Raw genomic sequence first — 134,485 nt, 5'->3', positions numbered from 1 at the left:
AGTTCCTCAAGGGTTGGGCTGAGGTTGTTGACTTTATTTCCTAACAGACTTAGCCAGAGGCTGCCCTTAGTTCCTTGCCACCTGGTCTCCCCAACATGGCAACTTTCTTCTCTCCCTTCTCCAGTCCATTCTGCGAAGATCAGCTTGATCTTACTTAAGGCCCCACAACTCATCAGCATTGAGCACCCATCTCCTTCACAAGAGAGCCTTCAGGAAGGAGGTGGAGCCTGGGAGGAAGCAGCCCCCAAAGTGTCTGGACCAGTTAGACTGTTGTAGTGTCAAGAGCAGTCGAGTCAGTTGTCTGTGCCCTGTTTGAAAGGGTTTTTTCATCATTTTTTATTTCAGTTACCATCTGCATTTCTCCTGCTTCACCAGTTGCACCTTTTCAGTCTCTGGACACATTTTGAACTGCTTGGGGCCAAACCCTCGGCCCTCTGCTTTCTCTCTGCTTGGTGATCTAACCCGTCCCCTCAGCTTTACATGCCACCATATGCTGCTGACTCACATGCATGTCCAGCCCAACCCCTCCTTCAAGTTTCACGCAGACTTATTCATGCAAAAGCCTTCCCTGATGTCATTACAAACAATGTGTCCAAAACAAACGTCTCAATTTTTACCCAAACACCTGTTTCATCCCCAGTTTTCTCTACTGTTTCCATCAGCACCTCTCACATTGTTGTCGAGGCCAAAGACCCCAGTCATCCCTGATTCCGTTTGTTCTTCCCACACCAATCAGCACGTCATCTTAGCTTTTCTGACTGCCTCAGAGCACCCCCTTAGTCCACGACACCAGTGTTTCTGGCCTGGACCAGTGCTGAGCCTCCTCACTCGGCTCCCCGCCTCTGTCCTCACCCTCCGTTTCTCTCCACAGAGGCCGTCAGCATCATCTTTTAAAATTACGAAGCAGGTCACAACACCTCTGTATAAAAACGACCCAATATTTTCTCATTATACTTAGAATAAAATCCAAACTTCTTGCCAAGGTAATATGTGATTTACCTCAGTATTTGCCACGTTCCCAGGGGCCTTCCTGTCCTGACACATCAGGCTTGTTCCCGGTGCAGAGCCTTTACATTGGCTGTTGCATCTGCCTGGCGTCTCCCCAAGGCCTGTGCGTGGTTTGCGCCTTATCCTGTAGGCCTTGCTCAAATGCTCCTTCACTGATGGACCTATCAGGAATCCGAACTCTCGCGTCAAAGTCACTTCTGACCCTGCTTTGTTTTCCATGGCCCTTACCGCAACTTGACATTCGCTGCCTTTCCCAATAGGACAGAAACGGTGTCAGTCTCTTACTGCTCTATCCCCAGCACCTAAAATAGTGCCTGGCACATAATGAACACTCTAATAATGAATGGGCGGACATCTGGAGCTCTTCACTTACACCTGCAAAGGCTCTCAGTCAAGGTACCCAGTAGAAATACAATGTGAGCCACGTGTGTGGTTTTAAATTTTCTTAGTAGCTACATTAAAAAAATTTAAAGGACAGGTGAAATTAACTTTAATCATTTTATCTAACCCAGTATATGTAAAAGGGTAACATTTCAACAAATAACACTAAAATATATTATTTAAAAATTTTTTGCACAGTATTCAAACTCATGTATTTTACACTGACTGCACCCTGCAGTTGGGACCAGCTGTGCTTTAAGTGCTTAAGAACCAGAGGCGCCTAGTGGCTACCGTGGTATCACAGGTGCATGTGATACTGTTACCCTTACTGTTCTTGTCCTTCACTTCCTGGGACGTCCAGAAGGGGGGAAGCTAGAACCCGGCAGATGGAGAAGAAGGGCATTCTCAGCTACCCCTGCTTTTCTCCTCTTCTGAAGGAAGCCTTGGGGATGTCCAGTCTGGCAAATGCACGATCATGTAATAATAATAATAGAGCTTTTACTCTGTGCTAAGCACTTCATATAATCTCATTTCACATATTAGAATACAGGTTCAGGGAGACAAAATATCTTGTTCAAATTTACACATCCGGTCTGTGTTAGAGCTGGAATGTAGCCTGGTTAGAAGTGAATGCCAGTATTATAGTCATTGTGTAACAGTTTTAAATGTACCACTTTGACGGTCCATATGGCATGGTCCAGTTAAGAGAGACACAAGTGACAGAAGCCAGTCTGACTCTCGGACTCGTAGCACACCTGTGTGCTCACTTTCAGTTCTCACACATCTTAGATGCCGCTTTAGTGTCAGACTGGGTTCAGGTCTAGATCCGCTAGTTACTAAGGGTGTAACCTGTGGTAAAATAGCCAGTCCCCTACTTCCTCTTCTGGAGGATGGGGGTGCTAACACTAACCCGAGGGGCCTCTGAGAAAATCCGGTAAAGGGTGGCAGTGTCTGTAAGGCCGGGAGCACAGTGCCTTGTGGCTAGTAGCCCCTCAGGACAGCTAGATCCTGCATTGTTCTTTGCCCTCCGGCATGCGAGGAGAGGCAAAGTGTCACTTGAGTTCCCAGCCCCGCCCTTCTGCGCATTTTGTGGGGCCCTGGAAGCTACCCTGGCTCTAACCAAGCGTTAGGGTGGGTGGGAGGATGTGGGGCAGGTGTTGGAATGGGTGCCTGGGATCCTACCCAATACCGATTTCTTTCTGTAGCACACGGTTCACCCAGTGGCCAAATCTAGACACCTGAGAAAATCGTACCCTCTCCCTCTCATTCCTCTCCTGCACCCTTGGGACTCCATCCCACCGGGGCTCCTAGTCTGGCTACTTCCCACCCGCTTCGATTGCTCACCAACGATACAGCGTTGCTCCAGCCCGCGGCCTCATCTCGTACAGTATTACCGGGACTTCCGCCACACTGGCTGCCAGAATATTCTTTCTGAAGCAAATTTGACCATGTCACTTTCCTACTTAAAATTTACTGTTTTCCGGACGGGGTGTAAATTAGTGAATCATCCAACAAATACTGGGGCGAGGCGGACTTACTGATTGGCTAAACGTTCTTACGGGCACACCGTGAGCCGCACAGCGAAAGCGCTGTCCACACGGAGCTTACTTTCTGGGGGCCCTGCACTGTCTGGACCCCCGCGTCCATTCTCTTACAGGCTTACTTTCCCAAGTTCCTTCCGATTCAGCATGCACTCTGGCCTCCTCACCAGCAAAGCCTTTTCACACTGCGTGGAGGGAAACTAGTCCGCTCCCGACCCATCCCTCCAACCCGGCAAATTGAGGTCCCTCTTTCGCCAGCTAAAGCCCGCCTGCCCCTCCCCTGCCTCTCGGGGATTGTGAGCTAAGAGCCAGGGGTAGGAGGCCTGGGGCCCGGGCCACAGCCCCTCGTTTGGGCTGGCCCCCTCCCCCGCACAGGAAGCAGGGAAGGAGTGCGGGCCCCCACCCCAGCTAGGAATGCCCTGTTCCCAGGTGAGATAACCCCGCGCGACCAGGCCCCCAGGGAAGGGGCACAGTGCCCGCTGTTCCCAACTGCGGGCGCCCAGCCCCGGCTGCATCTCTTGCGTCTTTCCGCAGGGTGGGTCGTGGTCAACTGGCGTCTGCATGGGACTCGGAGTAGCAGAGTGTCCAGTTCAGAGGGGCCAGCTCCAGAGGCCAGTTCTCTGTTGTGGGGGGCTGTTGGCCTCGAGAGCAGGGGGGTGGCCTGGGGGTGGGGGGAGGGTCTCTCTAACCAGAGTGACTACGCCCCGTGTCCCAGCCTGCTGGACCGCTCCACCTGGATCCGCTCACTCCAGAGCCGCCCCCATGGTTTTGTAGCGAGTAAGCAGTCCGCCATTCATCTCCTTCCCTGGGTAACATCGGAGTAATCGAATCTCCCCTTGCCTGCCGCAGACGGTGCCCGTGTCCTGCCAGGTCTGCGCGCCCCATCTCCTCACCGCTCCATCTCCTCACTAGTCTCAGGGCTGGTTTTCTCTTCCGCAGCTTCTCCCTTTCAGACCACCCTCCGCCCCTAACTCCTGTCTGTCCAAGACGCCCTCTTTACTATAGTAAACATCGCTGCCTACCCCCAGGCTGCAATTCAAGGGCATGCAGGGCAGGTCACAACTGCGGCCTCCCCGCTGACTTGCCTCCAGTCCTCCCTCTCTCTCCCTGGGATCCAGTCTTCCCTTTCTGTTTTCACACCTTAAATTCCCTTTGCAAAGAAGGCCTCTTCTTTGTTCATCCATAGAGATCCTCCTCAAATATAACATTAGTGAAACCTTCCCCCAAACTTAGTCTCTTTCTCTTTGCACCTGCAGCAAAGAGCAACTGATATCCCCTTGTCCAACCTGATTCTGGCCACGCTGCCTTCATTGTCCCTACACATGTCTGACTCCCCTACCAGACTCCAAGCTTCTAGAGTGTGCAGTCTGGGTCCTGTTCTCTCCACCCCCAGGACACACTGGCCCGGCCCAGAGCAGACATCTGCAAATCTTTTTTTCTTAATGAATAAGTGGAAGATCATAAGCATCGGGTAGATGTTGTATGTGGTGAAGGGGGTGGACAGCTGAGAGCTAATTTAAATATTCTTGGAGGACAGACCGCCCAGGCTTGGGTGCAGGGGATAGGGGTGATCTGGTGCAGCGAGGATCCCAGGGAAGCACCAGAGTGACGTACTGTCAATTTAACAATCATCGAACAGTTTCTGTGTCACGCCTCAGGGTGGGCACAGGGCATCTTGGTCCACACTCAAATGGCTTCCCCTGCAGTAGAAGAGGGAGACGAGACAGGCAGTGCCAATATGGAGTGCCAAGTGTCACACAGCACATGCAAGGAGGTGTGGCAGTAGAGGAACACCTAACAGGTGTGAGGGGCGTGTCGGGTGTCCCAGAGAGGACCACCACCCACCCCAAGACCGGAGGGAGGGCCAGAGAAGGGGTCAGGGGGCAGTACAGAGAGGAGGCTTTGAGCTGAGCAGGGCCTCCTTATGAAAGGCTTAACTACTAAATGAAGGAGTTGGATTTTATCCTGAGGTCACTGGAGAGCCACTGGTAGCCTCCAAGAAGCTAGGGAGTGACATGATCTGCTTCCACAGGCCACTGTGGTGCAGTGTCTCTCTTATGACCCCCTCCTCTGAGAAACCCCTAAGCCCCTTGACAGGCTGCCTTAGCATCCTGGTCACTTCTCCTGTGCAGGGTTGAATTCTCCTGCTAGGCTGAGTTCCTTACGAGATGAGCCCAAGTCTTCATCTGCTCTGTGTCCCAGGCACCAGGCACATATCTTGCTTCTGGCCTAATGTTTGCTGAATGAATGGATTGTTCCTTTTCTCTTGCATTCCTACAGCCCTTACTCTCAGGTCCACATCCTTTTATACCTGGGACCTGGGCATTATGCTAAAAATAGCATTTAATTGGGAAAGAGGAGACACGATTCAGATCCTAGCTCTACCATTCACTGGGCTAAGTTGTTTAACTCTCCTGAAACCTCAGTGTCCCCCTCTGTAAGGTGAGTGAGGCACCACCGGGAACAGAGTGAGTCCCCACATACAGGCAGGAGTCTTGCTTTCCTGGGTGGCCTGGAAGCTCCACAAGGACCAAGGGTTTCCCCCAGCACCCAGCTCAGTCTGAGTTTACAATGAATACGACGCTTGGTCCTGATGGTAGAAAGCAGAATACAGAGGAGACTTACAGAAGTTTTCAGCCTCAGCCCGACACTTCCAAGGGGTGTCAGTGACCGAGAGCAAGGTTCTCTCCATCTCTGAGTCTTCCTTGCCTTACCTGGCAAGTGGGGTTGGTGAATCTTACCTGGTAGTCCTCACAGGGCCAGTGGAAACCACAGAGGTGACAGTGCTTTGTGAATGAAAGAAATAGCATTAGGTAACTGATCATTAACTAAAAAAAAAAAACAGCAAACTAATATTGATGAGACATGTTTGGTAATTGGTAGGTGTAACCCATGCACCTGCTGACTTCCTCTGAAAGGCGGAAATGCTGGGATACCGCTCTTCCAGGCAACAGGGGCCAGCCTGGGAGAGAGGTGTTTGGTTATGCTGGGTTTGGCCTTGAGGCTCAGGAGAGACTGGGATGGAGGGGGTCATGGGGAGAGAGTCCTTTGGCCCCATCCCCCCCCATATTTCTCTGGCTCACATTTTTTCCCGTCTTAGGTTTTGAGGGGCCCTGGTATGAAATGTCTGAAGAGTCCCAATGGCTTTGGCGATGGGGCCATGGCACCCCTTGATGCGAGTCTGGCCTGTGGGAGCAGTGAGCCCACAGTGCTGTCCTGAAAAACTTCAAGTCCAGCCCCTCCCAGCCTCTGACATGTTGGTGTCAGGCTTTATGGGGAAGGGGCCATGACTGTCTTAGCTCTTGCCCAGATCAGAAGGACCAGGGACTATACAGAGGCATTGAGCCTCAGCTTCCTCACCTCTAAGATAGGTGAGGATTAGCCCGACGCTGTGGCTCGGAGGTTGTGCGTTCTTCTGCAAAGCCAAAGGCCGCAGCGGAACAATGGCTGGATTCCAGTCAGGGCACACGCCTCCACTGAGGACTTAGTCCCCGGTGTGTACGGCAGGCAACCAGTCAATGTCTCTCTCTCACATTGACTGGTGTTCTCCCTCTTCCTTCCTTCTTTCTCCTCTTTCTAAAAATAAATGAATAAACTCTTTAAAATGAGTGAGGATTAAGTGGGGAAAATTAGAGTACCATCTCCCAAAGTCTTCAGGATGAGAAGAAAGCACACAGCGAAAAGTGCCCTGCAAACTTTTCTCTTCTATACACATTCATTTTTTTTGTTTGTTTTCTCTCATCTCGTCCTGCCCCTGCGGGAGCTGGGCCTGCTCTTCTGGTCGGGGCCTGTCAGAACCAGGAGCTCGAGACACCTCGGCCGCAGCCCTGTCCTGAGGTTGTGAGCGTGGCCTGCTGGACAGAGGAGCCTGAGTCTGCAGTGGGCCCCTTTTGTTCTTCCTTCCCCTCAGGTAGCCTTTCTCCCCCCACCAGCCACTCCTGGGGTGGCCTCCCCTTTCCAGTGTTTTTTATTCCTGTGAGACTCACCCCAAAATATTGAAAGTGGCTTTGTAATTAAAAAAAAAAAGTCTCACCTACGACAAAGAACTCAAAGACAAAAGGCTCATCTTTCAGAAGTGGGGAAGGGCCCATACTTTTTGTACCCTGGGTCATGGGGGTGCCCAGAGGGTCGACCCCCATGGGCTACGGGGAAAGGGGTGTAGTCAGAGAGCCCTGGGAACTATGGTTGTGCGGGTTCACTCGCTTCACTATTGTTCTTTCCCAGGACACTCAACTTCTGAACCTGTCTCTGCATCTCCTGGGTCTCCTACATCCGCCTCATCTCAGCCAGTGAAACAATGTTGGGAGGGTGCAGGTGCGGGATGGACCCTAGGGGAACAGAAGCTATCTGGTTCTTAGGAGCCTCTTCTGGACACTTTGACCTTGGGAATCCCTTGCCCCTCTCCCCCCGGGCCCCAGGTCAGTGCACCAGTTTCTCTCTGACCAATGACCAGAGTCCTCCCCAGATGAGTGAATTTTCCTGGAAGGATGTTGCCAATGCCTTGTCCCTGGCCAACATGATCCTGGGGCTCTTCTCCATCTTCTGCAGCTTCTGCAAGTAGGTCTGGGGCCCAGCAAGGTCTCAGCCAAGAGCTGGAACCAAGGGCATGAGGAAGGAAGGGGGGAGTCTAGAGAGCCAGGCACTGAGGCATGGAGATCCAATGGGAGCAAGAGAAAGTGTAGTGGGGTAGGGAGTCAAAGGGCCAGGATTCTAGCCTCAGTTCTACCACTAACCTGATGTGACCTTGGCTAGGTTCTATTCCTGAGCCTCAGTTTCTCCATCTTTAAAACAAGGAGCTTACACTATGATCTCTATAGTTCCTTCTAGCTCTAGCCTGTCTAGTATGATTTTCATGAGAAAATCAAAGGTTCTGCCTTGGTAGACTTTATACAATCCTTGGATAGGCAGGCTGCCATTCAAGTTTTTTTATTGTAAGTAAGAATACATGATCTGGAGGGATATTGAAAATTAGCACTGCTCCGGAAAATCTGAGACATGTATATGGACCCCCAAAAGTTGTAAACAAATGAACTTTCTGTAAGTTGAATCATATTTCAATGACTTGGCAAAGTGACTCACAGATAAATTGTTTATAATGCAAATGACATACTCGGAATCTGTTTGAATCTCTGTAATCACAGCAGGTGACTCCTCTGGATCTGTGTCTCATCCATAAAATAAGATGGTTTTACCTGATGATATTAGCTTGAAATTTCTATGATTCTCTAAGTGCGGGCTTTTGGAGTCGTGACGTGAGGCATACTTGCAGCAGAAAAGCCCTATCATCTTAGTTCAGCCTGAGCTTCTCAGAGTGTGGTTTTTATGCTATGGGGGTGGACCCAGTTCCCTTTAAACACACAGGATTAGGTCTAAACAAAGAAAATGCCGAGGTGGTTTGGGGACAGCTGAGGTCTGGGGTCAGGCTCTCTGGTGGCTTCTGCTGGACAGCCCAAAAGTGGCAGTCAGAGTGGAGACTGGGGAGTGGCCTCCTGGGGCAGGTTTGCCAGAGGTTTGTGGTGGCTGCTTTCAGAAGGTCTGGGAGCATGTTCTGGACAGAAGCATAGAATCCTTAATTTTAGGGTCTGAAAGAGCTCTTGGTAGTCATTTATAGCATCAAAATACATTAGACAAAAACTGATAGAAAGGCAAGGAGAAACTGATGAATCTACTATCATGGTTGACTATATTATATTTCAACAGTCCTCTATTATAAATTCTATCAGTAATTGACAGAGCCAGAAGGCAGAAAATTAGTAAGGATATAGTTGAACTAAACAGCACCATCAATCAGCTGGGTCTATTTGATATTTGTAGACTCCCTCATCCAACAACAGAAGAATACATATTCTTCTCAAGCTCAACAAGGTGGACCACATTCCTCCTCACATTCCAGGCTATGGGACATACCTTAACAAATTTAAAATAACAGAAAGCATATAAAGTATGCTTTCAAACCACATGGAATTAAACTAGAAGTCAATAACAGATAAATAACTAGAAAATCCCAAAATATATGATGGTTAAACAACACAGTTCTAAATAATATATGAATAAAACATGAAGTCTCAAGAGAAGTTAAAAAATATTTTTAACTAAAAGAAGAGGAAAATACAATTTACGAAAGTTTGCGAGGTGCAGCAAAAGCAGTACTTAGAGGGAAATTTATAGTATTAAATGCATATACTAGAAATCTGCTCTGCGTTAGACTATAACCCACAGACTGGGAGAATATCTGCAAAAGACGTACTTGATAAGGGCCTCTAACCCAAAATATATAAAACTTAAAACTCAGTAATAAGAAAATAAACAATTTAAAAAGAGTCAAAGACTTTAACAGACTCCTCACCAAAGAAGATAGACAGATGGTGTATGAGCATAGGCGAAGATACTCAACCTCATATGTCATCAGGGAAATATAAATTAAAACAACAGTGAAATGCACATCTATTAGAATAGGCAGACTCCAGAACACGGATAACACCAAATGCTAGTGAAGATGTGGAGCAACAGGAACTCTCATTCACTGCTGGCGGAAACGCAAAAATGGTACAGCCAGTGTGGAAGGCAGTTTAGCTGTTTCTTACAAACTAACATACTCTTACCATGTGATCTGGTCATTACATTCCTTGGTATTTATTTAAATGAACTGAAAACTATGTCCATGCCCTGGCTGGTGTGGCTCAGTGGATTGAGCACGGGCTGTGAACTAAAAGGTAGCCGGTTCGGTTCCCAGTCAGGGCACACGCCGGGGTTGTAGTCCAGGTCCCCAGTGGCGGGACCTGGAAGTAACCAAGATGTCCTTCACTAAATGATTGGATAAAAAAAACAAAACAAAACTGTAGTACATTCAGACAATGGAGTGTTATTCAGTCCTAAAAGGAAATGAAGGACATGAGAGAACATAGAGGAGACTTAAATGCACATTATTAAGTGAAAGAAGCCAATCTGAAAGGCTATACATTCTGGAAAAGAAAACAGAGAGAGAATAAAAAGATCAGTGGTTGCCAGAAAAGGCAATCATTTTCTTTAATAGAAAATGATTTCTATTAAAGAAATCATTTGGCACAAACCCCTTATTTTGCAGATGGAGGAACAGAGGCCTGGAGAAAGGGGGAAATGGTTTACATGAGAACTCACAGTAATGTGGTTGCAGAGGCTGGGCTAGAACCTAGGACCCATAGGCCATTAAATATGCCTGAAATTTGGAGTTGGAAGGGGGCTTAGTGATTGCCTAGGGGTTTTGGGGCACTCCTTCAGGACTGGATTGAAAGTATGAAAGGGACATAGGTGTGCGTGTGTGTGCGTGCATGGTGTGTAAAGCAGTGTATATCAGGATGTGAGTGGGGGGAACTTGTAGGGGTGTGTTTGTGTGCACGAGTTGGTGTACTGGAGGTGGAGTGGTGGTCCAGTGGAGACTACCAACGAGCTGTCCTGTTTGGGCCTGCTGGCCTGTGCTTTAGGAAATTCCACTGTGCCTCCTGGATGCTTCTGATCAGCTTCCTATTAGACATGGTTATCAGGACAGTGACCAGACACCTCAACATCTGCTGTAAATCAGGTGAGTACTGGCCTCAGACCCCTAGTTGCTGACCCCAGGAGCACCTGTGTCAGGTCAGCTCCTTCTTCTCCTAACACTGACAGGCCTTCACAGACACCAGTCCTGTTTGTATCCCTTGAGTGCACAGCGGAAGCAGCCCTCGAGTTGGAGCCGCACCCCTCCGCCTAGATCTAGCTGCTCTGCTGGCTCACTGACTGATCTCTGGCCATCCTTGGCCTGTCCTTCTGTTTTCCTGTCTGCCCTGCATCCCTGTTCAGGGCTGATCCAGGAGCTGGGAGTGGGAGTAGTGGTTGTAATGGAGGGGGACAGGGAAAATGAAACATCACTCTAAGCAGAGTAGCTGACTGAAAATACAGTAAAATATTTCTGTGTCAGATTTTGCTTGAAAAAAGCATTCTAGAGCTTTTTAATTTGTATCCAGTTATAGTCCAGCCCTTGCACATTACAGGATGGACCTAAGACCCGGACAGGGGAAGCCTTGCCTAAGGCCACATGGTCAGTCTAAGGAAGAGGCAGAAGGAGACCAGTCTTTGGTCTATAGACCACCCTGGGGAGTAGATGTGGTCGGCATGGGGGACCTCAGACCCTGCCTGTCGCCATTCCAGCACCCCCAGCAGAGGGGACTAATGTATAAGGGTAATGTATACCTTTACGAGTATAAGGGTACGTTCTAACCTTGGCCTTCTGGAGCAGGAGCGGAGCTGAATGACTTTGCTGTCTTCACCACCTGTGGCCTGGCCTCAGCCCTGCTCCTAGGCGTGGATGGGCCTCTGAATGGGTTTCTGGCCGTCATCTATGTGTTAGCTACTTCTTTCCGCCTGTGTTTTTATTCAGCGGGTGAGTAGAACACAGTCTTATGGCTGAACTAGGGAACCACGGAGGAGGAGGGGCCAGAAGCCTGGGGTGCAGTAACTGACTGCTCCCCTTCCTTTTGTAAAGTCCTTCCTTCTTCCTTCTCCTGTGCCCTGGGCCCACTGAATGCTGCAGGCTGCATTGGCAGAGCCCTGGTCTGGGGCCTGGGCGCCCTTGGTTCCTGTGTAGCGATGCCTTTTTTTTGCTATGTGACCTTTGGATGATGCACATGGATTCAGTCTGTAGAATGAGAGGTCATGCTCGTTTCCAAAAACAGATGGAGATACTAAGCTCCAGCGAGGGCAGCCGCCTAAAATCCTAAAGCAAGGGAGCAGCACAGATGCAGACTAGCTCTCAGAGCACCCTTCTGCAGAGGCTTCCTGGGGGCCAGGGCACACACCTGGTCCTAGCTGCCCACTTCACCTTGGGGATCCAATGCAAAGCCCACACATCATCTCTGTGAATAACTAAATACTTTATGGCCTGCCACTGGCCTGGGATTAAGGGAGTTTGGAGTGTGGGGTGGGGAAAATCCAAAGGGACAAGGGCTTGCTTCATGCGGATACCTTGAGATCAGCAGCAAACAGCTAACCTCCATCTTTCCATTCCTTATCAGGCACTCCCTTCACATACAAGGGTCTACCCTGCCCCTATGCTTCCTGTGTTTTGGCCTCCACCTCCCTTCTGACCAAAGGCAACACGTTCATTCTCTCTTGCATGGCCTCACTTATGATTCTATTCATGATGGACCAGAGCTACTACCCGCATGACGAAATCCTGGACTCCGAGACCTGGAAGAAAGTGGTTTATCTGGGAGGTGAGTAGGGATGGGAGAGCAGAGGGTGGGAAGTACACGTCGGACGGCTTCATAAAGACTGAGCGTCTTATTTTCTTCTTCCAGGTGTCATCATGCTGTTTCTGTCTCCATTCTCGCTAACTGCTTTTTACTGCTTGATGTGGTCACTCTCTTACATTTTCTTTCCAGACGCTCTGTGGGGCAAGGGCGTGTGTCTTAGGCTGCAGCACTTAAGAAACTAAATAGCTCTACCCATTCCCGCTACCTCTGTGGGGTTTGTGGCAGCCTGCTGGGCCAACCTTGCCTTATCCTCACTAAATCTTTCCCTGTCCCTATGTTGTGCTTGTGGTAGGTGCATGTCACCTCGACCAGAACAGCCCACAGTAGGACCAGCGACCTTCCCTTCTTCTCCTTTATTCAGGGGTCTGAATCCCTTGAGAGGACAACAGTTGTTTACATCAGATGGAACAGAGTTTTTTCCAAGCTTGAATGGGGCTGTGTTTGAGTTCCAGCTCTTTTTACCTGTTGGGGACCTTGGGCACTAAGGTTAATAACCCCTTGGAAAGGAGTGAAACCCTTCAGAACTGACATAGCTGCCACCGTGGCCCTGCTGGTTGTCAATCACTGCAGTGGTGGGGTGGGGCTCTGCTCACTAAAGCATGTTTTTCAACTACAGTTGACCTTCAATATTATATTAGTCTCAGGTGTACAGCACAGTGATTAGACATTCATGTAGCTTACAAAGTGCTCTCCCGATAAGTCTACTACCCATCTGGCCCTGTACACAGTTACTACAATATTACTGACTGTGTTTCCTGCGTGGTACTTCACATTGTCGTGACTGTTTTGTAACTGCCCCTTTGTACTTCTTATCTCTTCACTTATTTTTACCCAGTCCCCAACCCCCATCCCCCTGGCAATCATCTCTACATCTGCATTTGTTTCTGTTTCGTTTGTTCATTTGTTTTTTAGATCCCACATATAAGTGAAGTCCTAGGGTATTTGTCTTTCTCTGTCTGACTTAATCCACTTAGCATAATACCATCTAAATCTGTCTACCTATGTTGCTGCAAACGATAAGATTTCATTTTTTATGGCTGAGTAGTATTCCATTGCTTATATGTACCACCCACCTTTTCTTTACCCAGTTGTCTATCCACGGACACTTAGGTTGCTTGCATATCTTGGCTACTGAAACTACTGCTGCAGTGATCCTACAGACTCGCTGCATGGAGCAGAGCTAGTCACAAGACAATCATGTGGCCTAACTTGAACATGTATGGGTTATTGTAACTTAAAATTCTGTAGTTATTTCAACAGCCAAAGCATCTGCCTTTGCTTCATTTAGAGATTAGACACATTGGAAGCTGGAGGGCATCGTTTGGTCTCTGGGACCTTGTTTTCCCCTAGGCTCTCAAATACTGAACTCCAAACTCCAGATATTCAAATGCCGCTTCGCGTTCTAACATCCAAAGGGAACAGAAATAAACAGTATTGTATGGAACCCTAAAGCTGCACCTCAAAAACAACAAACACATAGGCCCACTGAAAGCAGCAACCCCAGCGTCGTCTGGACTCTCTGCCTCCAGCTGGCCTGCCGAGAACTGCGGGCTGGCCCACCCTCCTCAGCCAGGGCACCCGAGCACCTTTCGCCACAGGTCCAACTACTCTAAGTTTGTAGAACAATGTATGTGTAAAATATGCATTAAATCTAAAATTAGGATTTAAAGGTAAAAATCCAAAGAAGTCCACACTGCTCTGCTTTGGAACAGAGAGCCCCCTCCTGCTCCCCACTGCTATTCCTCCGTCACATATTTTTTCAGTTAGATAGCATGTCTGCGTCCCACTGTATTTTAGCTTCCTTCGTTTTATGCTTTTGGGTGTCCCTTGCCTGCCTATGCCTGGCTCTCAAAAGTGTTTACTTTGGAAATGAATTGATCTAGTTGTGTGTTCTAGTGAGCTATATACAAGGTTACTATAACGTGGTTAAGAATCTTAAAAATACCCTTGAGTCTGACTATCCCCATCATAAACCAATTTCTAGGCCTGATAAAGTCACTCCCAAATGACAAAGTAAAAGCGCCTGCACTCCCCTCCGGTTGGTGCAGGCTTACCTGTAGCTGTCCATTCACAAGCTGAGAGGACATTGGCTTCCAGCTCTGACCTGGAGCAGTGGCTCATCAGGGAGTAAAGGGCACAGGTTCACGATGCAGCTAAAAACGGAGGATCAGGGAGGGGCTGCAGAGCTCCAGCTGTAGGAAGCAGTTCCATTCCTCCCCTCCCCTCCCCTCCCCTCCCCCCCTGAGGAGCAGGGGTTCCCTCCCCTCCCCCCCTGAGGAGCAGGGGTTCCCTCCCCTCCCCTCCCCTCCCCCCCTGAGGAGCAAGGGTTCCCTCTGCTCCCCTCCCCTTTCTTTCCTTTAATAACATTCTTTTTGTTTCCACTTTTTACACCTAGGCACTCCCACACTAAAGTATGAGCAAATGCACATTTTACTAGTATTTTATTTGTATTTTTGGAGATTTACAGTTTTACAAGACACAATGATTGTTCTCAAACAATAGAAAAGGTTTTTTTTAAAAAAAGACTATTGTCTTAGAAGAATAAAACAAGTCTCTTCAGCAAGCATTGGGCCAATGCAAATTGGAGGAACCAGGGAAGCAGAAGTTACACGTAGGAAGTTCATCCAGTTTTAGGAATAACACAAATGCCTTCTTGTCTAGTTCTGTAAGGCTCCAAACAGGCCATCTCAGCCTAACACTGGTAAGGAGCTCGCAGACAAAGCCGCAGGGTCCCATCTCCTTTGAACTCTGCGGCTCACTCCCCAGGAGGCTGCATCTGTTTACAGAACTCGTCGAACTGCTGCTGTTCCAGTTCGGTCATGACCCTGTTGAGGGCATAAATCTGAGTGGGAGAGAAAGATGTGTTAGCAATGGAGGCAGCTGCTCAATGCACCTTCAGACACAACAGGCTGTGTCATTTGACAGTGCCAGAACTGTACCACTAAGGGAAGAGAAGTAGGTATTAACTCCATCTGGGGAACCATTAAAGAAGCAGTGAAGCGGGTCACTTAATCTGGCCCATCAAGGATCAGTGGGATTTGCACAGGTAGAGACTGAAGAAGGGACATGATAGGTGACAGGGTGAAAAAGGGATATTATGATTAAATAAATATGATGGGAAAGTACAGGATTAGTTCTGGAAACTTCAAGTATGCTAATATGAAGTATATTATAGAGAGGGGTTTGGGGAGTTGGAGAAAGCAAGAAGAGTATGTCGGGGGCTTAAATGCCAAGTGAAGGAATCTGGACTTTATCTGACTGACTCTGGACAGCCAGCAAAGACAGGTGTGCGGGGGAGCAACCTGATTATACCTGGGCTTTGGGAAAGATAACATGTGAGGGGTGGAGCGGGGGTGGAATGATTACAGGTCACCTGGGCAGAGGGTATCACCACAGTGAGAACAGGACGCGGGGCAAGCAGTGGGGCGGAGTGAAAACTGCAGGAGACCTTCTGAGGTGACAGGCGGGGCTCTACCTTATTCCTCACCTTTCCTCATCCTTGTAGCCTCAGTCTGCCCACTAAAGAACAGAAACATCATACGACTTCCTACGTTGTGGAAGGAAAAAAAGGAAGGGGAATGTCTGTGCACAGGGAAAATAAGTTGATTAATTAAAAAGACAAGAAAGGGGCAAAAAACTAAGAAGTGAGAGAGAAAATACACAAAACAGAATTAATGAAAAAGCAACCAAAGGTACAAAAGAGAGGACCACCAAAACTGCAAGATGGTTCTTTGAAAATGCTAAAGCAAACCTCCAGCATGACTGATCCAGATAAAAAGAGAGTAGGCACGAACAAACACTATTAGAATTTTAAAAACCCACATAATTACTGATGTAATAAAGATTACAGCAAACTATGATGAACTCTGGGTCAATAAGTTTGAAAAGGTAAATGAAATAAATCCCTATGAAGTAAAATGATCAAAGCTGACTAGAATAAATAGGAAGCTTGAATGATCCTATGGTCTCTTTCCCACAAGACTTTTTTTTATTGTGGTAAAATCCTATAATCTTTAAGGAAAATGAAATTCCACAGTGATGAAAATAGTTACATGCAATAACACAAATGATTCTATAAAAACATCATACTGAGAGTTAAAACAGTTATGTTTTATATATATTCATGTATTTTACTACAATAAAAATTAATAAATTTGAATGGTTTAAAAAATGTTGAATGAAGTCAGACTATAGCAACACATAGATGGCACAAATAACTCCCCCTTTTTATGACAAAATCATAAGCATGTAATCTGTAACATAACAAATATCACACTCAATCAAACCATATGACATTTTAGGCAAAATGTTCCAATTGCTGTCCATCTCATGGGAGACATTCACGTACCCTACCAACTACACTCAAGCAAGCCTTACTTCTGCCAGACCTTGTATATCAAGTTCAGAAACATGCAAAACTTAATATATTTTTACACTACAAAATACTTAGAGGAGTACACAGAAAAATTACAAATTAATACAGAACAGCAAGGGAGTGATTAGCATGAAATTAAGGAATGAAGGCACTGCTAATGGGAAAGGTCAGGGACGTGACCACTCTGGGGCCGAAGGGGCTTCTACGTGATTGGTCATGAGCTTCTTCTGTAGTTGGGTGATAGGTACAAAGGTGTTTGTTTGTTTTACTCATCTTGTTTAAACTGCATGTACACATTATTTAAACCTCTGCTTCATTCATTCACACTTCAGTGAAAATTTGTAATTTGTGTGTTACTGTGCTAGGGACTGAGTTTATTAAATGGCTTCTTGGAGACCTCCAGGTCAAGGGGGACAGGCGAGGGAACAAAGGGGTAGGAGAAAGGAAAAGAAGCAGATGCAGAAGAGACCCAAAAAGGGTAAGGAGGTCTGAACCATGGAATGGAAGACTTTCAAGGTGGAAAGGGTCACCCACAGTGCCAAATGCTGCTACAGCTGTCAAGCATGCTTCTGCTCCCATTCACCCTCACCTCTCTTTCACATCTGGAATGCAGAACTGAATGGAAACTGTGTTTCTTCCTCCCCCAAGGGGTCTGCCACATTCCAACTTTAGGAGATTATATTCCAGGCAACACAAAGAAAACAGCAAAACAGCTGGAGGGCAAAGTACTTTTTGCAGGAGCCGAAGGTCAGGAGACCTGTTTAGATGGCAGTCCTCCCTTCAATCCCTCAATAACTAGGAATTCTGGTCACATAAAATGATGGTAATGCCTTTTACCTCCCAAAGTCACGTATTTGATACTTCCCAGCCTTACTGCAGGAAAGGCTTTTACCAAGGTCAACTTGGGAGCGACAAGAATACCCGGGTAACTAATACCAAGCCCTGGCGTGAGGACTGCACGTGGTTGTGCATATGCAGGTTGGCCCCGGGCCCGGCACATCTGAAGAGCTCAGCAAGCGCCAGCTGCCGCTAGAGTGCAAATCCAACATCACATTTCAGCAAGTCCACACGAACACGGTCAGCTGTGCCATGCTGAGTCCGCATGCTGAAAGCGAGCCGAATGCTTGGAAGCATGCCGACACCTGGTAGCAACCGCTGCCACTCAGTGCTTTCTCTGTGCCAGGCACTGTGCTAAGTCTCTCCATATAATGTTTCTGTTCCTTATAACGATCCTGTGAGGCAGATATTATCATCTTCATTTTACCAAGGGGGACTGAGGAACTGAGGTTCAGAGAGGACTGCAGTTCAAATGTCACGTGGGCAGAAGTGGGATTTTGGAAAAGCTGGGAACCTCCCCAGAAGGGTGTCAATAAGGACGTGAACAATGTCCTCCACAACATCTCTCCCTACAGCATACACAAAGGGCAGTTTCTGAGGGTTGTTTCTTAGAGCAGGCCTCAACCTGTTCACCAAAGTGCAAAGCAGTAAAATCATTAGGGGGCCTCAGTCCAGGCGGGCATGAGGAGGTGATGGAAAAGGGGAACAATTTGTTCGAGTCCAGGTCCACAGCTCTTAGATGGTCTGCCTTAATCCAAAAGTAGATTTCAGGTGATGGATCAACTCCAAACACACTATTAAGTTTATGTGTTATGTTCACTGAATGAATGCACGCCCCGCAGGTGGGGACTCTCCTCTGCCTGGTCCTACAACTGCCTGACACAGCTCATAGTAGCAGCTCAACATCTGTTTAATGAATGGGTTAGATTAATTCAAATTTAAAGTCTGCCCGTCGATTGTTGGGAAAGAAGTGAGCAATGAGAACTCTCTTACACTGCTAATGCAGGTGCAAACTTGTACAATCTATCTGAAAGCAATTTGGCAATGTCTAGTAAAATTTAAAAATATCTAGTAGTCTTATTTCTAATTAAATATGCCCTACAGCAATTCTAGTGCAGGTGCCAAAGAGACATTTAAAAGTTGTTCACTACGGCAATGTTTGTAGTTGTTCACTACAGCAAAAACAAAACAAAACAATAATTTAAACATCCATCACTGGAGGAATGCGTAAATGTACTAAAGTAGATTCATACAATAGACTACTGTAAGCAGTGATGAGGAATTAACTAGATTGTTATACTAACATAAAATAGTTCTAAAAACAATTGTAAGCAAAATGCAAAATCAAAATTTATTAATGTAAAAATTTTAACCAAGAATACTGTATATTATTTATTCAAGGATATCTATCAATATATTTGAATGTAAAGGTATATTAAGAAATAGTGATTGCTCAAGGGTAGGAGAAAAGTATAAGACAGGAAATGGACAAAGGGGACTTCAAATTTGTACGTGAGTTTTATTTACCTTATTTTAAAAAGGCTCCGGGCAAATATGACAAATTGTTAACCACTCCCAATCTGGGTGCTGAGTACCCAGGTGTTAGTTATATTTTATTTCTCTGTATATTTTAATTACTCAAAAAAGAGAGAGAAAGGACTGAAAACAGAGGGAAAAGAGCACAGCAAGCTTTTCCCTGCTACTAAATACTACAATACAATGCGTGTGCCAGGATGTGGTTCAACTCAGGCAGTGTGAATGGTTTAAGCTTTTGATTCACAAAGCGATGGTAAGCGTTGACTGAACAGAGGCTGCACTGGCGGGGGCAGAGCGGGGGCCTCCCCTCCCTGGTGTGAGCTGCTACACTCCAGGCCAAGCCCAGACCACCTGTGCTGGGTGGGGTGTCTGACGCTTGCTCTCTTTCACCCTGGCCCTTCCCTCACTCGTCCCTTCTCTCACTCCTTTGTTCCTCCCCTTGGGTCCCTGCCACAGGGGCTGTGTCAGGAGTCATCTGTAGACCTGGTACAGGTCAGGGTTCCAACACTAACTTGGCAAATGACTCTGGGCTGTCACTTCACCATTCTGGACCTCAGCCATCATCTCTCTAAACCTGCAGGACACCTGTTTGGCCTGGAGGCAGGAAGGGCACACCATCAATAGTCCTGATATTTCTCTATCCCCCCACTGCCTCCAGCAGATGCGGGGACACAGGCCCCCTCCTCAGTCTCACCTCTGCTCTTTGTCTTTGTTTCAGCTCCTGCTGGGCTGACTTCTGCTTGGCCTTCTCAACTCTGCTGACAGGTTCTTTAACTTTGGACTTTTCTTTACGTGCAGGTGGATCCATGACTTAGCTTCTGAATACTTAGTCAGTTCTGACCTGGATGGTACAGAAAGAGGGAAAGGAAAGGAAAAGGAAGGAAAGGGAAGGGGACAAAGGGGAAGGAGAAAAGAAAGAAAGGAGGAAAAAAAAGAAAGAAAAGAACTACCAGTCATTGGCCTAACTCTCTAGCTCTGCCCCTTCCTTTGACAGGTGAGGCAGAGTGGCCAGATGCAAAGGGCGCTACATTTGCAGTAGTAAGATCGGATTCCCATTCCCCGACCTCGCTGGGCGTCCCCCGGCACATCTCTTCATTCTGAGCCTTTGTTTTCCGTCTGCAAAATGGCACAATAGATCCATTCCCTGGCCTCCTTCCAAGAGGAGGCTGCTGTGAGAGGACCAAATGAGAAGAGCCAGGCCAAAGCGCTCCGGACACCGGAGGGTGCTGTGTAACGTGGGGCTGTAACAATGCTGAGGACGCCGAGGCCCAGAGGGGCAAGCCAGCCGAAGTCTCGCAGCAGGGAGGCCTGAGCCCCGCGCTGTCTCTAGCTTTCCCTCCTCTGTCCTGAAGGACAGTTACGTCCCAGTCCTGCCGGCCCGCAGGGACCTCGCTCCCCGCGTCCGGGCGACTCCGCCAGGCCGGCCGGCCCGCCCTCCACCCGACCCCGCCCCCTGCCGCCGGACCCGCCCTGGGCCCCAGCCCAGCCCCGGTGGAGCCTCCCGCCCACCGCTGCCCGCTCCGGGTGCAAAATGGCGGCGCAGGCGTGCGGCCTGGGGAATCGGTACCTTCCCTCCCCTGCCTCAGGACTTTGGGTCCCCGCAGCCTCACAGACACGGTCCCACAAAGGAGACCCACTCTCTACCCTACCTCAGGGCCTGGAGTCCCGAGCCACCGCGCCTCGGATTGGGTGTGGCCGAGCCGGGGGCGTGGCCGGCAGCTCTGAGTTCCCGCCCCTAGGCGGGGCCGCGCGTGCGCAGAGAGCTTGTCTGAATGCCTCACTTTGGCTTTAGGGACGCAGCTGGGCGGTTTAAGTGTTAACAGACGCTTTTCCCGGGAGTATTTTATGGGACAGCTGCTGGGCTTTGAAGGGTGAGATGTGAAATCTGGGACTCAATTGCTTAATTCGAAAAGCACGGGTGGTGTTAGCTGTCTTCTTGATTTCTGAGCTTATTAAATGGAAGAGCCAGTGAGACCCTGTTTGCCACAGTACTTTGAAAAAGGAAATAGTGACAGAAGTTTAAATAGCCGATATAGACAGAGAAGTATTCAAGTTTACTGACAATAGTTTACAATTATTTTCACGATCACAATTTTCTAGTTATTTACAATAATTTTACAAATTAAAATAGATGGCTAGCAGCCCACAGTCCTCCCCCTGCCACCCCCTCCCCCCCAAAAAAAACCTAGCTGTCATTTTTCATTCATTAGGTTAAGGATCAAAGAAAAAGGTAGACAAATATTTTGACAACCGAAATCCTGTTCAGTCTAACAAAAACAATATCAACAATAATAGGCACCTCTCTTCTGGGCTTTTTTATGTTCCAGGCAGTTCTTAGAAAAGCTTCATATTTCTTAATTCATGTATTTCTCATGATGAGTATGTATAGGAATGCACAAATATAATAATATACTATTATTATCCCCATGTTATGGATAGAGGAACAGAGACACTGAGAAGATAAGTGATTTGTCAAAGGGCACACAGCTAGTAAGAGCCCCAGTAAGTATTTCTGCCAGGATTCTAGATAGGACAATGGCCCATCCAAAGAAAGACATGTTTAGGCCCACTGCTTTCATTCTTATGGGAACAAACCATGGATGCTAAGCAGGCAGGGTGTAGTCCAGATGGACACACACACTTTCAAAGTGTAAATTGTCACAACTTTTTGGAAATCAATTCTACATATCAAAAGCCTTAAAAAAGAGCACAACCCCACAAAAAGACGCATACTGCATGATCCTATTTATATGAGATGTCTAAAGTGCTCAAACTCTTAGAAAGTAGAATGGTGATTGCCAGGAGCTAGTGGGGGGGGTTGTTCATTGGGCAGAGAGTCCTAGTTTTGCAAGAGGAAAAAGTCTTGGAGATCTGTTGCACAACAGTGTGACTATAAAAATGACTGAGACAGTAAATCTGAAGTGCCCTTTTAACCAAATTTTAAAAAAGAGCATAGCCCTGCCGGATTGCTCAGCTGGTTGGAACATTGTCCTATGTACTAAAGGGCTGCAGGTTCTGTCCCTGGTCAGAGCACATACTTAGGCTGTGTTTCCATCCCAGGTCAGGGCATGTACAAGAGGCAACCAATAGATGTTTCTCTCTCATGTTGATGTTTCTCTCTCTTTCTCTCAAATCAATAAATGTATCCTTGGATGAGGATTTTAAAAAAAGAAAAAGGAAAAAAAAGACCATAACCTTTAATCAGCAATTCCATTTCCAAGTTAACCGAATTAAATACTCAGATAGTGCCATTTCTAAGAATAAAAACTGGAAACCATTGAAGTATTTATAATAGGGGTTGATTAAATACATTACAGAATATCTATCATGGGACTCTATGTTGCCATTAAAATGACATAGAAGAGGCCCTGGCTTGTGTGGTTCAGTGGATTGAGTGCCTGCCCGTAAACCAAAGGGTTGCTGGTTTGATTCCCAGTCAGGGCACATGCTTCGGTTGCAGGCCAGGTTCCCCAGTAGGGGGTGCACGAGAGGTAACCACACATTGATGTTTCCCTCTCTCCCTCCCTTCCCCTCTCTCTAAAAATAAATGAGTGAAATCTTTTTTAAAATTACATGGAAGAATATTTATTGACATAATAAAATGCTTTTAGTATATTAAATGAAAACATTACAAAGAGGCATATATAATATAATCACATTATTTGTTTTGTTGTTTAAAAAAGATTATTATATACATGTAGAAAGGAGGCTGGATGAAAACAGAGCAAAATGTAAATCCAGATTATTATTTTTTAAAGATTTTTATTTATTTATTTTTAGAGGGGAAGGGAAGGAGAAAGAAAGGAAGAGAAACATCAATGTGTGGTTGCCTCTCATGTGGCCCTCACTGGGGTCCTGGCCTGCAACCCAGGCACATGCCTTGACTGGGAATTGAACTGACGACCCTTTGGTTTGCAGACCCGTGCTTAATCCACTGAGCTACACCAGCCAGGGCCCAGGTTATTTTAAGAGTAAGATTATTTTTATTTTCTTTGATAACAGCAGAAAGTTTTAATGGGAAATTATAACCCCATCATGCTTTTGACATTGTTTCCATAAGGGCTGACTCTGACTAATATGTGGTTTAGAGATGAACAGCATGTTTGTGTAAGAATGCTAGGAACTAATTTCAGAAGATACAGACCCTGACCTTCAGGCATCTCGGCTCTGGGAGATTTGCTGACCTTCAACCATGGAGCCAGGATGACATGAAGCTGGGCTGACGTGAACCCATGATGACTAAACCATGATGATGCACACCAGACCATTACTTGCCTTACTAGAATGGACTGTGCTAGTCTGCATGGAGAGAACTTTGCAACTGCCTCACTTGATCTCTTTGTTCTGTTCCCCTCTCTCTCCTTATGAAAATCTCTGCCTCCACTGAGAGGTGGAGATGGGCTTTGAGACATGGGCCCCCCATCTTCCAGATGGCCAGCGTCTGAATAAACCTCTTTCCTGTACATCTGCACCTGCTTCTTGAGTATCGGCTTTCCTAGTGGCAGGCAGCCAGACCTGTGTTCGGTTACAATACTTATATACTTTCTTCTTTTAATCAGAAGAAAGTATAATGTTATTTTAAAAATTGTACACAAATGCTGATTGGATTACTATTATTAATAAAAGTAACTAAGCCAGAATCTATTTCAGAAATCTTGGCATAGCAGGGGCATTTTACATTTGTGTCACATTGTACAGTTTATAAAGTTCACATAAACTCTGGAGTAGATTACAGCTTGAGACTGGGCAGGGATCTTTGGAATGCTTTAAAAAACAGACTAGACAGACTGGATATAGGGTAAGTTGGAGTGAATAAGTCAAACTGGAAGACTGGAAAAATAGTGGAGCCATGGATAAAAGTGAACGTTGATGAGGTTGATGAGTTGGCTTGGAGGAGGATGAGGAAAAGAATAAATTGGGTGTGTGTGTGAGTGTGTGTGAGTGTGTGTGTGTGTGTGTGTATGTGTGAAAGAGAGAGAGACTTATTTACTTTACACTTATAGATGGCAGTGGGCGAGGGTGGTCCAGGGTGTGGGGTTCCCGAAGGCACAGATGTAGAGATAACGGTTTGGGATTCTTCATCAGGAAGGTGAAGGCTGGAGCCAGGAGCGGGTGAAAGTCCCCTCCCTATTTTTCCTCCATGAGTTTATGATCGCTTTCTTTCTCTCTTTTGTGACCATCAACATACACTTGGCCAATCTGCAAAATTCCCTGGTTGGTTAGGTCAGAGTTTACATTCATGTAAGTACAAGATATTTTTGCTGTTCAGGTGTATATCATACTAAGATCACATTTACTTTCGTGAACAGCTTTTTTTTTTCTGGAGTAAAAATTGCCTATTTTTAAACATCAGCCTAATTATTTATACATCTCTTGTCACTTCCACAAACTCTCCCTTAGGACTATAAAGCATCTCTTGATCTGGTCACATGAATCCAGTGATCTTTCTTTAAAAAAAATAATTTTAGAGAAAGGAAGGGAGAGAGAGAGAAAGAAAAACATTGATTTGTTGTTCCACTTATTTATGCGTTCATCGGTTGCTTCCCGTATGTACCCCAACTGGAGATCGGAGATCTTACCCAGAAACCTTGGTACATCAGGACAACACTGACCAACTGAGCTACCCAGTCAGGGCCGGTAATCATTCAATGTCTTTTTTATTTCTTGGAGATTCCCTTCCTTAAGTCCATTCTCCTCTCCCTCTAAACTGTAGTCTTGGCCTCACTGTCCAACTGTTTTTCTAGGACTCCCCCTAATTACATCCTGGGGATTCCCACCTCTCCTCTCCTGTGGCAAATCCCCCGTCTCCTGAATCTTTCTACTTGTGGTTTATTCTCTCATTTTGAAGAAGCACATTCTCTAGTAACTTCCCCAGAAGGAGTCCACAGCAGGTAAAATTTTGAAACCTTGCTAGTCTAGGTTATCTTCACACTTGATTGACAGTTGGGTGGGGTACAGATTTTAGATTGGAAATAATTTCCCCTCAGAATTTTAATGGCATTGGTCCATTGTTATCTAGTTTCTCATGTGGCTGGACTCTTCAGTAGTTTAATGTGTTCTGATTTCTGTTACTTCCTATCTGATTTTTGTTTGTTCATTAGTTTCTGGAAACTTTAAAGACATATATTTTCCTTTCATCCTTGGTGGTCTGAACCGTCATAATAAGACTTTTTCATTCATTGTGCTAGGCACTCAGTGGCCTCTTTCAGTCGGGAAACATATACTCTTCAATTCTGGGAAACTTCTTCAGTGACAGATCCCTTTGTTTTTGTTTTTAAGAATCTTTTCTCTTTCAATTTCATTTCTTGGTTTTATGTGTTCTACTTTCTAAAAGATTTTCCTGAACTTTATTTTCTAGTTCTTCTATTGTTTTTTTCTATTTCTGCTATAGAAATTTAATTTCCAAGAGTTTTTCCTGGGTTCTTGACTTTCCCTTGGGTAGCATCTTGCTTTTTGTTATAGATTCAGTTTCTTCTCTAATTTCATATTTTTAAAGATATTATTTGTCATTTTCTTCCATATCCTAAATTGTTTTTGCTGTTTATTTTGGTCTCTGACTTTCAAGTTGGAGGCTTTTCTCAAATAATAACAACTACCATTTATTGGGTGTTAAGCACTGTTCTTAGTATTTTACAGGTCTTAGATACTTTATTCTTATACCAACCCAGTGAGGTAGTTATCTTCAATTTACCAATAAGAAAAACGAGACACACAATGTTAAGGCTCTTGTCCAGGTCACACAGCGTAGGAGTGAACCTGAATCTAATTAAACCTCTAGCTTTCCAGTTTATAGGAAATATGAGGGATAGAGAAATAAATTAAATGATACCACAAGAAAGCCCTCAGCCAAATCTGGAATGTGGGATATTGCACAAATTACCCAGTTTTATCAACAATCAAGAGTATAAGAAAAAAATTTAAAGAAAGGCAGAATGATTAGTGTGAAATAAAAATGCTTAAAAAACTTAACTGAAAAGGGCAATGTGTGCACTTTGCTTGGATGCGGGTGTAAACAAACCATGTGCAAAAAGACCTTTGACCCCGTTGAAAACATGTAAACATAGACTGGTTATTAAATAATATCAATGAATTATTGTCAATTTTGGTAGGCGAGGTAATGCTGTGATATATATATATATAGGTGTGTGTATGCAAGAGCCTTAAAAATGATTGCTTTTGCAGCATCAATGAAAATGTCACATGACAAAAAGGGCCAATAATGGCTTAGTGTTATAATGAATGGAATGATCCTCAGGGGCTTCCGAAAAGGTGTCAGGGACTCCCAGAATTCATAGACCACACATTGCGAACTGCTGCCCCAGGGAAATTCTTGCACGTGTGGACCAGGAAACATATATCAAGAATGTTCAACAACACGGATGGAACTGGAAAGCATTATGCTGAGTGAAATAAGCCAGGCGTTGAAAGACAAATACCATATGATCTCACCTTTAACAGGAAGCTAATCAACAAAACAAACAAGCAAGCAAAATATAACCAAAGACAGTGAAATAGAGAACAGGCTGACAGGGACCAGAGGGGAGAAGGGAGGGAATTTCAGGGGAAAAGGGGAGGGATTTAGAGGAACAAGTATAAAGGACACATGGACAACAACTAGGGGGGGTGGACATGGGAAGGAGGCGGGGAGCACTGCGGGGGTGGGCTGGGATGGGAGTAAAAGACAGAAAACTGTACTTGAACAACAGTTAAATTTAAAAAAAGAATGTTCACAGCAGCACCATTTGTAAAAGCAAAAACTCAGAAACAACCCACATTTTTATCATCAAGGAAATGGACAACGTGTTGGTATACTCATGCAATGGTTTACAATGCAGCTGTGAATGAATGTCCTACTGCTCTGTGGATCCGTCTGGATGAATTTCAGTGTCTTAACTTGTACTCCAATCAAAGCAGAGTGTGAGACAATCTTTCCATGTTTAGGAGGTGATCCCAGGGATCAGAAATGGGGGGAGTAAGAAGGAAAGAAGGAAAAATCAATAAAATGTGCATCACTGAGCTACTGATGACTGTGGGCTACTGTGCTCAGTCCCACTGGGAACCCTCTGAGAATTGTGACAAGTGCAGTTCAGAACTGGCCCCCTGAAGCTGTGAGGCCAGAGCATTTTCCACCAGCTCTGGTCGCTGCAGATTGATCCCCCGAGGCATTAACTTCCCTAAACTCCTGGGCTGCACACGGGCCAGACAGCCATGCCAAGCGCTGTAGCTGCCGTGGCCTTTGGGGTGGCATGGTGGCAGCTTGCATGCAAGTGTCAGCCACTTTGAAATTGAGTGGGTTGAGGGGACATAGTTTGGGCCACCACAGGAGACAGCTGGATTTAGGAAATAATGTTGAGTAAAAAAAGAAAATTTAAGAGAATTATGTACCATGTGCTCCATTTTTGTGATGTTCAAAAATACATGAAACAAGATGGCAGCATAGGTAGACATGGCTGGCCCCTTCGCACAAGCACATCAAAATTACAACTAAAATATAGAACACCCACCACTCAGAACTGTCAGAAATTGAACTGAATGGAAGTCTGACAACTATGGAATTAAAGAAACCACATCTGTCCAGACTGGTAGGAGGGGCGCAGGCGCAGAACAGGCGGGTCCCACATCCATGTGTGGTGGATAAAATTTTTGGAGGGAGACCCTGGTAGCAAGGAGTCCCAGCCCCACACCAGGACACCCAACCCAGGGTTCCAGTGCCGGGAAGATAAGTCCCCACAATTTCTGGCTGCAAAAACCAGCAGGGATTGAGTAGGTGGAAGAAGCTGCTGGAACCCCAAGCAGTTCCTCTTAAAGAACCCACATATGGATTCACCTCCTCAGACTCACTCCCTCTGAGCTCCAGCACCAGGGTAGCAGCTTGAAAGGCACCAGTGATATACAGGGAGGAAATGAAGTGTCTGACATCGAGGTGAACAGAGGCCATTGTCCCTTTTCTAAACCCTTCTGCTACAGAGCCAGCAAGCTGATGCTGTAACTGACACTCCATCGACCTGGCTAACACTGTTTGATCTGCTTTGGAGATGCCCAGAGATTCTGCCCCACCCAAATTATGGGCCCACCCAAGCTGCTTTCCCACATGAATGGCTGATATTGGCTCATACATCACAACTTCCTAAATCCCATCAGACAAGCAACAGCTGGCCTCAGTGAGTCCCAGGCCTGGCACTACCAACAGCCAGCCTAGATTCACAGCTTAGTTTTGCCTGGGAGACTCCAAGCCTAGCACAAGTAGCAGCCATCTCGTATTGCTTTATAGCTCAGGCAGGGTGGCCCCAGGCAAAACACAAGTGGGGGCTGACGTTGGCCTGCAGGACCTTGAGAACAGCACCTAAGGACCAGCACACCTAAGTGGACAGCTACAGACCATGTCAGAGCACCACCACCCTGCCCCTGCACAGCTGATTCTCCGTGGAGGGCAGAGGTTGGTGTTAAGTGGTCAGAGCCAATCCTTGCAGCTGACTGGCCTGGGTAAATCTCTCTCACTGATCTGCCAATAGCAACCAAGGCTCAACTACAAGAGGAGGGTGTACTCAGGCCACAGAAAGGGCTCACCTTGAGTACCCAGCATGAGTAGTAGGGGAGGCTGTGCCACTGGACCCTACGTGATATATCTACATTAGGCCACACTACAAAGACACAGATTCAAAGCAGCTCTACCTAATACATAGAAACAAGTACAGGGCGACTGCAAAAATGAGGAGACAAAGAAACATGGCCTAAGTAAAAGAACAAATAAAACTCCAGAAAAATAGCTAAATGAAATGTAGATAAGCAATCTCTCAGATGCAGAGTTCAAAACACAGGTTATAAGGATGTTCAAGAAACTTAGTGAAGACCTTAACAGCATAAAAAAGATCTAGCCAGAGACAAAGACTACACTAATTGAAATAAAGAACAATTTCAGAGAAACAACAGTAGAGTGGATGAAGCTGAGAATTAAATCAATGATTTGGAACATAAGGAAGCAAAAATAACCAATCAGAACAACAAGAAGAAATCAGAATACATGAGGATAGTGTAAGCAGCCTCTGGGACAACTTCAAGTGGTCCAATATTTGCATCATAGAAGTGCCAGAAGGAGAAGAGAAAGAATAAGAAATTGGAAATCTACTGAACATATAATGAAAGAAAACTTCCCTAATTTGGTGAAGGAAATAGACACGCAAGTCCAGGAAGCACAGAGAGTCCCAAACAAGATGAATGCAAAGAAGCCCACTCCAAGACACATCATAGTTAAAATGCCAAAGGTTAAAGATAAGGAGAGAATCTTAAGAGCAGCAAGAGAAAAGAAGTTAGTTACCTGCAGGGGAGTTCCCATAAGACTATCAGCTTATTTCTTAAGAAACTTTGCAGGCTAGAGGGATTGGCAAGAAATATTAAAAGTCACGAAAAGCAGAGACCCACAGCCAAGATTGCTCCACATGGCAAAGCTATCATTTAGAATCAAAGGGCAGATAAAGAGCTTCCCAGACAAGAAAAAACTAAAGGAGTTCACCATCAGCAAACCATTATTATATGAAATGTTAAAGGGACTTATTTAAGAAAAAGAAGAAGATCAAAACTGTGAACAATAAAATGGCCAAAAAATACATATCTATCAACAATTGAAGCTAAAAATCAAACTAAGCAAACAAGAAGAACAGAGACAGAATCATGGATATGGAGAGTGTTTTGATGGTTGCCAGGTGGGAGGGTGGTGTGGGGGAATGGGTGTAGAGGTGAGAGGAATAAGAAGTACAAATAGGTGGCTACAGAATAGCCATGGGGGTGTAAAGTACAGTACAGGAAATGGAGTAGGCAAAGAAGTTGTATGCATGGACATGAACAATGGTGTGGAGATCGCCTGAGGGAGTGGGTGGTGCTGGGGGGAGGAGGGCCAAAAGGGGGGAAATCAGGACAAATGTAAGCACAATCAATAAAACATAATTTTAAAAAATACATAAAAGTGTATGCATTGGGGTTTCCCCTATATATATATTTTACTATCTAAAAATAAGTAATGTGTACTCCTTGTAAAAACCATGAAGAGCAAAAATAAAATTTCTGTCTCTCTTCTCTTATCAACTTCAATGCCTTTTCCAGAAATAACTGTTGTTTAAATTTATATTTTATTTAAGTATAGTTGGTATACGACCTTACATTGGTTATATTAGTTTCAGGTGAACAATACAGTGATTTGACATTTTTACACCTTACGATGTGATCACCCCCCACCAACCCCCCATTCTAGTGATCGTCTGTCACGTGTACACTTTCCACAATGTCACTGACTATACTCCCCTTCACTTTCACGCTCATCCTTTCTCTCACACACCCCCTTTTGATAACCGTCCCTTTGACCTCTGTTTCTATGAGTCTGTTTTTGTTTTGCTTATTTTGTTTTTATAGTACATTGTCAAGGATACAATTACGGATGTTATGAATAAACGGTTGTGGATATTATAGAAGCTGTCGAGATAGGCAGGAAAGGGTTCATCACAGGTGGTAGAAAGTGAGTGAGTGCTTGTCAGAAAGCACACATCAGGGGGTAGCTGGTGACAGAGATAGGGAGTTAAAGAAGGTGGCTAACTGGTGGCTGGCTTTGAAACCAGTCTATGATTTTACTCAGATTTGGAGAGTAAATGGGAGCAAGCTTTTCAGAAAGGGTGATGTCGGGTCAAAGCGTGTGAGAGGGGATCGCTCTGCAGTTAGCTTGGGAGGGAAAGGGCGCCGAGGGCCGAGGGGCCTTCACGCCCGCCCGGTGGCACTTGGAGTTTCCCTCGTTTTTTTTTTAGGGAGGCTCCTCTTTGCTCTGTTCCTTTATCAGGGGCAGCCAGGCGGGGTGTGGCTTGTTGGTGTACAGGGACAGCGAGAAGGGAGTGTGGGGGACAGACAGAGGGGGCCCCTGGCTGAGGGCTGTGGACATTAGAATAAAAGATGAACTTCTCCCGGGCTCACCCCCAGAGCCGCTCCTGATCCTTCTGCCTAATGCCTCACCTCCCTGCGTGGACGGAGGGAGTGTCCACAGCTTGGAGACTCCGGCTCTGATGGACAAAGGGCCCCTGATTCTTATGGTGGTAAGTCCCCCTTTCTCTCCTCTTTCACTCTTTTCAGTCTTTTAACTTTCTCAGGGGGGCTCAGGCTCATTGGAGAAACTATCCCCTTTCTCCTTACTCATGGGAACGTTTTAAAGGACAAAATGGGGCGATGGGAAATGAGCACAGAAGGGGGGGGAGTGACAAGGGGACTGGATGGGCTTTTTCTAAGGACTCATTACGGTATTATCATCATCATTATTGATTATTACAGCTATCATTCATCCAGCCCTCACTGTTTTCCGGGACCTGGGCTTTGTGCTTTCAGACTGATCGCTTGCAGGTTTGCAGGGTTTTCTTAAGTTGCTTGGAGCTCTCAAGTGAACTTAGTGTTTTCCCCTCTCCTAGAAGTAACCACTGTTTAAGAGCAACACTCTTGCCTTTTTCTAAGCATCTGCTTCCTAAATTGTATCATACTGTCCAGAGCTTTTTAAAGTTATTGTTTGGATTACAGCGAACATTTCCCATTGCTCTTAAAGATGGTTCTATCATGTGACTATGAAATGCTACAGAGTATTTCATTGCAAGAATGTGCAATTAGTTAATCATTCCCATTTTAATGAACTTGTAGGTTGTTTTCAGTTTTTCCTTTTTGTAAATTATTTTGTGATGAGCGTCCTCACCATCAAATCCTTGCGCACGTCCTTATTCGTTTCATAAGATTCTTTTCTGGAAGTAAAATTGCTGGATTAAAACTTTTGCATATTTGTAAATCGTTTGATACTTATTCCTCAATTATCCTTGTGAAGGTTGTTCGGCGATCGACAGGAGAGCCATTTTGCCCACATGTATGATAACTCTGAGTATTATTTTTTCTAATATTTGATAATATGAAGGAAGACAGAATCCTATCTGACTGCATTTCTCTGATGACTAGTGAGCAAAAGTCCTCTTTCTGATGTCATTGTCTCCCAGGTTAGTTTGCTCCTATGGCTGCTTACCATCAACCGGTAACTTGATAACGAGCTCCAGGGAGACTCCTCTGCTAAAGCCACCTCACTTGCCCTCGTTACACAGAGTAGCGATCTGATGGAAGCACCTCATTTGCCTTTTTATTCTTAGAACCTGGCACAAACCACTTCACATGTATTTTCTATGCTTCCTTGCTGTAGCCCTACCCACAGTGGAGGCGCTGTTACTGAGTTCATTTCATGTGTGAATGAGAGGAGGCTGGAAGGAGTAAACTAAACCGTCTAAGGTCGCACAGCCAGGCAACGGCAGAGCCAGGGCTTGGCCCCAGGCCGACTTTAGACCCCATCCTCTTGAGTTAATCAACAAGTTGAATTTAGGAAGACAGGGCCACGGTCGGGGGGAGGGCTCCTCTCATTTGATTTCAGGCGCCCCAGTTCAGTTTGGAGCTGCGTGTGGTTCTGGCCACGCCCACCCCGGGCGCGTTACAGAATCACCTTTGAACTGAGGGTCTGGAGGACTGGGGCAACTCCAGGGGATCCTGGGCCCTGCCTACTCTCACCTACAAAGAAAAGACAGATTTTCTCATTTACCTAGTTTCTCCTGTTCAGTTTCTGAGTAGCTGGCAACCTGCAGAAAGATGGATAGGATCAAGGCAAAAAAAAAAAGGTCCCAACGGCAATCCTAACCACACTGTGTCCTGGTGGTATGGTGCCATTTGCAACATTGGGGGATTAGAGGAGTGAACCATATGCATCAGGACTGAAAAACAAAAACACCCCCAAAGCAGCGTGCTGCCGGCCACAAGAAAAACAGCCCTGGAGACGTGTTCAAAGCCCAAGTCCATCTTCAGTTTCTCGACCTCTTGTTGACAGACCCACCTCCTCCAGCTCCCATCTTTGCCCTGTTCCAAGACCTTTAAGGACTTGGCCTGATAACTTTTACAAAGACCCCCTTCTTTGGAAAAGATTTGCAGTCTTGGAGAGAATTTAGGAGATGATCATCTCTCCCTTGTGTCTTTTTACATTTAAACTTCTTCCCGATGGTGGTGAAAGACCAGTTTTCTGCGGTGGGAATTTCAGGCAGTCGGGTGGGTGGGGAACCATTTAGGGCTTCTCTGTGGCCTCAGGGCCCCACGCCTCTCAGGGGCCACAGCTCATTTACTGAGCATGTGTTCTGCCAGACATTGGTGGCAAGTGCTTCACATGCCTTTGAATCCTCTTTTAAAAAAAAGATGTTATTTATTCATTTTTAGAGAGAAGGGGGGAGAAGGGGAAAGAGAGGGAGAGAAACATCAATGTGTGGTTGCCTCTCACATGCCCCCTACTGGGGACCTGGCCTGCAACCCAGGTATGTGCCCTGACTAGGAATCGAACCTCGATTGGTTCACAGCCCTCGCTCAATCCACTGAGCCACACCAGCCAAGGTTGAACCCCCTTTGAGTCCTCACAGTCCCTGTGAAGACAGTTCCCTGTTTATAGACCTGGAGGCCCCCTCCAGGGATTTATACAACTTTCCAGGGACACAGAGCTGGTGTAGCCCCTGGGTGAGCTGACACTTGAACCCAGGTCTTTCTAACTCCAGACCCTGAGTTTGTAGGATCGGTGCCTTCAGGATGAAATGAAGGGACCTCGCTGCCTTGGTTTGCTCTTTCTCAAGGGTCAAATTGAAAAGGCAGTCAGGGAAGAGCTCCAGGCCCCACTGTGGGTGGACGATGGGCCCTTAGCATTTCCCAAACCTGGCCTGGGGCATTAAATGCAAAAAGAGGCCAGTACTCCCGTGTTAACCAGGTTAGCTCCAGGGATAAGTTCTCAGCCTTCCAGACTCTCGCCTGTGCCTTCCGGGGCACACTCAGTGTCTCCCCCTCGGTCCGCACCCACCTCCTCCGCACCGTCATTCTCACTCACAAGCTCACAGGCCCAACCGTGAGGCCAGCCTCTGTGTTCAGCACGCTCCTCCTTCAGTGCTCACAAAAACCCTGCAGGGAGGCACACTGATAACCATTTTAAAGATGGAAAGATAGAGTCTTGGGGAAGCTGAGTCACAATGTTACACGGAGTAAGTAGCAGAGCTGGGATTTGAACACCAGCCTGTGTGATTCCTGAGCGCCTGCCCCGCACCCTCCGCCGCACCCCGAGGCTGTATTCCTCCCGCGTCCAGCTCACGGACCCTCTCCGGCGTGTCCCTGTCTGTCCTCCTAGTTCAAATGGAGACGGCAAGTTCCCCTTGGCTCTCGGGCTGCCTCCTCGCCCTCGTCTTCCTCCAGCTGCCCGCACACCTGTCAGGTAGGAGGCCCTGCCTCTCTTTCCTTGCGGGGGGGGGGGCGGTTCTGAGCAAGGAGTCCCGAGAATCAGAGGCCTGGCGACAGGCTTCCTTTCTTCTGGGGTTCTGCTCTAACCGCAGTGCTTTCCAATGACCTTCCCAGGCTCTCTCCTTCCCCGAGAATCCCCTGCATCCTCGCCGAGCTCTCGCTCTCCCATCCCTCCCAGACTGCGTTGTCCCTTTTCTGTCTTCACCGCACAGGGGACTCCGACCGGCTCCACCTGGCCCCGCTAGGGGGCACAGCCAGGCTGCTCTGTCCCCTCACCCTGTGGTCGTTCGAGGACGTCACCGAGGTGCGCTGGCTGCGGACCCCGACTCCCGGGCCCGCCCAGGTGGTTCACGTGTTCCGGGACGCGGGAGACCGCCTGGAAGACGTGGTGGCGGGATACAAGGGGAGGACGGCGCTCCTGAGAGACGGCCGCCTGGGAAACGTCTCTTTGGAGATCCGCGCGGTCCGGCTGGAGGACCGAGGGCCCTACCGCTGTCGGGTCCAGATTGGAAACTTGAGTCGGGAGGGCACCGTGAATCTGCAGGTGGCAGGTTAGTCATTGTTCGAAGGGGAGTGGATTTGGGGATGCCGTTACTGGTAGAGGTGGATTTGGAGGGGTCCCAGGTCGCCGTCAGAGCCTGTCTCGTCGCTTTGGGAGGCGCCAGGCGGGGTGGGGAGAGGGCGCGCATTCAAGTGCATCGGAGAGCCCCGCGCCCTGCCCACCTCGGGCGGCCGTGGCACCGAGTAGAGGGCTCCGGCCAGGACCCGGCTCCGGCCAGGACCCGGCTCTTGCCTAGGCTCTGGCAGGCAGCTTTCCTTTCCAGTTCTAGGCTCCGATCCTTACATCCACGTGAAGGGCTTCGACGCTGGATGGATCCAGCTGGTGTGCAGGTCGGTGGGATGGTTCCCAAGGCCTCGGGCCGAGTGGAGAGACCCTCAAGGCAAGGCGCTTCCATCGGAGACCGAGACCTCTTCCCTGGACCAAGCCGGGCTCTTCGAAACAGCGATATCCAGCAAAGTCAAGGACAGCACTGTGGGCAACGTGTCCTGCGCCATCCGCAACGTGGCGCTTGGCCAAGAGAAGAGCGCAGCCATGGTCGTGGCAGGTAAAGGCTGGGGCAGAAAACAGGTTCGAAGGCCCCGGCGGCTCCAGAGAAAACTCTGACCATCGTGGAAACTTTATAAAGAACCTTTGAGTTTTTTAAGTACTAAGAATAACACGTTTACTGTAGAAAACTGTAAAAATACAGACTATTTTAAAGAAACAACAAAAGGCCTCTCATAAATGGGAGAGACCTACTGCTAACATGCCTTTTAGGAATTTCTTCCATGCGAGTTCCTCTGAGTGTGAGTTGCTCTGTATACCTGTTCTTCTGCTTAGGGCGGTTCCCCCTCCACCTGCAAGGCTGTGAGCACTTCTGCCCGAGTCCTTAAGTAGTTCTCTGCAACACGATCTTCAAGGGCTGCATAGTAGTTCATTGTGCGGGTATAGCCTAATAAAATTAATCAAAGCCCTGTGGTTATTTATTTATTTATTATTATTTTTAAACGAAGCGAACTTTTTTAATGTTTTTTTTTTACATTTTATTTATTTATCTTTAGAGGGGAAGGGAAGGACAGAGGGAGAGAAATATCAATGTATGGTTGTCTCTCGTGTGTCCCCTGCTGGGAACTGGCCTGCAACCCAGGCATGTGCCCTGACTGGGAATCAAACCGTGATCCTTTGGTTCGCAGGCCCATGCTCAGTCCACTGAGCTACGCCAGCCAGGGCCTTGTTGTTTTAAAGATTTTATTTATTTTTAGAGAGAGGGGGAGGGAGGGACAAAGAGAGGGAGAGAAACATCGAGGTGACAGATAAAAACCAATCGGTTGCCTCTAGAGCGCACCCCGACCAGGGACCGAACCCACCACCTGTCACTTTCCCAGACAATGCCCCTCCAGCTGAGCCCCTCTAACTGAGCCCCACCAGCCAAGGCTCAAAGCCCCATTTCCTGACATTGGGATAGTTTCCGTTTTTCCTCTAACAGTGCAGTGAGCATCACTGCATGTAATTTGGGAAATGATTCGGATTATTTTCTTAGAATATGTTTCCAGAAGTAGAATTAATGGGTCAAAGGGTTTATCAGCCTTTGAAAGACCCTTGAAATGAATGCTTCACGAATGTGCGTGTCATCCTTACGCAGGGGCCATGCTAATCTTCTCCGTATCATTCCAATTTTAGTATAAGTGCTGCCAAAGTGAGCACTCCTGCCTGGGCTTTAGGCCTCTAGCTGTAGGCCCACAGAAATTGTTTTGCCCTGCCGATGTGGCTCAGGGTAAAGGGGTCGCTGATTACTGGTCCACAGCAGAGTGAGGGTTTGAAACGCAAGCAGGAGACGCTCATGAGGAGACTGCAGGTGATTGCTGAGGAAGCACCTCCAGTTCTTCAAAGAACTTGGATAGTTCTTCCACTGAATTACAGAGCGGGGTGAGGTTGTGATTGGGGAGCTGAGTTTAACCCACTGTCTTTAGGCAGGACCATGGAAACCAGTCCTGAGAGATGAACATGTCACTTGAAAGTCATCCCTGAGTTATCCAGGGTTTGAGTTACTGAGAGAAGCCAAGAGCCTCGCCAGCCTTGGCTGGAAGTCTCTCCCTGGAGGCGACGGAGACAGTTGGGACGTGCCTGAGCCATCTTCCATAAGAGGTGGCCAGGAAGAAGCCCTGAGGCATCTGGTGAGGGTGGTCGTTGTGGTCTCGTTCCAGCCCCATCTCCAGGGAGGATCTCCTCCTCAGAAGTGGCTCTTGCTGTGATCCTGCCTGTCCTGGGACTTCTCATTGTGGTGGGCGTTTGCTTCCTCTGGAAGCAAAGAAGATCAAGAGGTAACTGAGTGGTCAGGGAGCGCGGGGTGGCAGGAAGTGGGGCTGCGGCTTCTCTGGGAAAAGGCTGGGGGCGAGGAGACGCAGACGTGACGGCTTCTCTGGGAAAAGGCTGGGGGCGAGGAGACGCAGACGTGACGGCTTCTCTGGGAAAAGGCTGGGGGCGAGGAGACGCAGACGTGACGGCTTCTCTGGGAAAAGGCTGGGGGCGAGGAGACGCAGACGTGGCGGTGCAGGTTGGAGAGACCCTGGGAGGAAACTGGGAGAACAAGGCTCCGGGACTCATACTGCAGAGAAGGGCACAGAATCTGCAGGAAACCTGGGAAGAGCTGTGAATTCTCACCTTCTGAGAAATTAAAAACAGCTGATCGTGCCAGCCTTCTAATTAATTAAAAAATCCAATTCTATCCCTTGGATGAAACCCTCATAAATATGATTGCATTTCACAGGATCTCGGGGTTGTACGGCACCTTGAAAGGCACATAATCCAACACCCCTTTTCCCACCTAATGGTTGAAAGACCCTTTCAAATGGTCACACATCAGCAGTGACAGGGAGCAAAGTCCCCCTCAGGCAGTCCGTTGTCCTCGGACAACACTGCCTGTTAGAAGAAACCCTTCCTTAGACTGAGCTGACCTCTCTGTCTCTCTCCCCTTCCAGAGAAGCTTCTCTATGAACAGGCGATGGAGGTAGGTAAGTGTCCTGGAAGAGGGGGGAATGTGTCTGTGTTTTACTCATTTTTGTGCCTCCAGCGCCCACTAATCTAAATTGTGCACCTGAAAATCCAGACGTCTGCTATTTTTGCTATTTTTGATGTGGGTTCTACACCCGTCCTTTCCAGGCTCTGCTGACTCTGACTTGCGATGGCTTACCTTTCAGTGTGTTTGATGATTTTTGTCTGTGGACTCATTGCTTGATTTTATTCTGTGGGAGTCGTGTAGGCTGAACATGGGGGAGGCTTTTATTCATTCGACAAATAATTGATAACTGTGTACTAAAGTGCCCTGGACTGCGCTAAATGCCGGGGGTGCAATGGTGAGTAAAAGCAGACAGTCCTTGCTCTCCCGGAGCTTGCAGTCCAGCCAGGGAGCTATACGTGAATTAAATAATTGTGCAGGTGAAGGTGAAAGTACCACGGTACAAACGCCACGAACGGGAGTTCTGGGAGCTGTGAGGATTATGAGCAGGAGGTGCCGACTGAGCTTCAGGGACAGAAGAGGAGTCCACAGAGGAAGTGATGTTTGATGTGGAGGACAGACAGGCAGGGGGAAGAGGGGACAGAAAGCTATCCGGGAAGAACGGCTTGAGAAAGAAGCACAAGGCAGAGGGGAGGGGAAAGGTGACCGGACCAGGCTGCGCAGTTAGACAGGGGCCCGGTGGCCTGAGGCCTTGTGGGTGGAGTGAAGGACTTCATCTTTCTCCTTGGGGCAATAGTAAAGGAGTGAGTGGGATGGATGTCTCCGAGAAGCTCTCTCTGGCTGCAGAAGGCACCAGAAGTAGCGAGACAGGATTGGGGGCAGTTCGGGCTACTAGTTCTGTCACCTGGATGAGTGATGATGAGGGCCTGGATCGAGGCGGCGGAGGTGGGACAGAAGTGGACAGGTTCAAGAGCAGGTAAAAATCAGCAGAAATCAGGGACCTTCAAGGTAATGACATAGAATATCATCGTTTTTTAAACTTTTCTCCCTCTAGAAAATCTTCTCTCAGACCATGCCAGAGAAAAAGGTAATTACGTGTATAGAACAAGGGGTAGGGAATAAACAACATATTCATTCTCCTTGTATACAAGTGCTGATAGTCTATCATTACACATACGTTATACAGGTGCACCCGCATATCCTCCATTCATATGATTGGAATTTATCTTCCAGTTGGAAGGGGTTTCGGGGTTGATGGTAGTGGGTCAGGGGAGGCTCATGGTAAAAATTCATAGGTCTGAATTATCTCACGCTCCCTTTATCAGCCTTTCCACCAATCATCTAAAAAGGAAGATCTATATTCTATTTAAAAATATGTGCATATGCCCATCTGGGCGCGTCACAGGCTCTGGGGTCAGCGACACCTGGTCAGCTCACTGCCTGGTCCGCCTTGGCTGTGTCGCTTCACTGCTGTGAGCTCTGGTTTCCTCATCCGTAAAACGGGGCTAATGAATCCCCTCACCCGATTTTTTTCAGGATTAAAAGGGACAACTTAAAAAACCTCTCCTATCACAGTACCTGGAACTCTGTCCCCTTCTTGCCACTTCATCTTCATAAATCACATATCTGCTCTGGGCCACTGAGGGTAAACGCTAGACGCCTAAGGCACCACAAAGAGGCCGGGTCCCTGCCCTGTGAAAATGTAGCCGAGAGACAGGTCATGGGCTCAGACACGGCTCCACGGGCAGTGATTTGGGCCTCTCCTCTCCTCTCCCCTTACCTCTCCTCCCAGTGGGGGGAGCGTGGGCGTGCACCCTGCAGGGACCGACTCTGCGGCTGTTCTGTCCAAGGGCAGAGGCGCAGCGTGCGCCGGGCAGTGGGGAAGGCCTCCGACTGGGAGTCGGACAGGCTTGGGCTCGAATCCTGCCTTCTTGGCCACTTACTAACTGGATGGCCTGGGCAAGTGTCCACGTCCCCCTGAGCCTCGGACCACCACTCTGGAGAAGGTGGATAATTATTACACGCACCGCACATTGTCGAGAGGATTCAGTGGCTACCTCATTATGAGAATAAGACACAATAAATGGAGGTTATTAGTAGTGGAAATACAATACATCTATATCATCTATAAATAATATAAATAATATTATACTTAACATTACATAACTATAACATTATTTATATTAATAACAGTAACATAAACATAAGCCAAGAGCTCCTCAGGGGCCATGTCATGTTTAGCTTCACTGCCCCAGCACCTAACACATGCCCAGCCCTTAGCACGGACCTGGCAGTGGATTCAAATGTAGAACTTCAGTTCTCTGCCAGGGCCACTGCTAGGGAAAATACGGACAGGATGGCCCCTCTGAAGAAGCCACAAGTACTCCCCTGAAGCGTGCGAAGCCTTCACACATGTCCCCAAACCATCTGGAACCTCTAAGTCTGTGAATCTCTCCACAGGACTTCAGGGGAGTTACCGTAGAGAATAGTAAAGCCATGTGCACAAGTCAGCGTGAGGCCTCCACTGTGGATATAGTAAATAGGAAGGAGGTAATTAAAGGGCAGCAAGGTGCACAGTCATGTACACACAGTTACAGACACACGGAAACCTCATGGAGACAGGGGAAGTGAAAGCAGACGGAAGGGAAGGGCAGAGGCGTGACCACTCTAGCAGCTGATGGGGACATCATCCTTTCCCTGTGGGGGACAGAGGGCTGAGCCTTCCTGGGTTCAGGTGTCCCTGAACCCGGGAAGAGCATCTGCTCACTCATGCCTTTTTCTGTTTGTTTTTCAGGAAGGCTCCATAAAGCCCTCAGTAAGTTCTCGTCCGCAGCACAGACCTACTTCCAACATCTTTGCTTCAGGATGGGTGTCTGTCTCAGTTTTCCTTCCAGAGGCAGAGGAGACGGGGTGGGGGGGTACTTCAAGCCGTAGGGTTGGAGATTTCTTGGCTCTCAGTGGTCTCTTTTCTCAAATATTTCCTGCTTCCCTTTCCTGTACAACAGTCACCTAGTCTCTAAATGGGAAACGTTTAACCAAGAAGAGATGTAGCTCCCCTAGGGGAAGCCGTCTGGAGACCCTTTAATCACCAGGCGTGACATTCCCTCGTGTGGGATCCAAGGTGGATGGACCCTCACTAAACTGAATGTGGGGCAGGGTTTCTCGTGTAAGAGACCCTCTTTATTGCAAAAAAAAAAAAAAAAAGAAAAAAGTTCAGACATGGCATGTCTGTTTATTTTACCTTAATACATATACATAAGAAAATCTAATTGAAACCCAGCGATAGTTTTAAATGAACTTATGGTTTCTTCTTCTCTCTCAGCATCCACATACATGCAGACCGCCATTACCGGGGCGTGTGAGATGTGGTATTTAATGAGTCGTAGTCAGGCCTGGCCCACTTAGTGATTTGCTGACCCAGTGCAGTGTCTCTGGGGAGTCCTGGTGCACGGCTGGGAGCCGCTGCAGTGCAAGCAGGGTCATGACATTCAGGGGACAGCTAGCGGGGTCTGATGTGGGAAGGTGGTTGGGATGCGGCGCGACTTTACGCAAAGATGGAAGCGCTCGTTCTGATCTGTCCAACTGTTTTTATTCTTTAGAGAAACTCCGGAGTGAACTGAGTAAGTTTTCCGCGTTCTTAACACTTTTGAACCAACTTCTCTCCTGTTGACTCTCTATTCTCCGTGATCGCTCACCCCTCTCGTTTCTTTTTTTACAGAGTTGAAAAGAGCTGCCGCCGACTCAGGTGAGGTGCACCGTCCCCGAGTTCGACCCCGCCCCCTGGGTTCTCTGTGTCTCCGTCGCGTTCACGGTCGCTTTTCGTCTTTCAGGCTGGAGGAGGGCCCGGCTGCACTTCGGTGAGTCCAGTGGGGTCCATCGCACCGCAGAGCCCCACGTTCGGCCCCTTTGGAAGGCAGACTGGTTTTTTTTTTTTTTTAAATCAAACCTGTTTATCTACTTATCAAAATTTTAAAAATCTTTGTGACTTTGGGGGAGGATCACAGTTGGACTTAGAAAATTTGTCGTTTATTTGTGTGCCTTCCCGGTGACTTGTCTGCTCTTCTGTCTATTCTGGCTCCTTTTTGGTTTATGAGTATCCTTTCTATATAAAGCGTAGAAACTTTTCATTCTATTTGTCACAAATTATGTTTCTGAGTTTTTCATTTGTGTTTTAATTTCCTTATATTACTTTTTTGACGCATGAGTGTCTTATTTTTAGGTAGTCAAAACATTTTTAAAGATTTTATTATTTGCTTTTAGAGAGAGGAGAAGGGAGGGAGAAAGAGAGGAAGAGAAACATCAGCATGTGGTTGCCTCTCATGTGGCCCCCACCGGGGACCTGGCCTGCAACCCAGGCATGTGCCTTGACTGGGAATCGAACTGGTGACCATTTGTTTTGCAACCTGTGCTCAATCCACTGAGCTATATTAGCCAGGGCTAGGTAGTCAAATTTTTAAAATTTTCCCTGTGTAGTGTCCTCTGTGCTTTCAGGTTTTGGAAGCCTTTCTTACCCCATAGCTGGGCAAACAGCCAGTGCTCCCTTCTCTGCTCATCTGCCATGCTCTTCCTGCTCTGCAGATCAGTCTTCCTGGGGGTTGGCGACGGAGATTCTTGGAGCAGGGAATGGCTTGGGCAGGTGCCCCGACATTGTAGACTACAAAGGTTTTCATAGTTTTATTCTAAAAGATTTGCACGTGTCTCTTTTAATTTATTCCTAAATATTCGCTTTTTTTTGCTGTGTCAATGAGATGTTAGTTTCACTGCTTGGGTCCTCATCCATTTTCCAGGCTGTTCATCTCCCTTTTGTTCGCGCCATCTTCCTTCGGGCAGGTACAGCAGAACTGACGAGTGGGCCCCTGGGGGCACACCAGGTCACGTTGGTTGACATTCTGGGAACACACAAACCCTTCTCGCACTCAAGGCCTGGCTTATTCCCGCCACCTCGGCAGAGTACGCACTTCAAGGATTTGACTCTCCAAGAAGAGCCTGTTTTCTGTACTGGGGGTAGGAGGGTGACTCACCATGACCTCCCACAATTTTAAGGAAGAATCCTTTCTGTATTAACATTTAAAAGTAATAATTATATGCGATCATTTAGTTGACAAGATGAGCATCGTCCCCTCACGGTGTGAAGGAGGCACTACCTCGCGGGTCAGCTCATGAAAGGAGCAGGACAGCTCTACAGCGCAGGTGCTGCCACCCCCCCACCTTAGAGATGGAGAAACTAAGGTTTGGAGGTGAATAACGTGCCCAAGGTCACATGACGAGCGCGTGGCAGAGCTGGGACTCCGACTTCCAGTGTGGCTCCTGGGTCTCACATCAGAGCCGATGTTCATTATCATACGGTAGTGTCCTTCGGACCATCGAAGACAAAGGCAGTATTTCCTAAGGATTAAGGGTCTACACAGACAGAAGAAAAACTGTGTCTTCTTTTACTTAGTACCTGACCAGGAGTGTCTCTGGGAGACTGCAGGACGCTTTTCTTTGGTTCCAGGACACACAGGGTAGAGGGAATCAGGAACTGAAATGGGTCAGTGACAGGTGTGCAGACCTAGGGAGTATCCTTCCCTCCAAAACTACCCAAAGATCCTGTGAGGCCTAGCCTCCCCCAACCTCACCTCTCTGTGCCTCTCTGCAGTGGCGGTGACCCTGGACCCCGACACGGCGCATCCCAAACTCATCCTGTCTGAGGACCGCAGGTGCGTGAAGCTCGGAGACAGAAGGCAGCCTGTGCTTGATAACCCCCAGAGGTTTGATTTCGTCGTCAGTGTCCTGGGCTCTGAGTACTTCGTAGCTGGTTGTCACTACTGGGAGGTGAACGTGGGAGACAAGACCAAATGGATCCTGGGGGTGTGCAGCGAGTCAGTGAGCAGGAAGGGGAAGGTCACGGCCTCGCCCGCCAACGGACACTGGCTTATGCGGCAGAGCCGTGGGAACCAGTATGAAGCTCTCACATCTCCACAGACCTCCTTCCGTCTGAAAGAGCCGCCGCGCTGCGTGGGGATTTTCCTGGACTACGAAGCAGGAATCATCTCCTTCTACAATGTGACCGACAAATCCCACATTTTTACTTTCACCCACACGTTCTCTGGCCCCCTCCGCCCTTTCTTTGAACCTTGCCTTCACGATGAAGGGAAAAACACGGCTCCTCTAATTGTCTGTTCAGAACTCCAGAAATCAGAGGAGTCAATTGTCCCCAAGCCAGATGGAAAAGGCCACGCTAATGGAGATGTGGCCCTGAGGGTGGACTCTTCCCTGCTGCCCCCTCAGGCACCAGAGCTTTCCCCACACAGGGACTTGACCCTGCCTTGGCCCCCTGACGTTGGCCCCGCCCTCCAGGGGCTCAAGGTTCCTTATTTTTAAGAAGGTGCCTCATTGCCTGCTCCCCTGCCCATCCAGCCTCGTGCTCCGGCCCAACGTTGGATTCTGGAACAGCACATCTTCTCTCCCCGAATTCAGACCCTTTTGTGGCTTCTATTCATGCCACTTATCTCCCAGTTCTAAACCCCCGTCTCCTGCTGCGGACTCGAAGTTCCCACTGCCCTGGGAGAACCCTTGCAAACCAAATGAACAACCAGATTAGGTGAAGGCGGTGATGTTGAAGGTGCCCCACTGAGATACAGCGTCCTCCATCCGAAGCGCTCTTTAGGAGGACTTCGTCCGACCTCACCCTGCGCTCCGGCTTTTAGTCGTGGGGTTACCAGACCCGGTCCCTGACTTATCTCGACAAGAATTGCTTTTCTCTCTCTCTCTTTCTCTTTTTTATTTAGTTCAGGCCCTAAGCCCTCAAAGCCAGTTTTTTAAAAGTAAACATATTTTGGGTCAAACATTCTTTCTTCATCCTTCTGGACTAACGGGTGAGGAGGACAGGAGATAAAACATACTCTCCTTTTCTATTTCCTTGGTGCTGTTCACAGTGTAGTTCCATGATATCCAGAGCTAATGCACATGTTTCCAAAGCTAATTTACTTGTTAGTGATAACCAGGTACAGGGACTTTACTTACTTTATTTTATTTTTAATCCTTATTGAAGGATATGTGTATTGATTTGAGAGAGAGAGAGAGAGACATCAATGTGAGAGAGAAACATCCATCAGTTGCCTCCCATAAGTGCCCCAACTGGGGATTGAACCTGCTACCTATGTATGTGCCCTGACTGGGAATCGAACCTTCAACCTTTTGGTGTACAGGATGATGCTTCAACCAACTGAGCCACCCAGCCAAGGGAAGGCACAGGGACTTTAACTGTGGTAGCTGGAATCCCCAAAAGCCTTGGGAGCAGTCAGGGAGCTGGGAAGCACGACTTCAAACAGCAGGCCAGCTGCGTGTGGCCCGGCAAAGACGGCTGTGGGTGAGTCAGTCTGTTGCCGCGGCCATTTTGCACATCTTTCTGAGATTCAGAGAGGCCCAGCTAGAAAAAGTGGCAGTTTTAACTACCAATGGGGTCTTTTCCCCCATAAGACATGAAACTGGAAGACTTGACTGTTTGTGTAGCACACTCTTCCCTTGGGTCGGAGAATAATGATTTTAAATAGGAATTTGATAGACCAGGTGTGAGGATAAAATAATGAATCTGATTTTGTGGTGTGGATTGCAGAAAGAAGTCTAGTCTCTTTCAAGTCATACCATATGTCTGGTCTGGCCTCTTTTTGCAGAGACTAGCTCTCAGTGTGCAGATGGGCACTCAGTTCTGCCCAACCCAAACTGGAGGGATCCAGGGGGGCCAGTGATCTAGTTCCTGCCACAGTCTGGAGGCCCAAGACCCAGGAGAGCCTACGGCATAATCCCAGCGTGAAGGCCGACAGGCTTGAGACGCAGGGAGGACTGACGTTCAGTTTGAGCCTGAACGTGGGAAAAAGCGGGTGTCTCGTTTGAAGGCTGTCTGGCAGGAAGAATATCACTAGGGGAAGGGTCAGCCCTTTGGTTCTATTCAGGCCTTTAACCGACTGGATGAGGCCCGCCCATGTTAGGGAGGTCAATCTACTTTACTCAAGCTAATGAGTTAAATCTTCTCATCCAAAAGTACTCTTACAGAAACATCTAGAACAGTTGACCAAATATCTGGGCACCCTGTGGCCTAGTCAAGTTGATACATAAAATATAAACACCATAGTGCTTGAGTAGAATTTTTTAAAAGATTTTATTTATTTATCTTTAGAGGGGAAGGGAAGGAGAGAAGGAGAGAAACATCAATGTATGGTTGCCTTTGGTGGGTCCCCCTGCTGGGAATTGGCCTGCAGGGAACCGGCCTGCAACCCAGGTATGTGCCCTGACTGGGAATCGAACCCTGATTGGTTCACAGGCCCGCGCTCAATCCAAGCCGGGGCTTTGAGTAGAATTTTTCATTTGCTTTTGTATAGTTCTTAAATAAAAGTTTGGCATCCATTGTTGTTATTTACATTGTGAATGAGAAGTTGAAGGAAAAGGCTTTGGACTGATAAGAGAAAAACACATCATGGATTTGGTTTCCAAACAGCTTTGACTCCACCGAGCAAGCTTTAATCACAGTTAAAAATAAAGTCACAGTTTTATTTCTGAGCCTACCTTCTGAGCATTTTATTTGAACCAATTTATAAAGTAATAGTATAGGGGGTATTTATATTTCATCCATCCACACTCAGTTTCAAAACTACTTTCCTGAATATCCCAATCTTAAAACGCACATTGTTCACGCTGGCTTCACCCGAGAATTTACCAGCAGGAAAGAAACCTGTCATTTGTGGAGGCAGAAGCTTGATATATCCTCACAACAATTCTGCCAGGAATTTTACAGCGGAGGAAAATAGTGCTCCCAAATAGCTGGGTGCTAGAACTGGGATTCTAAATCTGGTTTATCCAGCCCTGAAGACTATTGTCTTTGCAATGAAACGCTGTGAAGATATGACAGGCCTGCTCATTTAGGCTACCTATTCATTTAGGCTTTTTTTTTCTTTTATAACTGAAGCCTAAGGAAAAGAAATCCTAATCCTCGTTCCGTCAGGATTGATGAGCAACAATCAGGTTTCACTACGTAGGACTCAGAAAAATCCCTGTGCCAGGGTGTCAGGAGATCCAAAGGCGGCTCTTCGGACAGGGAACCTCTAGCTTCTCTGACAAGTGGATTGGGTTTGTTGATCTTTAAACTCCTTCCAGTTCTACAATCCTTTGATTTCCAATTATGAACCTCGACGGAGGCTCGGGAACTCCAAGCTTCGTGGGATGTCTACAGGACCGGCAACACTCACCAACTCATGGGGTAATGGCAGCTCTTACACATTCTACCTCTTCCCAGACCAGTGGCCCGGCACATTGGGCTTTTAACGCCGAAGCGCAGAAGGAAATTTGACAACCTTAGGAGGAAACTCAGTGTCCACCGCTGGGCTCAAAACTTGGAAAATTTCTTCATCGAGTCTACGATTTTCCTTAGGACTACAACTCCCAGCAGGCCACCGCAGAGTCCAAAGCTTATTGGCGGTCCCGCTCGGTTTCTTGCGGTGTGGCAGCTACTACAGCCAATGGGAAAGGAAGATAGTTCTCAGAACCCAATCCTGGAACGGCAGGGTGAGTCCTTTCTTGGTTCCGGCTCCGGCCCCTCTCCCGGCCCACCGAGGCAGCTCTATCCCTGACCGAGCCGCGGGAGCGAGGTGCGTTCAGGTTGGGCCCCGGGACACGGGGGAGGTGGATATGCTTTCGTGGGGACTCTGAGCTTGGCTCCTTCCATCTCTCCGGGGAGCCAGAGGTTGTGGCTTTGCTCCCCGGATCCAGTGAGGGCAAATGGGGCCCTGAGATCCCGACCCCTGTCCACCTTCCCCAGCCCGCGCGTCAGACTGCTGGCCCCAGTCCTTAACCCCTGTCCCTTCTGTTGGCCTTCTGAGTACTCCAGTCCCCCTGCCACTGACCATATCTTTGGGGTCAGCCCCTCTCCTCCCACCCCTCCGGCCCAAGCCCGCTAGCAGCTCCGAACCCAGCCCCTGTCCTCCAGAACGCCCGATTCCTCAGGCTTCGCCCTGGGCTTCTTCCCTGCCCACAGTACACAGCCCAGCTTCTTGGGTCCGGTTCCCCGCCACCTCTGACTGCAGCGTTTGCGCCCCCTGTCCTGACCACCTTCTCTGACCCTCTGACTCTTTTGATTCCCCCCCCCCCGCCCCCACCATCACTGACCTGTTATCCAGGTACCCTGCACAGTTCCCTCTTCTTCTTTGGTTTTTCCAAGCTCCTCTACCCCTTCCTCCCCCAAGTTCTTGACTTGACCCTAAAGAACCCAACTTTGGCCCTTCAGACCAACTTCCAGCATGGCCCCTTCCCTCCAGTGTAGGCCTTGGGCCTGCAGCATCTAACCAGCCCCATCTTCTTGGCTCTTACTGTGTACACCTGACTCCTCCTCCACTGCCAGAATCCCTTCCACTGTTGGTCCTCCTTGTACCGCTGAGCCTCCTGGAAGACCAGCTGGATGGGCCCCTTTCTCCCCCAGATCTCTGAAATGTGATGTGAAAGCGATTCTCTGTACCTTACCTGCTACTGTCTTCTCAGTAGATAGGGGGTTCCCCATCTCTGTGAGTCCCGGTCTTACCCATTCTGCAAGTCCTAGTTGGAATACCACCTTTTCCATGAAGCTGGTCATCCGAGATCTCTTCAGGGAGAGATGCCCATGTGGTCTGAAATCCTGTGGCACTGTTTTTTCTTCTCTCCTCCCTCCCTCCTTCCCTTCCCTTCCCTTCCCTTCCCTTCCCTTCCCTTCCCTTCCCTTCCCTTCCCTTCCCTTCCCTTCCCTTCCCTTCCCTTCCCTTCCCTTCCCTTCCCTTCCCTTCCCTTCCCTTCCCTTCTCCCTCTCTCTTTCCCTCCTTCTCTCTTTCATTTCCTTCTCCCCTCTCTCTCCCTCAACACTAGTGTGGTGCATAAAAGCACTGGCTTTGGAGTGATGGACATAGGTCCTAGTTCTGCCACTCACTTGCTCTGTGCCCTTGGGCGAGTTACAATTACTCTGTGCCTCAGTTTCCTCATCTAACATAAGTTGTGACAATGAAATGAGATGATTCACATGTAGTGCTTAGTTCAGGGCCTCGCACTTGGTGTGAGCTTTAAAATGTTAACCGTTATTATTATTGGTTCTCGTATAGTGTGCCAGCTGCTGTACGAGGCACTGAAGAGCAGGTACAAAAGTGACTAAGGCACATTCCCCGTGCTCCTGCAACTTAACCTTTTATTGTACGAGAGTTTCTGGAGTTCACAGCTTGTTTCACTGAACTGTACTGTAAACTGTTTGAGGGTAGAAACCACAGCTCTAAATCTTTCTGCTCTTACTTTGACCCAGCATTCAGACCTAGGAAGAATCAGCCTGGTAAAGGGTAGGTTCTCAGAGTAGCAGGATTGGAAGTGAGTTGAGGCTGTGCAGCCCACTGCATGGGGCCCTAAGTGGGGTGGGCAGGGGCAGGGAGTGAATCAAGATTATATTCCCTCATACACTTAAAAACACTTGAGTACTGGGCCTTGTGCTGGGGAGAGATTACCAAAATGACTCAGTCCCTATCCTCAAGTTGCTTAGGAACTACTAGGGGAAACAGACATGTAAATGGCTAATTGCAAATCACAGTAAAAGCAAGTACAGGATTCTGTGGGGGTTTGAAGGAGGAACCAGGCAGGAATGGAGAGATTGCCCAGGAGCAGTGGGTGAGAATGTTCACAAGCACAACATGGGATCTGGAGACGGGCCTGGCCCTGATTTGTCCCACTCATGCACAAATATTTTATCAGGGATCTACTCTATCTGACCGCCATTACTGTAGGAGTTGAAGTTATATTAGTGAATAAAACAAACACCCTGGCCCTCACGGAGTTATGTTTTAGTGGCAGGGCGGGTGTGTGGGGGAGGAGAGAGAGATAATAAATGAGGGATAATAAATTAGCTGCACATTTGAAAGTGAAGCAGGCCTCTTTAAACACTGCTTAGCTAGATTCCTCAAGAAACACTTTGTAACAGAGATTGGCAAGCTATAGCTTGCCTCCTTTTGTTTCAAATAAAGTTTTATTGGGACAGCCACATATTGTCTATGGCTGCTTTTACGATACATCAGAGCTGAATAACTGCAACAGAGCTGCTGTGGCCCCAAATAGTTACTAAACATTTACTCTCTGGCCCTTTACAGAAAAAGTTTTCTGACCCCACTTCTTAAAGACTTGAAGCCCTGTCCATATTTCTCAATTTAGGTTATATATGGTCTTGTACCTTTTTTTAATTAAAAACAATTTTTTTCCTAACAAGATCACCGAAGGGGATCTTTTTCATCCTTGTATTCTTTGCAGGTCTAGGAAATAGTGTCTTCAATGACTGTAGTAGCAGCGGTTGTTGGCTGAATGCCAAGTAAGGGCCACACACGACACTGAGCACGTCATGGGTGTTGTCTCACGCAGAGTCCTGCAGCGTAGGTCGGTTATCACCGGTTAGAGCTGTGGGAACGGAGGCTTGGAGTGGCTGAGTGATTTGCAGCGTTGTAAACATGGTGCGCCACCATCGAGCTCCTGCCCTAAATGCAGTCAGTGCCCCGACCGTCACTTCATGCTGCTGTTTCCCCTAGTACGTGCTGACTTGCAGGAAGTATCAGTCTTTCCTTTTCTGTCGTCAGCGTCCCGTCACCCCTCACCCCTTCGTTCCCGCCCTCACCCCTTTGTTCACGTCTCTGTACAGTGTCTCCCGCAGCCCACTCGGCCTTTTGAGATGGTGTTGCTTCAGGGCCCAGAGGCAACACCGGACTCCCCTCTTATCAGAAGCACTTTTGTCTTCTCCTCGTTCCCTGTCCTTAGCTGTAGGGCCTCCAGGGGATGTGTGCAGCTTAGCAAGCACTTACCGAGGTCTGCACCAGTGGGCCCTGTGCAGTGGGTACTGTGTGTGTGTAGCTGTGTGGGGGGAGTGTGGTTTGTGTGTCGGTGGCATGTGTGTGGCTGTGTTGTGTGAGTGTAGATGTGTGTATGGCGTTCGATTGTGTAGCCATGTGTGTGGCTGTATGTGTGGGAGGGCTGTGTGCAGTGTATTTGATATGCATGCGTGTGGCCGTGTGCTGTGAGAGTGTGGTATGAGCGTGTCTGTGTATGTGACTGTGGTATGTACGAGTGGTGTGAGAATGTGGCTGAGTGTATCTCGTGTGAGGATGGCTGTGCACGTGGTGTGCACCCACATGCACACGTGCTGTATGTGGTGTATGAGAGGGGAAGCGTGTACCGACCAATCAGAATGGACTCGGGCTAAGTGCCCCGCAGTGGGTCTGGAGGGCTCAGAGGTTAACTCTTCGGTTGCTGGGTTATGGTGAGATCCTAGGGAGGGAAGGGAAGGGCGGCAGAACCCTCATGAGGACTCAAAGCCAGGCCTTATGCACGAACAGGAGAGTCTGGGGAATCAGAGGTTCTGTCGTGATCATTTTCGAAAGCAGGCACATGGAGGGATGCTGTCCAGGAAGGTTTTTCTAAAGAAAGATTAAAAAATAAAAGGAATTTCAGTTAACTTACAGTTGAACTCATTCTGAAAAGCTGAAAAACTGCAATCGTTCTACAGTGGAAGCTCCTTTACTTGCACGTAAGTTATAGTCTAGACCATTTTGTTTAGTGGTGTCAAGAAAAGTGGTATATTAAAATTTCACAAATAGTATTTGTTGGTGGTAGACAAAGCTGTGTCTTCTTTTTGCTCTGGTTTGGTAGCTTTAAACATCTGGAAGTGTGTTCGCTTGAAAGTAAGTAAAGGCATTCTCTGCAGTTATTTCCATTCATTGAGGTTACTTCTGATGGCTGGGTCGTGGGGAAGGTGTATATCCCTCCAGACAGAAGAGATGCTTCCCTGTGACCTGGCCCAACCCTCGGAATAAAGGTGTTGGCCACTTGTGTTCATTCTCAGGGCTCGGACATGGGCAGTGAGAAGGAGCAGGATCCAGAGCAGCACCTGCCCGAGGAAGGGGAGCGGGGCAAGCCTTGGAGAGTGGATGACTCGGAGGGTTTTCGGATCCCAGCTGGGGAGAAAGAGCATGGGCAAGAGAGCCAGTCGGTGGGGCCACAAGGGGTCCATCCGAAACGGCCGTGGCAGAAAGTCACTGTCCCCACTGGAGAGCCGGGGGACCCCGTTGCTCAGCCGAGGCCTGAGGCCGAGGAGAAGCCCTTTATATGTGCCCAGTGTGGCAAAACCTTCAATAATACCTCCAACCTGAGAACACACCAGCGGATCCACACGGGTGAGAAACCTTACAAGTGTTCTGAATGTGGCAAGAGCTTCTCGAGGAGCTCCAACCGCATCCGGCACGAGCGGATCCACCTGGAAGAGAAGCACTACAAATGCCCCAAGTGTCAGGAGAGCTTTCGGCGGCGCTCGGATCTCACCACGCACCAGCAAGATCACCTGGGCAAGCGGCCGTACCGCTGTGACATCTGTGGGAAGAGCTTCAGCCAGAGCGCCACGCTGGCTGTGCATCACCGGACCCACCTGGAGCCCGCGCCCTACATCTGCTGTGAGTGCGGGAAGAGCTTCAGCAACAGCTCCAGCTTTGGGGTGCACCACCGCACCCACACAGGCGAGAGGCCTTACGAGTGTGCCGAATGTGGGCGGACCTTCAGCGACATCTCCAACTTCGGAGCCCACCAGAGGACCCACAGAGGGGAGAAGCCCTACCGGTGCACCCTGTGTGGGAAACACTTCTCCCGCAGCTCCAATCTCATCCGCCACCAGAAAACGCACCTGGGAGAGCCGGCTGGGAAAGACTCCACCTGAAGAAGAGTGAGGGGGAGAGAGAGACCCACTGGGAGTATAGAAAGATCTTTAGGATCTGCTGCTGCCTCCTTGACCTCAACCCCTTCACCCCACTTTGGAGAATGGTTTCCTGTGAAGCCCGATCTCCAGGATGCCTTGAGGAGGGACTTGAATAAAAATCCTTGCCCCCTTCCAATCCAATTTCTTGCCTTGGAAGGTCAGAAGATCTGGCCTTGGCTTCATCTCCTTGCGGTGAAAGAGAAATAGGATAGGTTTAGTACATGCTCCTTTCATTAGGGCCACGGTCCCTGGCCTTTGAGGAAGTACCTATGCGATGCACATCACTGAAGATCCTCCAAACCGTGTATGAACTGCTCAGGACACAGTGCAGTGGCCTGCTAGTCCCCATCCACTGCGCCCCAGCTGGGCTTCGGGGGGCAGTCTGCCCAATGGAAGGGGCCTCCTTGGCCTGGAGAATGGCCTGAGGTCCTGCCTTAGAGATGAAAGGGAAGCTGTTAGGGAGCTGTGATCCAGGGACCTTGACACTGCCCCCTGTGTGTGACTCGTTATCCCCGCCCCAACCTGCCTCTGTTCCCCGAGTGATTAGCAGTAAAACCCTTCACTACAAAGGACCTGCGTACTTATTTGGGGCGTTCAAGAATGGGGCTCCTGGGGGCGTGGTCTCTCTGCAGCTGGGAGAAAGTGGAATTTCAAGGGAGACGCAGTGGGTGGTTGCTCTGAAAAGCAAAGGGAGACTGAGTTGATGGGCCTCCACGGAGGACGGAGAAAGGGAAGGAAGTCACAGTAACTGAGCATCCACTGTATGACACAGATTCCACCCGTCACATTCACATCCTTTATTTCATTTAGTTGTCGCAGCAACCCTCAGGGGAGTAAGATGAGGAAACAGGAGTGAGGACAGGTGAAGTCGTACGGCAGCGAGTATAGAGGCGGAGTTCACACTCGGGCCTCCCTTGATTCGGAGATGACACTCTGCACTGCACTCGCCAGCTCTGAAGCAGCAGCCACTTAGGGGGCTTACCTGGGACCAGGTGATTGCCTAGAGGCGAGAGCTAGTGCAGACTCCTCACAGGGCTCTGGACTGTTTGTAGGAAGTTAGTGCCAGCCTTTTCAACTTTAGACTGATGGAGAACTTACTCTGTATCTAGGAAAAATGACAGCGGCAGGGAGTAGGACGTGAGGGATGGGGTAAGGTGAACCCATAATGAGAGTCTTTGACCGTAGTGACGATAATTTATTGCTTGCGTCTGGGACAGCTCAGCAGGGTTCATTCCCAGGTTCTTGCCCTGGTTTAGGTCTGGTTCCACAGTGCAGATTTCAGTGTTTTCTGCAGATGTTTAGTGTCCACCCAGATTTCCTATAAATACAAAAGACGCGGCCCTGCTCCTCTGGCATGAAGGGCCTCCTTCATTTGTAGCCAGGTGGCAGAATGTGACTGTGACACCTGGTTTGGGACTGACCCCCCATAACCTGACCTGTCACAGGGGACCTGACCCTGCCTCCCACCCAGGAAGGGATGTGCCCGGGAACTTTGCAAACTTGATCCTCTGGAATTCTCAACGACCCTGCGAAGTTAGGGTTCTGCGCCTCTGACAGTTGCAGAAACAGACTGACAGAACGGGACGGATGCTAGACTGCATGGCAAGTAAACGGCAGGGTCAGGAACGGACCCGGGCTTCTGCCCGAATCCAAAACCGGAATTTTCCCAGCTCTAAAAGAAGACTTCCCAACTAATTCCCTAACAGTTGCAGGACACTTCACAGTTTATGAAGCACTTTTATTTCACATACATTTTCCTACTTCTTGAAAATCTCCATACAAAATATTTTAAATGTAGTCACCCAAGCTGGCATGTATGAATTCTCGCAATCCCAAATAATAAAAGTTGCTGTCTCCCAAACATCTGCTGAGCACCTACTACCTTTGATCTCCATAATATCACCAAATGGCCCCGGGGGACAAAATACTATGACTGAGTGGCCCTCCTTCTCCTGGGGTTGCCCTGTACTAGGTTTGCCTTGCCTGCCACCAGGGAGTTATAGCTCTCAAGGCCAGACATTGTTGAAAAGGAAAGGAACTATTTATTTAAAAAGTTATGCAGACTTGGAGTAATGACTTAATGTCTTGTTAAAATCCCAAAGTCTCTTAAATCCTCCCCCCCACACCCACAGTCCTTCCTTCCCCCTTTGCCCAGTCTGGGGTACCGTATCTCGGGAAGAGCAACAGAAGTCTGTGGCTCAGGCAGCCCCCGGTTCTTCCCTGTAATCTGTGCTCAGCTAGCAGGCCTGTCTGTTCCAGGCATCACCAGCTTTGTCACCAGGATCTCCAATTCTTAATCCAAACCCGCGTGGCACCTGCAAGAGTCCTTTCACCCCCTTCCCTACCGCAGCATCTCTCCTGCATTCTTCCAAACTGCTAAGACAGAGCTTTGCATCGCTGCTACATCTTGCTTTCTGGCTTCCTAAGCTTCATGGTTGTACCCCTCGCAAAGCTGTAAGGTTCCCCCCGAATGGCTGCCATGCCTCAGTTTAAATCCCAGTGTCAATCTTCCTCAGTATCTCATTTCCAACTCCTCCCACAATCAGTTATACCTGCCAGCATTCCTGTATTTTTCCAGCTTTTCTGGGCTGCCGTAGTAAGTCCAGGCAGGCAAGGCCCTGTGGTGTGGAGCCAATCATCTCCAAGCCCTCACACTGGCTCTCTAACCAGGGGGAGTTGTCTCCCAGTTACATCCTGGGTGGAAGTCACTCCCATCCCCCTGATTCAAAGCGTAGCCACAGCCATTTAACACATCTGTGAAACCAGTCAAAAGTTATAGGTGTGTTAAATGACCATTCTAGATGTTATTTGTAAAACCGTTGGTATGCTAAATAACTCAATGGCCCTGCTCCACGTGTCCCATCTCCAACTCAGACTTGTGGGGGTGAGGACATCCTATGTTTTTATTATTTCCTGGACACCCTGAGTTCTGGACTTCATTACAAATCCTTCTTTGTGTGTGTGGGGGGGTGGGTGCTGGCTGTACCCTCTTACTATAATATCCTGCAAGGTAGCAGTACCCACATTTTCAAGATACAAAAGTTTGGAGAGGTTAAATGACTTGACCTAGCGACTGAGCTGGGATTCAGATCAGATGTGTCTGCTTCCAAGGCCAAGCTCTTCATTCGACTGATGACCAAGCCAGGGCTGCTGGTCTCCTTTCAGTCTGGGAGCTCGGCATCCTTATCCTTTAAACCTACAGCCTTAGTGACAGCTACTGTGACTTTTGGGGAGTCTTTGCTGCCACTAAGACCCAGAACCAATGTACCAGGCCCCTACTTTGATCACGGGACATAATTTGCTGACCAATCTTATTTGTCCTTTTTTTAAAAAAAAAGATTTTATTCATTTTTTTTAGGGCGAGGGGAAAGGAAGGAAAAAGAGGGGGAGAAACATCAATGTGCAAGAGAAAGATCAATCAGTTGCCTCTCACATGCCTCCAATTGCAGACCTGGCCCACAACCCAGGCATGTGCCCTGACTGGGAATCGAACCTGTGACCTTTTGGTTTGGAGGCTGGCACTCAACCCACTGAGCTACACCAGCCAGGGCTTTTTAGCCCTTTTCTGATGAAATTCATGGACTAGGGTTTTTGTGTTATCCAGACTTCTGAGTCTTAATAATTTAGTCACTCTCTGACTTCCCTTTTTGTTTGCTTCCTTTATTTTCTTCATTTTCTTTTCCTCTCTCCCCCCCTTTTCATTTTTCCCTCCATTTTTCTTCTCTTCCTCCCTCTTCTCTTAGCTATTGGGAACACTGACAATGAAGAAGACATAGCTCATGTTTTCTCTGAGTGCAGCAGATCGGCACGTAAACCCAGAGTTCCAATGCAGGGCGATAGCTGTGGCTACAATTGTTCCCAGGGCTCCACAGAAGCCCAGAGGAAGGCCTGAACTTGGCCTATACTGGACATTTGGGCCCAGAAGTTAATAAAACCTAGTCCTTCCAGGAACCCAGGAGAAAAGAAACTTCCCTCTGAACAAGGTGTTGGTGAACACAGGTGGGAATGGCTAACTCTTTGTAAGAGAGAAGACTGGGACAATGATTACCTTTGGTCTTGAGAATGAATGGGCCTTACTAGGTAAAGAAGAGGACGGGAAGGCTTAGCATTTTAGGGAACAGGGAAAAGTTTGATGTAGTGGAGGGTGTCCTGTGAGCAGCAAATGGAGCTGCCAAGGTAGATGGAGGCCAGATGGTGAAGGGTGTTGGATTTCAGGATAAAAAATGTGGACAATAATGTAAAGCAGGGGGATGCTGCAATCACATCACCCTTTAGGGAGAACACCCAAGTCCATGTGGAGGGTGAACGTAAGGGGGCCAAGTCAGCAGGTGCCAGCTGGGGCTCTCCTAACCCAAGAGGGCTCTGTGTTGCCTCAGAGCCAGTTCCACAGAAGGGGGAGATTCCAACCCTCCACGCAATTTCTCCGGATTCCTGGGATATACGCGTTCATGGTCTCCTCTTGCCAAAGGTTCTGGTGGTCTGCAAAGCCTTCTCCGTTTTGTCCCCCTCAGCCCTACCACAGAATTAAGAACCCTCATCAACTTCCCTGAGAAATCGTCATACCGGGCATTCTGTAAATTTAGAATCCCTTTGAGAGATTGGAGATCACGGGGAGGGGTTTACGTCATGACGTCATGGCGTGTCACTAGCTTTCTGTGCTCTTTCCTCCGCCCCCCCCCTCCCCCCGGGTCTCCCAGACGGCCCTGGAAAGTCCAGGTTGCTTTACTCCATTGCAAAAAGCTCTTCAGCTTTTCTGAGCCCTGATGCCCGTTTGCATAAACAAACACATCAAAGAGCTCAGCACAACCAAGTCCTCACTATTTAACAGTGTGTTAAATAGAGCAGTTGCAAAATAAACAAATATTCTTGGAGATCCGCAAAGCATGTAATGTTGAAGGTTTAAGGCAGTAGTTTGAGCACAAGTGATTGTCTCCCCTTCCTTCTGAGACCCCTCCCCCAAACAACAGAAAAGGATGGAAACACGCAACAGCCAAGAGAATGGCAGGGAAGAGGGGTGTCGGGTGCAAAGACAAGTTTCAAGCAGTAGGTGATGCGCAGTGATGGCTTAACCCAGGGAAGGAAGCCATAGCCCAGACATAGGCAAAGGAGTGAGAGCCAGTCTCCCCGGCAAAATCCCAGAGAGGCTCCGAGTTTGTAATTAGCAAGTACTGAGGAGGACGGATAAAAGCGGACCTAAAAGCCAGGGGGGTTGTAGGTCTGTCCCTGCAGAAGCTTGCACCAGTCATCACTCCCCTCTTATCTCCAGAACGGAGTGTGACGGGCCCTTCCCTTCGGACGAGCAGCACACACATGTGCACGTGTGTGCATGTGCACATGCAGCAAAACCCCAGAAGGTTCACTCTCCGGAAACCCAGTGCATGTCTAGGAGAAATCAGTGTGTTTAGTGCGGTGTTGGCATCCCAGAGTAAAGCTTTTGTCACTCTGACATTTATCAACCCTCCGCCATCTCTCCAACAACCACCCGCCCACTGACCCTACAGTCAAGCCTGACAGAAAACCCCACCCACCCTCCTGTTCAGGAGGGTGACTGCATCAGGGACCAGATAAGCAACAGAGAAGGCCAACTCAGTCACTGGAATTAATAAACTTGGTCTGTCATTTTTTGAATCCTCACCCAAATATATGTTTATTGATTTGAGAGAGAGAGAGAGAGAAACCTCCTCCCATATGTACACCCTGACCAGGGATTGAACCCACAGCCTAGGGATGTGCTTTGACTGGGGATCAAACTCACAACCTTTTGATTTATGGAATGACACCCCAACCAACATAACCACCTGACCAGGGCTGGTCTATTATTTTATAACAGGCAACCAGGAGCACCAAAATTATGAAGACAGCTAGAAGCATGAGAGAGAGAGAGAGAAGGAGGGAGGGAGAGAGAGAAAATAATAAGTGATTCTAGAAAATGGAAAATTATAATGGTGCAGCAAAATCTTTAAAAATTCTAATTATATCCTTAGAAAGATCTGAGAAGATACTACCTCTGTAAAACATGAAAGTTGCTAGTGGAAAGGAATAATTACAAAATAAGAAACAGATTTTGGAGATTAAACATAATGATAGCTAAAATAAGATATTCAAGAGATCACTGGGAAGGTAAAATCAAGAAAATTTCCTAAAACGTAGAGCAAAAACACAAAGATGTGAAAAGAAGAAATAAGTGACATAGAAGATCAATCCAGGAGGTTCATATGATAAAGACTGCTGCTTGTCCCCTAAAATCTGTTCACCCAGGTTTTGAGGGGGCACTTAACTAACCAATATTTCCCAGTCTCCTTTGCAGTTAGGGCTAATCATGTGATTTAAGTTCTTGCCAGTGGAAAAAGAGCAGAAATGGTACGTGACATTGCTGGACCTCGACCTCAGGAAAGCAGGTGTGCCCTCACCCCATTTCCTTTCCCCTGTCCCCTGCTGTGATCTGTCAGAACCCAGCTTTCACGGTTGCAGACTCTACAATATCCTACTGGAGACCTGCCAGATAAAACACAAAACACCCAGTCACATTTGAATTTCAGGTGAACAAGTCACCATTTTTACCGTAAGTGTGGCACAGATATTGTACCCCAGTGAAGGCAGAGCAGCAGGGTAAAAGGAACTGGGTTCTTGAACTTGGCACGTAACAACCCTACCCCACTCACTTGGGTGCTCACCTCACAACTGTTAGTGAGAGAGAAATACTCTTCTTTTTGTACGCAAGCCACTGATTGGTTGGGTCTCTCTTTACAGCACCCTAACCTTTTGCCCTAATATGTAGAAGTGAGTTTCTGTCATAATAAGACTGTGGCACATCTTATTACTGTCATCGGTCATTTTCCCCACAATTTAACATACCCCAAACTGGGGTGTGTTCAAGAATTGATGCTGTTTTATTTTTAAGATTTTATTTATTTATTTATGAATGACAGGGAGAGAAACATCAATATGAGCAAGAAATATTGATTGGCTGCTCCTCATAGGCACCGCTACTGGGGACAGAACCTCAACCCAGGCATGTGCCCCGACTGGGAATTGAACCAGCAACCCTTTGCTTCCTGGAACTATCTATGCCCAACCAACTGAGCCATACTGGGCAGGGCAATTGATACTGTTTTAGATATAGTGCAACATTATGTTAGAAGATGAGGCAGAATAGGAAATCTCAGCCTTCACTGTCCAAGAGAAACACCAACTTAACAACAATATATGGACCAAAATACCTTTAAGAGAATTCCACAAATCTGCAAGCCAGCACAGCTCAGCTCAGGTTGTTCTTGGGCTGGCGGCAGGGGTGTGGGTGGGGTTGGGGGTGGAGAAGAGTGGAACATGTGTCCAGAGTTCTGGCTCTTCAGAAGGCTGCTTGAGAGCTTGGTTTCTGTCTCACTTGATTTGGGGTACTAATGGGGAGCCAAAACACCCTGGAAGCCAGTGACTGAGCACTACGTACTGGTACTTTTAGATGCTGTTGAGTGGGATTGCTCGGGGCTGTAACGCCAACAAATCTGAAGTACCACAAATAGACACCAGAGGGAGCAAGAGACCAGGAAAAGAAAGCAGAAACCTCTATTAGGGAGAGTAGCCTCACAGGCTGGGAGAAGTCACCAGCAGCAAAAACGTGTTGTGAGGTCTCCACAATCTCTAGCCAGGCTGATTATTAAAGGTCTTCCCCTGCCTGAGGCCAGTACATCACAATGCTATGGGACCACCATGGTGCATGTGGTCATTGTTGACCAAAGCACTGTGATGTGGTGTGTGACTGTGCTGTGACACTGTGATGGTGTTGCAAAAATCGCTTTAATTTCAGTGTAGAATTTCAAAGACAAAACCATAATAATAAATATAGCCATAAAACTATTTTAATGGATACAATTTATATAAAGATGTAATTCGTGACATCAATTACATCAAGTGGGGTGGGGAGATGCAAACCAGGAGGGTTTTTGTATACAATTGAAGTTAAATTGTTATTGGCCTAAGGCAGATGATTATAAGGTGTTTTGCGTAAGCCCTATGGTAACCACGGGGGGGGGATACCTATAGAAGATACACAATAGAAAACGAGAAAGGAATCAAAGTGTGTCAATATGAATAAATCAACAATGTGCAAAAAAAAGTAGAAGGAGAGGAAAAGAGGACAAAGTAGCAATAAGACAGAAAACAATGAGCAAAGTGGCAGCAGGAAGTCCTTCCCTTTTAATAATTGCTACAGATGTAAATGGATAAGCTCCTCAATCAAAAGATGCAGAGTGACTGAAATGGATTTAAAAACATGCTATACCCAAGTATGTGCTGTCTACAGGAGATTCATCTGTTATGTAAAGACGTGCATGGGCTGAAAGTAAAAAGAAGGGAAAAGATTCCAGGCAAATAGTAACAGAAAGACAGTAGAAATCGCCATATTTTATCAGACAAAATAGACTTTAAGGCAAAAATTTGCATAAGAGACAAAGAAGCACATTAAATAATGATAAAAGGGTCAATTCACCAGTTTAATATAACAATTGTAAAAATATGAGGTCTGTTTGGAAAAAGCCCAGCCATTGTTAATATAACAAGAACATTTTGCTCAATATCATTGTAACCTGGCAGCCGAGGAGAGTGGATTGTAATGTGCTTGCATGAACAATGACGACTTCACTGTACTGGTCGGTGGGGGTGGTAGACAACATTGAGTGAGCATGTGTGCCGTGTGGCTGTTGCATTCAAAATGACTGAGTGAGTAGAGCAATAAATCTGCATCAGATTTTGCATTAAGCTTGAACATTCCCCTGCAGAAACTATTTGGATGATTCAGAAGATTTTGGGGGACAATGAAATGAGTGCAGCACAAATAAAAGTGTGTTGCAGACATTTCAAAGATGGTTGAGAATCTCTTGAAAGTGACCCACGTTCTGAAAGGCCTGCAATGAGCAGAACACCTGAGAGTGTTGAACTTGTATGGGCTGCAATCAACAAAGATCACTGACTGACAGTTCGAGAACTAGGAGCTGATCTGGGGATTCCAAAAACCACTGTGTCTGAGATTTTTGACGCAGGATCTTGGCATGAAATGTGTTGTGGCAAAATTCATTCCATGGCTTCTGCTACCAGAGCAGAAGGAACATCGTGCTGCAGTTGCTAACGACTTGATTTAAACCACTACCAATGAACCAGATTTCCTCCAGAAGGTCATAATGGGAGATGAATGGTGGGTCCACAGCTGTGATCTGGAAACCAAAGCCCAGTCGTCCCAGTGGAAGTCGCCTGATTCTCCACAACCGCAGAAGGTGTGGCAAAGTCTCAGCAAGATCAAGACCACGTGAACTGTGTTTTTCGACTGGGGAAGCTTTTGTCCATCACGAGTATGCCCCTCCAAGCCAAACAATTAGTAAGCAGTATTAACTCAATGTTCTTCATTAGTAGATGCAACACAGCTAAAAAGGGCCGCAGCTGTTGGCAACTGGCAACCGGCAGCTTCATCGCCACAACAGGCCCGCTCGTGCGTCACATCTCGTGCAGAGTTTTATTGTGAAACATCAGATCACCCAGGTGACTCAGCTCCCTACAGCCCAGATTCGGGGCCCTGTAAGTTCTGGCTTTTCCCAAAACTAAAATCACTTTGAAAGGGAAGAGATTTCAGAATATGACGGGGCGGTTGATGGCAATTCCAACAAAGGATTTTGCAGAGTGTTTTGAAGAGTGGAAGAGACACTGGGAGAACTGTGTGAGGCCCCAAAGTGCCTACTTTGCACAGTGTTTCCTATGTCTACTATCTTCTTCAATACATGTCTCTGTTTTTCATAGCATGGGGCTGGATACTTTCCGGACAGACCTCATATCTGCACTTAACACCACAGCACTGAAATATATGAACCAAATATTGTCATACCTGAAGGAAAAAATAGACAGTAATGCAAAATAATAGGATATTTCAGTATCCCACGTTCAACGATGAATAGAGCAACCAGACAGAAGATCAGTAAGTAAACAGGGGACCTGAACAACACGGTAAACAAATAGATTCTCAAATATATAGAGAGAACACTCCCCAAACAGCAGCAGAATACATATCCTCTTTTAACTTTATTGGGGTGACATTGGTTAATAAAATCACACAGGTTTCAAGTGCACAGTTTTATGACACGTCATCTGTATATGGCTTTGTGTGTTCACCCCTGACAGTCAGGTCCCCTTCTGTCATCAGGTGCTTGAAGAATACACATTCTCAAGCACAGACCATCTGCCAGAATAGAGCACATGTTCGTCCCCAAACAAGTCCTAATGAAAATTAAAGAAAACTAAAATTGTACCAAGTTTCTTTTCTGACTACAGTGGAATGAAATTAGAAATTAGAAATTAGAAAATGGGGAAATTTACAAATATATGGAAATTCAATAAAACACTCTTAACAACCGATGGACCAAGGAAGAAATCACAAGGAAAATCAGAAAATGTTTTGAAACGATGAAAATGAAAATACAACATACCAAAATGTATGGGATGCTGACAAGCAGAACTAAGAGGAAACTGTATAGCTACATTTTAATAACAAATAGCCCCGGCCGGTGTGGCTCAGTGGACTGAGCACAGGCTGTGAACCAGTGGTGTTGCCAGTTTGATTCCCATAGGGGCACATGCCTGGTTTGCAGGCCAGGTCCCCAGTGGGGGGCGCTCAAGAGGCAACCAGACATTGATGTTTCTCTCCCTCTCTGTCTCCCTCCCTTCCCCTCTCTCTAAAAATAAATAAATAAAATCTTTTTAAAAAAGAAATAAATCTTTAATGGGTTGTTTTTGACAGTTTCATTGAGATAGAATTGGCATACAATAAACTACCCATATTTAAAGCGTACAGCTTGCTAAGTTTTGACACATGCACGCACCTATAAAGCCATCACCACAATCAACATAATGAACACATCCATCAGCTCCCAAATTTCTTCATGTCCTTCGTAATCCCTCCCTCTCTCACTCTCCCCTTGGTTCCAGGTGACCACTGAATCTACTTCGGTAATTGTAAATTTGCTTGCATTTTCTGGAGTTTCATATGGATGGTATCATACAGTATGTGCTCTTACTTGTTTTTTCACTCAGTATGATCATTGTTTTGAGATTCACGCATGCTGTGATATTCATAAACGTTTTCGCCCATTTTATTGTTGAGTTGTACTCTGTTGTGTGGCCATACATTTATATGTTTATCCATTCATCTACTGCTGAACAATTTCATTGGTCCCGGTTGTGACCATTGCAAATAAAGCTGCTATGAATATTCCTGTCTTTGTGTGGATACACGCTTTTATTTCCCCTGGGTAAGCGCTTAAGAATGTCTGGATCACAGGGTAGGTTTATGTTTACATTTTAAAGAAACTGCTGATCTATTTTACAAAAGAGTATCATTGTAGTTTTAATTTTTATTTTCATGATGACTAATAATGTTGAAAATCTTTATATGAGCTTATTTGTCATCCATATATCATCTTTGGTGAAGTGTCTGTTCAAATATTTGTCCATTTTTAAAAAGATCTTATTTATCTTTAGAGGGGTAGGGAAGGAGAGGGGGAGAGAAACATCAGTGTGTGGTTGCCTCTCATGCGTCCCCTGCTGGGAACTGGCCTGCAACCCAGGTCTGTGCCCTGACTGGGAATCGAACCACGGTTGTTTGGTTCGCAGGCCCACGCTCAATCCACTGAGCCACACCAGCCAGGGCAATATTTGTCCATTTTTTAATGGGCTGTTTGTTTTCTTTTTCAACTTAAAACCTCTGATCTTTGAATGACACTGTTAAGAGAATGAGGAGATGAGTGGGTTGGGTGTTATCATAAATAGTAGCAGAGGGTCCTGGCTTCTGTGGCTCAGTGGGTAGAGTGCTGGTGAACCTAAAGATTGCTGGTTCGATTCCCTGTCAGCGCACATGCCTGGTTGCAGGACAGGTCCTCCAATTGATGTTTCTCTTGCACATTGATGTTTCTCTCCCTCTCTTCCTCTCTCCCTTCTCCTGTCCCGCAAATAAATAAATAATTTTTTGAAAAGTAGTGACAGAACAGTTCTGTGTCCTGATTGTGGTGATGATGGTTACACCGATGTGCACATGTGATAAAATCACACAGAACTATTCACATACATTGTACCCATGTCATAGTCCTGGTTTTGGTAGTGTGCCATGATTGTGTAAGACATAACTGTGAGGTAATAGAAAAACAAATATTAGTCTCTGCCCCTGGTTTATGACTCAGAGCTCCTAAACCCTTATAATTTCCTAAATGATAAGAGCACTAAGGGTGTCTTTTGTTCAAATATTTGTCCTTGACTCTGGTTCCTGACATAGTGTACTAAGTCCCTTGGAGTGTCCTGGGTGAGAGGAGTGTCTTTTGTTCTAATGAAGCGACTTCGGGTGGGCTCCCAGATGAGTCCTGGGTGGGGACTGGTCACCAGAAAGACCAAGTCATGATTAGAAGTTTGGAATTCAGTAGCCTCTTCACTTTCTAGAGAGGAGAGAGGGATTGGAAATGGAGTTAATAATGAATTGTGCCTGCATAAGGAAGCCTGAGTCAAGTCCCAATAGCCTGGGGCTCAGGGAGCTTCCAGGTGGGTGAACACGTCATGTACCAGGAGGGGGACACACCCCGACTCCCCAGGACAGAAGCTCCTGTGCTCAGGACCCTCCCAGACCTGGCCCTGTGCATCTCTCCCCCTGGTGGTTCAGCTGTGTCCTTGATCATATTCTTTCATGAACCGGTAACATAAGTACGTGTTTCCCTGAGTTCTGTGAGTTCTGTGAGCCACTGTAGCAAATGATCGAGTGCAAGGGCAAGGAGGTCATGGGAACAGCTGATCTGCAGCCAAGTCAAACAGCAGTTACAGCGAGCTTGGGGACCTACCACTGGTGATTGGCATCTGAAGGGACAGTGGGGCATGGTCTTGTGGGGCTGAGCCCTTCACCTGAGGGATTGGGTGCTGTCTCCAGGTCGATTATGTCAGAACGGAGTGAAATTGTAGAACACCCAGCTGGTGTTGCAGTGCGTTGCTTGTCGCGGGGGGGAAGCCGCATGCGTCTGGTATCAGAAGTGTCGCGTGTGGCAGTGGTGTGAGGGCGAGGAAGAAGCACGGGGAAGACAAATTTTCTAGCTCAGTAACCACTGGGGGGAAGCGGGGGAAGGGTAAGAGGGCCTGTGTACCATCCTGGAAACTGCCCGTGAATCTACAGTTATTTCAAAAAAAATTAAGGAAAAGCACAGAGTTCCTAAAATAAATGGTATTTGGTTGATTGGTTATCTACTAGGGAGAAAACAAAATTGGATCTTTATCTTACAATACAACAGTCCATTGCTGAGTATTAAGGACCTTAATATGAATAGAAAGTTATTAGAAAAGACAATATAATAGATTACCTTTATGACTGCAAGATAGGAAGATGTTTCTTAATTTGGTCAAAAAAGAACTAAAAGGAAGACAGTTAATATGTCTCTAGAACTAGAGAAGAAGGCATCGCTGTGGTTCTGAGTCTCGGCTACACAGTAGAATCGCATGAGCAGCTTCGGAAAATCCTGATGCTCAGGTTGCAACCTCACCAATTACATCAGACTCTTGGGAGAAGGCTGAAAAGCTCTCTAGTTTTGAAAGAACAATCGTATTGAAATATCTTAAGAGAGCTTAAGAATCCACTCAAATTGTGTGATAGAAATTTCCTTCCTTGCACCCCGGGTGAGCTTGCAAACTTTGATCAGATGAGTTGCAGAAAGGTGTCATCTGAACCCAGGAGAAGGATGCTGACTAGCTGACCGGCGGTCTCCTGTTGCCATGGTGACTGTAACACGGACTCAGTCTCCACATGTGGCTCAGGTGGAGTCCTGGAAGCCGGCCGTGTTCCGGTCCTGCTGTCCAGTGTCAAATCCCAGACTGATAATGACCTTATTGGTTAATAAACTGTCACCCCAGTAGCCTCCACTTTTTCAAAATGTCCACCTCAGGCTTCCTAAGCAGGTAACTATATAGCACAGCTATGAATTGTTAAGCCGGTCACCTCCACGCGGCCACCCTGGATGGTAACTCCATCGCGGTTGTGAAGTGCTGATCCAGTAACCTGAACTCACTGGAGCTGCTAGAACTTCTCTCTCAGGGAGTAAGTGGCTTTTCAAATCTGAAAAGGCTTAGAATTAAGTATAGAGATGATAAAGAAAACCTATCATAGTAATACTTCTGGGTTTAAAGTAAGTGTGTGTACTGCACTTACAGTGTCATTTTGCAATAACGTGATTATTGAAGAATTTGGTAGATTAGCCCGATTTGATAAGTTAGACAAGTGAGGTATAAGGAAATTTAAGTCTGTAAGTCTAATTCGACAACCAGATCTGCTAGATTTATATGCTTTACATGTCTGGCAAATTTTTGTTAAGTACCTGGAAAGTATGTTTTCATTTGGGATGAGAATTTACTGATCAGGCATATGAAGGATGTAAAAGAAAAAGAAACTATATGAAATTTACAAATTCAGTTTAAAATACTAAATACAATTACATTTTATAAGTTTAAAAATGGGATTGTTCAACAGAGTTTAGTTTGTCCTACCTGCATTGCTACCTGAATAATAATAAAAGATCCTCTTATACCTAATTATTATTTTCATGTAAATGTAAGCAATTCAGAAATAGAAGAGTATACTGGAAATTGAACTTCTAAGTCTTGAATAAAACCAAGGTTTTGAGTGTGTAGACAAAAGATTTAATATTAATTTAAAACCCAAGATGCTGTAAATAAGTCTTTTATGCTCACAAAATCTGCTGCCAGGTAAGAAAAAAATCACAGGAACACTATTAATGTTTGCATTTAAGGGATAAATAAGCCGAAGCTCAGAAAGGTGAAGAAACCAGCAGTCAGCTCCAAAAGTTCGGCCTGCGCGCTTCTTAGCCAGAGAGTGCGTGGCTTCCCCACTGGACCAGCCCCACGAAAAGTCAAGTGACTTCAGAACAGTCGCATACAATGCTCTGGAGTGACCTACTCCCTGGAAGCCAGTATGGGTTCTAAGTTGATTTTATAGCTAGGCAGTCCGTTTCAGCTTGAGGAAAGAGACTTCAGCAACTCAAGTAATGAACAAGCCTGGCTGCGGGCAAGATCGCTGGACTTCAGCCCTGCTTCTCTCTGTCCCCTGTCCACGATGGCTCCACTCACACAGGCTGTCTTTTCCCTTGTGGTACAAGATGACTGCAGCTCCCTCGCTGGGCTCAAGTGCAGCTAAAATGTGTGGCTGACTCTCTCTCAACTGTCCCCATAAAAATCATTGCGTCTCATTGATCTAATGAACTCATGGGTCTATTCCCCTGAGTTCCACAGGGAACTGACCCCTGTGATGTTTTATCTGGCCATGCCTAGGGCCACAGGCTGACCCCTAGAGTTCAAGGTGAAATCAACTCCACCACAAATATGGGCTGACAGTAAGGAAGAAGCAGTCCTCCTCGAGAAGATTGGATGGCAGGCTGTAAAAACAGAGTCTACTACAGTGAGCAAACTTACCTCTCCTAGTTGAAGCTCACTGGAGACCTGGCCCACAACCTGGGCATGTGCCCTAGACTGGAAATTGAATCAGTGACCCTTTGGTTTGCAGGCTGGTGCTCAATCCACTGAGCCACACCAGCCAGGGCCCATTGATATTTATTATTCCTTGTACCTTTTCCTTCATTCTCCCCACTTTCCCTCCCTGCTGATAACCAACCCTCCATGTGATCTCTATTTCTGTGATTCTGTTCCTGTTCTAGTAGTTTGCTTAGTTTGTTTGTTTTTTTTTAGGTTCAGTTGTTGATAGTTTTGAGTTTATTGTTGTTTTACTGTTCATAGTTTTGATCACCTTCTTTTTCTTAGATAAGTCCCTTTAACATTCCCTATAATAAGGACTTGGTGATGATGAACTCCTTGAACTTGACCTTATCTGGGAAGCACTTTATCTGCCCTTTCATTCTAAATGATAGCTTTGCTGGATAGAGCAATCTTGGATGTAGGTCCTTGCCTTTCCTGACTTGGAATACTTCTTTCCAGTCCCTTTTTGCCTGGAAGATTTCTTTTGAGATCAGCTGACAGTCTTATGGGAACTCCTTTGTAGGTAACTGTCTCCTTTCCTCTTGCTGCTTCTAAGATTCTCTCCTTATCTCTAATCTTGGTTAACTTAACGATGATGTGCCTTGGTGTGTTCCTCTTCGGGTCCAATTTCTTTAGGACTCTCTGAGTTTCCTGGACTTCCTGGAAGTCTGTTTCCTTTGCCTGGTTGGGGAAGTTCTCCTTCATTATTTGTTGAAATAAGTTTTCAATTCCTTGCTCTTCCTCTTCTCCTTCTGGCACTCCTAGGATTTGGATGTTGGCAGTTTAAAGTTGTCCCAGAGGTTTCTAAGCTTCTCTTCAATAAAAAAAAATCTTGTTTCTTCATTCTGCTCTGGTTCAATGTTTATTTCTTCCTTCTGATCCAAATCGTTGAGTCCCTGTTTACGGTTTTTCGTTTCCATTTATTGAACACCCCCGTCAAGTTCCTGATAGCCAAGACCTGGGGTATGGGGATAGGCAGATCAGAAGGCTCCCAGAGTAGGCCCAGGTGCTGGCTCATGGTTAGGCCATACACTTCTAACAGTGTGAAGAACCTAGCCACACATAGACCCAGGATACCTACCAAACCACAGACAGGGGGCAGAGCAGGACAAAGCAGACACCATGCTGCCAGACCCCCAGTGATCCGGAGACACTCAATTGTCCCAGAGACATTGTGGCCACGGATGTGGAAGGGGTGCTGCTCAGCTCCACAGGGAAGGTGTGTGGGGAGCCTGGGCTGGAGAATCTGCGAAGTAGGATTGCTTACACTTTGCACTTGGGCAGGGCAGAGGAAGGACGTCTTTAGCAAACTGCACCCATTCTGAGAACCTGACTGCGGTCATTCAGGGGCCAAGGCTTCCTCTGGAAGTGTGGGAAAATAGGAGCAGAGCTACAGAAAGGGCCATTCAGTGGGGATGGAGGAGATGCAGTTTGGGGACATGCCACCTTGACAGCGGATCAGGGGCAGAGTCAGAAACCAAAACTTCACATCCGGAGGGATACTAATATGGACTCTCCGGAACAGTGGTCTTCATACTGGGTATGCATGCTCCTGGGGGTTCGCAGAAACTTTCCAAGGGGTATGCGAGCCTCATTAGCTTAAAGGGAATCAATGTGGAGATTCTCAGCTTCCATGTGTACTATTTACAGACATCAGGCTGCCTGAGAGGCGTGATGTCAGCAAGACAGTGCAATTGGAAGCCCTAGACTCCCTCCCCCCCAGAGACACTGACTTAACAACAATAGACAATATGAAAAGCCTTTATGAGAATTCCAGAAACTAGCTGAGAAGTCACAGCAAACAGGCAAGCTAAAAGCCCAGAACGGCTGCCCATTTGATCTCACCCACCAAAGCCCTCTCCCAAGCTGACACAGCCCAGTGCGCTCAGGAGCAGAGCAGAAGTCACGCAGCGTGTGCTCATAGACCACGTGGAACCAAACTGGAAACCCACATCACAAGGAGAGCTGGCTAATTCCCTCGCTTATGCGCATTGAAGTATTAAATGAACTTCGAGTAACACAAAACTTCTAAACAACCCATGGGTCAAAAGAAGAAATCTCAAGAGAAATTTTAAAATATTTCGAAGTAAATGAAAATGAAAACACAACTAATCAAAGTTTGCGAGATGTTTTGAGGGAAATTTGTAGCATTGAATGTGTATATTAGAAAAGAGGCAAGATCTAAAATGAATAACTCCTAGGCCACAAGTATCCATGGTACTTTATGAGAAACCTCGAGTAAAGCCTGTTGGTACAAGTGCTTTTGTAAAATAGAAAACACCAGGAGATCTTGTACCCTCTGATTAGAAAGAAAGAAGGTGGGAAAATATCCACCCACCAGTTTTTATAAAGTGTAGGTTGAATCCATACTTATTCTTTACAGTCTACTTATTTCTAGCTCAGAGAGCAATTGAACTTCTAAGAGTTCTTTACATCCAGGAAAGACAACAAAATTCCTCTAATGGTCAGAAGTTTATTTTCCTCATTTTCTTCTGTGGGTTGCTGCAACTTTACAGTTGTATTTTTATTGTAGAAAACTGTGTGTTGCAATGTGGGAACTGTGTTGGTCCCCTCAAAGTCGCAAAAGATGCCCTAGGAGGTTGAACTTGCTCACTAACCCCATGATAACTAACCTGCTGAGTATAGCTACTTAGTATACTTGTAGATAACACAAATTAAGTACCAAAACTGTGAAGTTTCTTCTTACATTAAAACAGAAAAGCCAAAATCCTCATCTCACCTTCAAAGCCCTGCAGGGTCTAGTGTCCTGCTGCTTCTCTGACCTCGTCTACCTGTCACCTGGCCCAGCTGCCCAGGCCTCCTTGCTGGTCCTTCAACACACCAAACACGGTCCCTTCTTTGTACCTTTGAACTTGTTGGTTCCCTTGGCTTTGAAACACCTTTCCCCCAGATATGTGTATGATTTGCTCTCTTGCTTCATTCAAGCCTGTGTTCAAGTATCACTTTAAATGATCTCATTGAACACTGACCCACCCACCTGCCTCTGCCCTTGCAAACCATGACCGTCCTTCAGCCCCTTTTTCCCATAACACAAATCATTGTCTGGCACTTCATTTGACATTTGTTGATTGCTTGCTGGGGTTTCTCCACCAGAGTGTGAGCTCCTGAAGGCAAATTTCTGTTGACTGCTGTATCCTCAGCAAGGAAAAGACCAGAGTTCCATGGTAGGACACAGCTTGCATAAACCTTATAAAGCACTTAGAAAATATGGCTCCAGGAGCCCTGGCCAGGTAGCTCAGTTGGTGAAAGTGTTGTCCCAATACACCAAGGTTGCAGGTTTGATCTCCGGTCAGGGCACATGCAAGAATCAACCAATGATGCACAAATAACTGGATCAGCAGATTGATGTCTCTGTCTCTGTCCCTCTCTCCCTCCCTAAAAAAAGTTTAATAAAAAATGAATAAATAAAACTGAGTAGACTAAAAAAACATATGACTCTGGGAAAGATGACAAGGTATGAGCTGAGCAATGTCAAAACCTCCCAGCCCTGGGGCCTCGGTATTAGACTTGCATCTGCCCTCCTGTAGAATTAAAGCCTTTAGATGCCTCTCTCGGAACAAGACAGCTGGTGCGTAATTTTGCAATAAATGCACAATAACTTCTATGTACTTTTATTCACATGTAGTAGAAAAAAGAGAAGACAAGATGCAATGACTCAAAGACAGGTTTGAATAGAGCCCTTTCATGGAATATGACCTGTACTTATTTTATGCAAAATATAAGTGTGTAAACAAGGAATAGCAGATATTGAGACAGCTAATAGTTATTCCATTTGTACTGTATTATTTTTCTACTAATAAACCAGTTTATTACATAAGCAGGCACAATAGATAAGATTTCCATTTTCTAGATGAGTAAGTTGGAGCTTTATACTCATTTAACCTAAACAAGTCCACCTGGAAAAATGTCAAAGATATAGTGTTGAATTAATAAACTTATTTCTTTTTGCAGAAAAATAAAAAAGAAGGAGAAGAAGAAAAGAAGAGAAAAGAAAATGAAAGAGATCTCTGGGAATCCACAGAAATCTTGGCAGTAACGACTAGACTTTCTGAAGGGGCAGGAGGGAGGATATATGGAGTTACTCCAGCTGACACATTCATTACTAATACATTATCTTATTTCATCTTAATATCACAAGTAGCAGAGCAGGAATCTGAAATCAGCTCTACCTGACTCTAGAAATCATGTTTTTCCAAGATACCATGTAGCTTAGGAGAAAGAATGTATGCTTGGTTATAACGTAACAGTTGAAGGAATTAACAAATATTTCATAGAGAACATGACAGTTAATTTGGTTCTTTTGAGAAACCAAAGGCAAGACAAAAAAAGAGCTTGAACAAAAGGTTTTAGGATCAGGTGTTTAGGAGCTGCCCAGGGAACACTGAGTACATCAGCTTGGCTGGATCTTAGGCTATTGAAGGAGTGTATTAGGAGATAAGGTCTCCAAGGATCAGAATGTGAAACATCCTATCTGCTAGATTAAAGAATTTGGGCTTCACCGTGAGGCAGTGGGGAGCATTAAGTAGTAGAATAATATGGTCATACTTTGATTTAGGATAGTCGTTCTGGGGTTCAGGGTCACCAAATGGGTTTATTGTAAAAGTCCCATTGAAGGGTTATCTCCAAAGCAATCTTCTTCTCTCCAAACCCCTGAGGGGTTGAGGTTAAACCATCCCTGACCCAAATGTTCACACAACAGCCACTAGCCGGCAGCAATGTCCGGAGAAATGGATGAGCCAGAGCTCCAACTGGCAGCTTCCCCACCCAACTCCTGGGGCTTTGAGAGGATATGGTCACCCGGTGGACAGTATGAATAGGTGGGAGGGCAATCTGTGTGGAAGGAACCCCAAAGGCCCATAAGGGAAGGGGGATGGGGAGGTTAAAGGACAGAGTGATCCATGCCTGGATGACGGGTGGGGTATGTGTGGGGAGCAGGGGTGAGGGATGAGGCTGCATCTGAGAGTTAGAAATTGATCATGAATGGCCTTGAATTTCCAGGTTAAGGAATTTGGGTATTATCCTGAGGGAACTGGATACCCAGGGAAGGTTTTAAGGAGAGAGGCATTACTACATTTGCATTTTAGAAAGAGAATCGAGATTGTAGTATGGAGAATCTCGGGAATAGACAGAAAGCAGTGAGGCGGTGCTTCGGTGATGCGGGAAGAGATGATGAGTGGTGTGCACTAGGGCCAACAATTGCAATGGATAGAAGGAGTCGGATTTGGGGGAGACTTAAGAAACAAAAAATCAGAATGAGAAAGGGGGCACTAAAAATGTTATGACAGAAAAGAATTAATATTCTTTCCTTGTTGTTAAGTACACATTCTCAATTGTTGGATTTTCTGCCTAAAACCGCACTGGAAAAAAATAACTCAGATTGTGGAACGTCACTAAATCCAAATTCTAGTTGTTCATTCAACAGTACTGACCAGAATCTGTGGTGGGAACTGGGGACAAAGGATGACTTAGCAGTTGCCTCCCCAGTCTGGTGGAAGGACAGTGAACTCCTGTACAGTGCGGAGAGCGCTTTGATGGAGGAAATACGGGGCTCCATGGGGTCTAGTGGGGAAACCCGATCCAGGTTTCCAGGGAGAGACTTTTGGGCCCAGAATATCAGAGAAAGGGTCTCACAAAACAGTTAGTGAACTTAACTAAGCACTGGAAAAGAAAGGGGCCTGCGAGCAGCTCCATAACCTATTTACTCTTTTGTCCGAAACCGTAGACGAGAGCTACTTTGCCCCGGATGCCCACGCTAAACAAGTCACCGGCGCTCGCTCTCGGAGCAAACGGGGAACTCCCACTAGAGCGACAGCAGTATCCTGGAGAAGCTCCTGGACCGCCCGGGGCAGCCAGGCTGTGATTGGCAAGTCCTGGGCTTCCGCTCTGATTGGTGGAGGCACTACATAGCCCCGCCCTTTCCGTCGCCCGGCGACGAGAGGAAGCTAAAGGTGTGGGTGTGTGGCCGCTGAGTGGGAATTGGAGCACAGCTGTGACGGTCGAGGGTGTGCTCCAAATTTACACCAGCGGTACCCTGCGATCCCCCGGGAAAGGCGTCGAGGGACCGGAAGCTGTGCCTCCCGGAGCATTGTGGGCCATGGCTGGGTGCGGGGGTTCGGGTCCCCAGCGCCTGCGCGCTCCTCACTTCTTGGGGCATGGCTGGCGTTCGGCCTATTGGTGCAAACCCGTTGCGGGAAGGAACCTGGAGTGGTTTCTTGGGCCTTTTCAGACCCGGATTTGGGGCCTAGGGCCGGGGCGAGGGTGCTGCCGGGCTCTGCCCAGCTTCTGGGGCTGGGAAGCGTGGGCGCCCAGGTGCCGCACGGGCTCTGAGCGCCATCTGTTTTGCATCCTCAAGCTCCGCCCCCTGGCGCGCCCCTCCCACTCTAGGTCAATTTTCTTTCCATCCTTTTGGTTACTGCCGCCCGAATGCCGCCGTAGGACTTTGTGACTAGGGGGCCCCTCAGTGAAGCTGACAGATAACTCCTTTCAACAGAAGCTTTTCGGGGACAGGGACAAGTGATAAGCCTTCCTCAGTCCTCCTTAATCTCTATTCTGGCTCCAGCCCTTTATCAGTTAATTGTTCTCCCTCTAGGCTCAGGCAAGGCACAGCGTTTCTCCAAACCTTTTTTTGTGAGATGTGGGTGGGTAACTCCTCAGGTTCCCTTTACCTAATAACGCACAGCACATGGGCACTTCCAATTGCTTTGTGCTGTTTTCCCTTCTTCACTCCCTCTTTATAACCCCTCTTAAGGCTAAGGAGATTTTAGTTTTGCCTGTGTGCTGTTGTGAAGGCTTCAACAGGCAGTTTCCCCCAAGATTTTGTCAGGTGAGCCTCTAGGTACAAATTCCTTGGTGCTTTATTTCATCAACTATTTCTGAGTGCTTGTTGCATGTAAACTGAACTTAGTGCTGTTGGACCCGGATGAACCACACAGACTTCTTCCCTTTAAATTGAGATCAGTGGGAAACGTTAGTATTTGTGATAAAGGTTTGAACTGGTAGGAAAGGAACAGGATGTTAAAATTCAGGGGTAGGCATGAGGAGTCTTCCTTCAGAAAAGACACATAAGCTGGAACCAGAGGGGGCATTTCCAAAGGAAACTGATGGGAGGAGGCAGCTTGACAGCTCGTGGGCCCACGCAGTGAACATGATTCATTCAGTTGGTGTGTGTGAGGGGAGGGGAGGGGGTGGGGCGGGGGATAGGTAGCAGGTAGGGGCTGTGCGGTATAATTGCTAAAAGGGTTTCGGCATATTCACCCTGAGATTCAAGCATATAACCTCTTTGAGCCTGTCAAATGCAGATATAATTAATATCTATGTCATATTTAAGATAATGCTTATCAAGGCCCAAATACCAACATTCTCACATTGCTGTCAAGTTTTTGAATACCGGCCATCATAGGTCAAGGAAAATGGGAATGCCGTGAATGCCCAGATGTTTAAATTTTCTCTGGGTGACAGGGGATCATACAGATTCTAGAACATAGTGGGTGCTGATCATAGGAGGTGCTTGGAAGGGCCTTGACAGAGTCAGAAAATCTAAAGAAGCTGGCAGTTGTGACTGCGCCTTGCCCACTCCCACCCAAATCTCTCGGCCATTAATCCACAAGTATTCAAAACCATGTTTCTAAAAACCAGCCATTTATATCTGTTTAGGTAAGTACAGAGGGAGTATGGTGGTGTATTTACAAGATGGTTTGTCCAGATATACTATAACTTAGTGTCTGTATTTAATATTGACAACCAAAAAAATATAAATATCTTCCATCTATACACAGCAGGGCAGAAGCATCCATGTGTTCTTGAGGAGTGAGTCCTCAGCCTCCCACGGCCCTCCTCTCGTGATCACCTGGCCTTCAGTGCAAAGGAGGCTAGAACCTGGCAGCCCAGTCTGGCCCTTCCCTCTCCTCCCTCCACTCCAGTGCTCTCAACTGGTCTCAGGCAAGGAAAGATTAATTTGAGTGGTTGCATAGGAAGAGATGGGAAAGGGCAAATCCTAACGGAGCCTGACCCCTAGAGTGGGGAGATTCAGGACCACAGAAGTGAGTGGCCACATTCTAGGGGTAGAAAAGCCTGGTAGTTCATAGTTCAGTTAGTGTGTCCTTGGTCATAGGTCCAACCCTACGGTTAGCTTGGTGGAGAAGGCAAGTATGACTAGGCAGGACTTGGTCCCCACCCTCAGGCACTGAGCCATTCAGGGTGAAGCCTGGAGTGTGGGTACAGGAGACTGGCTGATACAAAAATAATAATAAAATCAGTAATAAAAAATTATAAAATCTGTTGCTTGTCTGAATAGGTTTGAGCAACAGTCTTGCTTTTGTTAAAATCCTGGCGGTGTTAAAGTCCTGCATATTCTCCTGAACATCATTGCTGGCGGAAGAAAGGAGCCCCAGGCCCACCTCTTCTGAAATCTGTCAATTTGGAAATTAACGTCCAGCTGCCTGTGCTGAGAGATCCTTGGGGCTGCTGGGAACAGGCCGGGCTGGTGGGATGGGGTGCCTCACACTTGGGAATCAGCCCCCAGTGGGTGGAACAGCTCCTCGGGTGTCTTGTCACTTTGGCTGGCTCCTCCCTGCCGGAAACCAGAAGCAATCTCATCGAAGGTCCGGCCTTTGGTCTCAGGAACTTTGAAGTAGGTGAAGATGAAGAACAGAACCAGGAGCACCGTGAAGATGATGAAGACGTAGGGACCACACAGTTCCTGAAAGACATACAGACACACTTAGTTGGAGTCCTCACCTTACATTCTGGCAGTAGGACCTTGGTTAAGTTACTTCGCTCTTATGCCCCTAACCTGAGAACAGGAACACCCACTTACAACATAGTGCTGCCATGATTCGATGAGAGTCTGCCTGCCTGCACCTGGTATAGAATACGCCCCAGGGAACAGTTTCCCATTCATTACACAGCAGGCGGGAGACAATTCAAAACCCAGGAAAGAACCCAGGGGTTAAGGTCAGGCTTCTTAGCTGTGTGACCTGGGCTACTGAGCCTCATTCCAATGGGAACAGCTGGAAGAGCACTTGGCAGGTGAGACATGTGTGTGTAGAGACAGTGGGGGTTCTCTCACCTCCACGTACTGGAAGCACATGCCCACAATGAAATTTGAGGTCCAGTTGGAGAAGCCAGCAACAGCAATGGCAGCTGGGCGAGGACCCTGGCTGAAGAGTTCCGCCACAATGAACCACGGGATGGGGCCAGGGCCAATTTCAAAGAAGGCCACAAAGCCAAAGATGGCCACGAGGCTCAGGTAGGATATCTGGGGCACTTGTTCCTGTTGAGGACAAGAGAGAGAGAAAGTTAGACTGGAGCGTCCGAGAAAACAGATTGCAGAGGCAGCCCAGGCAGGGCAGAGAGCTCTGTCTGGGCTGGACAACCGGAGGCCTGGGGCTGATCCTGGACCTGCAGTGTAACTTGGGTGCCCTGCCTTCGCTCTTAAGTCTTCTCATCAGAACAAAATGATTTACGCCCTGCACGGCGCTTGTGGGCTCTGGTCTACCATCCGGGAATGGTCATGTGGTCTGCATGCAGGAGCTGCTGAGATGAGGTCCCTGTGGCCCTCTGGCTCTTCCTGCAGACCAGTCTGCCTGTGGCAGGAGAATGTGGAAGAACAGTTAGAAACCCTGAAAGGCACTCGGCTCAGGGCCGGCCCAGCAGAGGCCTCAGACCTGCGGTTCTATATATAATCATTCCCCTCGAGGAGGCCAGAGAAGAGGTCAGGGGCTTTGGCTCAGATCCCGGATCTGACACTCGTCACTTACTGTGTGCCGGGCCTCTCGGCAATCACAGGACTTTTTAAGGCTTGGCTCAGCTGTAAAATTAGTGTACTGGCGCTTTCCTCATGAATGTTCTCGTGTGTGAGGTGGCTGGCAGGGTTGTCGGAGGTCACGTGTGTGGGGCCAGGAGACCTGAGGTCAGTGCTACCTTAGTAACCTCAGGGGACTAGGTTTCCTCACCTGTGAAATGGAACTACTAACTGAACTACACTGAGCTGTGAGAACTGAGTGAGAACAGGCATGTTTCTGCTTGTGTGGTGAGGAGGGCCATACCTTCTAGGGTGTTCTAAGGACGAATTGAGGCTATAGATGAAGGTTTGAAAGGATTAGTATTGGGCAAAGCAACTCCTTAGGAGAAGGAATCTGGGCCCTGAGGCCGAGGTGCTGTGGTGAGAAAGCGCCACACCGGGGAGCCAGGTCACGGCAGGAGGATGTGGTTGGGGGGGTGCAGAACCAGGGAGGGCAGCACCCCTGGCCTTGGGGTGCCGATGGCCGGGCTGGGGCTGAAACAGGCACTTTGGGATCTGAAGCCCACTCTGGGGCCCACCCCCGCCACCTCACCCCCGCAGTGTGGCAGCTCACCAGTAAGGCCAGCGCGATGGTCATGAGCACGGCGCAGGCTGCCATGCCAGCCAGGCCAATGAGGTGCAGCGTCCGCCGGCCAGCTCGCTCCACCACAAACAGCTGTGGGCAGAGAGAACGTCAGTTCCACACCCCACTGGTGCCCCCTATGGACCCCCCACCCAGAGGCCCGCCCCCTGGAGCTCCACTAGGGGGCCGGCCACACAGGCAGTGAGGGAAAGGGACCTGGCCTAGAAAGCCAGACAGCTGAGCATCCTGACCATGACCTTGGGCAAACCATCACACTTCTCTGAGCATCAGTGCCGTCAACTTTGATATCAGTAACGAACTTGACACGTGGAGGATGAAATAACATAGCACTTTGGGAGCATATGAAACATGCCTGGCTCACAGTAAATGCTGCCGGCCATTCGGTCACGAGGCCCTGACGTCCTAAGCTGGTCCCTGGCTGTTGACTGGTGGTGGGCAAGGACGCAGAGACTCACCGACACGACTGTGAAGGCTGTGTTGACGATGCCGGCGCCGATGGTGGCGTACACAGGCTGCTGCACCCCCGCCTTCTCGAAGATGCTTGTGGAATAATAGAAAACCTACGGGACAGAGAAGTCGCTGGGGCTCGGCAGGGCGCTGTGGCCTTTCCCCTGCCTCTGTTCCGGTGGGCGCGGACACAGCGGGAGGAAGGCATGCCGGGGACGCTGCGGCAGCTTGGTTCTGAAGCGCAGCTTCTCCTTTGGTAGGGGCTTGTCTGCTATTTTAAGTTTGGGTTCTATTCACAGCATATACTTGACCACAGGTTTTGGCTGGGGCCGCAGAAAGGGTGGGTGAGGGGCACTCACAGCGTTGATGCCCGACAGCTGCTGGGACAGCTGCAGCACCACGGCGATGAGGATGGGCTGGCGGTACGTGGGCGAGCGGAACAGCTCCAGGATGGTGACCTTCTTCTCCCGCATCATCTGCCGACTCTCCTCCTTCATCTCCTGCAGGTCTCGGGTCACATCCGCCATCCCTCGGAGCTTCTTCAGCACTGGGGGGACCGGAGGAAAGGTGGGGGTGGCTCAGAGTGGGAAGAAGGCCAGGGCCGGGGGCGGGGAGAAGGGCAGGGCCCTGTCCGTACCACTCTTGGCCCGGTTCTCCTCGTTGCGGTTGATGAGCAGGAAGCGGGGGCTCTCGGGGCACAAGGGCAGCAGGATGCACTGGAGTATGGCCGGGATGAAGATGATGCTCAGCAGCAGGGGCCACAGCTCCTCGTTGCCCATGATGGAGTCAAGGCCGAACACCTGGGGGAAGCAGGGTGGGCGGAAGCAGCTGTGAGCTCCCCATCCTGGCCCCATGGCCCCCAGTGGCCTTGGCGGGCCTTATGTCCGTGGCCGCTTCAAAAACAGGCCTCCAGTTCCGAGGCTCTGGCACTACCGTGAGGCTTTAACTTCGCTGACCTCAGTTCCCGCATGTGGAAGATGGGGAAAGAAGGACCTGCTTCCCAGCATTGGTGGGAAGACAAACGGCACAGGGTATAGGGTCTGCCTCTCTGCCATAGGACGCTTTTAGGGGTGGGAAAAGGGAAGCCCTCTGGAGAGAGGATGGTGTATGTGAGGAGGTGAAGGCCCAGAGGCATCAGAGCCCAGCGCGCTGAGGAACCCGGGGGCACGCCCGTGGCTGCGCGCCACATGAGAAGAAAGGCCGCGCGGCCTGGATGGACTTGCTCTCCTGCCTCGGAGTGCGCAGGGGAACAGCTGCATGGTGGTGTGTTCTCAGGGGCCTGTGCTAGGCTGTGTCCCATGAGGCAGGGCTGTGGAAGGCCGAGTGAGAGGTCCAATCAGGGGCTGTCTGTTCGCACCCCCAAGGGCCACTGAAGCTGTGCGGTGGGGCTGCATTGGGGGAGCAGACGCTGCCCCACTCACCTGGGCGATGAGGATGCCAACAACGATGCCCAGCTGGTGCAGGGTGCCCAGCGCCCCTCGCAGCGCCGTCGGGGACACCTCCCCCACATACATGGGCACGAAGCCGGTGGTCAGGCCGCAGTACACGCCGATGATGAAGCGGCCCAGGATCAGCATCTCGAAGGACTTGCCCAGTTTTGAGAAGCCCATGAGCACAGAGGACAGGAAGGCCAGCACATTGATCATCAGCATTGAGTTGCGCCTGGGGGTGGGGTCACAGGTCAGGTGGGTCCTTTGATCCCCCCCAGACTCCCCAGGGACTTGGTCATAGGGAATACCCAGGAACAGGACATCTTCCCCAACCTCCACACCCATCTGGGACTCCCTGGGTGGGGCCAGGACCCCTGTGCTTACCGGCCGAAGCGGTTTACAAAAAGGCCCACAGAGAAGGAGCCGATCATGCCCCCTATGGAGAAGATGGCCACCGAGAGGGACCACAGTGTGGTGAGTGTGGTAGGCAAGATGCTCTCCCCATAGCGGTGGAGCCACGTCTGGTTGTAGAACTCCTCAATCACCTGCAGGGGGAGAAGCAGCCTAGTAGGCCAGGCCAGGACCCAGGGGTTCTTTCCCTCTGGCACTTGCCCCTCAAGGGGGGCCGTTTTGCCCTGGTACCTGGCCAGGCCTCACATTCACTCCATGTTGAGTCAAGTACCCCCCTTTTGTGGGGCTCAGCATTGAGTTGTGCCTGGGGGTGGGGTCACAGGTCAGGTGGGTCCTTTGATTCCCCCCCAGACTCCCCGGGGACTTGGTCATAGGGAATACCCAGGAACAGGACATCTTCCCAGTGGTTTCCAGTGCCCTGTGTGGTTTTATATGCTCAACAGGACTTCCTGGGGAAGACAGCAAGTGACCAGGGGTAGAAACTCCAGCACAGAGCAGAGAGGTTGAGAGAAATTGCTCGTTCTCACTTGCTCCCTTTCTCTTCAAGGTACCTAAAGCCCCAGGTCCTCCTTTAACCCCTGGCGGGGAGGAAGTACAGCCAGACAGATAGGTTCTGCCATTCCAAGGCCCTGGGAGGAAGGGAAGAGCAGGTTCGCTGTCCTGCACTCAGGGCCTGAGAGACCCACCAGCCCGCATACAAGCCATGCTCCTGACGCTCACACTGCCGCTGTCTCCCAGGCTCAGCTCCTGAGGCTGGCCTGGCGGTCCCACCCTGAAGGACCTGTGTACGGCCTCCTCCCATCTCCCAGGTGCCCAGCTGGTAAAATACAGGAAGGGCTAGGGACAAGGAAGCAGTTCTGCGAATTGAAGCCATCTGTCCCAGCACAAGCCTGCCTGCCAGCCCCGCCTCTCCCCAGGGGGCGGTCCTGGCTGGATCCCAGGAATGTGACAGGCAGGAGGTACAGGCTTTCTTGGCAGATATACACCCAATGCATGGGACCGGCCAGGCCCAGAAACAGCTTCCTGTGCATACATACACACACTCATGCTCACACCATCTGAACACTCCCGGCTTCAGCCAGTCACAACCTGCACACCCCTCCACCCCTCTCCACCTGCAACTCAGACTCAACCCCGTGCCTATCCCAGCACCCCTCCCCACACTCACGCTGCAAGCTCAAGGGCACACGGCAGCATGCATGTTTTATACACCCTCCGCTGGCCCTGCTCTTCTCCCTCCCTAACCCTCCCAGAAGAGGGGTGGTAAGCACAACTGCCAAAAGGGAAACAGGCCTACAGTCGCAGGAATGCCCACTGAGTATGCTGGGCCTGGCCCCACAGTTACAGTGGGTTTTGGGCCACTAACCAACTTTTCCCTGCCCTGCTGCCATTTTCTGTCCCGGGTCTGGGGACTCCTGACAGAGGCTGGGCTCCAGGGAGTCAGGATAAGGAGGGTGTGGGGAAGTGAGGAGAGGGAAGGGTGAGCCCTAGTGATCTCCTTATTTGTCACAGGGAAGCCAAGCACTGCAAGGGTTAGGTACTGCGCAAGACCAAGTTCAGATCCCAGCTCTACAACCTATCTGCAGTGTGCTCAAGGGCTAATGATCTCATTTCAAAGGACATTAAAAATATTTACTTCATAGTGTTTCAGGGAACTGGTGACACAACCTCACAGTGCTGACATTGGCACCGTTGCCGAGTCCAGGGACCCCTGCCACGTTCCAGTACTGACCCGAGGGAAGGTCAGACCACTGACAAAGTCTACCCAAGCCTGCATTCCATAACTCAAAGTCAAGGTTCTTGCCAGACATCAGTGCAGCCTTCCATCTACCAGTTCTTCTCCCCGCACCCTCTTCTCCATCCTCCAAGGTAACTCTGCCTGGGGCGCCCGCCCTGCCTTCCCACACTAAAACCTTTTGAGATCCAGTTCAGAAGGACCCAGGAGTCTGTCCTCCCAGAGGACGGGGACCTCAGTGGATTCACACCCGGGCCTGTCCCAGAGCTGGTGTCCGGGATGCCTCGTGAGTGAAGGAAGGAGTCGGTGAGAAAAGGGCCTTGGGCTCTCCTTCTGGAAGGCAGATTCCAACCAACCAACCAACCAACCAACCAACCAACCAACCAACCAAGCACTAAGTGCTTGTGTTCTTCAAGAGACAAAACCAGCTCCAGAGGACTGGATGGGAAGCGTGATGCTCCCTTCACCAGGCTGACGAGAACGAGCTGTCCTGGATAAGGACACTGTCCAGACAAATGATGCTCACCCCTCTGAGGCCCCAAACTTTCCTGACCTGTCCCCTGGGTGGAAATCTTTCTCCCTCTTGTCACTCTCACTGTGCTGCCCTTAGCAATGAGACCCATAAGCAGGGCATCAATGTCCTTGGGGCCCTGTACAGGGGGCACGAAGAGGAGGTGGCCCCAGAGGGCTTTGAATTAAGTTTTGCATTCTCCTGTTCTCAGAGCCTTCCTGTGACTCAGATGCTTGTCCACAGAACTCTCCACATTATTGCTTAAATTTTTGCCAAGAAGTCAGCTAATGGAACTTGTCTGAATTGTGTGCAAAGAACAAGGCAATAGGCGAGTGCTGAGTAAGGGCTTACAACCTAAGATGAGCTGAAGGATGTAGGCTAAGGTTTCTATGTTGGCAGTTCAGATCTTTAAACTTCTTCTTGGGGCTGGCTAGTGGTGCTGAGGACCAGGTGTGCAAGTGACATGTTACCGGAGCCCCCCCCCCCCCCCCTAAGTCTCCTGCTTATGTGGCAAGCCAGAGGGACTCAGCGCAGGGCTGATTCCTCTGTGGCTCCTGAGCTCCTCTGCTGTTCAGACAACCTCATGGGGTTGGGAGGGGTGAGCAGCCAGGCCCCCCCACCTTGGCCCCAGGCTCCTCCTCTCTACCCCCCAGCAGCACTTCCTGGCCACATGGATGCTGTGCAGTGGATTCCTGCCTCTTGATCTGACATTTGCAATTTCTGGGAGGAGGCTATGCCCGGCTTTCCACTCCTGCTGCTGGTGTGGGAGCTCTGTGTCCTCTTGCCCCTGGGGGGGTCCATGCCCCATGGGGGGCTCAGAGCTGGCCCCAGCCCAGGAAAGGCAGGAGGACCCCTGGAGAATCAGAAGAACCCGACATGGGGTCACTGCTTCCACCCACTTACTGGCCTCCACATCCATTCCAGCAGTGGCTGGGTGCTCCTAAGGGAAAAACCTACTTGCTGCTCCCCTAAAAGGACCCCACATACCCAATCTCCACAGCAAGGTTCCTGGCAACCTCCTTGGCCCGGCTGCCATTTGAGGAGGGGCCCGGCAGAGCCCCTGCCAAACGTTCCCTTCGTCACATGCTCCCTTCCCATGTGCTCGTCACAAGCCTGGCAGATACCCTTGATCCCGCCATGCCTTCCACCCCAACAGTCCCCAGGTCCTGGCAATGCTGCCTCCTAATTTGTCCTGCTCTAATCCAGCAGCGCCTGCCCTGGGTCTCTCCAGGACTCCGCCCTCGACTCCTCTCGTCTCCTGAAACCAGACTCCTCTTTTTGCAGCTTTCTCCCCCATGGGGCACAGGCTCACTGGTGCCTTCTGGTCCCAAACCTCCCCACCCTGCCCCAACCTCCCCACCCTGCCGAGGGTCTGTATGAGTGTGTGCTCTGGGGAGAAAGGGAGTATCCGTCAGTCTAAGAGGGGACTGTCAGGAGTTGGCGGCCATTAGGGGTCTCTGTCCAGTTGTCCTTTCATTCAGCTAGATGGCAGTGGTCCCCTTGGTGACACCAGAGGGGACAGCATAGAGAAGCAGGTCAGTTCTGGGCAGTTGAGATCCCTTGGTTTCCAGTAAAAAGCTATTTCTCATCCCAGCAGTTCTCTTGGGGGTGAGCGTGGGGTCAGAGAGGGAGGCTTGCGTCAAGTCTGACTTCTTGGGAATCACCTCCTCTCCACCACTCCTGCTGCCCAGGGAACTGTGGGGGAAGGACCACAGGTCTGCCTGCCTGTCTACAGAAGAAGCTGTCACTTCCTCTGTGTCGGGACATCATGTGTAGTGGGGCCCTGGCAGGAGGCAGAGCACGCCACCCAGTAACCAGAATAAGCTGTTACTTGCCTCACCGCTGTTCTGAGAACCTGCCACTTTCAGAGGAACATTAGGGGCAGGGTTTTGCTGTTTGCACATTGTAGGAAGAAAAAGCCTTACCCTGAGGAATTTATGCTGAAGGAAAGCTCTGTCACATTCTACTTGGTGTACAGAGCCCCAGGGCACCCACTTCAGCTGGAGAAAAGAACAGCTTCTTGGAGTTCAGAGGACATGATTACATACCTTACAGGTAGTGAGTTCCCTGGCAGCCACGAGCATACAAGTCACATTTTAGAGCAGGGATTGATAAACATTTTATGTAAAAGGCTAGATAAAAAACATTAGGGTCTGCAGACCACATATGGCCTCTGTTGCTTACTTTTCTCCTTTTTACTTCCCCCAACTCCTTAAAAAGGTAAATGAAAAACACTCTTAGCTCATGGGCCAGACAAAAACGGGCCACCAGCTAGATCTGGCTGCTTTGATCTGGAATCCTAGACTATGACCAAAAAAGGGGTGTGTGTTCTGGAACCTCTGGCTCGTCTCACCATCTTTCCCTCCAGACATTCTTCTAGCCCAGGAGACCTGGGTCTTCTACAGCATCTTGAGATGGAATCAGAGCTCCCTTTCAACCCTCTCTTCGCTCTCACAGAGGTTACTGTGGGGACAAAGGGGTTAAACAGCTAGCCAAGCTTTGAGCTCCAGTTAGGAGAAGGAGAGGGCCATCTTGTCCAATTTAGTCCCTCAGCCTGAACTTGACCCCTATTTCCTGTTACCCCACCTTCTCCCCACTACCACTCCCCAGCTGAGGCTGCCTGCACCCTCAGCCCAGAGCTCCTATCTCCACAGCAACTCTTAGCCACACCCCAGGGTCAGCTGATAGTTCAGAGCGAGGTACTACAGGTGGGGCTGGACCGAAAACCCTGCCCCCCGAGTCTCCTGGGCTCCAACCCCACAGCAGAGGATCGGACCACCCAGGCTGCTTCTCAGGAAGAGCCCACAGACTTAGCTTCTCTCCAAACCCAGGCCAGGCCTTGGTTGTGGCCTCCTCACTGGGGCCAGGCCTCCAGGGTCTCTTCTGCAGACAGAAGGATCTTTATTTCCTCGCCTTTCTCAGCTCCCCACCACCCTGGGGATGAAGTGTCTGCCCCACTCAGACGACTCCCCCATACCACCTGGACACCTCACCCCTCTGCATTTTGCTTTGTGTGGCTCGCCTGCCTCTTCCCTGGTGAGCTGCCAATAATCTTTCAGAAAAATGCACGAACACTCCTCCTTCTCTATTGCAGTGGTTTTCACCCAGGGGCAATGCGGCCCCCAGAGTGCATCTGGCTATGTCCGGAGCCATTTTTTAAAAGATTTTATATCTTTTAGAGGGGAAAGGAAGGGCAGAGGAAGAGAAATATCAATGTATGGTTGCCTCTCATGCATCCCCTGTTGGGCACTAGCCTGCAACCCAGGCATGTGCCCTGACTGGGAATTGAACAGTGATCGTCTGCTTCACAGGCCCGTGCTCAATCCACTGAGCTACACCAGCCAGGGCCGGAGCCATTTTTGGTTGTCACACTGGCGGAGTGTTTACTGGCATCTGGCGGGCACAGGTCAGGGATGCTGCTAGATGCCCTACGATGCAGGACACGGGACAGACCCAGACTCCAAACCCCAGAGCATTATCTGGCCCCGGAAGCCTAGTGTTGAGAAAACCCTGCTCTAGGGGCCAGACACCTCCCCCCTCCCCCCTTCCCTGCTCCCACTGGCCTGCCCACATTTCCATCACTGCCCTGAGAAAGTTGCTGTAAGGTACTATGCACTCCCGCTAGACTAAATTTCAACACAGGGACAGTCTGACTCGTGTGTCCCTGAGACCCAGCACAGGCTGGGGGTAGAAAGAGTTGTCACTAATAACCAAGCTGTGAATCTGAGGGGCATAAGGAATGATGACTGTGACGGCAGGACTGGTGCGAAGAGGTTGTGTAACTGTTGAGATGTCTGCACATGACCGAGCTTGACTCGGCCTGGAAGTCGGAGCAGGAGGGCCCCGCCCAGGTGGCCCTTGCAGGTGTGTGAAAGGGTGCTTTGGTGCTCGCCTACCTACAGTGCAACTGCCAGTGCTTCTACGGTGGTCATGGACCAGGGCTGGACCAGGGCATGGACCAGACCGGGGCTGGGCTCCCTGGATTCAAATCCTAGGTCTGCCATTTACTAGCTGTGTGTCCTTGTTTTAATTGCTTAACATCTCTGTGTCCCCGTTCCTCATAAACCAGGGATTATAGTGCTACCTAATGGGATTATTATAAGGAATAATTGAATTAGGATTTCTAAAGCACTGAGAACAATGCCTGACACACAGCAAGCTGCAGGGTCTGTCTTAGTGGAGATGGGGGAAGGGGTCAGGGGAGCCAGAACTCATCGGCTCTAGGAAGAGATACGGAGAAGCGGCCCAGAGCGCTCAGCTTGAGGAGGCAGAGGGCTGTGGCTGGAAGTGGGTGCTGCCCCCAGTACTTTCACTCATCAGCTGGTCATCCGGGGTGAGGCGGAGGCGGACCTCGCCAGCTCGCCAGCTCAGGTTCCTCCTTTGTCAAACAAAGAGGGCCGGCCTCCACTGTGTTTTCTGAGGATCCGTCACTCTCAGATACGCCTGATGCTGTCCCTTGGCCAGGAACTCATGATTTCTAAACAGTCTTTAGTTATTTCTGTTGGCAACTCAGCCTTACACAAAGGGGAGAGGTAGTTCTCTCCACCCAGGGTGATGCCCTTGTTCATTTACTTGCTTTCTGTGGCTGGGCTCACCACCACCTCCTCCCCCTCTCCTCCAGGGAGACCGGAGGCCTGGCTGGGAGGAGTCCCGTGGATGTTGCCATCACTCACAATGTGGTGCAGCGGGCGGGTGGGCCAGGAGGCGTGAGGCCTAGAGACCACCTCAGGCTGAGCCTCTCTCCCCTGTCCAGGTGAACTCACCTAGCCTCGGTTTCCTCCTTCGTAATCTCAGCCCCACCGACCTTGTGAAGCTTCTGTGAGGAGATAATTTATGGGGAGTTGCTTTTGTAAGCATTTAAGATGATATTATGATTAATTAACCACTTCCAGGAGGAAGCCCTGTGGGGCCTGTTTTATGGAGGAGACCAAGCTGCTGGTAATTAAGACCAGAACTGGCACCCCTCCTGCTGGTGGAGCCCGGTGTCTTCTGGAAAGCAGGCCAGCGCGGTTCCCTAGGACTTCCAAACAGACCGGGGCAGCGGCAGGATCTGTGAGGGCGGCTGGCAATCCCGCGTTAGTGGCTCACTTCATGCAACCGCATCTCTGCACAAGCTGTTCCCGTTGCCCAGGACACCTGCTGTCCTTCCTCATGGGGCTGACTCACCCTTTAAGGTCTAGAGCGGCTGCCAAGTCCCAGCAGAAAGCCTTCCTGTCTCTCCCACCCCCCCACCCCGCAGCAGCCATTCCTTCCTCTTTGCTCCCATAGCACCTTGAAGTGCTCCATTAATTAAAGACTCCTCTGGCTTTTCCAGAAGAGTCTTCCCACCCCTCTGGGTGGCTGAGTCCTTAGAGCGCAGGAACCGGGCCCAGCAGAGACCCTGCGTTAGGTGGCTGCCAGAGGACCAGGATGTCCCTCCCAGTGCTTCGGACACCGCCTGGCACAGCCCTCGTTGAATGAACTCGCTGAGTGAATGTGCCGAATGAGGTCGGAAGCACGGAACCCCTGTGCCCAGGCAGCTCTGAGCCGCACTTTGACTTCTCAGTCTCAGGTTGTCCTCTCTCCCCCTTCACACGTTAAATGTGTCCCTTCTAATCTGCTCCTGGTTCGATGGATGACGGTCGGGGTAGTGAGAAATGTTCGTAAAGTACAAGAGTAAACAGATGGAGTGCCTGAGTGCATGCCCCAGGAAACGCCACTAGACTTCACGGTGTGTGTTATCAACTCCAGTCACTCGGGTCTCTGGCTTCGGTCCCCAGACACTGGTTTCCAAAGTGACGTTTGGACAGGTGCCCACAAATGCACTGTTCACAGGCTCAGCTGGGCCCGTGTGCAGCCGGCCCACCTGGCTTTCTAGATGCCCTGGCCAGCTGCCCAGCCTGTCTTCCACAGAAGCTGTCACCCTCCACCTATTTCTGATTAGATGGGAGGGCCCAAGAACGGGACAACGTCATTCTGGGCTTGTCCACATCCTCAGCTTCCGAGGAGCTGAGTCCCTCCAGCCCGATGTAACCCTTTGCCTCTGCTCCACCATCTTCCTCCTGGAGGAACCCTCCACACTCGTCCTCACCCTCTCCTCCTCTGCTGGTTCCCGACATGTTTAAAAATGAAGTCTTTACATTAAAAAAGTCTTAGCCTGGCAGCCAGCCCTCTTTGCTCCCCACCCCCCACCCCCACCAACTCTCCAGGCTGAGCCGTCTGGACTCCTTCCTGCTTCCCCTCCTCAACCCGCTGCAGCGAGGTTTCTACTCGCACGGCTCCCCCCAGTCGGCCTTCGCCACATCGGGGTCTCCACCGGGCCTTTCACATTCAGAAACATGGAGCTGATTTGTCCGGGGCCCCGGACGGCATTCCTCCTCCATTTCTCCACTCACTGCTTCCCCAGTGCCTCTTATGAGGTACGGCACTGTGCGAACAAACCAAACACCCTTGCCGTCTGGTGCTTCTATTCTTCCTCTGTCCAGTGAGGTTCTCATCTCCTGGCTGGGAGGTGCCAGCTCTCCTCCTGCCGAGGACCCTCCTCTCTATCAATGAGGCTTGACCCTTCTCTCCTTATTCCAGTCTCTCTAGAACATTTTCCTGTCCTGCTACTGGGATACCAGTGGCCAGTTCAAAGCTTTTCTGCAGCTGACCACGCACCTAAGAAACAGTCCCAGTGCTTCCTGCACATGTCCGGCGGCATCACACCGCACCTCAGCTCCTGCCGCTCAGCGGGCCTCTCAGCGGGCCTCTCAGCGCCTCCTACACCCGCTCCTCCTCCAGGCCAGGACCCGGACACAATTTTTAAACCTACTCTCTTGTCCTCACACTGGTCTGGTGACCAAATCCTGCTCATCCTTCCTGTTCAGTGTTTGCGTTTCTACCCCTTTGGCAGGAGCAGCAGCTTTGTCACCAGTTTCCCTGTCTCTAGTCCCACTGCTCGGGGACCCAACCCACTCCCGGCAAATCTGATCATTATCTGTTCTCTTCAATGGGTCCCCACTGTCCTCATTCTGGAGCCCAGACTCCCTAGCTCACCTTTAGACGGCGGTGCCCGCATGTCCATTCTGACTGGCCCGTGCCCTGCCAGTGACTGGATATTTAATAGATGAAACTGACCTGCAAGGCCCTTGCTGTCTGGCTCTGGCTTACCCAGGGCCCTCCCAACTTTCTCTCTCCTCCCATTCACCCAAGTCACACACCAGACCCTCTCTCCTCTGGGCACTTTATCCACCCCCCAACCCCGGCCTCCTGCTCATCCCAACCTGTTCTGTTTCTGGAAACACCTTTGTATCCTGATCGTAAGAGTCAGAGTTCTGTCAGTAACTCACTATGTGATCACAGTCAGGACATCTCTTAATCCAGCAGTTCTCAAATTGGGCTGCATGTTAGAATCAGTCGGAGAGCTTTAAAAATTCAATGCCTGCCCTGGCTGGTGTGGCTTGGTGGACTGAGTGCCGGCCTACACACTGAAAGGTTGCAGGTTCGATTCCCAGTCAGAGCACATGCCTGGGTTGTCAGCCAGGTCTCCAGTAGGGAGCGTGCAAGAGGTAACCAATTGATGTATCCCCTCACACATGGATGTTTACCTCCCTTTATTTCTCCCTCCCTTGCCCTCTCTCTAAAAATAAATAAAATCTTTAAAAAAAAATTGATGCCCAAAGAGAAGCCCAGACCACCTAGATCAGAATCTGGGAGGGGCCCGGGGGACCCTAAAGTGCCCTCGGCCTCCCTCTGCAATGGTGCGGACTTTCTGTCTGCCGGACTCCCAAGCGCAGCCAGCTCTGAGGCACACACCTTGGCAAGAGCATTTAGCAAAGCAGGGCTTGGGGCTGTTCCAAGCATGGGGCCACAGTCGCCATTTCAGACAAGCCTGGAAAAGTCCCGCCACGTCCCTTACAGCTGAGCATGACTCAGCAGGCCGGGCCTTCCTGGTGACCTGCCCCTGAGCACTGGGCGAAGCTCCGACAGTCACCCTCCGCCTGTTTGGAGCAGGCCCAGTTCTGACTCCCAGCACTGCCCAGCTCCCCCCAGCAGGCCTCGGAGCCTCCCATTCTCTGGGAGCTTCTACTCTGGACGAGGAGTGTGGTCTCGACGGGAGGGCTGTGCACGGGTTTCATCATCCCTGAGAAGGCACAGCATTTTAAACCAGTATGAGGTTGGTCAGGAAGAGGTTGCGTCAACAGGAGCTTGGCTTCTGACTCCCCTGTTCACTAGCCATGTGACCTTGAGCCCACGGATCATTTCACCCCCCTCGTCTGCTCAGGGCCTCAGGTTCCAGGTCCATAAAATGGAAATCACCACCCAACCTCAGAAACATATGCAAAAGGCTTGGTGTGGATAGAGGAGGGACTCAGTACCATTTCCTTCCCTGCCTCCCTTCCTCCCCTCTCTTCCCTAAAGCCAGTGGGCCGGGCTGCAGGGGATCAGCAGGGCCCCTCCTAGTCTTGACATTCAAGTGAACAAGTGAGGACAGATCTGGGATGCGACGTGGGGAGAAGTAACAAGCACAGACCTTTACCCTGGTTCCCTAGGGCAAGAGGCCATTTTTGTTGTGGTTGGCACAGGGCCTCCAGGGAGAGGAGACAGTTTTAACCTAGGCCAAGATGCCTTGTAGGGAACGTGCTGTGAGTGGATGGGGGTGAGCACAGGCTCAGGGAACCCCTGGCTGGGAGGGCTGCAAGGCAGACTGGTGCTGGATACCAGCTCCATCCCTGATTAGCTGGGCGATCCCAAGCAGGTTTCTTCTCTCTGTTCCCTCCGCCTGCAGGACGGGCATGGTGGACACTGCCTGCCCACCGCAGGGGCTGCAGGTGAGCAGCAAGGGAGAGAAACACCACGAGAGCCCTCTGTAGCCCTGGGGTGCCGCGTAAATGCAGCATCATTAATTACACCAGCGACCGTTTTGACTGTTACAGATGTCTGTGTTGTGTGGGAGGTTGCTCAAGGTGACCTATTAAGATCCCATGTTTCTATGGGCCCTGAACTTGTACAATGCTGTAGCTCAAAGCTTTTTAAAAAAAAACATTTCTCATCCGAGGATATGTAGAAAGAGAGAGAGAGAAAGAGGTAGAAAAAGACAGAAACATTGATGTGAGAAACATCAATTGGCTGCCTCCCATAGGCGCCCCGACCAGGGATCGAACCTACAGCCTTTTGGTGCATAAAACGATGGTCCAACCAACTGAGCTGCCTAGCCGGGGCTGCAGCCCCGAAATGTTAAGGCCAATCACAAGAATCTCTGATCTGTTCAGGGCCAGAAAATTGCTACTGAAGCAGATGATGAGCTGATACAAGTAAATGACTGACACCTAGGAGGAGGGGCGAGTGTTGATAGGTCAAGGAAAGGGTAGCACTCACCTTCTGAGGGGCATTGATAACTCCAGTGTTGTAGCCAAACTGCAGGGAGCCAAGCACTGCCCCTCCCACGGCCAGCATGAGGCGGCCCGTTACCTTCTGCAAAGAGAAAAAAAACACACTGTTACAGGCAGACCTGGGCTGAGGTTACTACAGAGCAGGGCCTGGGCTGGCAGGTTCCCCGTTCAGGTTACCTTGCCTGACTCCCGGCACTATAGCGGCCTTTCTCCCAGGAAACCTGACCACTTTTTGACTTCGGGTGCCCCAATCAGCCCTGCTAACTTCTAGACACTTGGCTGGCCAGACTCATTCCTGGGGTCTTTTCTTTCTCTCTCTCTGCAGCTAGGTCTTGGCTAGAGACGAACAGGCCTTGGCATTTTCTGGGGTCTCACTCCCCTGGCGGGGCCAGGCCTGGAGTCCATGTGGCACCACACTCTGATCAGGAGGCCCAGGAACCAGTGCCCCTATGCAGGGTGGGGCGGGACGCAAATTACACGGGAGAAGCGGCATAGATGGAGGAATGCCCTGGATTTGGACCCAAAGTTTCTGGCTTCTGATTCCTGCCCACCTGCCCGCAGGCCAAGTGAGTCTTCCCCACTAGGCCCAGGCGCTCTGCTCGCTGGTCTGCAAAGTGGTAACTGTTTCATGCTGATCGGCCTTGGACATGTGGTCCTGCCCTCCCCTTCGCTCAGCTCTACTCACAGGGCCGGAAACTGAGCCCCATGAGGCAGAGATGAGGCAGAAAGAGGTCCAGCTCACTCAGGGGTCTGCAGAGGGCCAGGCTGGAGCTTGGGGTCCCCGGACTCCCCACCTGGTGCCTGCCCCCTGTGCGCAGGGTTGCTTGGACACAGATGACATGCCCGCCAGGAATGTGCTTTGGAAAAGTGATATGTGGCAAGTAAGAGTGTGGGGCCAAGGTGTGCTCAATGGGCAAAGGGCCAGGAAGGGAAAAGGATGGTGGATTTCTGTCCCCTGGAAGCTGAGGGCCCGACAGCAGCAGGCAGGTGGGGGGCCCTGGGTGACGAGGTGCCTCGCTTCATTCTTAAAATTAAGAAGCCAAGAAATGTGATGCTAGGCAAGCCCTTGACCGGCCGTGAGAGGACGGAGACACCAAAGGACAACCGTGGGCACCGCACCCGGCTGCAAAGCTCACACCCCGAGCCACACCTGCTATGGGCCTCAGCTTCCCGCCCCCCCCCCCCCGGACCCCAGAAGCAGCCCTGACTCCCAGATCCTCACGGACGGCCCTGGGCTTAGTTGTTTACCAGACACGTTCCTAGTACAGTCGTTTCATTCTCTAGAAGCCGTCAGACCAACGATTGAGAAAGCCAAGGTTTTCACAACACAGGCTGAGAAAGAGGAAGCAGGCTTCGGCCAGCTCGAGTGCACAAGCTCAGAGGCTGCTCTTCGCCAGGTGAGCGCCGGGCCCTTTCCTGGCCACACCTGGTCATTCTAGAGGCTGGGGCTTTCTTCACAGTGGGCTGCACTCCCTTCAAATCCTGTCCTTCCCAGCCAGGCCCGACCCCCTCCCCACAGCCCACCTGCACAGTAGGCCCGGTGCCCCAGGGTCCCCCTTCTCGCAGCTCCCTAGGGGGCCTGCAGCTGTCAGTTCCGGGTGGGTGGTGAGCACTTGACAGACCCCTGGCCAAGCCCAATTCCTGGGCTCCCCTCCGAGATTAGTAAGAGGATGTGGAGAGGCACGGAGCACCGGCAGGGGGTGGGGCTACCCGCCGCGAGACAGCATTCTCCCCCGTGAGTCACAGGCGTCCGCCTGGGGCTGCCCAGTGGCTGTCCGGAGGGTGACAAAAACGGTGGGGAAGAGATGTTTTTCCAGTACACAACAGAACAGATGTAGAACGAGCAATGCAAACTTATGATTTAATAAACTATGGCGTAACCATTCAACGCAATAGAAGAAGAAAGTTCTTTACGTATTGACTTCGGACACGCATGCACCAAAATGTATTAAGTAAAAAAAGGGAGCCTCGGAGCAGTGGGTGTTGTGCGCTGCCGTCTGTGTGAAAAATAAGTACAAAAGGCTAGGGGATGGCGGCGGGGTGGGAACTCGACGGCGCCTCCCATCTCGGCCTCGGAACTCGTCGCACACACTCGTCGCACACACTCGTCGCACTTTGATGAGAAAAAAAGTGTTTCAGCGCTCGGTGCTTGCTCATCACTTGTCACATTTGCTAGAACCTGTACGAGTCATGATGCTGCCCCAGGAAGAGAAAATGCTGGTACGATTGTCACTTGCTGGCCACGCTTCTGAACAAATTCATGGCAAGCGCCAAGGTGCCACTGCACAGATACCGACGCTTCTGAAAGACCACAGGAGAAAGGTACTTCGAGGGAGCCGGGTGGCAGGGGCGGGGCCGAAGGGAGGCTTCCCTGCACACCCTTTGCACGTGTTTGAGTTTTGAATCACGCGAATATATTACCTGTTATAAAACAAAATTGTTTACAAGCCCTGTGGTTTCGTATTACCCAGAATGAAGCACTTTAAACGAAAATGTAAGTGACCAAAAACACAGATGATCTGTGCTCTGGGAAAACTGTGCCCCGGCAGCAGGAGCAGGGGCTCTGAGGAGGAAGTGATGCCGTTTATTACTACGGGTCCCGTTTTCACTCACTATGATGTTCTGGGGGGTCCCTCTGGGCCTCTGACATCACCCTTGGGACCCCGAGGAGCAGTGCAGCCTCTGGCAGTAGGGGCTGCTAGGACCAAGAACAACCCCTTCTGCGGGATGCTGGACTTTGCCATTTGGCAGGTCATGGTCAAACTGCTTTGGAAAACCTGCCTACCCACATCCCGAGTTATAGCCACCATCACCCAGGCAGGCTGCTGCCTCAGGACCTAACATGCTCAGGGACCCATGCTCGGTGAGGGACCCCCTGGTGAGGGCCCTAGTCACGGATGGCTCACCCACCAGACGGGGACTCCTTCAGCATGGGGTCTAGAGTGGCCAGGGCAGGACGCAACACACAACCTTTGTAAAAGGAGACCCACCACTTCCGACTTCTGCTTTTCGGCAAAACTGGCTCCGCGTGTACCTGTTCTGCCAGAATGGCAGTCATCCTAACAGTCTTTAACTTGGCCGTTTATCAGTCCTCTGGTGAGTACTGGAGCCTCAGCTCTGAGAGGCGGAGGCAGGGAAGCAGTAACCCCCCACCCCTACCCACAGGGCTGGAGAGGAAAGAGCCCCAAATAGTTGAAACCCTGACTCTCCCAGAGGGCCACAGGCCCCTCGGTTCCACAAATGCCCAGGCTCAGGGCCCAACACAGAAAACGACCTCATGCCCCCCACCCCCCATCACCACCTAATGCCGGGGGTGCAGAGCCTCACTGAGAGCTCTCCCTTCTCCAGGAGGCCAGTGACGAGGTGCCAGCTTCCGGGACCTCTCCTCCCACACACCGGGGTGATGGTGGCCCTGGCCACGCAGCACTGCCAGCACCGGAGCCTTTCGACTTGCCACATGCCCTTGCTCCGCACAGCCTTCAGCCCTGGCCTCGGCCTTTAGCAGGCCCTTGGTCAAAATGGGCAGAGGGAGGGCATGTGGCTACTGCCATTCGGAGGCAGGACATTCCCTGTGGGAGTTGGGTCCAGAAGTGGCTCCCATCCCTGCTGCCCACATGGCTTCCCCAGTGCACCTGAGCATGAGACAGGGCCTTTGTAACTGCTTGGCCCCCGGTTCTAACGAGAGAGGGGAGGGGGTAGGGCAGGGGCTTATCAGATCCCTGATAGCTCCCTTTTTATTTATTTTGTGTACATTTCTAAGATTTCATGCGGAACAGAATTCTGGGCACTGAAAAAGAAGCCCAAGAAATTGCAGAATTGCTTTAACACCCTGCTGTGATAGATGGGAGCTGGAAGGCCAGAGGTGGGGGCCCCCGGCACCTCCGCAAACAAAAGCCAGTGCTGGGACTGAAGCCCTTTGGATTCCTATACTGGCGTGTTTTACCCTCTCTGTTCCGCTCTCTGACCTTATCTTTCAAAAAGAAAGAGGAATGGGTTCTCCTTCTGGCGCCTGACCCTCAGAGGACCTCGGCCATTTGCTCCCCTTGAAAGCATTTCCTTCACTCCTTCCAGTGATGTCAGGACTTTTGCCTGGCTGAGCCTCCCTGCACTCCCCGGTGGCCCTGGAGGCAGAAGGGACTCCTCAATCTGTGTGTGTGTGTGCGTGTGCGCATGTGTGCACGCACGCCTGTGTGTTTAGGAGGAGGGGCCTCATCAATCTTTAAAGCAGAGAGGAGGGAGCTGCCGAATTTAGCAGCACCAGCAGCACCTGCAGCACCTGCAAGGGGCTAGGCACCATGCCAGGTGCTTCTTACGTATCCCGATTTAAGTATTACTATTAGGAACACACTCCCAGAAGAGACTGCTCCCACTTTCACAGATTAAAAAATGGGAGGCTCAGAGAAGAAAAGTGGGTACCAGCCGGCAAGTCCCTCGGCTTCTGTGAAATTTCAAGTTTGGGGTTTAGGATGCCAAACTCTGTGCCCTTTCTGTTCATGTCCTCCCTCCTTGGCTTCCGGGTACTGGTCCCTGAAAGAAACAAGGTTTCTACCTGGTGCTTTCTGTGTACATCAAGTTCCCTTCCAGCAACTCAGGACCTTGCCCAGTCTGTGCCAGGTCAGCCCAGGCCCAAGCTTCTGGCCACTTGGGTGGATTTTGCTCTAAGCCGCGGTGGGCACACTATGGCCCGTGGACCAAATCCAGCCTGCCCGTTAAGAATGGGTTTTACAGTTTTTTTAACTAGCTGAAAAGCAAAGACTAATATTTTGTATTAAATAAAAATATTAAATTCAGCCCTAGCTGGTGTGGCTCAGTGGATCACGCACCAGCCTGCTAACCAAAGGGTTGCCAGTTTGATTCCCAGTCAGGGCACATGCCTGGGTTGCAGGCTGGGTGGGGAGCGCATGAGAGGAAACCACACATTGATATTTCTCTTTCTTTCTCCCTCTCATCCCCTTTCTCTAAAAATAAATAAATGAAATCTTTTAAAAACTGTATATTAAATTCAGCTCTGGCTGGTGTCCCTCAGCAGATTGAGTCCCAGCCCGTGGGCCTGTGAACTGAAAGATCGCTGGTTCGATTCCCTGTCAGGGCACATGCCTGACAGGTTGCAAGCCGGGTCCCCGGTTCAGGGCGTGGGAAAGGCAGCCGACTTGATGTCTTTCTTCCTCACTTTCTCCTTCCTTCCCCCTTGCTCTGAAAATAAATAAAATCCTTTACAAATTATGTAACCTTCAAATTTCAGTGAGCACTAGTATAGTCTGGTTGAACACAGCCACGGCCCTCGGTTCATACGTTGTTTACGGCTGCTCTCGTGCTGTGGTGACGGAGCCCAGGGCCTGTGGCCGACGGGGACAGCAGGGCTCACGAAGCTGACGATGTTCACTATTTGGCTCTTTACAGGAAACGTTTACCAGTCTCTGCTTTAAGCTCCAGGTCCCCTGAACTACTCTGTGCAAACCCAGCACACAGACAGCGCAGGAGTTTCAGAGCCTTCCAGGCAAAACCCAATCATTCAAAGTAAACAAAAAGGTGTTCCTTCTAAGACGGGATGTTCAGCGCAGGCGGCTGCTCTCGGCGCCGTGTGTGTGGGCCCTGGGTCAGGACCTGGGCAGCTGGAGGAGAGGAGGCCCGGAGGAGGTGCCCTCTCGGTGGTGAGACGGGCACCAATTCAACCCCGGAGAAGTGAATTTATAAAACCACGGGAATGTACGCAAAGGTCCCAGACACTCTCGGCAAACGAGTGTCCTGGTAAGTCCCAGCTTCCCCCTGGAAAAAGCCCCTTCCTCTAACACCTCCAGTTCTCCATAAGAGAGGTTTTCTAAGAAAAATAAATTCGATTACCAAAGAAAGATAATGCTGGAATGCTCTAATTCTAGTCGATGGGGACTCAGCAACAGAAACTAAATTCCTGCATTCCTGTTGAACCTGATATTTTAGTTGAGGGCGGGCACAGAAAATAAATACCTAAAATGCATCTGGTGGCGGGTGGTATGAAGACAGGGATGGGGGTGCTAGTTTGTCATCACGCCTGCAATGGAATACCAGGCAGCTGGAAAGAATGCAACACATCTGCGTGCACCCGATCTGAAAAGAGCCTCAGGGTACACTGTTCAGAGAAAAAAGCAAGGTACAAAACCATGTGCACAACGTACATTTTGAGTGGCGGGCAGGGGGATAATGAACTTGTATGGTAGGTACTTGTACTCGCAGAGAGTAACGCTGCAAGTATTCACCTCCAAGGGGACGTGAGTGAACAGGATGGACCACGCAGGGCTGCAGGGAACTCAGTAGGAAGTGTGACCCGATTGCACAGAAATCCCACTCATAGGCACATAGGTGCGCGTGTGCAAAGCAAGGTCTGGCAGGGTAAACACCGAACCCCTGCACCTGGGAGAAGACAGCTACTCTTTTACTTTGCATACTTCTCCACCAGGCTGGCTCCATCACTTCTATAATTAAACAAACAAACAAACAAACAACCCCCCCCCCACAACCTGATCTGAGAGTTTTGTACCATTATTCCTACCACAGCTGAGGAAATAAGTTCCCATAGGAGGTGCGGCTGGCCTGAGGCGGAATGGAAGGGTTGTTTCTGATGGTGCCCTTTCTCCTCACTCCCAAATGCCAAGGTGGGGGACACAGCTCTGGGCTAGATGGTGTGGGGGGTCATCCTGTCTAGCAGAGACCTCAGTAGCCAAAGGCTCCTTAAGTTGGGATCTGGCAAAAGCTCTCCTTCCCCTTACTTCCAGGGTGCCAAGACCCTCGGTAGGCAAAAGCCAGAAAGGTGGTGGTCCTGGAGAAGACGGCTACTGTCCTCATTCTGCCCAAGTTCAAGGCCTGGGAGCCCTGCTCAGTTACTGTAAAACCCCCGGCATTCTTGCATTAGCTGCAGCTTCCCTGGCCCGGGTGGCTGGATGGCAGAGCCGCAGGCTCCACTCCACCCCTCCCACGGAGGGAGGTAACAATGGAGGTTTGTTTTGGTGGCCAGGCCTGGGCCTACAGGCCTGGACACAGCCTCTCAGAGCCCATAAGTCCAACCAAGGAGCCTTCTACTATCCCGGGGATGCTGGTTACCAAATGGAGTGACTTTATCACCTCTTTGCCCAGGAGTGACAAGGAGGAGGGAGAAGGTTGCGGGTCCTAAGCCAATGCCTCATACACTCTCCCCTTTGTTCCAGGCGTCCCCAGCTCTGCCAGCCTGGGGGAGGGAGGAACTGGATGCCTGTACCCTCCGAGCCAGAGCAGAGCTCTAGGCCCCGACACCCTGTGACCGGGAGGCACTGGGCAGAGCTGAGCTCCCTGAAGTTACAAGCTGATTACGGGGGATTTGGGGCTGACCCAGCTCTGGGGCACATAGGGTGGACTCCCTGAATGGCTCAGCCCCACGAGGATCATCATGGAGATGTTTACACCGCTTGCACGCCCAAACTGGCCGTACAAAGGGTCTCTGCACTTAAAATAGCCACCACCCTGGAGGCTATTTAGGGCCCCTGGCCCATCTCACCACATCACCACAGGGTAGCAAACCTCCATTTTATAGGAAGAAACCAAGGCTCTGAGACAAGCCACTTTCTCAAGGTCATAGTTTTGTGAGGACATGTTTTGTTTCTATTCACAGAAGGGTTTCAGTTGCCAGGTCATGCCTGATCCAACTCTGAGATGCCTACTGCACCAGAAAGAGCTTGGAAACGTCCTAGAACCCTGGGAATCCCTGCTGCTTTGGGGGAAGGGGGCACAGAGGACAGGGGTCTGGAGAAGAAAGCACCTTTTTCTCCACTGGAGAACATGGCAACTATTTGGGGACCGCCTTATCTTGAACACGTGTCTTTGCTCGTCTGGCCTCGGTTTTCTCATCGAGGGGCTGGGCCGTGGATTGGAAATCCCTTCCTGCTCCGGCTCTGCTCTATTCCCCCCGTGTCATCCTAGAAAGACTGGTGGTCAGTGTGTGACCTTGGGAAAGTCGTTTGACCTTGGGAAAGTCGTTTTTCATTGAACCGTGACTCGCGGCTCCCTCCCAAGGGAGGCAGGGCAGCCACATCAGTCGATCCATCCCTCGCTCACCCACGAGCTACCGCTGTAAAGCAACAACCTGGCAAGACCCTGATGAAGAAGAACTGGAGCTGTAATGGTTCCCTCGATCAAGCGCTGCTCGCGGCCCACGCACACTGGGGCTCCCCGAAGCTCCCACTACCAGAATGCCAGACTTCTGGACAGAGCCCAAGTACTGGGTCACCTGAGGCTCAAGTAACAGCAATGCATCATGGGAGCCCGAAGAGGCAAGGAAGATTTATGGAATGTCTACGGGGGCACATATCTTTTTCTGAATTCTTACAGACACTCAAATGATGAAAATGACATCATCGGCAGCTAAGGTAACTGAGCTAAGCAGGAATGCAAAACATCTGCGGGACCTCAGAAGCCTACGTTCTTTGCACCGCTGAGGGGCCAAGGGACCCTGAGGGATTTCTGATTCCTTCTTTGTCGGGAGGGCAGAAGCGGCAGAGGCCCTGGGGCTCCAGCAGCTGGGAGCCCTTCACGAAGGGCCAGATGAGAGGTCCTGGAGCGGTGGTCATTTTTACCCACTGCCCGGGAGGGAGCGTGAGCAAACCCCTGTCCCTCTCCTCTTCCTGCTCAGTGAAACTCACCACGGTGAGCTCCTCTGTAGCTACAGAGGAGCACACAGAACACACACGCAAGGCACGTGAGTCAATTCTCACTCAGTTCCTCGGAGATGAAGAGGAACACAGTAGGAGGAACTTCAGCCTGACACACCTGGTCTTAAGACCTTGAGCAAGTAATACAATCTCTCCAGATCTAGAGCAACATACTGCACAAAGGCTGTGCTTCCTGATCAGCACAGCAGTCTCCAACAGGGAGGGGCTTATTCCAGACAGTATGTGCGATGATCTATAGAAGGATTAGCAAAAAACAAAAATAAACTTTTCACTGTAACAACTGTTCGTTTTTCGAAATTTCTTTTGTGTAGGCATAAAATCTACTAGTATAACAACAAGTGCAGGTACATGAATTTATAAATATAGAGATAAGCCACTTGAAAGGGGGTGCTCCAAAATGACTGATTGATGGGGCATACGGTCAAAAACTGAGAGGTTATTGCATGAAAACCCCCCACCAGCAACAGCATTTAGAACTGGCTGGTACAAGGGCAGACCTTGAATTTGGGCAAACTCCTCTAGCAGCCCCAGCTTCAAGAAAGGCCTTGACGGGTGTGGCTCCGTGGGGTGGGTGCGAACCAGGGGGTCTCTGGTTGGGGCACATGCCTGGGCTGCTGGCCGGATCCCCTGGTTGGGAGCAGGTGAGGGGCAACCGTGGATGTTTCTCTCCCTCTCTTTCTCTCTCCCTTCCCCTCTCTCTAAAAACAAGTAAAATCTTTTTGAAAAGAAAGAAAGAAAAGGCTATGATAAAAAAAAGGGACTGTGGAAGTCCTTCCTGACTGGGCTGGGTTCAAATCTATCTCAGCCACTCACGAGACTTACCAGCTGTGAGATTTTAGGAACGTTTCTTCCCTTATCTGAGCTCCAGGCCCACGAACTAGCAGTGATACTGAAAAGCATTTCAGCCAAGAGCCTAGGAAGCTGTAAGAATATTCTATCTCCACGCAGATTGTTCACTTACCCACTCAACAAATACCCAGGTCCCGTATCACATCCTGAACAGGTGGTTCTTACCCTTGAGGAAATAAAACAGTATCTCCGTCTCACACAGGGAGAAACTGAGGCCCAGAGCGGGTGCATGGCCTGCCAGAGCACTGAGATAACGCAGCAAGTATTTGGCCATGGGAGTCTCAAGTCCTCACCCCCAGCACTTCTCATTCGGTTTTTTATTTTGTTATATGCCAGCATAATGGCTAACCCATGACTGTTAGGGAATGTGTTCCCCCGGGCGGCGTGAGGCAGGCAAGTAGTCAGGATCCAGCGAGTATGAAGGAGCCTTTTCCATCTGAGGGTATAGCTCGGCCTCAATGTCAGCCACCCCTCTGCTCAGCCAAGACCTTGGTTAGGCCCCCGCCCGCCACCCCCGCACAACCCCACAGCCCATAGGAAGGGCAGGGCAGAGCTCGGTCCTACCCCAGCGTTCCAGGGGAAAAAAACGGGCATCCCTGTGCCTTCTCAGCCAGGGAGATGGGAACGTTTAAGAGGATCAGCGGGCGCGTTTCAAAGAAAAAAACACCAACAACAAGTGACTTGAAAATACTCTATACAAGGGGGAAGATGGAAGGAAACAATGTTTTGCACACAGGAGGGGCTCGATACATAGTCTGGGAAAGACTAGATTCCCTGCAGGACAATTTTTTCCCCCCTGTACAGATTGAAAAAAAAAAATCCTACTTGGGCAGTTATTTGCCCCCAGAGAAGAGTCGTCATCTATTCAGAGTACGAAGTCTCTGGTCGCTAGTCCCCCTCCTCCGGTTCCACTCCAGGTTCCTTCCCGATCCCCACTCTCTTAGGGCTCGCGGCGGCCCCTGTGGTGCTCTGTCACAAGCCCCGGCCCAGAGGGAAACGTGCCACCTCTGAGCACATCACCCCCGAACTTGGCAAAAGCTTTGAGGCCTGCGCCACCGGAAAAGTAGGGCCACACAGGCCGTTTTCTTTTCGTCTGCACCTGGAAAGGACCAGGAAGGCACCCTGGGATTGGATTCCCGGCTTTAATAAAGTACTCTCCGCATTAAACGCAAGCACGCGGCCGCGCGTGGCTCGGCGCCCCGGAAAGGGGAGCGGCGATGCGTGGCTGGCTGAGGGTCCCGCCTCCTCCGCTCGCAGCTGGGGCCGGGCCCCGCCGGGCCGGGGGCTCGGCCGCCTCAACCAATGGATGAACCCCGGAGGAGTCCGCGCGCTGGAGACGGTGAGAGACCGGCCCTGGTTGCCTGGGCCCCGGAAGCCAGACGCTCGGAGCTGGCGCCAACTCCGCTCGTGTCGCGTTCGCACCCGCCAGATCGCGAGCCCGTGCCACCCCTATGCCACCCCTGTGTCCCCCGACTCCTGCGCTCTAGGCCGGCGCACACAGACACTCAGAGACGCGTGCCGCCCGCGCGGGCGAACAGCGCGGCCGGGCCGCCGGAGTTCCCCAGCTCTGCTATTTACCTTGCTGCTGGGATCCATGACCGTGCTCTCTGCGCCGGAGGTTCTGGCTTCAACCGGTGCGCGGGCGGGCGGCTCAGGTCCCCGAAGTCCGACTGCGAGTGAGACTCTTCTGACTCCCGGGATCCGCAGCTTCCACGCTCCACAAGGCTACCTCTACGGTTTATAGGACCCCAGCCACTGGCTGGCGCTAGTAGTGTGTGTGTGTTGGAGGAGGGGTGAGGGGGCTCGGATCCAGGGCGTGGCTTGACACGTCAGAGGCGGGACTGCGCGGGAAGGGGGCCGGGGTGAGGGCCAGTGCTGTAGCTGAGATATGCGGGTTAAGGAGTGAAGGAAGGCAGGAATGAATGAACAAATGAAATGAACAAATGAGCAGAGCTGGGATTCAGCTGGGATCCCAGTCTCTTTCCTGCCAGATTTTTAAAAATACTTTGTTTTTAAAGTTGATTTTAGAGAGAGAGAGAGAGAGAGAAACATTGATTTGTACCAACTTATTTATGCATTCATTGGTTGCTTCTTGTATGTGCCCTGACCAGGGATTGAACCCCTTGGAGTATGGGAAAGGCGCTCTAACCACCAATGGTAGCTTACTACCTGGCCAGGGCTCCAGCCAACTCTTCCAGCCTTTCCTTGAATGCCTTTCGGGTTTCACTACCTTCCTGCTCACAGTCTAGACTACTGTCTATGCTTCTTCCCAGCTGTGGGGATACCCCGCTCAGCTCTCAGGTCTCACTCACCATCAGGCGTCCTTTCCTTCTCCAGACTGGCCCTGTGCTGGCCTCTTCCATAGGCACTGAAGTGTGTGAGCCTCATGGAGCCCCCACACTGGAGACGGTGCAGGAGGGGAGATGAACAGCCACACAGAGTTGAGGGTACGGGAATAAGAATGTGTACAGGAGCAGACTTCGTCTCACAAGGGAGTAAAGAGCTTCAGGGAAGGGGGAGGGTTTAGAAGGCTGGATATGAGTTGACCAGGCGGATCAGAGTGAAGGCCATTCTTGGCAGAGGGAATAGCATGGGCAAAGGCAAGACAGGCGGAAAGTAATTGCTGAAGGGAAGAAAGACTGTCTACACCCCACTCAGAGACTAATGGTGGAGCCCTGGGTTCAGACTACTGAATCCCAGCTCTGCTATTTACTTGCCAAACATCCCTGAGCAAATCCCTTTTCTCTCTGAGCCTCAAGACCCACATTTGTGCTGTGACGGGTGTGGCTCCAGGGGTTAGGTGTGGTCCAGCAAACTGCAAGTTTGCCAGGTCCATCCCCGGTCAGGGCACATGTCTGGGTTGCTGGCCAACTCCCCAGTTGGGGGTGTGTGAGAGGCAAATGATGTTTCTCTCGCACGTGATGTTTCTCTCCCTCTCTTTCTCCCTCCCTTTCTCTCTCTAAAAATAAATAAATAAAATCTTTTTTTAAAAAAAAGACCCACATTTATAACATGCATATAATATCCCCTCCTGGGTCAGCCTGAAGAAAAATGGGTATATATGATTAAAGTTTATCCAAAGAAATGGTACTAATTCGTGGTGTCAGAAATCCAACCTAATCCCCTTCCTGTTGTCTTAGTGGCCCGTGAGGACAAAGCCAAGTGGCTGAACAGCTTTACCTTCACTCCCGCCACACCATACTTGCCCAAGCAGATCCCCATTACCTGGTTGAAATTCCATTTCTAGGAGTTTTTGCTGTAAAAGTTTTATGACCCCTAGAGGCTACTGTTTAGAGGTACATTCATTAGAAGCTATTGATCCTGGATCACAGATTAGATTATCCGGTGGGCCCGTCTATTTTGCGGGTGGCTGAGACCTCTGAAGTAGGATTTAACTTCAACCAGAGAGAATACCTAAGGGAGTAGCATCTGAGCCTGGAAGGTTGAGGTGGGGTGAGGGAGGGGAGAGCATGGGCAAATAAATTCCTGGAAGTGGGTCATGAAGGTAAAGCTTAAGCCAGAGAGAGCCAGGTTAAGTAGCCATTGTGGCCAGAGTGTTGGGGGTTGGGAGAGAGATGAAGATAGGGGAAGCTCGAGTGAGAGAAGAAGCTGAAGAGGTGGAGGTCACAAAGGCCCTCCAATGCCAGGTATAGGAGTCAGTGGGCAGTGGAGAGCCAGTGGCGGACTTTGGAGCAGAGGAAGGGTCTGAGGACATCTCAGCCTCCCCTCAAGTCTACCCTACCCAGCGGCTTTAAAGAGGTGTGAATCGGGCTGGGGAGCCCTAGCGCCCACGAAGCGGGCCCCCTCCCCAAGCTGCGCTCACACTGATAGCTTGGTTTCCAGAGACTGCCTTTAGCCCAGGAAGTAATTTGGGACTCTTCTGGGTCTAATTTCAAGCAATTCCAGCGCAAGCCACTTGGAGGAAAAGAGCTTTCCGAGACTGGCAGAGCGGTTCCAGGTGGCCGGGCGGATGCTGGCTAGTGCGTGCCGAAGAGCACGCACTAGGGCCCCGGAGGGCGGCGGCCGCGCTGAGTCGGGTCCTAGAGGCTCCGGAGTCATCAGTGAGTAAGCCGCTAGGGAAAAGGCTTTTTTTATTTTATTTTAGCCTTTAAAGGCAAGCGTCCCTGACAGTCGGGAGAGAAGGCTTGCTGAGTCAACTACAGCTGATGCAAGGGAGGGCTAGCAGGGGTTGGGACACAGGAGTCCCAAATCCATAACAGGTTTTGCAACTCAAATTCTCCCAGGCTACAGGTAAAAAACGGTGTTGGACTTCAGGAAGGCCTGAGGGGCCAAGCGGAATAGTTTGTGTGCGTTTAATATTTTCATTCTCATTTGTACACCCACTCAAATCACCCGCTCCCAGAGAATTTCCCGTTCCTTCTTTATCCTTTTGTGCCCCTCTTTGCAAGCTCTCTCTTCAGGGCCACCACCCACACGCTGGTGCTGGGGCGGGGGGCGGTGAAAGAACACACCCCTCCTCTCTCCCCTCCTGAGCACCAGGCTGGTCTGTCTGCCTGTCCCAGAGGTACCTGGCACTCCCCAGGTTTAAATCTAAACACATCATCTTCCCCCATCCCTTCCAGTCCCCACCCAGAGATGGTTCCTCTATCCACCAAGTTACTGATTTTTTCCCTTCCCTCGCCCCAGCTTTAACATGATTCAACAGGGCACTTACTAATCCTGTCATTATTTAAAATTTTGGTATTTTGCCATCATGGGTTTTTCTTTTTGCATTAATTTTGAACTGTAAGAAAATATTGCATAAAAAAACATCTATCTCAATGACTAGCTTATGGTGCTCCCCCTTAAATCTTACTAGGAGGTGAGTGCCTCACTTCCCACACCCTGATCCTGACCCTACCTGTAGTGGTTTGTAATCAGGATGCTGGCTGCACGGGTGTGTTCTATCTGTCAAAATTCATTGAGCTGTACACTTCCAATTTTTGTATTTTTCTCTGTGTTGTACATTATGCTTCAATTAAAAATATATTTTTACTTGAAAATAAATTGTGCTGTAGTTCCAAGGGAATGCCTGCTGTCTGCTTCTACTGGCTAGCATCCCCAGCACCAAAACAAAAACAAACAAAAAAAATACACAACCCAGTATCTGGTACACTTTGGGACTCAGTACTTGTTTGTTGACTGAATTAATACAATATTGTTTAATTTAATCCCCACAAAAACTCTGAGTATTTTTCTCTTTTTCTAAAAGGGAGTGCTGAGATTCAGAGAAGCAAAATAATTTGCCCAGGATCACACAGGTACTAGATTTGAGTTCTAGCATCTTCATTAAAAAAAATAAACAAAACCCTGGCTACTGTGGCTCAGTGAGTGGGGCATTATCCTGCAAATGGAAAGGTCGGAGGTTCGATTCCCAGTCAGGGCTCATGCCTGGGTTGCGGGCCAGGTCCCTGGTTAGGGGCACATAAGAAGCAACCACACATAGATGTTTCCCTCTCTTTCTCCCTCCCTTCCCTGCTCTCTAAAATATAAATTAAAATCTTAAAAAAATTTACAAAACTGTACTTGAACAATTAAATTTTTAAAAAAGGAAAAGAAAAATACAGCCCAAAAGCAAAAAAAAAAAAAAAATTTACAATAATTTGAGCTGTATCTTTCCCTAGATAATGTCTTCCTTAGGGCCTGGACTCAGACATTTCTGACTTCCCTCTTCCAGCTAGTTATGGGTTGGCCAAAAAAATATATGGTTTTTCTGTAAAATAAAATACAGCCCTGGTTGGTGTAGCTCAGTGGATTGAGCGTGGGCCTGCAAAGCAAAGGATCACTGGTTCGATTCCCAGTCAGGGCACATGCCTGGGTAACAGGCCAGGTCCCCTCTGGGGGATGCATGAGAGGCATCCACACACTGATATTTCTCTCCTTCTCTTTCTCTTTCCCTTACCTTCTCTCTAAAATAAATTAATTAATTAATTTAAAAAAATTTAAGATTTTATTTATTTATCTTTAGAGGGGAAGGAAAGGAGAAAGGGAGAGAAATATCAATGTATGGTTGCCTCTCATGAGTCCCCTGCCCGGTACTGGCCTGCAACCCAGGCATGTGCCCCAACTGAAAATCGAGCCACGATCCTCTGGCTCGCAGGCCCACACTCAATCTACTGAGCCACACCAGCCAGGGCTTAATTTAAAAAATTTAAGTGCATATTTTTCGTTTTCATGAGTAACTTTATTGATTTAGATAATTTGAGTGTGTTCACTATCTCCTGTGTGGTATAACATTGAGTGTTCTCAATTGATGTCTCGAATTGATGGCTATCAGTTTCAACCAGTCTGCCCAGCATTGTCCAGCGAGAAATCTACAGCATGATAGCACTTTTGACACATTCAATCATTCATACCACCTTCTCCGTCATACACTGCACAAATCTTTTTTTGTGCTTCAATTGTGTTTTTACCTTTCTTGAAATAATAAAGTATAATATGCTGAAAATGTAGCTTATTTTCTTCCTTCTTCAATACTAAAATCAGTACACAAACATTCACCAATTTTGATGGGGTTTTTAAAAATGATTTTATTTACTTTTAGAGAGAGGTGAACAGAGGGAGAATAAAGGGAGAGAAATATCAATGTGAGAGAAATATACATCAATGGGTTGCCTTTCTTGTGTCCCCAACTGGGGATCTGGCCTGCAACCCAGGCACATGCCTGACCAGAAATGGAACCGGCAACCTTTTGGTTCATAGGCCAAGCTCAGTCCACTAAGCCACACCAACCAGGGCTGATATGTATTTTTTTTAATGCATGCTGATATGAAAGTTGTCACAATACAATCGATAACAAAATTGTTTCCAATAAAGTTAAAGACAACTGAGCACTAGCAGAGCCATCTTGGGGGGGGGGACGAACAAACTTTTTGGCCAACCCAATACTTAGCACAAGGAAGAGGCTATAAATATTTTTTTAAAGATTGTATTTATTTTTAGAGAAAGGGGAAGGGAAAGAGAGAGGGAGAGAAACGTCAATGTGTGGTTGCCTCTCATGTGCCCACTACTGGGGACCAGGCCCACAACCCAGGCACGTGCCCCGACTGGGAATTAAACCCATGACCTTTTGGTTTGCAGTCTGGTGCTCGATCCACTGAGTCACACCAGCCAGAGATATAAGTATTTAATAAATGAATGAAGCAAAGACTGGATGAATGAGGCCAATTGTGATATGTGGTAGGTAGAGTGCAGGTTTTGGAGACAGGTCTGCTAGCTGTGTCTTTGGACATATTACTTAGCCTTTCCGAGCCTCAGTTTCCCCAACTGTAAAATGGAAATAATATCAATACTTCCCTCAAAGATTAATTGGGAATATGAAGGAAAAAGTGACTGGCATAAATAGATACTGGAGAAATTGTAACTATTATTATTATTTCTGATGTTTTACATTTTCAAAGACTATGTCAGGAGGCAGAGATCTACCTCTTTTAATTCCCATGTATTGTTTTCTGGGGTTCTCCGGGGTAGGGAGGAGGGGACCTGGTGCAGCCCACAGGAGGGAACTTTCTTCCTCAAGCTCCCAGAGAGGACAAGTGCTGCAAGAGCCCGAAAGCTGGCTTTATGGCCCACTTCCTCACTGCCAGGGAGGCACCTTTGATGAGTTACTTCCTCTCTGTGAGCCTCTATTTTCTCTCTGTAAGATAAGGGTCAGAAGAAGCTCAATCTTGTGGGGCTCTGGGGAGGGTTCAACAGCATGTCCCTGAGCCTAGCACACAGTAGGTCTGAGGAACTGTCCTGCACTCTGAGGTGTGGGAGAAGAGCCAGCAGACAGAGGGTCCCGGAGACCAGAGATGTCCCAGGACTGATGGGAAAAGCACACAGCAGCCTGTCTGGGCTGTTTTGTTCTTACAGCCTTATTCTCCCGAGAAGTGAAATAACAACGCCCTGACGCAGTTGCAACTTCGTGACTGTGGGAAAACTTCCCACACCAGGGTCCTCTGTTTCTCCTCGCACGCACGCACGCACGCACACACGCACCTTGTGCCTGAGGCAAGACAGAATTTATTTATGCATCTGCCGGGCAGTTGGAGGAGATTGAGGCACACAGAAGTTAAAGCCACTTGCTTTACCAAAGCAGGAAATTGGTAGCAAATTAAAGACCTCTTAATTTCTACATAACACCATGCAGCTGTTTGTATCCACAACAAAAGAAACAGTCCACTCCTCCCCTCCCCTCTTCCACACTCCAATCCCCTCCTCAGACAAGCAGTTACAACCCGGCTGGCACTGGGCCATTCCTGACCCCACTTGGCAGCCAGTCACGTTCATCACGGAGCTGCAGGCTGGTTCACCCCATCATACTGGAGCTGACGCTCTGCAGAAAACATGGAGAGAGAGCCAGTCGTGAGCCAGTGGGGTCCTCCCTTCCCCACTGAGGCTTGAAATTAGTGCCTCAAACACAGGCAGTTTAGAAAGGGAAAGCTCTGTGGGCTGGCGGGAGGCAGAGCTCTCTGGACTTGGAGCAGGTTCCAGAGGTCTGTGGATCTCTGAGTTCCACTCTGGCTCTGTGACAGGTTTCCTGGGTGACTTCAGGCAAGTCACTGTCTCTTTCTAAGCCTCGGTCTCTTCATTTTTGTAATGAAAGTGTTGCAACAGGTGACTTCCAAAGTCGCTTTCTCACTCTGGGTTGAGAAGCCTCGTCATAATGTCACGTGTATTGGCAGTTTACTAAGTGCCAGGCGCACTAGGTAGGGGCTAAGTGAGTGGTATATAGTTATCTCCTTTAATACTTGTGGCAAATCCTAGACATGCTGTGTTAACCCCATTTCACAGAGAAGGAAACCGAGGCACAGTTTCAGTGTGGTTTGCCCCAAGTCGAGGAAGGGAGGAAGTGACAGTTGTGGGTGAAGATCAAGCCCAGTCTGTTCCCAGAACTCTTATAAGCCCACTTACACTTACTCCCTTTATCCTGCTAGATCTTTTCCTCAAAAACGATTGTGGTAAGATACATGTAACATAAAATGTACCATTTCAACCATTGTTAAGCAAACCGTTCAGGGGCATTAAGCACATTCACATGCTGTGCAAACGGCACCCCATCCAGCTCCAGAGCCATTTCACCTTCCCGAACAGAAATCTTGTACCCACTAAAGACTAACTCCCCACCTGTCCCCCGCCAGCCCTTGGCATCCACCATTCTACTCTCTGTCCTATGGAGTTGACTACTGCAGTTACTTCATATAATCTTTCCTCATTTTAAAAATGATGATAGTAAAAGCCAAGAGTTATTTGACCCTTCTATGAGGCAGTCGGCTCTGACTTGGTTTGAGTTCCAGTTCTTCCATTCAAGCTGTGTGCCCTGCGTAGCTCTGGAGAGAGTTGCAGGACATGATGCCGAGGAAGGTGCTGGGAAGTCTGGTGCCACCTCGAGAGCTCGTTACATACACCTGCTTCCTGGAGGGCTGGGACCAGGGCCCTGGCTTCAATTTGTAGGTGTGAGAGCTGGAAAAAAATTTAGAATTGTGCATTTCAACCCATTTCCAGATGAGAAGACTGAGGCCTAGAGAAGTGGCGATGACTTCTCCGAAGTCATGGAACGTGATGCATTTGTTCTCATCTGTGCCCTGAGCACGATGCCCTGAATGTGGCGGGTGCCTGACAGATGTTCGCTGCTGAGGCTGGAAGGTGAAGGCCACGGCATAGAAGAAAGACACTGGCTGTGTTCCAGCCTGGGTGCCTGGAATTGGAAAGTGGCTGGTGCAGCCTCTGCGTATAGAAGGTGCTGGGGCAGTACTCTGCCTCGGTCGTTCTTCCTTCTGCCGGTTCCCAGAGGCCTGCTCTTGTGGCTGAGAGGCCCGTCTTCCTTCTTCCCTTAGAGTAATGGTGTTAGGATTTTTCAGTTGCAAGTTTCAGTATATTTAAGCCAACTTCAGCCATAGAAGGACAATTTATTAAAGGATACAGAGGCATCTCCCAAACCAGTGGCAGGTGTTAGGTAGCCAAGGTGGCCAGGAAAGGACCAGGAGCTAAGAAGGTCCAGTTAAGGGCTTTTACTCGAGGCGAGGTGCTGTGGTGAGGTGGGCTGAGTCTGAGCAGACTACAGGGGCAAGGAAAAGAGTAGAAGGGTTTCTAAGGGTCTTCCGCAGGGAGACTGGGGAGGGTGGGTCAGCCTGCTGATCTGCCCCGGGTGTCCTGGGTATAGGTGTTTGCAAAAACAATGTCCTCTGACCAGAGATGGCTGATTCAGCAGCGAAGTCCAGGAGATTTATGGGCCTTGCCTCTGGGAAAAGGTCGAGGGAGAGGGGAGGGGCAGTGAGGAGTCAACTGGTTTCCAGCAGGGTGCCGGCGGCTATGCCTCAGTTGCTTCTGATAATAGGGAATCTCTGGTCAGGTAGTTAGCTGGTGACACATACCTTCTTTGTTCTAGCGTAGGTGGTGGCTTAGGTCCTCCATGTCCCAGTACATTCTAACAGCAGGGATATAGTCAGGGGCTGACAGAGGCCTGGACTCTACACGGAGGCTACCACTAGGATGGCTGCGCCCCTCACCCCGGCTTCATTCCTCTCTTCACAGACAGGTTCTGCTCTGCGTGGCAGAATACGACCATCGCACAGTGCCATAGTCTTACAGGACTCTCTCGACAACCCTCAAGGCTAACTTCAACTGTCTCCTGCTTCTGATTCTGTTTCTGAATAAGAGAAGCAGATCTGCTGCCTTTGGGTGAGATGTTTGCCCTGGTCTGATCGGCTGTGGTCACGTCAACCTAAGAAAAGTTCAGGCCTGTAGAGAATGGTCATGAGTTTATTTGAGCCAAACAGATGACAGTTGCCAGGAAGCAAAACCTCAAGGTGTTGAGAAGATGCTCCAGAAAATGGCAGTTTTGCACCTTGTTTTATACATTATAATCAAAAGAGGAGGTGTAAGTAGGTTACATGAAATCTATTGGTGATAGATTAGGGACCGGGGAGAAAGCAGGGCAGGGCGGGGCTCGGGAGGTGGGCAACCTCTGAGATCGAATAAAAAGTAAAATGATGACACCTACCATACTTCTTCTACACATTTGGGTACAGGATAGCTAACCACTAACTCTGCTCTGGTGTGGGGGTGTGCCCTGAGGGGTCTGGAAAAACACGCCTTCACATCCCAAAGGTACGTTTTCAGAGATGCCAGAAAATAATAGGCAGGCTCAGTTAAGGTAAAGATCGACTTTTGTCAGGGAAGATTCTAGCCTAGGACAGGACTACCTGCCATAAACTGCTCTTGGTTTAGAAGTTCTGATTTCAGACTGTGCTATGTAGTTACTTTAAGTCTCTGAGTTTGTAAGGCCGCCATGCAGGCCGCCCCTGAGCTGGTCAGGTTTACTATGTGGTCCCTTTTTGTCCAGTCAGGGCAACTGTGGGCTCACAGAGCACGGACAAGGTGGACAGGGCTCACCTCTGTGTGAGGGTGGGGCAGAGGAAGGGCTGTGAGTCACACAGGCAAACCTGTGTATCCATTAAAAAAAAGTTGAATAGACCCCTGGCTTGTGTGGCTCAGTGGGTTGAGCACCAGCCTCCCAACCAAAAGGTCGCCGGTTCGGTTCCCAGTTGGGGCCCTTGCCTGTGTTGTGGGCTGGGTCCCCAGTGAAGGATGTGCGAGAAGCCACCACACACTGATGTTCCTCTTCCTCTTTCTTTCCCTTCCCCTCTCTCTATAAATAAATAAATAAAACCTTTAAAAAATGTTGAATAGAAATATACACGCTTTGATGTGAAAAGAAAGACAAGAGTGTTTTGAATGGAAAAAAAAAGGTTACCAACACTACATTGATCACATTTTTTAAAATTTATTCATGTCAGCATATTAAAGGAATTCCCATTCTTTTTTTTTAAAGATTTTATTTATTTATCTTCAGAGGGGAAGGGAAGGAGAGAGGGAGAGAAACATCAATGTACGGTTGCCCCTTTTGCGTCCCCTGCTGGGAACTGGCCTGCAACCCAGGCATGTGCCTGGACTGGGAATTGAACTGCGATTGTCTTGTTCGCAGGCCCGCGCTCAATCCACTAAGCTACACCAGCCAGGGCCATTGATCACATTTTAAAAAGCAAATATGTGTATGTAATATAATTAAACTTCTATGCATATGCATATGCTAAATGATCATTGAAATTATGGGTAGTGGAATTGGGGGTAACTTTTATTTTCTTCTTTCATAATATCTACATTTTTTTGATTTTTCTGTAATGAATATCAACTGAGTTATAATAAAACAATAACTCTTACCTCACAGGGCTGCCCTGTGGTAACTAAGACATTTATTCCCTTATGCAGTGACTATTTAAGCACCCAGTATGTGACAGTTTGTAAAAGCTGCACAATGACTGGCTAATGACAGAGACTCGATAATTTGGGTCACCCCAGGCCCTGCCTTCCGAAAGTGCAAAGCAAGGCTGTCTGCTCAGGCAGGCGCGTCTGGTTCTACTGTTCCCTGAACTCTCTGAAAATCAGGCAAGTGAAAACAGTGGGGGGTTCCTCCATCTATTGCCGTGGAGTAACTACTCCAAAATGCTGTGGCTTTAAACAGCAATGATGCGTTGTTTCTTATGATTTGGGGCAGTTTCGCTCCCGATGGCACTGCTGAGGTTCTTTACTGATGCAGTAGCATTCAGCAGGATCCATGGCTGGGACCATTCTCTCCGTATTGTTACCGAACAAGAGGTCCGAGGGAGGGGTAGTACAATATTTGGCCCACCTAGGGATGCCAGAAACTGCTACACAACAGGGGCCCCTCCCAAGGACAAAATACTAATATCTACTGGGCTCTTCTGTCCGCCGCCAATTGGAAAGACATCTCTCAATGCCAGAGATTTGTGAAAAGGAAACACAATGTTTATTTAATGCTATTCAGGCCTAACGCCACCACTTAAATAGCAAAGTCCTTTAGGGTATACACCTACACCCACACAGCTCTCCCTTCTCCCACTGTCCCAACTCCGGGTACTGTAAATCAGGAAAAGAGCACACGTCTGTGTTGCAGGCCGCTGGCACCTTCAGCTGTGTCACCGTGCAGGCAGGATCTCTCTCTCGTTAGTCCAAAGTACTGTGGTACCCTCTCATGGTCCACTGGTAAGAGTCCTTTGTACCCAGTTCCAGTCAAAGTCTCTCCTGCTTTTCAGGCCACGCGGCCAAAGGGAGCACCCAAAAGCCGCGTAGGCCTCTTCTACCAAAGCTGCAGGTGTTCGCACTCCACCAAAAGCATGTGGCTTTCTTCTTCACCTGGCTGCAGGGATCTCCATTCTGGCAAAGCTGCGTGGTTTTCCCTTTCACCTGGGCAGCTATCCCCTCATGTCCCAGAGCCCATCTTTTCCAAGCTCCCACACAGGCCTTCTCACTCAGGGGTACAGCCCCTCGTTACATCCTGAGTCCCAGCCACTCCCTTCTCCTTGGCTCCAAACTTGGCCACAGCTATTTAACATTATCTGTGAAACCAGTTAAGGGTTATAGGTATGTTAAATAATCATTCCAGAGGTTAGCTGCAAAACAGTTCTCAATGGCCCTGCTCCATTGTCCCTTCCCCCTGTGGGGGGTGGGGGGTGAGGACATCTTATATGTCTCTCCAATATTCCTATACACTTTGAATTCTGGACACCATTCCAAATCTTTTTGTTTTGGGCACCTGCCCCCCCCCCCCCCCCCCCCCCGCTAAAGTCTCTAGCACTATAGGTACCTTCTACTAAAAGTCCCTTGATTCGCAGGGACATTTTGCACCTTTCTGAAGCTTAGACCTTGCAAATACCCTATAAATCAGATGGTCACTCTTGGACCTCAGTTCATGACCTTCAAAACCAGAGCCATTACTATTAGAACCAGTTACACAGAGAACCTGACTGCTGCAGTGTCCACACAGCAGCAGCATACAGACCATAAATCAGAAGAGAAGCCTTATCCAGTTCCAAGATGGTGGCACCCATGCATGCTCTGTCCTCCATGGTGGGGCACTCACGTGGCTTATCCATTTTACCCAAAATGGCAGCACCCCAACTCTGGTTCCACCCACCTGGGAAGGTTCCAGGACTCCGGTTTCAGGAGCCCCGGAAATCCCCAAGGCCCCTTCCACCAATGGGCATGGGGGCACCACAGAACTGCCCTCCACCCATTGGGGGTGGTGCACTGAGGCTGCAGTCACCAATGCAGGTGGAGAGCAGGCTCCACCCACCTGTGAAGGTGGGGGCTCCTGGCAACTCCTGCTGAGGTGGGCGAGCAGAGCCCACTCTCAGAGGCTGCGAATCTGGGGTGGAGACTTCTCCCACTTGCAAGGTGGGAGAAGCCATAGTGGGCCTCACTTCCCCAGAAAGCAGTTTCACCACGAGAGACACTGCTGTCTGGGGTCCCTCATTCCCTGGGTTCAGAGCATTGATGAGGTTTCTTTCCTCATCATCTTTCTCCTCCTGAGATCTACTATCAGGGAGGGGTTCTAAGACCCCTTTCTCCTTCTGGACCATTACACGATTCTCTGTAGAACTACTCGCACAGTTCAAACAAAGCAAACAAAGATTCAGAGCAAAAAAAATACAGATGGCGTAAAGACCAGGTATTTCCCCTGCTATCGCCCACAATTCCAGTTCCATTATTACAGAAGAGCAGTCAGAAACCAAGTTTTTCAACCCAAAACACTTTCACGTCTCTGCTCCTTCCCTGTTTTGTTTCCTTTTCACCTTCCCAGGCATGACTAGGCGGCCGATGCCCTCAAGAGCGCAGAGAAATCCTCAGAGACTGGGAAAATTCCAAAGCCTCACTCTCTCGCACCTGAGGGGGTCAGTCTGCCACGGACGATTATTGTCCCGGCAGAGTCGCCAAAAACTGTTACCGAGCAAGAGGTCCGAGGGAGGGGTAGTACAATATTTGGCCCACCTAGGGATGCCAAAAACTGCTACACAACAGGGGCCCCTCCCAAGGACAAAATACTAATATCTACTGGGCTCTTCTGTCCGCCGCCAATTGGAAAGACATCTCTCAATGCCAGAGATTTGTGAAAAGGAAACACAATGTTTATTTAATGCTATTCAGGCCTAACGCCACCACTTAAATAGCAAAGTCCTTTAGGGTATACACCTACACCCACACAGCTCTCTCTTCTCCCACTGTCCCAACTCCGGGTACTGTAAATCAGGAAAAGAGCACACGTCTGTGTTTCAGGCCGCTGGCACCGTCAGCTGTGTCACTGTGCAGGCAGGATCTCTCTCTCGTTAATCCAAAGTACTATGGTACCCTCTCATGGTCCACTGGTAAGAGTTCTTTGTACCCAGTTCCAGTCAAAGTCTCTCCTGCTTTTCAGGCCCCGCGGCCAAAGGGAGCACCCAAAAGCCACATGGGCCTCTTCTACCAAAGCTGCAGGTGTTTGCACTCCATCAAAAGCATGTGGCTTTCTTCTTCACCTGGCTGTAGGGATCTCCATTCTGGCAAAGCTGTGTGGTTTTCCTTTTCACCTGAGCAGTTATCCCCTCATGTCCCGGAGCCCATCTTTTCCAAGCTCCCACACAGGCCTTCTCACTCAGGGGCACAGCCCCTCGTTACACCCTGAGTCCCAGCCACTCCCTTCTCCTTGGCTCCAAACTTGGCCACAGCTATTTAACATTATCTATGAAACCAGTTAAGGGTTATAAATATGTTAAATAATCATTCCAGAGGTTAGAGGCAAAACTATTGCTATGCAAAACAGTTCTCAATGGCCCTGCTCCATTGTCCCTTCCCCCTGTGGGGGAGGGGGCGGCGAGGACATCTTATATGTCTCTCCAATATTCCTATACACTTTGAATTCTGGACACCATTCCAAATCTTTTTGTTTTGGCCTCCTCCCCCCGGCTGCACCCTGTATCAGTATGGTGTCGCACCCCGCTCTGTCTCCAGCAGGACTTCTACACTCTATGCGGCGGCATCCAAGGGGCAACATTCCGAGAGGACAGACCCCGACGAGGCCAAACTGAACAAGCCTGCTGTGTCAAAGCCCGTCACTCCGGATGTTACTTGCTTTGTTTCTTAATCGATAATGAACGTTTTCTTTGTGAGCAAGTATTCCTCCAAGCCCAAATTTTAAGGGCTGGCTAATTGTCCATCATTGATTTAAGCAATTTATTATCGATGAATATTTAGGTGGCTTTCATTTGGGGGCAGTTACAAACTCCGTGAAGATGGACTTTGTACCAAAAACTCGGTACAAATCCCTGGAGGAGAAGGACAACAGGATCAAAGAACAAGGGCATTTGTAAGATTTTGCCAAATCATTCTTCAAGACCATAGGTACACATTGCAGTTCTACCAGCTGTAAAGAAACCCACCCTTTACACAATCTGGCCAATACTGAGTATGTTTATCTTTTTAGTCTTCCTCAATTGGGTAAGTGAAAACTGGTATCTCATCATTGTCTTCAAAAGGGAGACTATTAAAAGTAAGTTGCCCAGAGGCAAATGCTTAAGCAGAGTTCCTGTCTTTTCCTCAGAAGCAGCCCTAAGAAATCAGCAGGGACAAGGGCAGTGTGGTGCAATGTCTCTCAGCCCACCAACTTCAGACTGTAAAAAGGGAGAACAGCCTCCAGACTGGTAACGTTTTGCCCGCTCATTTGCATAAATACACCGAGAGCAGCCATTGATCACATACCATATTTAAGTCTTCTGTGCTGGAACTCACACAAGAAACCTTTAAATTGACTTTTCAGTCTGCCCTTCAGGGCACAGAAGCTGAGCCAGACACTGCCATCTGGCCTGCCTATGTCACCTGCTTCACTCAAGTCCTTGAGGTTTCCACTGTGCCTTAGGTCTTTTAGCAACCTCGTTCCTTCCTGGAAAGACCTCCATGAACCACACAACCAACCAAGATGTCAGGCTTTTTCCATGGGCTTCCACTGGCTTCAAAAGTCAATCCCAGTTCCTCAGGGCTTTCTGGTGACATGCAGAGCAGACACACCTCCTGCAGGCATGACATTTGTTAAAATTTGGTTAACAAAACTTCCATTAACCACTGGTCTTACTGGTTTTATGCCAAGAACTCTTATGCCATCACTTATTCCTTCAGAATGCTGAGTTCTGGAAGGGTCAGGTAGGGAGAGAAATACAAAGTGTGAAGGAAAATCCTTGTCCTTTGAAATTGCCTTTCTATACATTATACCTTCCATTACTAAAACCATACAACTTCTTTCCAAAGTTTTCACAAACTTCTACTACCTTCTTCATTTCCATGTCCTATACTTTTCCTTGTTCACTTTCTTACATAGTATGAAGTTTTAACTATCCTTGGGAAATCTCAATTTCCTTTTCAGAGCAGATACAGAGCAAAATTTAAAGCAAAGAGAGAGTCCCAAAAGAAAAAGGGGGACCAGAACCAACTTCGGAATCCTGTCTCATTTCCCACAGGTCCCACTAAGCAGTTGTTATACCCAGCTAGGAAAATTACAGCTAGGGCATTACCCAACCCTAAATCTGCAGTTCCTGGAACAGGGTAATGGACAAACATCTGGGAACAATTGGGTTTAAAATTCTAGCCAAATAAGGTAACTAACCCGGGCCCGCCAGAAAGTGCCTGCCGCAGCAGCAGCACCCACCAATCAGGGACCCTCACTGTTTTTAAATAAGCCAATAGCTAACCGCCACCTCTGCTTCTGTATGCCTTTGCTTGCTTGCTAGAAAATATAAATACCCAGTAGTCTGTAAGCCAGGCGCGACTTCCATTTTGTAGCTCTGAGTAGCTACGTGACTCCGATCACAATTGGGGAAGTTCGCCCCTGCGCAGGAAAATCTTTGGCCATTAAAATTTTTATCAATTCGGTTCCGGACTCCGAGAGTGTGTATTTACCCGCCGATCGTCTACAACACAGTTACATGGGTGAGCTTTCCTAGCCCTATATGACCAAAATATGGCACTCTCTCACCCACCAGTGCGTCCACTGGTCTTCTGGCAGAGACATGCCCTCTCACCATATGGTCTCTTGGCAGATACATGATCTCTTGTCCCAGGGTGGCATACTCATCAGCCCTGAATGACCCTTCCTGGGTCCCATGTGGCAAAGGCATGTCCCCTAACTGGTTACAGGTGACCTCTCCTAGGTCTTACTGGCCAAAAAGTAGAGACGGGGATTCCTGTTGTACTCAAGACAGCAAAATTAAAACCATATCCCCATAAGATTAGAAAGCAAGCAAACAAGAACCACATCTAAGAGCTGAGGTTTCCTTTCCTTCAGGTTTAAAACTTTCATAACCTTTCCATTTATCCTTACATCTTCCCATAGGCCTTCTGTAACATTAACAAACTTTCTGTATATCTTTACCCATACAGATTTAACCATCCCCTTTCAATCCTTGTTCTTTTCCACTTTGGGAAGTGGACTATACTCAAACTCAGTATCTGGCAGGTAAAAGTCCCTAGTTTTATAGGCACATATATCTTCCACTAAAAGTCCCTGGATCTTCAGAGACATCCTACAGCTTTCTCAAGCTCAGATCTTGCAAACACCCTGTAACTCAGAGGGTCACCCTTGGACCCCAGTTCACAGCCTTCAGAACCAGAGCCATCCCTGTCAGAACCAGTTGCACAGAGAGCCTGACTGGTGCAGTGCTCACATAGCAGCAACACACAACACATAACATGAAAAGTGTACCTAGTCCACCATCTTCTCCACTTCCAAGATGGCGGCACTGTCATGTGACCCATTATCCAAGATGGCGAAACAGCCATGTGCCACTCCCAAGCTGGCAGAACAGTCACATACCACTCATGAGATGGTGGCACCCATGTGCGACCCATCCTCCATGGTGGAGCATTCATGTGACTCCTCCCTTTTACCCCAAACGGTGGCACACCCATGTGGCTTACTGTCCGAGCTCCAACATGTATGCAGGCTTGCTTGGCTCACAGAGCCTAGGGGTTCCCTTCCCCTCCAAACCAGCTTCTTTATACCATTCTGGCATTTCTGGTGACTGGAGCTTTGAACTGGGGTGCAGGAAAGTTCCCGGAGATTGGCGAGTCCCCACAAGGCATGCTCCAGGAGCCAATCTGCCCCCCATGTGGCTAAAACCTGAGTACAGTTTCCTTTATTCCCACCAGGGTCGCCAAAACTGTTACCAAGCAGACTGTGGCCCGTCCATGTGATGCCTTGGTGAATGACCCAACAATTAATGCTGGAAGGAGCAGAACTTTATGTACAACATTACAACCTTCCGCGGGGCTTTACAGTACCTCATGCTCTGAGCCCTATTTTTCCAAGAGACCCAGCACTTCCCATGCTCTCCACCAGTCTACTAGCCAAAAAAATCCCCCAAACTTTCTTGCGTCCTTATTTGTGCATAATCTGGAACACATTGCCATCAGCCTCTCTAGAATAGTCCAGAAAAGCATGTACCATGTTACTCTGGATCATGGCGAAACTCAGGAAAAACAGATCTTAATAGTCCAGGTAAAATCCAGGTTCAGCAGGACAGGATCTTCTTTCAAGGAAGTCCTCTGCAGCTCTGAAGTCAGCCAGAGCAGGCATGATCCAGCCGCAGCATCTCCCTTCTCATTAGTCCAGGCCACATGGCCTCCTTCCTCACTATAAACTACGCAGCTGCTTGTTTACTTCTCCCTTCTTCTACCAACCGCCTGGCAAAAATTCCTTACTACAGACAGCGTGTCTCTTCTCTCACTACTGCCTGCCGCATGGCCAAGCACAGAGCAAGAATGACTGCTGTGCCTAGTTTAAAGCATGGCGCCTTCTCTGTAACCCCACTTCTGACTCCTCCCACAATTGGCCACATCTGCCAGTCCTCTGTTATGCTCTGCCTTTCTCAGGCTGCCATCGTTAGTCCAGGCAGCCTCCAAGCCTCTCAGTAGGCACAGCAAACCCCTCCAGCAACACCATGAGTCAAAGTCTCGTGCCCATCTCCCTGGCAGCACAGGTATTTAACATAATTATAACAATGACCAACTGTTATTAATATGCAAAGTAACTCTCAGTGGTCCTGCTCTGCTTCTTCCTCCTCCAGCTATGGTTATGGAGGTTTTGGGATTTTTTTCCCCCTATTTTCTATATTCCTGGGGGCTTCTCAGCCTATACCCCCTTCTGAACCTCATTTCATACCCATTACACTGATGGCTGAACTTCTGGCTGTGGAGATGAGGCCATTATGTCCTCTCAGTGCACTTTATTGGGACAAACCCTCTGTTGTCCTGTCCTGCATCTGAGGGTTTTCCAGTGGCACAAGGCCTCACCTCCCATGCTCACTATATTTATCTTGACTCTGGTCCTGTCCCCTCTGATCCACTGGTGCTGAGGTCTGGACCTGGTCAGCTATGACTGATGACAATTGTAAGGAGAGGTATGTAAAGTGGGACCCTGAGATCAATCCTTATCTTTGAGCAGCCAGAGCCATTCCTTGTGGCCTCAAGAACTCATGAATGGGGGATACCTTCCTGAGTGGAAGTGGGAGTCCTGGGCTCAGAGTCAGCTCTGCTCCCCACTAGCTGTGGCTTCTAGCTGTGAAAGAAGCCATGGAGACTTCCTGAGCCTCAGTTTCTTCATCTAGAGTATGGGGGTGGTAGAGCTGTTAAAATTATCATGTATTTCCTCTATGTCTGCCACTTGTGATCCTCACAGGACCCCTCCAAGTGGGTATCCTGCCACCTTACAGATGAGGCAAAGTGAAGACCAGAGAAGGAGAATAACTTGCCCAAGATCACACAGCAAATAAGTAGTAGACTTGGAAATGAACTCAGGCCAGTCTGGAAACAAAGCCCATGCAAACTCCTTTGAAGGCTTTGTAAAGGGTTGGATGAGAAAAGGACATGTTAAAAAGCTCTGCGACTTCTCTTTTATAAAAGATTTTATTTATTTATTTTAGACAGAGGGGAATGGAGGGAGAAAGAAAGAAAGGGAGAGAAACATTAATGTGTGGTTGCCTTTCATGTGCCTCCTACTGGGCACCTGGCCCACAACCCAGGCATGTGCCCCAACTGGGAATCAAACCAGCAACTCTTTGGTTCCCAGTCCAGCATTCAATCCACTGAGCCACACAAGCCAGGGCTGCTCTGCTACTTATAAGTTAAAGAATGTCAGCAATGACAGCACAATGTATAAAATCTGCTATTACCCAGCTAGATGGCTAATTAGAGCTATACTCAGTGCTGAGGATAGGTGTCTGATTCCACAGCTACAATTCTGCTTTAGTCCACTCTCTCAACAGAGGCCCTTCACTAATGCTCCCATTTGTTAATGAAGATAGAAGGTGCTAGGTGCCCTTTATATGCAGCTGCGCCTTGTTGCAGTCAGTCTCACAATGATTCTATGTATGAAAGGTACTGTTGAGGTCTTGTTCTTCAGATGAGCTGTGGGGCACAGGCAGGTTAAGCGAGGTGCCAGATGGCGGAGCTCGGTTCCAGGATGACTTGGATTCCCACCGTCTTAATCAGAGCCCAGAAGTGAGGTGCACAGGGCTGGACCACCAGCATTGATAGAGCTTCTTACCCAGCGATCATCAGAGCCTTCTCTCAGCCCTAGAGGGCGGCCAGGGCAGAGCCATTCTCTGCCTTACAGATGGGAAAACTGGGGCTCAGGGCGAGGAGGCTTGCTCCCCCCACCACGGCAGCTTGTTCAGTCAGGAATGCTGGATGGGGACACGAGGGAGAAAAGCTTGCCATTGGTGCTGGACTTGTGCCTGTCAGCTGAGTTTTGGCCGAGTACGGGCTGGGTGTTTCTTCCATGGAACGCAAGGTGGGGCAGAATGGGTGGGAGTGAGATCAGAGGGCAGGCCAGGTCAGGGAGAAGGGAGGGCAGGTCTCTGGGGGATTGTGGGAAAAGGAACGGAGCCGAGAATGGGCTAAGAATGGACCTTGGCCTGGGGATTATTTAGAGAGAGGTTTAAAGAATGGCCATGTGGAGTGTGGAGCTGGGGGATCCGAGGCTCCTAGGTACATATTAGACAATGAGAATGGTCAGTCTGGGCAGAGAGTCCCTGCACTTCAGTGTCTTCATCTGCAAAAGGCCCAAAGTGCAGTGGGTAAGACCACGGTATCTGGAGCCCTGCCTGGTTACTCCCAGCTCTGCCACTGTCAGTGTGACTGAGGTAAGTGAATTTGCCCCTCTGGGCCTCAGTTTCCTCATCTGTCAGATGGACCTGGTAAGGACAGTCCCCACCACACCAGCCGTTGGGAGGATTCAGGGGCCCAGCAGCCCAGGTGCAGAGGTTTCTTGCAGGCGTGTCACCTAGTCCATCTTTGCTACCATCACCATCTTCACCCACCTCAGAGGATTCTTGGGAGGCTTCCACAGGCCGCTGGTCAGACTGTCTTGCACAGGCGTTACTGGGTCACGACTGGGCAGAGTGGCAGGTGCTCTGGTAGAGGCAGCAGGAGGAGCAGGGAGACTCACAGGAAAGAGACAAGAGTTCTGCCTGGCTGAGTGGAGGGAGAGTGTGGAGGGCTTCCTGAGGGAAGTGGCTTCTTCTGGGCCTGGAAGGACGTGTGGAAGTTCCCTTGGTAGGGAAGGAGAAGGTAGAGAGATGAACTTGAGTGAAAGACCCAGAGCATGTCTGGGGACTGTGGAGCAGTTTCATGAGGCTGCATGTTTGGGGTGAAGGGTGAGGTGCGAGGCTGCACTGGGGCCCTGGTTCCAGATGGCAGAGGGGTCAGAGTGCTTTGCCTGGGGGTTAAACTGGCTCCAGTAGGTGGGTAGTTTCTATGCCTGTCTACATGGCAGAATCACCCAAGGGACTTTAGAAAACACAGATTCTGTGGCCCCACCAAGCAATATTCTGAGTAGTAGGTCTTAGGTGAGACCCAGAGAATTATGATGTCCACCTAGGTATGGGAACCCCTGTCATGGGGAGAAGGTGTCTCTAAGTAGGGATGGGCCACCCCATTGAAATACCACCCCAGATCTCCAAGATCTGAGCAGGAGCTTGAGAAAGCAGGTAGACATGTGAGAGTCTTCTGATATTGACCCCCAGCCCTCCACGCCTTTTCAGGGGAGTCTCACACTCTGGTGATAACATTTGCCAGCAGGGCTGGCCCCTGGAGATGCTACCTCTCTATAGCTCTCTGTCCCAAGGAAGGGCAACCTTCCACTATTCCATCCATCCATCCATCCATCCATCCATCCATCCATCCATCCATCCATCCATCCATCCATCTATCCATTCATTCATCCATCTTTTTATTCATCCAGCCAACAGTTTCTGAGCTTGTCTACCAGGTGCCGGGCATGAGATTGGGTCCTGGAGGTACAGTGATGAATACAGCAGACACTCTACACCCCTTATAAAACCCTCTGTCAGACCTGGCTCTCCCAGCTGGCTGAACATGGAGTGCTTTGTCATCAGGAATACGGCTAAGTACAAGAAAGCTAGGACAGGAAGCCCACCCAGAGGCCTTAGACAGTGGTAGCAGCAGGTCCCGTGCATCCAACCTCCAGGGCCCATGGCTGCCAGGCATTCCTTGGGGTGCCCCCTTCCAGGAGGGTCCTGGTGCCCAGGGTAGGCATGAACTGTGGAGGTAGGCATGAACTGTCCTTCTACCCCTGCCCCCAAAGAAGGCAACAACCTTGGCTAAGGCCTGAGCAACTCTTCCCAAGGGCAGAGTCAAGGAGCATTTCCTCACAGGGGTAGCAGAAATAACAAACAGGAGGAAATGACAGGGATTACAGGAATTCCAGGGATTTCAGAGTACACAGCTCTGGTAAAGGACGGAGACACACGTAGAGATGGGGCTGGGATCTGCTGTGCCAACTTCCTGGCCTTGCTCTTGGAGCTGTCTCCTTGTGTGTTCATGCTCCTGGTCTCCTGTTTTACTGTGATCTGTTGCTCGCTCCAACACCGCCCACACCAGTGTGGGTGCTATGGATTTCATTGTTGCACTCACTCATTGCTAATCATTCACTTCATTCATTCATTCAACAGGTAGGTACGATGTGCTGGACACTGAGGACGAAGTTATAGGCAGAATGGCTTCATGTGGAACTTCCACCTGGGTGGGAAACAAACTCAAAGAGACACCACCAGTACAATGTGATGATTATTGTAGCCATAGTATTGTGCATGGTGTGTTATAAACCCAAAGTGAAACCAAGGGAAAGCTGATTCTTTTTTTTAAAAAATATTTTATTGATTTATTTTTTCGAGAGAGGGGAAGGGAAGGAGAAAGAGTAAGAGAGAAATATCAATGTATGGTTGCCTCTCATGCGCTCTCTGCCGGGAACTGGCCTGCAACCCAGGCATGTGCCCTGACTGGGAATCAACCATGATTGTCTGGTTCACAGGCCCGCGCTCAATCCACTGAGCTACGCCAGCCAGGGCCGGAAAGCTGATTCTTGATAACGGAGTAGGAACTTGAGGAGAGCACGTCAAGCTGTGAGGACAGCAAGTGTAAAGGAGGAGTAAGAAGATAGTCTGCAATGGCTGGACCACAGGGAATGTCCAAAGGACAGCCTGAGTGGAGGTCAGAATGGCAGTCCATGAAGGGCCTTGAACGCTGGCCAAAGAATTAGAACTTTCAGCTGTAGGCAATGGGGAGCTATTGGAGGATTTCGAACAAGGAAGGGTCACAGTCTGCATCTTACAATGACGTATAGGAGTCCCTCTGGGGGAGTGGACTGGAGAAGGAGAGGTCAGGCAAAGCAGCCAGTAAGAGGACCAGGCATAGTCCAGGTAGGGAAGCCAAGCCTAATCTATGGCAGGAGCAGGTTGCTAAGCAGGTAGAGCACCTCTGGGCATAAGAGCAAAGGTGGGTATAGGACAGATGGGCTGTAGAGCTGGACCCACTTGGGGCAGCTGTGTATTTCCGTGTCAAAGAGAGGCTGACGCAGGCAGGAACTCCGAGAACTTCAGGAACTCCTGGGCTTTGGACTTGATCAGACTCAAGGTCAGCATATGCAGCTGGATCTGGGTCTAGAGACAGGAGGTCCATCAAAAGACCACAGACCAACATAGGAATCAGGGCAAGGTCCAGCCCTGGAAAACAGTTCCCATGAGCCAAGCAGGGTGTCAGATGGAGCCCTCATCCTGAAGGGAGAAGAAGCTACAGGGCAAGGAGCAGAGGACTCCTGGTTCCAACACCATTATGTCCCGGACCACCCCCCTGGTACAGCCAGCTGTGAAGATGGGTGGCGGGGGCACCTAGGCTATTTTCTTGCCTTCTCAGATGATACTCCCCTCAGGCTCCTCATTTTGACTCCAGTTACCCCCTGCTTCTGACCTGGGCACACAAAGTCTGCATCAGGTTATCCCGCGCAGATGAACTGGGCTCTACCTACCCAGGTGCCTCTGGGAGTGTGCCCACCTCATCAGGCCCCATCAGAATACAATCAGTAGATGATGAGCTAGAGCACATGGACCCTAGTGCTCACCAGCCAGAGCCCATTTGGCCAATCCTTCACCCGTACAATAAACATTTATTTCAGTACCCACAGTTTGCCAGTCTCTGGACCGAGAGCTGGATTTACACGGTTGAATCAGATTTAATCCTTGTCCTAGAAGGTTCCCAGAACAGTGGAGGCAGACAAACACTCCCCACACAACACAGTCTTTAGAACACAGCGCACCACAGTTCGATGTGGCTCAGCACAGCACATCTCGGATCTCAGGTCCGTTTTGTAGACCCCTGACCTGGAAAGAAGGACAGCTCACAGGCCAGAGGGTTGTGAGGGCTTAGTGAGCAGGGAGGTGAGTGCTTATGGGAATGCTGCAGCAGAGGGTAGAGAGAAAGAGGTTCACGATCAGGATTCCTGGTTTCACTCCTGCCATTGTAACCTTGGACTGATGACTTAGTGATCTGTGCCTCAGTTTCCACATCTGCAAAATGGAGACAATAATGTGTTTCTCAAAGGGTTTAAGAATTAATGGAGATAGCCCTGGATAGTGTGGCGCAGTGGACTGGGTGGTGGACCAGGTCTCCAGTTGGGGGTGTGTGAAAGGCAACCGATTGCTTCTCTCACACATCGATGCTCCTCTCCCTCTTGTTCTCCCACCCTCCTGCTCTCTCTGAAAATAAATAAAATTTTTAGAAAAAAGAATTAGTGGAGATAGTACATGTACAGTGTCTGGCATGTGGTAACAGAATAACATTGTCTTTGGTGGTGGTGGTGGTGGTGGTGGTGGTTGCTGCCTTAGAATTTGAAAACATTATACTCTTAGATTCTTGGAGTCAGATAAGTATACAGTCATAGAACCCTCAGGTCTTAAACCTTATACATAGAACCTAAATAAAACATAGAGCCTGAATATTAGCTCGGGCCTCCCTGACCCTTCGGGTGGTGGTAACATTTCTTCTAGTGCCTCAGGGCAGGGCTGCCACATTCAGCTGCTCAGGCTGTGTCCTGTGTGCCTCTAGCGAGAGCCATTCACAGAAACTCTGCTATGATTGCAGCCCCACTAGGTGCTGCAGGACACCTCAATGCCTGCGCCACACACAGGAGTGGCCCTCTTTGTCCCAGAGATGCCTGCTAAATGCCAGGGGATTCGGGTCACCCTCTTCACCTCCACCTCCAGCCGGGCATGCTGGCTTTGTCCTGAACCACGCTGACTTGAATGTCATGAAATTCAAATCTTGATCTGGATTCCTTATAACAAATAAAAATAAAACCACTCCTCCCAAGCATTCCTGAGACTAAATTGTACAGAGGTTTTGTAATGTTCCAGAGAAAGATCACATCATGTGGAGCGCAGCCTACTGGCATCTAGATGGACAACGGGGCATGTGCTCCCGCTGCCCGACCCGACACGTCTCTCCCCACCCGGTCTCCTCCCACTCCCAGCTGGCTCTCCTGGAGCCCAGGCTCCGTCAGAACGCACTCCCAGCCCTCCTCTAAGCATTTCCCCTACAAAGAAAGTCCTTTCTCTTCCCAAGAGGGATTTTGGGCCATATGATTATGTAGTAATTTTTGTATACATCAGCATAGTTAGTACCACTTACAAAACCTGAGATGGCCCCGGCTAGTGTGGCTCAATGGATTGAGTGCTGGCCAGTGAACCAAAGGGTCACCGGTTTGATTCCCAATCAGGACACATGGCTGGGTTGCAGGCCGGGTCCCTAGTGGGGGCGTGTGAGAGGCAACCACACATTGATATGTCTCTCCCTCTTTTTCTCCCTCCCTTCCCCTCTTTCTAAAAAAATGAACAAATCAAATCTTTAAAAAATATATACCCTGAGACTTACAGAACATCAAAATAAAAAATCTTAAAAACAAGAATCTTGGAATAATTATTTCTCCTTAAGAAATAAGTTTTGAAAATGATTTCTTTAATAATTTTTAAATTATTAAAAGGTTTTAAAAATCATGGAGATTTTTAGAATCCCCCAAATCTTAAAATTGGAAGGGGCCATAAAGGGTCCTGGAATCCACCCCTTATCCAGTGCAGACATCTCTTCTCCAACAACACGCTGGCTGCTCCCACTCACACTGCTGATACGGACGGCCTCTCCTTGAACGCTCTCACCAGGTGATGCGTTTGTTCCATCCGGGGCTTCCATCAGCTGCCCATACAAATGCTTCAGATAAGGAGGCTCTTAACTTTCTTTTGCACCTGTCATAATGCAGGAGGAGTGGGGTTTTAGAGCAATGACAGTCGAGACCCAAGAGCTGGGACCTGAGTGGTCCAATGTACGGTAATCATGGGAGCTCAGATATGATGACTGGGGCCAGGGTGCAACCAGAAGGTGAGGATGATGGTGGTGTCTACCATGAATTAGTCATGAACCACGATTCCTTAATCACGAATAAGTTGTATTTCATTTTCATTTGGTTCAAAATATTTTAAAACTTCTCTTGAGATTTCTTCTTCGGCCCATGTGTTATTCAGAAGTGCGTTGTCTAATCTCCCGGTATTACAGAGAGCGGGAGAGAGTGGAAGAGCAACATCAACGTGCAAGAGAAACATCGATTAGTTGCCCCTTGCACATCCCCAATGAGGGACCTGGCCTACAACCCAGCCATGTGCCCTGACCAGGATTGAACTGGTGGCCTTTTGGTTTGCAGGACAATGTCCAACCCACTGAACCACACCAGTCAGAGCAACAATTTGTCTTTTAATTGGTACATTTAGACCATTGATATTAAAGTGATTATTGATATAGTTGGATAAATATCTACCATACTTAATACTTTTTAAATTCATTGCCCCTTTCTTTGTTTCTAGTCTCATCTTCTACTTTTTCACTTTTTGTGGTTTTACCTGAGGATTTGATAAGATTCCATTTTCTCTCCTTTCTTAGCTTATCAATTATACTCTTTTCACAACTTTTTTTTAGTGCTTGCCCTAGAGTTTGCAATATGCATTTACAACTCATCCAAGTCCATGTTCAACTAACACTATTCTGCTTCAGAGTAGTGCAATACCTTACACTAATATTTCTGATTCTTCCTTCTCATCCTCTTTATCATTGCTGTCATTCATTTCACTTACACATAAGGCACGCTCATCAAATACATTGTTGCTGTCATTTTGAACAAAACCTACCTATTCAGACCAATTAAAAAGGACTTAGAATTTTTATTTTCCCTTCACTTATTCCTTTTCCAATACTCTTCCTTTTCAGATGCAGATCTGAGTTTCTGACCTGCATCATCTTCCTCCTCTCTGAAATTCTTTTGACATTTCTTGCAAGACAGGTCTACTGGCAACGCATTCTCTCAATTCTTGTTTATCTGAGGTAGTCTTCAGTGCTCCTTCACTTTGAAGGACATTTTGCAGGATACAGAATTCTAGTCTGTGGGGTTTTCCTCTAAGCATTTCAAATATTTCACTTCATTCTCTTCTTGCTTACATGGTTTCTGAAGAAAAGTCAGATGTAATTCTTATCTTTGCTCCCCTGTAGATAAGGTGTTTGTTTTCTCCGGCTTCTTTCAAGACTTTTCTTTATCTTTGATGATTTGTAGTGAATACAGTATGTGTAGGTGGAGCTTTTTTTCCTTTTTTCTCCTGCTTGATGTTCTCTGATCTAAGGTGTGGTGTCTGACATTAATGTGGCTGAAATTCTCAGTGGTTACTCCCTCAAATATTGCTTCTGTCCCCTTTGCTTCTTCTCTCAGGCACTCACAGTAAGTATGCAGGTTATACTTTTTGTAGTTGTTTCACAGTTCTAGGCCGCTTTGTCCGCCCCCTTTTTTGGGGTCTTTTTTCTCTTTGCTTTTCAGTTCTAAAAGTTCCTACTGAGATATCCTCAAGCTCAGAGATTCTTTCCTAAGCCACGTCCAATCTACGCAAGAGCCCAGCAAAGGCATTTTTATTTCCATAGGCATTTTTATCTATGGCATTTCTTTTTGATCTTAGAAATGTCATTTCTGCTCACACGGCTCCCCTGTTCTTGCATGTCGTCCACTTTTTCCATTAGAGCCTTTAGCATTTTAATCATAGTTGTTTAAAATTCCCAGTCTGGGCATCCCAACATCCCCGCCTGATTCTGTGCTTGCTCAAATTGTGTTTGTTCTTTGCTATGCCCTGTGATTTGTTGTTGTTGCTGTTGTTGAAAGCTGGGCATGATGCACCGGGTAGAAGGAACTTCTTAAATGGACCTTCGTGATGTGCTGGTGAAGGTGTGGGGGATAGGAAGTGCTCCATAGCCCTCCGATTCTGTCTCAGTGTTTCAGTGAACCGGCATCCCAGAACTGTGGACTTCACAGGGGTTTCTCGGTCCCTGCCCCCACCCCACTTAGGTGGGACAGAATGACTGCACAGAGCTGGGGTTGGGTGTTTCCCTAAGGGGCTAGGAGGAACAGGTATGCAGAAGTACCGGTGGGGTCAGTTTTACGTGGAGGACCTTGGAATTTGGCCATTTATGGTAAAGGAGTACCAACACCAGGTCTTCTCAGACAACAAGTGAGCCCTGGGCTTCTGAAAGGGAGCTGGGGTTCAAGCTCTGGCTTTGTCCCAGTCCTTTGGTTCTGGGGGGGAGGGGCCAGGGCTGGTGCCGCTGGAGATCAAAGTGTTGTCCTCTGCTCATGCATTGGCTGCATAGCTTGCAGGTTTAGTTTGCTGTCTCTGAAAAGCAGCCCAGTATCTTGTTAAACAGGATAAGACCATTCTGAGCTGGTTCTGAATTTACATTGTTATCATGTATGAACACCCGTGTCCAGTAAGCACTAATAGATATCTCGTTGAATCCTCACATCAGTCCTGGGAAGTAACATCATCACTCCATTTTGTACAAGTGATGCTGTGGATCAGCCAGAGGAAGTGAATCCCTCAAGGCAGCACAGTTAGAAAGGAGGACTTGAACTTAAGTCTGTTTAATTACAAAGCCTGTGCGTGTCTCACCCATCATGCCATCACCCACAACTAGGCAGATTCTGGAGAGGGCTTTAGGCCCAGAGGCAGACACAAGTCAGAACGAGAAACAGGAGCCCAGGCCAAAATGAAAGATGGGACCCAGAACATAAGAAAGTTCTCAGGGCTCATTCCTGGCAGGCAAGACACCAGGTCTCTGAAGGCAGGTGCTAAATCCTGATTCTGCCCCTTCTTAGCTGTGTGACCTCAGAGAGTCACTTTACCTCCCCTCCCCAGCCCCCACCTCAGATTCTTATTAAGTAGCCCAGGGTCTGGAAAATGGCAACTGATCAAAAATGGAAGCTTTTGCTCTTGTCGTTAGGTAATGATGCCAGCTGGAAGGGCGCAGGTGCTAATCCCTGTTTCACCCTGGACAGGTGAGGTCAGTCACTGGAGAAGAGGTCAGAGCTATCAGAGGCTCCAGCTAGGACGGCTGGGGGAGGCGAAGGCATTGGCATCTCAGAGAGGAATCATTTTGTTGACAAAGTTATAACGAGATACCCCAGCTCTGTTTTCCCATGGAATACACTTGTGACCACCTCTTCCTGGCCACTGCCCTGGCTGGCTGGCACGCAGCGTTTGAGAGGCTGAGAGCACAATGGAATCAGTCCTTCCCTGGGGCCTGGCGTGCCGCCTGGTGTAAGGGAGGAAAGGCTCCCAGATCCAGCTCAGAGCCAACCCTGACATTTCCCGATCAATTCCAGTGCCAGCTCTGATGACAGGAACTTCTGCTTCTGGTGAAGATGGAGTAACAGAAATTAGATTTACTTCCCATCTGAAACACTTAAAAACAAAAAACAAAAATGTGGCACTCATGACATCGTACCACGCAAACAGTGATCACTGAGAGAAGGGAAGAAATAGGCGAATCCCTACAATTGACTGAACTCACCGCTCGGAGGAAGTTCTCGACTGCGGCACAGGAATAGGGACATTCAGTAGAGCCTGGCCGTCTCCCTGAGCTAAGGGAACTGCTAAAAGTCTTGGGGAGGCCCAAGAGGCTAGAGTTTGAAGGAGAGAGAGCTCTGAAGAACTGCAGTGGAGACCCCTCTCCACTATTTAGTTGTGTATTAGTCAACTAGAAATTGTATTAATCAACTTGAGTGTGGAAGAAGAACCACTCAAGAAGATAATAGGGATTCATGCACAGCACTCACACGGGGCTGGGAAAGGGAGCTTATTCCTGAAAGCCTGAGAGCCAGGGTCATGAGTCTCAGAACTCCAGGGCAGCGGTTAGCACACTCAGAAGGGTCTCGGCTGAGGGCTGGGGACAAGTCATCCTGAGCTAAATGCAGCTTTGGCCCCACCTAAGAAAAAGATCAAACTGCTTCCAAGTAATTTAATTAAATCCAGCACAAAACTCAAGGTTATTTATGGAAATACAAAAGTATACAGAACTCAAAAAGGTAAAATTCACAGTGTCTGGCCTAATCAATCACTACTAGACACCGAAGGAAGCAGGAAGTACCACTTTAATGAGGAGGTAGACACCCACTGAACCATGGCAGAGTCAACAGGCGGCAACCCCAAAATGGATGCACTGCATCTGTGCAGCGAGAGAGTGCTATGTAGAAATTGCTAAGACAAAAAAGGCAAAAAAATGGTACTTTTCATTGTAAACTTTAATAAGATCCAAATAGAAAACTTCTAGAGATGGAGACTGCAATGTCTCAGATAGAAAATAGAGTGAATGGAAATAATGGTAGATTCGATATTGCAGAAAAGAAGATTAGTGAACTGGAAAACACAGTTATAGAAACTATGCAAAAAGAAACAAGAGGAAAAAAACCCAGTTGTTTAGTAAATTGTGGTACAACTTCGAGAGTCAAATAGCTGTTTGCATAATAAAGCAAAAAAACCAACAACAATAAAAGGCAAATAAGATAGGAAAGAAAGAAGTGAAACCATATTTACAGCATGATTGCCTGTCTAGAAAATCCTATGGTATCTACAAAAAAAGATAGCAGAACTCATAAGTTGAGTTTAGGGAGATCAATATACAAAACTCAATTATGTTTCTATACACTAGCAACAAACATTCTAACAATGAAATTTTAAAACATCTCAGTGTCATCAGAAATATGAAATATTTAGGGGTAAATCTGACAAAATATATTTAAGGTCTATACACCGAAAATGATAAAATATTGCTAAGGTCAATTGGCACAGTCCACAAAAATAGATCAATTTGACTTAACCAGAATTAAAATTTACTACTCGTAGAAAGACGTTGTGAAAAAAATGGAAAGACAGCTACAGACTGGGAGAAAAAAAGATGACCTATTTAACAAGGGACCTGTTTGCAAAATTTACATAAAAATCTTACGAGTCAGCACTAAAGTGAACAAACAGCCAAATTAGAACATGAACAACGATTTGAGCAGATGCTTCACCAAAGAGAATAAATGGATGCT

General features: G+C 48.9%; 5 protein-coding genes and 1 non-coding gene across 11 annotated transcripts; 3 read left to right on the top strand and 3 right to left on the bottom strand.

Moving 5' to 3' along the window:
- The first annotated feature begins 6,580 nt into the window (after positions 1-6,580).
- TMEM269 (transmembrane protein 269) lies at positions 6,581-13,795 on the top strand. 2 transcript variants are annotated; one of them, XM_053660729.1, is made up of 6 exons: positions 6,581-6,840; positions 7,349-7,487; positions 10,391-10,488; positions 11,182-11,325; positions 11,957-12,157; positions 12,242-13,795. In XM_053660729.1, exons 2-6 carry the CDS (start codon positions 7,396-7,398, stop codon positions 12,376-12,378), a joined length of 672 nt encoding a protein of 223 aa, XP_053516704.1. In that variant the 5' UTR covers positions 6,581-6,840; positions 7,349-7,395; the 3' UTR covers positions 12,379-13,795. The 2 variants fall into 2 exon arrangements, with proteins under 2 accessions (XP_053516704.1, XP_037005279.1); XM_037149384.2 differs by having other exon boundaries at positions 6,749-7,487.
- Positions 13,796-14,608: 813 nt separating this feature from the next.
- On the bottom strand, positions 14,609-20,670 carry SVBP (small vasohibin binding protein). Of its 3 annotated transcripts, none has more exons than XM_037149386.2 (3): positions 20,594-20,670; positions 19,639-19,785; positions 14,609-15,038 (listed from the first exon to the last, which is right to left on the bottom strand). In XM_037149386.2, exons 2-3 carry the CDS (start codon positions 19,750-19,752, stop codon positions 14,952-14,954), a joined length of 201 nt encoding a protein of 66 aa, XP_037005281.1. In that variant the 5' UTR covers positions 19,753-19,785; positions 20,594-20,670; the 3' UTR covers positions 14,609-14,951. The 3 variants fall into 3 exon arrangements, with proteins under 3 accessions (XP_037005281.1, XP_037005282.1, XP_037005283.1); XM_037149387.2 differs by lacking the exon at positions 20,594-20,670 and adding an exon at positions 20,512-20,591; XM_037149388.2 differs by lacking the exon at positions 20,594-20,670 and adding an exon at positions 20,009-20,360.
- Positions 20,671-30,813: 10,143 nt separating this feature from the next.
- On the top strand, positions 30,814-47,115 carry ERMAP (erythroblast membrane associated protein (Scianna blood group)). 2 transcript variants are annotated; one of them, XM_053660619.1, is made up of 12 exons: positions 30,814-31,015; positions 34,144-34,227; positions 34,466-34,804; positions 35,078-35,359; positions 36,999-37,115; positions 37,773-37,805; positions 38,805-38,837; positions 40,545-40,565; positions 41,350-41,370; positions 41,469-41,495; positions 41,581-41,607; positions 43,389-47,115. In XM_053660619.1, the coding sequence occupies exons 2-12, from the start codon at positions 34,149-34,151 to the stop codon at positions 44,111-44,113; spliced, it is 1,704 nt and encodes a 567-aa protein (XP_053516594.1). In that variant the 5' UTR covers positions 30,814-31,015; positions 34,144-34,148; the 3' UTR covers positions 44,114-47,115. The 2 variants fall into 2 exon arrangements, with proteins under 2 accessions (XP_053516594.1, XP_053516595.1); XM_053660620.1 differs by lacking the exon at positions 41,350-41,370.
- Positions 36,397-36,498, bottom strand: LOC119061191 (U6 spliceosomal RNA). The gene has a single exon (XR_008390738.1). It is a non-coding gene; the product is annotated as a U6 spliceosomal RNA (small nuclear RNA).
- ZNF691 (zinc finger protein 691) lies at positions 47,062-54,351 on the top strand. 2 transcript variants are annotated; one of them, XM_037149696.2, is made up of 2 exons: positions 47,062-47,290; positions 51,609-54,351. In XM_037149696.2, the coding sequence occupies exon 2, from the start codon at positions 51,618-51,620 to the stop codon at positions 52,470-52,472; it is 855 nt and encodes a 284-aa protein (XP_037005591.1). In that variant the 5' UTR covers positions 47,062-47,290; positions 51,609-51,617; the 3' UTR covers positions 52,473-54,351. The 2 variants fall into 2 exon arrangements, with proteins under 2 accessions (XP_037005591.1, XP_037005590.1); XM_037149695.2 differs by having other exon boundaries at positions 47,284-47,373.
- Positions 54,352-75,697: 21,346 nt separating this feature from the next.
- SLC2A1 (solute carrier family 2 member 1) lies at positions 75,698-103,674 on the bottom strand. The gene is made up of 10 exons (XM_037149317.2): positions 103,453-103,674; positions 92,337-92,432; positions 80,725-80,885; positions 80,332-80,572; positions 79,548-79,710; positions 79,270-79,457; positions 78,919-79,023; positions 78,434-78,535; positions 77,146-77,349; positions 75,698-76,776 (listed from the first exon to the last, which is right to left on the bottom strand). The coding sequence occupies exons 1-10, from the start codon at positions 103,468-103,470 to the stop codon at positions 76,576-76,578; spliced, it is 1,479 nt and encodes a 492-aa protein (XP_037005212.1). The 5' UTR covers positions 103,471-103,674; the 3' UTR covers positions 75,698-76,575.
- Positions 103,675-134,485: the final 30,811 nt, after the last annotated feature.

The sequence above is a fragment of the Artibeus jamaicensis genome, unplaced genomic scaffold (genome assembly GCF_021234435.1).
Source record: "Artibeus jamaicensis isolate MK-2021 breed Jamaican fruit bat unplaced genomic scaffold, CSHL_Jam_final scaffold_847, whole genome shotgun sequence".
Taxonomy (NCBI): domain Eukaryota; kingdom Metazoa; phylum Chordata; class Mammalia; order Chiroptera; family Phyllostomidae; genus Artibeus; species Artibeus jamaicensis.
This window is presented reverse-complemented; position numbering and strand designations above follow the sequence as displayed.

Excerpts from the sequence above, each read along its gene's own strand:
- SVBP (XM_037149386.2), bottom strand. The coding sequence starts at position 19,752 with ATGGATCCACCTGCACGTAAAGAAAAGTCCAAAGTTAAAGAACCTGTC. Across the intron at positions 15,039-19,638 it reads AACAAAGACAAAGAGCAGAG|ATTTATGCCCTCAACAGGGT; the intron begins GTGAGACTGAGG and ends TCTCCCACTCAG.
- SLC2A1 (XM_037149317.2), bottom strand. Across the intron at positions 79,458-79,547 it reads GGAGAACCGGGCCAAGAGTG|TGCTGAAGAAGCTCCGAGGG; the intron begins GTACGGACAGGG and ends CGGTCCCCCCAG. Across the intron at positions 79,024-79,269 it reads AGCTGTCGGGCATCAACGCT|GTTTTCTATTATTCCACAAG; the intron begins GTGAGTGCCCCT and ends TCTGTCCCGTAG.
- ZNF691 (XM_037149696.2), top strand. The coding sequence starts at position 51,618 with ATGGGCAGTGAGAAGGAGCAGGATCCAGAGCAGCACCTGCCCGAGGAA.
- TMEM269 (XM_037149384.2), top strand. The coding sequence starts at position 7,228 with ATGTTGGGAGGGTGCAGGTGCGGGATGGACCCTAGGGGAACAGAAGCT. Across the intron at positions 7,488-10,390 it reads ATCTTCTGCAGCTTCTGCAA|GAAATTCCACTGTGCCTCCT; the intron begins GTAGGTCTGGGG and ends CCTGTGCTTTAG. Across the intron at positions 10,489-11,181 it reads CAACATCTGCTGTAAATCAG|GAGCGGAGCTGAATGACTTT; the intron begins GTGAGTACTGGC and ends CTTCTGGAGCAG.
- ERMAP (XM_053660619.1), top strand. The coding sequence starts at position 34,149 with ATGGAGACGGCAAGTTCCCCTTGGCTCTCGGGCTGCCTCCTCGCCCTC. Across the intron at positions 40,566-41,349 it reads AAGGCTCCATAAAGCCCTCA|AGAAACTCCGGAGTGAACTG; the intron begins GTAAGTTCTCGT and ends TTTATTCTTTAG. Across the intron at positions 41,371-41,468 it reads GAAACTCCGGAGTGAACTGA|AGTTGAAAAGAGCTGCCGCC; the intron begins GTAAGTTTTCCG and ends CTTTTTTTACAG.